The sequence below is a fragment of the Dreissena polymorpha genome, chromosome 12, assembly GCF_020536995.1.
Source record: "Dreissena polymorpha isolate Duluth1 chromosome 12, UMN_Dpol_1.0, whole genome shotgun sequence".
Lineage (NCBI taxonomy): Eukaryota > Metazoa > Mollusca > Bivalvia > Myida > Dreissenidae > Dreissena > Dreissena polymorpha.
In genome coordinates this window covers 26,102,278-26,246,456 of record NC_068366.1, presented here as the reverse complement: position 1 = coordinate 26,246,456, position 144,179 = coordinate 26,102,278, and the positions used below count along the sequence as shown (strand labels likewise).

The 144,179-nt window shown below is 35.6% G+C and overlaps 5 protein-coding genes across 10 annotated transcripts; 3 read left to right on the top strand and 2 right to left on the bottom strand.

The window, feature by feature from the left end:
• The first annotated feature begins 27,858 nt into the window (after window positions 1-27,858).
• Window positions 27,859-36,139, top strand: LOC127853948 (uncharacterized). Its single transcript, XM_052388820.1, has 3 exons — window positions 27,859-28,002; window positions 33,301-33,438; window positions 34,555-36,139. The coding sequence occupies exons 1-3, from the start codon at window positions 27,957-27,959 to the stop codon at window positions 34,722-34,724; spliced, it is 354 nt and encodes a 117-aa protein (XP_052244780.1). The 5' UTR covers window positions 27,859-27,956; the 3' UTR covers window positions 34,725-36,139.
• Window positions 36,140-68,432: 32,293 nt separating this feature from the next.
• LOC127853293 (ADP-ribosylation factor GTPase-activating protein 2-like) lies at window positions 68,433-99,014 on the bottom strand. 5 transcript variants are annotated; one of them, XM_052387682.1, is made up of 14 exons: window positions 98,867-99,014; window positions 95,525-95,716; window positions 95,123-95,254; window positions 94,479-94,641; window positions 93,607-93,755; window positions 93,012-93,157; window positions 92,124-92,252; window positions 91,339-91,506; window positions 89,203-89,367; window positions 88,712-88,838; window positions 85,329-85,544; window positions 84,710-84,743; window positions 82,451-82,476; window positions 70,275-72,761 (listed from the first exon to the last, which is right to left on the bottom strand). In XM_052387682.1, the coding sequence occupies exons 1-12, from the start codon at window positions 98,936-98,938 to the stop codon at window positions 84,732-84,734; spliced, it is 1,671 nt and encodes a 556-aa protein (XP_052243642.1). In that variant the 5' UTR covers window positions 98,939-99,014; the 3' UTR covers window positions 70,275-72,761; window positions 82,451-82,476; window positions 84,710-84,731. The 5 variants fall into 5 exon arrangements, with proteins under 5 accessions (XP_052243643.1, XP_052243642.1, XP_052243641.1 ...); XM_052387683.1 differs by lacking the exons at window positions 70,275-72,761; window positions 82,451-82,476 and adding an exon at window positions 68,433-68,452; XM_052387681.1 differs by lacking the exon at window positions 82,451-82,476.
• Window positions 99,015-102,280: 3,266 nt separating this feature from the next.
• LOC127853181 (protein AMN1 homolog) lies at window positions 102,281-117,506 on the top strand. Its single transcript, XM_052387441.1, has 7 exons — window positions 102,281-102,449; window positions 104,588-104,720; window positions 105,350-105,500; window positions 108,820-109,037; window positions 109,731-109,787; window positions 114,533-114,644; window positions 115,194-117,506. Exons 1-7 carry the CDS (start codon window positions 102,373-102,375, stop codon window positions 115,271-115,273), a joined length of 828 nt encoding a protein of 275 aa, XP_052243401.1. The 5' UTR covers window positions 102,281-102,372; the 3' UTR covers window positions 115,274-117,506.
• Window positions 117,336-131,891, bottom strand: LOC127853182 (protein Mis18-alpha-like). Of its 2 annotated transcripts, none has more exons than XM_052387442.1 (5): window positions 131,643-131,891; window positions 127,588-127,654; window positions 124,669-124,791; window positions 122,320-122,401; window positions 117,336-119,654 (listed from the first exon to the last, which is right to left on the bottom strand). In XM_052387442.1, the coding sequence occupies exons 1-5, from the start codon at window positions 131,818-131,820 to the stop codon at window positions 119,331-119,333; spliced, it is 774 nt and encodes a 257-aa protein (XP_052243402.1). In that variant the 5' UTR covers window positions 131,821-131,891; the 3' UTR covers window positions 117,336-119,330. The 2 variants fall into 2 exon arrangements, with proteins under 2 accessions (XP_052243402.1, XP_052243403.1); XM_052387443.1 differs by having other exon boundaries at window positions 131,647-131,891.
• On the top strand, window positions 131,884-138,129 carry LOC127853183 (uncharacterized). The gene is made up of 4 exons (XM_052387444.1): window positions 131,884-131,995; window positions 134,482-134,654; window positions 135,482-135,554; window positions 137,679-138,129. The coding sequence occupies exons 2-4, from the start codon at window positions 134,509-134,511 to the stop codon at window positions 137,847-137,849; spliced, it is 390 nt and encodes a 129-aa protein (XP_052243404.1). The 5' UTR covers window positions 131,884-131,995; window positions 134,482-134,508; the 3' UTR covers window positions 137,850-138,129.
• The last annotated feature ends 6,050 nt before the right edge of the window (window positions 138,130-144,179 follow it).

Here is a 144,179-nt window from a genome sequence, read left to right as displayed (position 1 = left end):
CACACCCCAATATAGAACAATTATCTATAGTACACTCCAATATAAACATTTCGTTTTTTCACACCGATAAATGCTGATTCTCCAAATTACTATAACAATCGTCGCATAATTAAAGAGCAATTGTGGCGTAACAACAGTTTTTATGCCCCCGGTAGGCGGGCATATTGTGATTGGACTGTCCGTCCGTCTGTCTGTCCGTCTGTCCGTCTTTCCGTCACACTTTGCGATTAGGTTTCGAAAAATGCTCATAACTTCTTTGTCCCTTGAGATGTAACCTTCATATTTGGTATGAATGTGTATATGGACAAGGCCTTTCCATACGCACACAAATGTTGACCCCTGTGACCTTGACGTTGAACTTAGGGTCCGCGTTTAGGTTTCGAAATCTGTGTTTAGGTTTTGAAAAATGCTCATAACTTCTATGTCCCTTGAGATATAACCTTTACATTTGGTATGCATGTGTATATGGACAAGGCCTTTTCATACGCACACAAAATTTGAATCATGTGACCTTGACCTTGAACTAAGGGTCCGCGATTAGGTTTCGAAATCTGCGTTTAGGTTTCGAAAAATGCTCATTACTTCTATGACCCTTGAGATATAACCTTTATATTTGGTATGCATGTGTATATGGACAAGGCCTTTCCATACTCACACAAATTTTGACCCTTGTGACCTTGACCTTGAACTTAGGGTCCGCGTTTAGGTTTCGAAATCTGCGTTTAGGTTTCGAGAAAAGCTCATAACGTCTAGCAAGCGTTTATATGGGGCATAAGTAATCCTAAGGTGACAGCTCTTGTTTTTTCTATTGTTAGTGACCTTGATCTTGAGAAAGCTGGTCCAATATGGAATTCCTAATTAGGTATAAAATAAATGTAAGCTACCTACACACCATTTCAGTACAATTTCTTCATCCAAACTCAATTTATTTAGCAGACAACTTTTTTTTCCACTTTTAGAAACAGTTACTTTGACATTCATCCGGCTAGCCCAAAATGTATTTACATGAAAGGCCCGTATATAAAGAATATATACGCAAAATTGCAGTGCAATACATCCATTCAAATTCAAGTTATTAAATTGAAACCATTTTTATAGTTGATATGACAGATACCTTGACTTTTAGATGACTGGAATTTGAAAGCTGCATGGAAGCTACTATCATCCACGATTTTAGTGCTAAAACCCCTAACAAAACTGAAGTTATTGATCAAATTCTATTTTTCTTTTTCTTTTTTTAAAGTAAACCATAACTTTTACCCGACACACTATGTATACAATCCCGAAATAGTTTTCTACAAAACACCGTAAGATAGGACCTTATTTAATTGTAAAATACAGTAAAGGACATCACTTAACAATCCATGCAATTTAAGATCGGATAATTATGTAAAAGCCATTCTTATATGAGGTAGTTTTCAGTAAACCGCAATCTATGACTGTTCTCTATCGTACATTGCCATATCAAATAGTGCTGTTTATAAAAATCCCAAAATATCAAAGTCCGCTACATAATTCCATAATATAGGACATGTTTTTAAAGTACACCATACTATTGCGTTTTACATTATGACATACTAAGTTTATACATCTCTATACATTACACCAAAATACGAAAATGTTTACTCCAGTTTCCTCATAAAATGTGTCTTTTGGAAACCCCAATAAAAGACTGTTCTTTGTAAAGGACATCCCGATATTGTACATACCTGTTCGGTATCAGTACCAATGTTGGGGCGTTCTTTCAGTGCAGTCCAATATTGGGGCGTTCTTGAAAACGATATAGTGCAGTTTGCTAAAGTAATCCACAATAAAGCACAATGCACGACATTGCACCCAAATATAAGATGGTTTTACATAGAACACCTCAGTTTACAGTATACGTTATTATACAATGTTACACAATTTTTCGGCGAAGCGTTCTAACAAAGTTCTCTACAATACCATGTAATATAGGACATTTCTTTACTGTGTAACGTAACAGGACAATACCCTACAATAAACACCTACTATAGGACATTTATCTACACTACTTTAAAAAAACGACCCCTTTCTCATAAAATCATCACCATTTACGACAGTTCTCTACAATACCACTGCAGATGACAGTGCTCTACAATACACTGCTATATATTCAGGACTTACAAGTTTAAGGCACATTTAGATATTAAATCCAGTTTTCTTCAGTCCATCATTTTGTAGGACATATCTCAACAGTACTCATCTGTATATAAAATTTAATTACAACATAATCAAAAATGTATCTGCTCTATGCAGGGCCATTATAAATTGTGCCGCTTTCTACAGAACGAACGTTATTAAAGGCAGATCTCTACAGTGTATCAAAGTGCCATGGTAAAGAATATAGTACATGTTAGTTACATAGTTTTCTTATAAATTTAATTGATTTTCCTCCGTTACACAAATGCCGGCCTCATAAACTAATGTAATAATGATCTCTTAAAATATATATTGACTAATATAATTGCCTCTATTGATAAGAATATAAACACTTAGTCTTAGAATAGACCAAGTTACAAACAAGCTCTTCTGGTGTCACATAACATACAGCTTTTTGTTGATTTGTCGTTCTAATTATATATAATGATGCATAGAAAAATCATAAAATTATATTTGTCGCAAAACGTGTTTACAAAACTATTATTGAACCTATTACATAACAGATGCAGAAAAAACAAAAATGGTAGCAGAAAACTCAGCTAGACTAGGCCGAACCCTCAATAGAGAGAAGGGCAAGTTGTTCAGGACCAACACATTCGACAACACACTCATCACAGTCCAAGGCGAGGCGTTGGAGGATATGGATAGCTTCACCTATCTCGACAGCATCCTGACAACTAGGGAGGAACGGATGCAGATGTCAGAACCCCTATCGGTAAAGCACGAGCAGCCTTCCAACAGCTGAAAAACATCTGGGGATCCAGCGAAATTGGCTGGATTTCGTCCAAAAGAATAGGCTCTTACGTAAATACCATCGTGAAGCCACTACTCCTCTATGGAGCCGAGACCTGGAGAAGCACTGATACCACCATTAAGAAAATAACAGGTCTTCATCAATACCTGCCTCAAGAAGATCATCAAGATCCCCTGTCCAGACAAGATTTCAAATGAAGAATTATGGAGAAGAACTAAGCAGCAGCCAGTTGAAGAAGACATCCTTCAGAGACGTTTGCTGTGGATAGGCCACACCCTTCGCAAGCCTGCATTTAATAAAACAAGGCAATCTCTCACATGGAACCCCCAAGGGAAAATGAAAGAGGGCGGCCTAGAAACACCTTGCGCCGTGACCCGGATGCAGATGTTAAGCAGATGGGCTACAGATGGGGGCAGATGGAGAGACTCGCCCAGAACCGAGACGCCTGAAGGAAGCTGGTTGGCGGCCTATGTCACAGATGGGACCTTATGCGAAGATGAGATGATGATCAAATATGTAAGAACACAACACTGCATAAATAATTTTTTATCGTACCGCCCCAAATACCAAACAAAAACGCATTTAAAATGCAAAAATAATACAGATTTGGTTATTATAAATCGTTTAGTTTCTATACCTAAGATTGTTTTTTTTATGCACCGGGAATAAATCGACTAAGTACATTACGTTCGCAACAAAGTGAGAGCAAAGTATATACATTTCAATCAAATATGAACAAAATCAAAAGTGTTTCTTACAAACATACAAGTTTTTAGTAAAAAAACGTTATTTCATTGCAGAAGAACGTTTTACATGTTAACATTAAGTAAATAATTTTAAGTTGACATAGTCTTTAGTTATGCTTTCCTTGTGAATAAATCTAAAACAGTATATTTCGCATGTATAACCTATTCATCGCATTCTTCCCTTTTACTATAAAAAAATAAAAATATCACTTTATACCACTTTGAGTTTTTACGTACTTATATTTTGTCACCGCTGCAGAAACTATGGTCAAGTCCATTCTCTATTCCTTCTTTTTTTCTGATCAAAATGAGTTTTTCATCAAGTCGATGACAATTTATTGACCTTTCTGTACTAATGTTTTCATGCAAACAAAAAATAATTTAAAAGGGCGGTATATGACCTATTCACTGATTTTATCATCCGCTCTAAGAACATTTTAAAACGAAAAAATTTGCTCTAAGAACTTTTCAATACGACATAATTTCCTCGTGGTGCACATTTGCAAATAATGAGGACATTATTGGTGATGAGTTCAGATCCAATATGTGCTCTGCCACGTTTCAATGCAGGTTACTTTAAATTATACCCTTTTTGATGGATTTTTGGATCTGCTAATCTTCTTTTGTTATTTATTGAGGTATCACTTTTGTTATTAAATTACTAACTCTGGTCAGTATCAAATGAAAATGCCACGCTATCTGACTAGATAAGTGAATTGTTAATCATTCTGTCATTTTCCTGACTTTCTTCTTCTAGCGCTACAGAATGCAATTTGATTGGATATCCTAAATTCCTAGCTTAACGCTTCAGAACGTCTATTTATCAACATTGACTCATGAACTGATCAGGATGGGGGTTACTTTTATTTTTATGAAAAAAGACTGTGAATATTATTACGAGGTTTATTGGCTTGTTTGAACTTACTTCAGAAGTCGAAGGTACTGTTTGGGTTTCAAAAGAAATTAGTTTTGAAATTAATTTTTAAACAGTTTTATTGTTTATGTCTCATAATGTACTTTGCAATATGGTGGTAGATGTTAGAGGCTGGAGGATACTTAAACAAATGCGACAGGTTTTACCTAAAAGCTGCTTTTAATTTCAATAGCTGTGTAATGGGTGAAAGTTCTCTATATGTTCTGACATGCTATATTTACTGCTCGGCATTGTTTGTTTTGACACCCACGCCAATTATATTTACTAGTAGAGATTTATTGCTCTTGGCAGCAACATAGTCAACATCATCCAAGGTTTGGTGTTTACCTGTAAACATACTTTTACATAAAACGTTATTGACATTACGTATAGCTTTATAAGCAATCATTGAGAATACGGGCTTAATGAGGAAGCGTTTTACTTCAGCAGGATAATCTAATACTTACACTCGTTGTTTACTATTTTCAGGAGCATTGGCTTGCATCAATGAATCATCTCGGTATCTTCAATTAAAGGCACTGGACATAAGCATCAATATACCCATTGGCATTTCCTGATTTTGTTTCCAAAGTCGTCAATAATTTGTCCTGAACTTTGCCTCAGTAATTCACTGATATGTCAAAAACATCAGAACGGTCAAATACATGTCTGAAACATGGCCTCAGAATAGACACACGAAAGTGCCAACTATTTATCTTCGACTGTCTGTACAGTAAAGGATATGTCAAACATTTTTAAAGTTCCAGTTATTGATTTGTAAAGCGATACTCTCAAACAAATCTTTTAAAAACTGTATCCCTGTCAAAACCTTAGCTTTTGTACTGTAGTTTTTCCGAGTAGCCATTTATGAATTTGGAATATGAACTTCACATTGCTAAGACATCTGTACAACATTGTTTATTTATCGCAAAAGCATTATCAATGCATTACTGAAATCATATCCTTTTGTAATCAATGTGATTGGACAAAGGCAGTGAACAACTTGTTTCCTGTGTGGCTATAGTTTCCAGACCTGTTGATCATACAGTTCACATGCACATATCCTGTGTACTATGTATCCAAACCTAGATCGTTAATTATAGAAGTGAAATGATTGTGAACTAGAGTTTTAACAGTTATATGATAACTTAGTTCAAGTTAATAGTCATTGTTGATGTATTATATATTTTTTCTATTATGCAATGTATCTCTATAGTAAAAAAAACATAGATAAATGTATAACGCATGTAAGATAACTGCATATTTTTGTGTATGGTTATGTAGTATGTTATCTCTAAGACGAGTTCGTGGTAAGTTGATCAAGTACACCCTGAAGCATGTTCGGCATCTCATTCTCGAAAAAAGCAATTAATAGCATTCAAACATGAACTTTACCATTCAGTCTCAGTGTTCAATATATTAAAGCTGAGGGTTAGCTAAGGTCCACTTCAAATAGCAAGGCGTCATTAGTGATTGAGATCTCATCGGCATACACGTATTTGGTTTTTACAATCTTAACTAAGAAGTATGAATAGACCCCTGGCTAACTAGGTAGTGCGTGCCAAAAGCTAATTTCACTTCCGATCAGAAAATGTCACTTGACCAGATTGTGGCGCTCTATCAATGGTCAAGAGGTCTGGTCTGCTATTTAATCTGGGCTCCAAAACTACTGGTCAACACAAAATAAAAGAAAAAAAAGTGTGAAATAAAGATAAAAAAACTAATGTGTACATGCTTACATGCATAGTAATTTTAAACAGTGCTATGTTAAACGCGGATGAATTTGAGTTAATCCGGAGTTGTTAAAAGCCGTAATTGGCTATTATTAATTTTACTTTTCAAGTTTTGTTTTAGGTTTGATATGAGATCATGATCATGATAAACAACCACTGAGCTCTCAGAAAATAATGATCAGAATTGGACGAAACTTTCCATGCAGCATCCCTATATTGTGCACATGCAAATAGCATTCCGGTCCAACACATTTCCGGGAATTATTTCCCTTTGATTATCAATATGTCATTGTCGAATACTTTCTTTCCGCACGGGATCTCAAGAACTGATGATCCCAATTTGATGAAACTTGATATGAACTTCTTTTACGAGTAAGTATTTATTGCGCCTCTCCGTTTATTGTTCAGTGATTTACTGCCCTTTGAATAATAAATCGTTTCATCTCGGACATTAGTGATCAGAGAATTATGCCACATTGTATGCAGCATCCCTATTGGGTGGACATTCTGCAAATCTTACTTATATATTTGAAATATTAAGTAAATGTTATTTACTCGTGTGTATAATCTGTCACATTCAACTATTGTTGCCAAAAAAAATTAGTAACCACGTGATAAGCCCTTGTGCAAGTTGTATGTTCTTTTATAATAATTATTTTCATTTTATTAGGAATGCAAAAAGCATGCAGTTTTAACAAATCTGAAACAATATTTTGTACATATGACATCCCTAATGGCAACACTTGAAATGAATGGTAATTTAGAATCAATGTTTGTCTTTCCATACATTTTTTTTTCACAACCTTGACTCTTAGATTTTGTTTAGTGATTAATTACGTGTATCAACATGCGAAAACCACCATTTGTATTTTGCTCTTGAACGAAGTTAACCAAATTTGCCTTAAGGAAAACGTGTCACCTTCGTTAAGAACGTCAGAAGCTCAATACAGCAAACCTTCTGTATTTGTTAAGTGAACATGTTTTCATGTTCAAGCTAACACATATTTTATCATTCACCTTAAATAAATCATTGTCAATTTTATGTATGCAATACCACCACCGACTGCTTCATCTTTTGAACCCTTATACAGTTTTTAATTATAACCTTTCCCTTTCCACTCATATCATCCAGCCTCATTTTGACTGTGACCTTCATCTAGAATTTCAAACAACCCATTTGTGACAGGATACGTGGATTTAACCATTTCATATAAACCAAAAACTGCATGCTCTAACTGATTGAAACTACTCAAGTGCTAGTTGCATCATTTTTGAAAATGGGCTATGGGCGCGTGTTTGTTTGTATTACATACATTTTCGTTCTCTCGCTTATTCAGTCTATAACAATAAATATATTCCTACAATATTGGTTCAGACACAACACATTACCCAACCTAAAGGCAGCGTATGCGATTCAAATTATATAAAATATATTCATATGAAACAGTGAACAGTATTAAATTTACCAATTACGCATAGAACAAGTGTTTTGATCCAATTATTTTGCAGTGTCTTCGCTTTGCTAGGTTGGTCTGCAGTCATTATCTGGTACAAAATAACCAGCAATCAATCGGTTATTCCTTCGGGACACGTAAAATTCCTGAGACAGCGGTGATTAGCCTCAAAAATGTCAAGTTACAATATGACATTGCAGGTTAAAAGCACTTGTCGAAATGAAACCACATAGTGTTATTTCAAAACATTTTTAATTGTACTTTCAAATCTTCTGTCATTTAAACATAGATGAGTTAGCGCAAAGCTATGCCATTTGTATGAACTATATGTTTATCAGATTGTATTCGGAATGTACTTAGAATGTACATTTAGCCTATAATTATTATATTTGGAATACTACAATAATTTGTGCTGTGTGGGTGCAGTGGGGCGTATTCCCCGTACACATTTTCAATACCGTCATCTATTAACAGCTGAAGAGACTGTAAGTAGTGCAGCTTTTTTGTTAGGTGGATGAAATATATTTACTATCTTTATTATACTTAATAGGTAGTGTTTTACACATTTTTCTAGACATACCAAATATTTGATAATTTAATATATTTTGATAGATGAACCATATTTCTCAGTAGACTGATAACTTAATTTTAATAGATTTTCGATCGTTACGACACTATGACACTAAACGGGAAATGTTCGACTCGCGCGTCACGTTTTAATGTCTTTATTTACTCACTTCATAAGTTCATTATTATAATTGTTTGAGACGAGGGTTTGGATTGTAATTAATTCTGATGTAAGTGAGCGGTTAGTCTTATCATCATACCGCTTCAAACCTCAAATGCTTTGCATTCCATTCATCCCAATTGCAATAATATCGTGTGTACATTTGGTGTCCTGTAATAAAACGTATGAACAACAATTTATCTAATTAGAATGTTTCTGGAGTTTTATTATATGCGTAAACCAATGTATAAAATAAATGCGCAAATTCATATACCGGATTTCATGGTTGTGGACAGCGACAACGAGCGAGACCTGGTATTGTAATGCGCATGGGGGGTTAGAGAGGTTAGGGTAAGGGGTAGGGTTAAGGTTAGGTTTGGGTTAGATTAAGCCTAAACCCTAACCTTAACCCTAACCCGACCCCTTACCCTAACCATAACCCAGGGTTATCTCCCCTATACAAGGCCTCGCTCGTTGTCCGCTGTCCATACTTTTCAGTAATGAGCGACAATAATTAAAAATGTACTGTATCTTAAAGGGACCGTAGTCGCTTATATGGAAAACTTCAGAACCGAGAAGGTGAAGGTGCGCAAGTTCATATGGTATGGTTCCAAAGATTCATCCCTTTAACATCAATACATTTAAATACATACTCCCCCTCCCCCCCTATAGACTTTTTATATTAACATTGATAGATTGGGGTGAAAGCATCCGTGTGCTTGAATTCGACCATCTCGTTTCAAGTCACATTATTCTAAATGTAAATGTCAGACTGATTCTCACCCGTAGTTTTTTTACCAGACCAATCATTGCAGATTGCCAGGGTAACCGCTTGTAATAAGTATTTTAGGGTAAACATTCAAGATTGATTAAAAATAGAATAGCTTACAAATACAATCCAGCAGTATCATTGAAGGTGTTTATGGTCGAAGATTATACATAGCGGGATTAGACAAGACCAGTACAATGTAAATAATTAAAAGAAGTTCATGTTAAAAGCAATGGCATATGCAAGATGAATATTGCGAAACAGCTATCAACTAAGAAGTGCATTTCCTGCGGATTTTGTTTAATGTTAAAGGGATTTAAAATGTGTGCAATTCTCAGGCGTTCAGTAACAAATCCAGGTTTGTTGTGAACTGATTCCTGACTGAGACAATATGGCATTGTCTTACCAACACTTTTGATATCAAAAACCAACTAATAATAGATTTGTTCATTTAACATAAAGTTAATTCAACCATAAAATGAATAAATTACAACTATGACACTAACTTCTGCACCTTTAACACCATTTTAAGAACTGCCATTCATATCTTTAACAGTATGATTAACAGTATGATTGTGTATTAATAAAATATACATAAAATGTTGCCATACACGTATAAGCTCCTCGTATACGTACTTCATACGTAGATATGTCCTTAAACCTACATGGCAAATTAAAATGAGTGTGTATAAAATAGATGTTGTTTTAACAACAATCGTACACATTTAAATGTGGACACCATCTCCATAAGACAGAATGTCCTCGGGGAAGTTCGAATGGGAGTAATGTTGCAATTAACGATATATGGTAATATTTTTCCACAACATAATCCTATAGCTGATCTCTGTATTATATGTATTGAATGCGATTGTATTTTTATAATATCGCTGCTTTTCGATGTACAAAACAAGTTACATAACTGACCGAGGACAATAATTTGACCTTTCAGTTACAAATAAAACTAAAATAATGCATGACATGCATTTATAATAAATGCGAACATGTTTGATTTGTTTTATACATGTATCTTCATTATCCACTTTTATAATAGTAAGACAATTTGTGTTGATTGCTTAAAATACAACCTGTGCACTGTAACGTCCCCAGTTCATTTTAGGCAAATTAATATTTATGTTTTTTTCTGGAATGATTATCTTTTTGGTTGTTTCTGAATTCGTCACTCCAGCTATTAAACTGTCTTCTAATGTCAATATAAATCACAAAATATTGTCATCCAGAGCTCACCACTCAGTCATTTTCATGACGTTATTATAAAGCGCCACAGAGGACAGTTGACATTTTCGAGAACTTTGGTACAATCTGTCTACTGGCATTGCCTTGTAAACTGGGGAATATAAGAGTTTATTGTATTCTTATAAAGAGAGCTTTTTCTAATGATTTCCGATATCTTTGGATTGACTGAACTTACGGGACATATCGGGTTTTTAAAGGCATTCTTATTGAAATTGTTTTTACATGAAGCTTCTTTTTATTTGTTAAAGTGGAAACACATGTCTTCTGTGTGCAATTTCAAGGTGTAGATTAATTGATACGTCTCGATACTGTGCATGATAGACAGAAGGCATTAACCTCAATATATTCTACGTATATATACCACGGCCTGAAATGTTCTAGACATATCCGGATCTCTATCAATGTGATGTCTGGGGCATTTACTTAGCAGTCCAGTCTTAGCCTTTAACATAATCTTAGCGCAGTCATTGATATTCCTTGAACTTTTTCACAGTATCGTCCTAAAATGTAAGAATATTGAGGACAAACAAATGACATTTCTTCCGAATCATCAATGCCGTCCTTAGCATTGTCAAAACTTTGCAAATGCGGTTACAAAATTATAATGTTTGGCCCTAGACAGTATGGCAAAAGTGCTGTCTCAGACATTGTCGACGCGATATATTCATGTTTTAGTCCATAGCAACCATAATAATAAATCATTAGTTGCACAGACAGAAAACAAGCACAGTTATAATCTTCAACGAATGCTTGCAACTTCATCTTCATACATGAAACAGTTATCACATGTTAATATACCTGCAACAAGTATTTTAGTTCAACTTGTATAAAGGGTCTCCATCATTAAACAAGCATTCGGTTTACTTGATTTTCTGTATAGTCATAATAAGGAGAACACCTCCTAAAAAGGTCCAAACACTCCGTTAATGAAGAAAATTTCCTATCCAGAATAATGAAATGCGCTATTCGCACAGTGGCTAATATTGTTGAAAATCGTTTGATCTCTAGCAGCTATACTTTTGTGGTTGGAAGTTACGAAAAAGTAATGTGTTTTTTTAAAGGGGCCATAAACAATGTTGTGTCGATAACATTTGAACAAAAATAAAGGTATTCGTAGGTATACATGCTTGTTAATATGTTTTGTAATGCCTCTGCTATCTTACTGCATTTTTTGCGTTACACAAGACACAATTTAAAAAATCGATTCTGTGGTAAAAATAAGGACCAAAGTAAATATGGCGATCACTTGAGACTCCAAGGAACTAAACTATTCTGAACTGGTAGTTTTCACACGATATTGTAATGGACTTATGAGGACAACTGTCCCAACAACTGTCAGCCATGTTTTTAAACAAACCAAAATCATTTTCGCAATCAAAGTGGATATCATGATCACAATTTAGTTATTTCTTAAAATTGGTTCAATATGAGTGGGTCAAAATTGTGACTTATAGAGTGAAGTGTTCAAATGGTTTTACTTTAGCCACATAAAAGAAAACTTCCCCGCCGCATGGTGTTATGGTGTGAATGGACAGGGGCCATAGCTCACTCGTCGACGACATCATTAGAACAAATTGTCTGAGAAAATTTCATGAATATTGGAAGATTCATTGGGCCACTAAAGTATTCACATTTTTTTCCTTATATTTGACCTGATGCCCTAGTTGTTTTCTCACGTGAACCAGTTTCCAATCCAACTCATCCGAGATATTATTTGTTCAAATGATTTCACTAAGTTTCATGAAGATCGATCAATACATGTGGCATCTAGAGAATTCATAGGCTTTTTATTTAATTTGAACTAAATACCTAGTTGTTTACTGTACATCACCCAGTTTCTACCTTGGCCGTGATATCATAGCGGCAACTGTTGTATCCAAATTTAATGAAGCAAATGTGAGCTCTGTGGTGTTCGCATATTATATTTGTATTTGAACTGGTGACCTATTGTTCGAATCTGACTCCATGGTAACTAGGTAACAAGGTCAAATTAAATAAGCTTGTAAACACTATAGAAGTCCCATTTTAGTAACATATCCCTGAAACTTGGGCACAACATTTGTTCCAATCATATCTAAGCCGATTTTAAAAATTATTCGGGTCCGTTAAATAATATGGGCATCAGGCGGCGTTTCAGTTTTCATGATATGTCTAAAGTGAAACCTTATTAAACTATTTTTGTCCAATCTTCATAAGATTTTGTCAGGACATTTGTTCTAATGATATATGGGCAAAGTTAAAAAAAAAGTTCATGTCCGTTGAAATACATGTCAACCAGGGGGCGGGGTCGTTTTCCTTATTAGGCTTTAGCAAAACGCTGTTAACACTAAAAAAGTCACATTTTTAGTCCAATGTTGGTAAAAGTTGTTCAGAATTGTTGTCCTCGTGGAATCTCGGAACTGGGTCATGTGGGGTTAACAACTAGGTCACAATGTCAAAATAGAGAAAGGCTTTTGAAAACTCTAGAAGTCGGATTTTAAGTCATGAAACTTATTCAGAACAAATGTTTTAATAATCTCGGCCGGGTTCGAAAATGCTTCTGGCCTTCGAAAAACACTCGGATCAGCAATTTTCCTAATCATGGCTATAGTTAAATTTTGTTAACACTCTAGACGTCACAGTTTAGTTTAGTCATCATGAAACCTGCTCAGACGATTTGTTTTATTAATATCTGGGACGAGGTTTAAATGTTAAAAAAGGCCGCCAGAGCTTTTTACTTTTATGGCTTTATTGAAACATAATTAACTCTGTTGAAGTCACTTTTCTCATAGTCTGCATGAAACGTTAGCTGATGTTTATTTAAATAATATCTCAACAATGGTTTCGGTTTGTTGAAAAATATGGGTGCCACGGGATGTGTTAATTAAGCTTGTAATTATTGTAAGAAATATTATAAAAGTGTATTATTGAAGTTGTTTTTGAAGATGACGATGATGAAGTTGGTGATGAACATGGTAAAACAACAAGAACGGCATTTACAATTATGTGAAACCACCATACTATTAGAATCGATAATCATTAAATAGTTTGTAATGGCGGCAGAACGACAAAGAATGTTTATGTGTCAAATGAACATGTCTGTTAGGAACAATTGTAAACTTAGTGTAGCAGCAACGCCTCATGGTGGTTATCACATTTTGATTCTAGTCAGTGAAGCACCTAACAAAATAGACCCACATTTGTAAAACAATTTGTCATAAAAATATTGATTTCAAAGATGTTATATAATAGCTTCCTCATGTTTACAGGTAGCCAGTCTACTATGAGCCACAGGGCTTATCAGTATAAATAGCCAGTACACGCGCCAGCGTGGCAGTTCAATTTAACCTGTCTCCTCACAATAGTACCCACGTTCATCAAGTAGATTCATATAGTTGTGTGTTAATAAATAAAATATTTAGATTAGTAACATAATCTTGTTATTAATTAACACTCCAACAAAATATGGCGTCAGAAATTAAACTCTGCTGACTATTTTGTGTTTACATTCTATTTTGTGAAATTATACTTGTTGGGAATTTAGCGCGCCGTCGTGTGACGCCGCCGTTGGCGCGCCGTTGTGTGACGCCGCCGAATAACGTCATATACATGCACGTCATCTTGTTATTGTTGTTTCAGTTTATATATTGTTATGATTGAGAACGGACGACATTAAAACGAAAAACACAACGCTATACTTATTTATTCAATTCAAGTAGACATTTTGGTGCCGTGACGAAAAAACTAAGTATGCCGTCAACAAATACAGATAAGTTAAAGGGGCAGAGACTAGGAAATCAGAAAGTTATTGAGCGATTAATCGAAAGATTGGAAGAAAATGACAAATTGCAGTTTGAACCAACCATCGTTGCAATAGAGAACCAGTTGGAGATAATACGAGGATTAAATGAGAAAATAATCGCACTATCAGACGCGGAATCGACCCCAGACGAGCTGTTGGACTCGCAGATGTACGTTTTTGACATGGAAGCGAAGCTTCGGAGATACCGTCAAAATCTGCGTGATCACCCATCTTCAAGTAGTACAGCCGTCCATGTTAGTAGTCTCTCGATGTCCGTTCTGCAGCCAACCGAGCCATCCAATACACGCTATCGAAGCGTAGAGGAAGAACCACACGCGCCTCTGCAGTTACCTACCCTACCGACATCATCCGAAAACGTTAATCAGTCGTCGCTTCCGACCTTTCATCAACCCCGTCAAGTCGCTACGGCCATCGCTGACACCAACATAATGCAACCAGCCCAGCAGAGTATGTATTTTCACCAGCTTCCAAAGCTCAACCTCATAGCATTTAACGGCGACATTTTAACATGGCAATCGTTTTGGGACAGCTATGAATCGGCCATACATAAAAACGGAAGTTTGACAGATGTCCAAAAATTTAATTATTTGAAGACAATGCTGGAGGGCGAGGCGTCCAGAACAATTGAAGGGTTTGCTCTTACCAACGCTAACTACGGCCAGGCAATCCCACTTTTGACTGAGAGGTATGGACAAAAACATAAAATAAATCATAACGGCATATATGAATGCGTTATTACAGCTTCCGTCCCCTAACGCCACTGTGCAGAGTCTACGTGGATTTTATGACCAAATGGAGGCGAACATTCGGGGTCTGGAATCGCTAGGAGAATCGCAAGAGAATTACGGCACTCTCCTCGTTCCCGTCATTCTGCAGAGACTTCCGCCAGACACAAAAAGGAATTTAGCCAGAGATCACGGGACCGGTAGTTGGAAATTGAGTGATCTTCGACGCGCCATTTATCGGGAGATCGACATTATGGACGCAGGGAACACACACAACGACCAAACAGACTTGCTACCCACTGCAGCGTTTCACACTGGGTCCCGTAAGAAGACCATTTACAACTGGAAGTCACCGAAATGTCAGAAGGAAATCGAGCAAAGTATGTGCGTGTTCTGTGAAAGAACCCATCAGGGTGAATGCAAAACAGTAAGTGACATTTCAGTGTGCATTTCCATCGTAAAGAAAAAAGGACTTTGTTTTAACTGCCTGAGCAAATTGCATCAAGCTGTAAACTGTCCATCAAGATTTCGCTGTCGCATATGTAAAGGCAAACACCATTCATTCATATGTGAATCGTCACAGGAATCATCGCATTGTGTCACAAATAAAACCTCTGAAACTTCACAGAATCGTTCTAGCAGTCACAATGGTCATACATGGAGTAACAGAGAGGGGGCAGCCATATTACACTCGTCGTCATTGACATCCCACTTAGATGTTCTGTTGAAGACAGCAGTCTCACCGGTGTGCGCCGGCGGACGGTACGCTGAGGCCAATATACTCATGGACTAAGGTGCGCAGAGATCATTCATTACGCAGAAGTTAGCCGACAAGCTGCAGCTGCAACAAGACGGAACTGACGTCATCAACTTGTCATCTTTTGGAGATCTCGCACACAGCGTCAGGCGTCTTCATACAGCAACCATCAATATCGTGGCAACAGATGGATGTATGATTTCCATTCGGGTATTTATCGTTCCTGTAATTGCGAAACCATTAATGAACCGCTGTCGACAGTCTATCAAGAGTTTGAAGTATCTACGAGGGCTGCAACTCGCACATCCGGTGACGATGGAGGATTCATTTGAAATCTCTCTACTCGTCGGTGCAGATTTCTACTGGCAGATCGTGGGAGACCAGGTAGTACGAGGCGATGGTCCTACAGCCGTCAGCTCTCGCATCGGCTATTTCCTGTCAGGGCCACTTCCGGAAAGCGCAAATCATGGAACGAGCGTTATGGATGTTATCACTGCACATGTAGCTACAGATGTATCACGCTTCTAGGATATTGAGACGTTAGGCATCAAACCGGAAGACGCAGAACTGGCATGCGCAGTCGACATTATGAAAAGCTACCAAGATACGTGTTTAACATTTTCTGACGGTAAATACACAGCAAGATTGCCATGGAAAGAGGAACACGCTACTCTACCTACACATTACGAAATAGCAAGGAAGAGAACAGAAAGTAGCATAAGAAGACTTAGTAAAGACCCAGCAACACTTGCCTGTTATAGCAAGATCATAAATGACCAAGAGAGATTCGGATTTATTGAACGGGTCAAAAACGATAGCACCTCGGCTCGTATTCACTATATTCCACATCATGGGGTTAAAAAGGACTCTGCTACAACTCCAATGAGAATTGTTTACGATTGTAGTTGTCGACAAGTAACCGGAAGTGCCAGTCTCAATGATTGTTTAATGTCAACGCCACCGGAACTCAATGATCTGACACTGCTTCTGATGAAGTTTCGAATAGGACAGTACGGTGTTGTCTCTGACATAGAGAAGGCATTCCTCAACGTTATGCTACATGAAGATGATCGTGATGTCACAAGATTCCTTTGGCTGTCGGACCCTACAGACCCATGAAGTTCACTGACGACATACCGTTTCCGAGCTGTTTTATTCGGAGCAACGTGTTCCCCATTTATTCTAAGCGCAACAATTTTGAAGCACTTGACCCTGAACAAAGACAACACAGCTGCGAGCACAATCAGCAATGACCTATACGTCGACAACGTCGTTTCAAGTTTCACATCAAAGACTGATGTACTGAAGTACTTCCACCAGGCACGTGAGTTGATGGAAGCCGGCGGCTTTAACCTGAGATCATGGACGTCAAATTCAAGCGAACTGAGGACTATGGCAGAAGCTGAAGGTGTCATAGACAGGGATGCTGTGATAAAGGTGTTAGGTTTGCTATGGGAACCGGAAATAGACCAGATGTCATTTGTCATGCGCTCCATAAATTCCAAGGAAAAGGCTACTAAGCGTCGAATTTTAAAGCAGACGTCGACGATTTATGACCCGCTTGGCATGTTAGCCCCAGTCACCATTCGTGCAAAGTTGCTGATTCAGGACCTATGGAATCGGAAGTATGCGTGGGACACACCAATTCCGGAACGTGAACAAAACACCTGGCTACAAATCGCAGAAGACAAAACAATTAAAACGTTTTGAGAAGAACAGAGTAGAAGAGATCCGGAAGCTCATCCCAGATGCGGAATGGCGGTATTGTCCGACAGTCGACAATCCGGCGGATCTCCAGACACGCGGCATCTTTGCGTCTCAACTTAAGAAAAGCATTCTTTGGAGAGAAGGTCCCCAATGGCTGAATGACAAAAGTAAATGGCCTTCGTGGAATACAGCAGCAATCACGACAGTGTTGTTGGAAACAGAATAGAAAAAAGAAAAAGAAGATGATGATAATGATGAAATCGTTTGCGTACAGACCTCCAACCTGATGTCAGCAACTGATTCTCACATCATTGTCGATTGCGAAAGATTTAGCAGTTACCGGAAATTAATTCGTACTACAGTTTTCGTTTACAGAATCGTAAGAAATTGCCGGTCAACACCTGAAACTCGACAACTCGGTTGTATTTCTGTGAATGAGATGAACTTTGCTGAGAAAGCATTGATACGAAGTGTCCAAAACCTGAGCTACACTGACGTAATGACAGAGCTTAAAAATAACAACATACGACAGTCGATCATTAAGCAATTACGTCTCTACATTGACGATGATGGATGCATTCGCTGTGGCGGGAGGATTCACAACGCACGAATACCTGCAGATACAAGATTCCCGTATCTCCTGCCTACACGCAGCCATTTTACGACATTGATCATTATGATGTCAGACAATGCGACCACCTTCCGAGCTGCGGCGAGTCACATTCACCGAATGACACACAATACTCAGGCGTGTCTTGCAGCACGGGGCACAGAATGGAATGGAAGTTCATACCGCAACGCGCACCTTGGTATGGTGGTTGGTGGGAACGGCTAATAGGCATCACGAAGAAGACCATAAAGAAAGTACTTGGTAATGCTTCAGTAGACTTACATACACTGCAGACCGTCGTCACTGAAGTAGAGGCAATTATCAATGACAGACCGCTCACTTTCGTTTCAACATCACGTGAAGATCCAGAGCCGTTAACACCCGCTAGAAGTTCACTGTGACGACAACTGACTTTAATTGTGTGCAATCAAGTGTTGAACTCTTTTCTGATGTTTTGGACATTTGAAGTTTTAAAAACATCAGTAGATTTAATATTTTTATTTAAATAAGCATATTTTGTAAGTGTATATTAACATTTCGCGGCCCGGAGTATGTTGGGAATTTAGCGCGCCGTCGTGTGACGCCGCCGTTGGCGCGCCGTTGTGTGACGCCGCCGAATAACGTCATATACATGCACGTCATCTTGTTATTGTTGTTTCAGTTTATATATTGTTATGATTGAGAACGGACGACATTAAAACGAAAAACACAACGCTATACTTATTTATTCAATTCAAGTAGACAATACTTGAAATAAGATGGATGTAACAGGAAGTCCTATTCCAAGGATAAACTGGGAAAGCGCAAATCTCCTGAGGGAATTAAAAAGGTTGCGCCAACATGTTGAACTCATTTAAAGGGAGCATTAGCAGAAAAGGAGGAGAGCGCAAAAGTGACTTATGTGTTACTTTGGGTCGGTGAGAAAGGCCGTGAAATATTAAACACACTTCCACTTTCAGATGAGGCAGGAAAATAAACAAAAGCGATATTTGATGCATTTCAAACGCACGTACAACCAAGATCCAATCCAGTCTTCAACGTATAAAAAGTTCATAAGGAAAAACAAGAGAACTCCACAGCAGAAGCATTTATTACCAGACTCTAAACATTAGCATTGGATTGTGCATATGGAGCAGAATATAGAGATGATTTAAATAGAGACCAAATAGTGTTTGGGATTAAGTCTGAAAAGATCCGAGAGAAGCTTATCCCCGAGGGAGACAAACTTACATTGCAAGAAGCCATCGAGATCTGCCAATCCTACGAGTATGCACAAAAACAGTTAATAGAAATGAAGACAGAAAAGTCAGTTGACCTAGTAATTTTGTGTATCTCAACCAGTTAAAACATGCTTTTGGACAATTGATCTGACCAAGTTACATGAAAATCAGACAATACATGCTGCGAATAGAACCTATATTTTTAAATGTTCGTCGTATTTAGTATTAATTTGCGTAAATAAATGTAATGCTTTGCTATCGTTTTTAATCTATGCCAAGGATTTTGTTCATTGTCATTTGACCAAAATATGAAAAAGTCCATTTGATCGATGCAACAATATATGCTCTTCAAAATGAATTAAGTTTCATTATAGCCATAACGAAAACTGTTCCGCCCCCGCACCCCTGGCTACCGTGTTTTAAATTGGACCGGAACAATTTTCGAACTCGACGGATGTATCATTTGAAAAAATGTTCTGACTTACTAAATTAAATGTAGAGTGAATTATAATTGTGGGTTTTGGGGTGTAAACGAGCTTTTTCATTAATTTAACCTAGTGAAATAGTTTTTTAACACACGGTATTGAGTCACTAACTCAGCCATGATATTATTGAGTAAATTGTTCTGATCAAAATTTATAAAGTTTGCACAATAAATGTGGCGTTTAGAGAGTGAACAAGGTAAATGTTGATAAAGCGCATTTCGTTACGCACAAGGAACGATGAAATATGCTAACTTTTTTTATTTGAGCTCTTAGTTTACATCACGCAAATCATTTTAAAACTTGGCAGAGTTTGCATCAGGCAAGTGTTCTGACCAAGTTTTACAAATATAAGAAATACATGTGAACAACCGTGTTAATAATGTTACAATAAAACCATTGATGGGAAATGAAGCCGTCTTTTTTGTTTGACGGACCGGAACAATTTCGAACTCGCTTGAGAAATAATTAAATCAAATGTTCTGACCACGTTTCATTAAGATTGGAATAAAGATGAGATTTCTAGAGTGTTTACAATATTCACTACAGCCGTATAAGAAAAATTGCAGAAATCCTCCAAGTCTGGAAGGACTTTTATAAAGCGCATACCGATACCCCGTATGGAGAGATCATTAACGAGAGGAGTTTGGTGCGTTGGTTCACATAATTTAGCTTCGAGACGCAGAATTTAGTTCAATGTATTTTAATTGAGCAAAAGTTCTTATGAACGAAAGAGATGTCATACTGCGATTTTTTCTTTAAATATGCAATATATATTATTACGTTCCCGACAGGGAGCAAATACACTTCAGACGCAGAAAAAGAGCCGTATAGATATCGATTTACAACAAAATTTACAAACTCAGCTATACATAAGATTGTCAAAATATTAGTTTCTCCTAATGTAAGGTATCCTCAGACTTCTATGGTGATTTATTTAACAAAGACATTTTAACGTTGATATATTACACCGTAATTTATGTTTTTATGTGTATTGCAGGAAGAGTTTGGTTGATGTGTTACGATGATGGCTAAGTAAAAGTGAAGTTGTATTGCCACAATTATTGTTTGAGACAACCAATTAAGTCTGAAGTTGAATGGTCACAATGATTGCAAGGCTGTTGTTGGTATTCGCAATTATGAGTGGGGAAAATGAGGAATTATATAAAAGGTTGTAGAGAGCGTATTTTCAAGGGATTTTAATGATTTCTAATAAGATCTAAGATAAGATGTGTATTAGGGCTAATACATATGGCTGTTGAGAGCTAAGTGAGGGTTAAGTTGAGGTGTCACAATTATGACCATAGTAAGCTATGGTTTTTGGATTACGATGATGTCTGTGAAAATCTAGACAAGGGTTGGGTTGAGAGGTTGGAATTGTAGCTGGGGAAAGCTAAGCAATTGTAAGCAGTTTAAAGAGTCACGTTGGTTATTTGCGAAAGCTAAAAAATAGTGAGATTAAATGTTTTTCCGTGATGGCTGGAAACAACAAATGTATTTGGGCGTCAGGATGATGACTGAACACAGCCAAACAAGAGTGTGTTTGAGGTTCCACGATGACGACCTTACACAGAAAATCAATAATGTTATTTTGGATTCACAGACCGACAGACAGACAGACAGACAGACCGAATGACAGACAGACCGAAAGACAGACCGACAGACGGACAGAGAGACCGACAGACAGAAAGACAGACCGATAGAAAAACCTACATACCGACAGACCGACAGAACAACCGAACGACAGACCGACCGTACGACTGACAGACCGAACGACAGACAGACCGACCGATGACAGACAGACAGACAGATAGACAGACAGACTGATCGACTGATGACTGACTGACTGACTGACTGACTGACTGACTGACTGACTGACTGACTGACTGACTGACTGACTGACTGACTGACTGACTGACTGACTGACTGACTGACTGACTGACTGACTGACTGACTGACTGACTGACTGACTGACTGACTGACTGACTGACTGACTGACTGACTGACTGACTGACTGACTGACTGACTAACATAACATGTGGAATTTATATACAGATTGGTTTATATAAAACATACGGCTTTTATTTTCTTATATCAGTGTAACAGCGGGATATACATTATGTGGCGTTCGTCTTCTAAATTGACGTACTTAAAACATTATCAATAACGTTCATTTCGTGGTATGTTATTCTGAGCGTATCTGCCCGTTCGGATTCTCAACTATGCAGAGACTCTTAATCTAACAAAAATGGGCGTAGACATCTAGTTAGCAAGTCTTAATATTCATCATACCCCAATGAGGTTAAAAAACATGTATACAAAATACAGAACAGTTATTCATTTTTCCATACCATTCTTGTTTAAAATTGTCAACAAGTATATATTTGAACTCGCTAATACAACTATTAATCTGCACAACTTTTGGAATTTTAATCACATAACCAAGTTGAAAATAATTTAACATTTGAGGCCTAATTTGTAAAACCTTTATAACAATCAATTAAAGCTTGTTTGTAGAAAATTTGCATATTAATATTTCCATTGTTTTGAATTTTAAATCAATATTTTAGAATTTTAACAAACCTGTTTACATACAATGGATATCTACCTAATTCACCACAAACAGCAACCTTACATGTATTTATTTTTACCTGTATCAATCGTTTGCCAAAACAAGTATGTATATACGTTCAATAATCATCTGACTTTGTGATATCCTTGGCTTTATTTCTATGTCATTGCATTTAAATAATAATGTATTCAAAGCCTTAAGTAAAGGGACTGTCAACCACAACGACGAAGAAAAGAAAAGTGGTAAAATATCGTATGTTTTTACAATTATTAGTTTATATTGATTTAATATCACGACTGGTATATTACATTACTTGAAAAAAGTTGTTAAGTTTTCATATTTTCAGTATATTTGGTAATAAATTTTACTGGGTATGTCTACCAGGTAACTACCAGTTAATAATAAATAACGCCAGTAGATTGATCATCATCGTCACGTGGTAAACCCAGGATGCATATTGTAAATGCTTAGTGCATTTTATATATTTTATATATAAAATAATCAATCTACTTGCGTTGTTTAAAGTGCGTATATCGTTATGTCACCTATTTTCGCGATGTACTTTCGATTTCACATCGCGAAATTTTATTACCGAATATACTGAAAATATGAACTTTTTTCTAGTAATGTAATATACAAGTCGTGATAATTTAATCGATATAAACTAATAAGTGTACACAAATGCGGTATTTAACAACTTTCTTTTCTTCGTCGTCGTGGTTGCCAGTCCCTTTAAGAGCTTAACCAACCAAATGTTCCTGGTTTAATGTTAAACTTCCAGTATAATTCAAAACTGTGCCTAAATAGTTAAAGATATCAACCACTTCAATATCAGTGCCATAACCCAATAAAAAATGCTCTAATCGAAACATCATAGTTTAACGTTTGCTATCATAAACACCTTTAAGTACGGTTTGACAGACTTAATTGCAAGACATTAATATTTGTAACAACAAAAAAATCTGACCAAGATTTTTTTTTATAAAGTGACCTTGCACCGAAAATAGAACACATCCTATAAACATTATTGATTAAAATGACATTTTGAAGAGCATATATTGTTGCATCGATCAAATGGACTTTTTCATATTTTGGTCAAATGACAATGAAAAAAATCCTTGGCATGGATTAAAAAACGATAACAAAACGTTACATTTATTTACGGAAATTTATACTAAATACGACGAACATTTAAAAATATAGGTTCTTTCGTGCATTATCAACAATTTAATATTACATAATAAAGCGTCTTCAATAGGAAGATACCTATTATATTATCATTTAGGATAAAATAAACAGCGTACAAATGATTGTATGGTACAGTGGTCGCGGGTCAGACTTCGATCAAAGAGGTCACTGGTTCGAATAACGGTAAAGACATTTGTATTGTACTTTTTTTAACCTTATGTACAAGATCATGTTATGTAGGAAATTCTGACATATTTCTGACAATGTCATCTCGAAGCTGATGAAACCAGCCTAAAGTAGGTTAAGTACAAATGTATTTTCAACAATGAGCTAGCTACAGCGTTATGTAGTAATTTCAAAAGTAAACACAGCTCGTCTACTCAGAGCAGTAAACGGCGTGCTTGCATTAAAGGGACTTGTTCACATATTAACGATATTGTCCAACTTTTCATGTGTTTCATAACAACAAAAAAAGAACATGTCTGTGTATATGGTTCTCAAAAGAAAACTATTGAATATGGTTACATATACATATATATATATATATATATATATATATATATATATATATATATATATATATATATATATATATATATATATATATATATATATTTGTAACTATTTTTTTAATTGATTTCAAAAAGATATCACACATCATGCGAGTTCTGTCGCTGTATTTTTATTAACCTTTGAAATCAAATTGCACAAAATACACCAGATCAGTACTCCAATATCTGATGGATTAACGCGCGAGTTGCAATTTCAGTAAGGTATCGATCTGTATGTTACACTAACCTGGGAATTCTACCACACTCCGCGCAGAAATTTTACTTGTTTAAAGCATATCCTACGTCGGGGTCAAGTGGTGTTAAAAAAACTACTTAAAAGCTTAGAAAAAATAAAACCATAAGAGTTCTTTGAAATGTACAAAATATCGAAACGGATATGTGAAAATGACCAATCCGTTACGGGTCCTTGCCTTTGTAAATCGTATTGTTTTCACAGGTAGACAGTAAGTTACAAAACATCTATATTTCAATAATATCTTGTAAATTCAAAGATTCAAATTTCAGAAAAAAGTGCCCAATTAGAAGACAAATCGTTAAGTATACATGCTAAGTCGAAATGTGGTGTCTTTTCACAAAGCACATACATTCAATTTGTGTAAAGATAAATTATTCCATTTGAAAACGATATTCTGCCAATTATAACTTTCGAAATATCCGTGAAAACCCAAATACCCATTATCTAGCGAACTTCATGTAACTTCTTTCGGAAAACTTTTCATTTAGGCGATTAGTATGTAAAACAAGTTCCCTGTTTTCGTCGTACCGATTTAACCATGCTTTTCACCTTTCTTGGACTTTACAACAGCCAATAAAATGTTGGAGACACTTTCCCGCCAGTAGATACTCTACTACTCGATTGGCTTATCAAAAAAATTATAGGGATATTGTATTTCGATTTGAAACCATTAAAACAGAATATTGAGAGCGAAACTTTCGTATCTCAATACACGAATAAATAGCGTACAGCCGTTAAACACTCAACGCTTCAAATAATTAGTGTGTGCGCATGCCCCTTTTCATCCGCTTATTCGTTCCAACTTAAAGGCTGTGTTCTAAAATGCAATGATTATTTTCATATTGCATTATGTGCTCTAATATATTTCATAACATGTTATTATTGCTGTTCCCCTTTGCTCCCTTCACTGATATAATTAAGAAAGTTCATGTTATATTGTTACATATTGAAATAAAAAAACATATTAAACTATTGGGTTTTGCATACGCAAGCGTTCCAGTACAAACATTGTGTACTTTTCTTAAACGTTATACAATCAATCTCGTATGAGAGAAAGGTCGATAGTCTGCAGATCGTCAGTAAAAGTCAGAACATGGTACCGACGTTTCTCCGATTGCTTTTAAAAACACAGTTTGGCACCTATTCTCCTTCGAAATGTGATTTGAATGAGCAAAAAGAAAACTGCGTTATGATGAAATACCAATCCACGTATTTCTAAATATTTAAGAAACTAGTGTTAGATACATTTAATGCTATTTGAGGAAACATACAAAACTATAATTCGATATTTTATCATTAATATCTACGTATGCAAGTTTGCAGACTGACAAATTAACATAATACCTATGGGCTGATATCGGCGTGATACAAAGGTGCGTGATATGTTTTATTTCACGTAAGTAAGCGTTTATATAAGTCAATCTTTGGAGGTTTGCGCTATTTCGGAATCAAGCCAATCTATTGTTGAATATAAGCTCATCAAGAATCGCAAGATATGTGACTCAACACAAATAAAACTACTCATAGGCAAGCCTCGCCATTGTTTATGCTTAGCATCACATGAAATAGTGATAAATTACACAACAATAGGGCAGTTAAATGTTATCCCCTCTACATGCATGTAATAAAGATGTTTTCTGTAATGTCTCAGATTCTGCAAATACCAGAATATGTTAGTTCTTAAACATGCATAGGAAATGTGATATGAACTATACAATTATATATTAACTGTATAGACAAGAATTAAAATATGTACGCATGCATAACAAACATTTCATGTGGCGGATAATCAACAAATAACTGAAAAAGACGCAAATAAAACTCTGCTTTTAATTTAATTTTTTCCAGATGTAAAATGTTCAACCTTTATTTTCAAAATCAAAATATACGCCGAATATCTTTAGGAAGATATTTCTTGTCACCAGTAACAGGAAGTCAGGCTGACCGCGCACTGACAATGATATTTTGACAAATGGAAATTATTGCTTTTACAAGCTGCAGTGCTGGAACGCTTACTTATAAAGAGTTTATAAGTGTTTAAGTTTATATATGTATTCCGTGAATTGATTTCAAATGTTTATCACATTAGCGAATAATAGTGACAAAATAATAATCATTTGATGTGAAATAGACGCGTTCATATGATTTACTTAAGCACGTAATTGATCAAAATAAGTTTAAAGCGTAAATTCTCTGTCGTCAATGCATCAACAATACCATACAAGAATGAGTGTACCAATGTAAAGGGCGCATATGTTGCACTGATGTATAGGGGTTGAGTGTGAACCTGTTCTATCCGCTCAATATTTCTGTTATGAGATAAAATGGTTTCCGACTCATCCTTAAGATTGCATCGCAAAATCTTTTTTTTTAATAAAGCCTGTTCCAGGGTGCAGGATCACGTGACTTTGTGGGGTTCACATATGGATGTTAATGGATGTAGACACACCGCTAAGTGGTGCTTTTTTCAAATAACTTTTTTAACAATTTTTCTGAAAATTTTCAACAAGTGCATAAAAGACAGTTTTTTATGCGGCTTATGGCAATGTGAAAAACATCAGAATAATTTTAAAAGACTGTGTTCTTTGCCAAAATTCGATGTTTACAACATCCATTTACGCGATTATGCTGCAGGCAACGAGAAATGTTGGTACCGATTTCAGAAGTATTCGATAATGTATGCTTATATCTTAAGATATCGGCGCAAACTGCAAGCAATACTGTCTTTTATGCGCTAAAGATTTTTGCAAACGTATTTCAATAACTTGAGATATTTGCAAAAATAAAGTTCTTAACGGTGTGTTTTCATTCTATCCAGCCCGTGTGTAATCATCTGTGAACCCCGTTGATCCTTTATACTGTGCGCAGTATTTGAATAAACCTATTTGAGTCTCTGGTTTGGCCATTTCAGAACCTTTTATTGGAAATTGGGAAAGGCCAACTCTTCAGCTTCATTGAATTTTATGACAGCAATTTTATGTATAATGAATAGCATGATATTAAATAACGACCGAATATGCGAGTGGTTGAGGTAATAGCCTTAAATAAAAAAAAGATTGAGTGAGAAACCCGGTGAAAACTTAGTTTGTTTCTGTTTAACATCATAAATTATTCGCTTTTGTTGCTTTTGAGTTACGTAAGGCTTTGAAATTAGCCAAATCGGTGTACAAGTTCCTTAAATGGGTATCGTATTTCTGAACCAGTACGCACCTCAACATAAACAATAAGTTTTAGCATTGCAAAATTGAGTGTGCACTGTGTACATCAAGATTATTACTTCATATTATGGCAGATTTTCAAAACAGGTAACATAAGTGAAGAAATAACCGTTGATCACGGAAACAATCCATGCTGGTAAATGACGTGTGTACAGACAATGACAATTGTTGTCCTTGCCGAATGGATTCAACACGATTTAACTAAGGCTAAGGTCGTTGCCACATTTTCCGGGACGCTTTAAATAAAAAAGCCACTGTACTGTGATATCATTCGCAACGGAGTTGAGGCTAGAAGCACATAACGTTGTTTTAAAACCCAGTCCGGAAAACAGGAAACATGTCGATGACATTTTTTACCCTAGCGTTTGGTGTGCTCGCCATCGGTAAGTGTCTCTAATAGGCATTATTCAACTGATAAGATTTTGCTTTATTTTGATTTCATTTTGTTTTTCTTTTGCGAACTAAAGCCGTCAGATAAGAATTGAAATATAGTTGTACACATTTATCGAAAAAAGTTGTCGAATCTATATATGTATAGATAAAAACAAAGAAGGTTTTTGTGTCGAGACAAAGTCAATCGGGTTTAAGTTGTCTTAAGACTTGATGTGTTAAGATATTGTTGAATATCATTTCAATCAATCAAAATTAAATGCCCAATTTAGATGTCAATGAATAAATCGTTCTGCCATTGTTTTTTTGTGTATGAATTGTTATTTCATCACATACTAGCATATTTTTAACGAAATACGCAATAACATTAAGGTCATTCATCTTTGTTAAAATGTCATTTTTTTCAATTAATTTGTATTATTCTCTTTGTATCGTATGATCTTTAATGTTGACTATACTAAGTTACCACCGAGCTGCATACAGCCACAAAATTAAATGTAATTCAATAACAGAGATTGCAGATTTTTGCGTTTTGCCGCAAGCAAATACAAATTGATTTGTTTTTTTAAGAAGCAAATTTTATTCCGTGCGTCACTTTGACCCAACTAAATCCTGACCAGCGAGTCAATAGCAAGCATATACATCACAAATGCCATGGTTATGATCCAGCTATGTTCCTTATTGGCATAACACGTATGTATTTAAAACAATCTCTCGGTTAAAGGTAGCCAATTGGACATCGAGTATCTTATCTAAATCGCAATCATGTTATTAAAATCAATGTTTTAATTAGAAAAGCACAATAAAAGCTCTATTTTTAAATTTCTCTTTAGTATACTATTGGCACAAAATTGATATAGATTCTTCGATTCTTTTAGTTGATGAAATTAATTGACCAAGTTGAGCGGAATAAACAACCCCTGCCAAGGACGAAAAAGGCTTAGGCCGGGTTTCCATGTCTCCGCGTCCGCGTTCCGTGTCCGTGTGTCCGTGTCCGCGAAAAAACGAACTGGTTGAAATCTGTTGGAGCGATTCCATGTATCCGCGTTCCGCGTCCGCATTTTTCGTCCGCGAATTGCGTCCGTGAAAAATCGCTCGGTGAGCGATTTTTCACGGACGCGGACTTAGTACACGAACGGAAGTGAACATGAATGGTCGACTTTCAAGCATAAATATTAGTGAAAAAATAATATATTTAGTAAGGGATCACTCTGAAATATACAACCAACGTAAGAAAGAATACAAAGACAAAGACATTGCATCAAACAATTCGAATATATATCGTCTACACTCTATAATCGCTTTTCAAAAGACACAGTATATATTTCAAACAAGATATAACGCTATAAGAAGTCGCTATTTATGTTCTTTTTTGTCTATGCGGGTTCACATACAAGTTTTAAAGTCTGTAATACGAATAATCAGTAATGTTTATCAATATAACTATGCTAATTGTCATTAATTCAGCTTGTCCAGAGTGGCTTATCAGCTAGTTTCGGCTTTCTGTACTGTGGTGTTGGAGAAATTAGCTGATAGCGGTATGAAACAATGAGATATTTAGGATTTTTGTATACCTTGGGTTATAACAGTATATAAATATTTTGTTAATAATTATTAATAACTTACCAAGGTCCTAAACTCTTCATCGTTCAGCTCTAATTCTCTAATAAGACGGTTTCTTATGATGGCACGTGACCAGTACCTATGTCTGCGTTTCCGTCTACTAACTTGCAGTGCTGCCGCAGCATAAAAAATGTGTGCTCTTCTAATAACGACATCCTAATCCAAGTACCACCACGTTTGGAATGAGCTTTTTACACGGAAAGGCTTAAATAATAAGCGGATGCATGGAAACGATACTCCGTGTCCGTATACGGAACACGGACACGGAACGCGGACCCGGAGCGCGGACACGGATGCATGGAAACCCGGCCTTAGGCGTGGGGTTAAGTATCAGTTTCAATACCCTGTCAAAACCTTATTGCTACAGAAACGCAACCAAGTAATTGAAGAACGGCAAATTAGCAGGACCTGACAGCATACCAGCGCTGAACACTGACGTCGAGACTAGCGTGGAACTACTTCACCCGCTCTTTAGCAAGACATAGGAAGAAGAAATACCAACAGAGTGAAACGATGAATATCTCATCAAGCTCTCCGAGAAAGGCGACCTCTGTTCCTAGTCCAACTACAGAGGGATAATGTTGTTGTCAATCTCAGTAAAGATGCTGAACCGAATGAAAGACGCAGTAGACCCGCATACCCGCGACCAACAAGCCGGCTTCCGATAGGAGAGATCACACATATAAGATCGCAACAATGCACATCATTTTGGAACAATCAACTTCATGGAATATGAAAAGGCGTTCGACAGCGTTGACCGAGAGTCCGTCTGGAGACTAATGATACACTACGGAGTGCCAGAAAATATCACCAACAACATCAGGAAGTCTTATAAAGGGAAGACATGCAGAATCGTTCATAGCAGACAGCTCACCGACGACTTCGATGTGAGAACCGTTGAAGAAGACATCCGTTAGAGACCTTTGAAGATGGATAGGCCACACCATTCGCATCCAATACAGATTCTTAGCCGATGAGTGACTCGCCCATAACCGAGACGCCTGGATTAAGCTGGTCGGCGGCCTATGTCCCAAAGGGACCACAGTCGAAGATGAGATGAAATGAGCGGAAATAACACATCTCAAATTATTGTATGGTCCCGTTGTAGTATTTGAAATTTGTATACAACTTTCAAAAGCTTAACAATTGAACTGTCCACCACAGAGGCCCATTTATGTAGCGTGTTTTTCACGATCAAATAATCGCATGCTTTTGGTATTCGCATAAGTAAATGATCTACACTTGAATGGAAAAAAATTGACCTTGGAGATATTGACGTTATTCTTTTGCACGACACACCGTCCAATGATGGTGAACAAATGTGCCTAATTATTATAAAATCTCACAATGATTGACATAGTAATGGCCCGGACAAGCTCATTTATGGCCATTTTTGACCTTTGAACTCAAAGAGTGACCTTGGCCTTGCAGATATTGACGTAATTCTTTCGCGCGACACACCGCCCAATGATAGTGAAAAAATGTGCCAAATGATTTTAAAATCTCACAATGAACGACACAGTTATGGTCCGTCCGCCCACCAGCCCGCCCGCCCACCAGCCCGCCCGCCAGCCTGCCATACCGCCCGCCCGCACGCAAAATTCAAAAAGTTATATTATGAAAGCAAGAACTACTTTCAAAAAAGGAATTCGACGATGATTAATTTTCATATCACCCAAAATCAAAAGAGCACCAAGTCGAGCGGTTATGTGAGACCCCATAACATATAACATATTTTATGTTTGTCATAAGTAGTACAGATAGTGCTATGAACACGAATTTTCAGGTTAAGTTGATCATCTACCAAATTTGTTCATATCATGCCGCTGGGGGCAAAACTGCAAACGCCAGGTGTCACAAGATTTATAAAGCCATATGTAAAATAACGTCCACAAATCTTCTCTGATACCAATTTGGCCAGATGATTGATATAAAGTGATTAATATGCAACAGGTTACTAAAACATTTATCGTTTAACCTATTATGTTGACCCTTAAATTAATCGGTTAACTGAATAACTTCAAACTGTTCAAGTATGGTTTCAAACATTACATATTGCACGTATATGCACTCTCTTAAAAAACGAAATAAATTTATGACCGTGTATGTTGATTGCATAAGCGGCCATATCATGTTCGTGATTTAATGTATTATCAATAACACGTTTTATTTAATGGATAAGCAAATGTATATTATACTTTGTATCTAATTATCACGTATTAAAGAATATCGATGAGAAATAAAGAAATGAATAATGTTCATTGTCTTGTATATTTTTTACCGTTGGGGCTGGCTCTTTTGTTTGCGGTTTATCGCCCTCAACAAACTATGTAATTTAGTTGTTCTAATAATTGAAATGTACTTGTTGTAAGAATGCCGTTGTTGTTTCTTTCTATTTAGGTCGACGTAAAGTGTTTTGCAATTAAGTTAGTTTTAATATTCGCAATGTAAATTTAATACAATTAATGTCAGACAGAAGTGGTGGTATTGTTGATGACAAACATTACTAATAAAATTATTAAATTTTATTGGAGCACATACTGGTTAGAACTTTACCAATAAAATAACCAATATAAATATTAAATTCTTATTGAGTGCATACGGGTTACATTTTAACAAATAAAGATAATCTTGATACAATTGATATTTTTTAAACACTAAATTTTGGCGAGCGATCGCTCTTAAAGATTGATTAACAAAACATCAAACATCAAATAAGCAGACCAAAGTCTCAATATTTTGTTTTATAATGCATGCCTGGATGTTATCAAGTATAGTTATTTTTCTGTTCTGTTCTGATATTTATCGCTTAATAAACGTGTCAAATGTTGATAACCCGCCCCCCCCCCCCCCCCTCACAGATCACACATTTCTTGTTTTTTGTAGCGAGTAATCCAAAACGATACTGCCAATTAACGCTATCTCAGTTTGTAACAACCAAGTCACTGGTTAACTTTGTTTATTGCCAAATTATGAATGCCCGTCGTCGGCGTGTCATGTTGGCGTCTTAATGGTTTTTTGCTTCATTCGATGGCATGTTCGCTATATGATATTTATATAACTACCCCGACCTACACACACCCTATATTGTGGAGATGTTTATGGAACAAAATGTGCTTGCCTATGTTTTTTGTAATTCATGAACGGCCACCGATGCCTGTACTCGAAAGCTAGCAACCGAGCAGCGTATTGTAAGCCCAATACGCAGTTATTTTAAACTATTTCACTCACTGTCAATGATAGAAGTTCTTACAAACGTTTTAGAGGGAGTGGCTTTGTTAACATTAACAGAAACAATGCGACTTTTAGATGTCCGTGGTTTTAACTCAGACATACGTATGACACAGACACACATTGGACTTTTGCTTATAGAATTTAAATTCGCTTAGCTGACGCAGCAGCCATAAAGGTTTAAAATTGCTGCGTCGAAGAGGCGATCTTAAATTAGGAAAAGTATCATTATACGATGTGTCATACGTATGTCAGAGTTATAACCACATTAAGACATGTTTTAATTGTGTTTTTTTTACTTCTGTTTATCATTCCGATCGATTTTAATGTCGAATGACTTACACATATGGGTTATTGTACAGTCATATGTCGCATGTGAGCCTTTCTGTGGGCCTTCGTGTACAACACATATTAATATACGTTTTTTTAAATTTCAGCTTCAGGGACATTTGCCCTGACTTGCTACTACTGCGTATTGGGCAACGCCGTCTGCGGGGAACCGTTTGACGCGTTTGCAAAGGGTGTATATATCATTTCTAATTGCACCAGTTGCTCGAAGATTACAATTGGTAGCAGTAAGTGTCTTGTGTTAAAGTATGCAGATAAGATTATGTTTAAACAACCACCCGTGCGTGTTCGTAGTGAGTAATGAATAAACTTGATTACTGCCATTATCTACAGTAAGGTCTAGCACACTGATGGTATTCAAGTTGTTTATAACATTATGTACATTGAGGTCTACCACACCGATGATATTTAAGTATTTAATGCCATTATCTACATTAAGGTCTACCACACTGATGATGTTTACGATTTTTATGCCATTATCAACATTAAGGTCTACCACACTGCTGATATCTTAATTGTGCAACGCCATTATCTATATTTAGGTCTACCACATCGATGATATTACAGTTTTTTTTATTTTTTTAATGCAATTATCTACATTAAGGTCTATCACACTGATGCTATTTAAGTTTCTGTATGCCATTATCTACATTTAGGTCAACCACATTGATGAGATTCAAGTTTTGTATGTCATTATCTACATTAAGGTCTACCACACTGATGGTATTTAAGTTTTTTATGCCATTATCTACATTTAGGTCTACCATAGTTACGTTTTTTTATGCCATTATCTACATTAAGGTCTACCACACTGATGATGGAAATGTCCCACCGTTATATATAAAAGTGAACTTATTTCATAGCGCAGTTAAGATGGTCATCCGAATGAGTACTAAAAATCTGGTTATAGTAAAATTCTGGCGTTTTCTGTCAATAGTTGTCGGCGTATTGGGCTGATGAAACGTTCGTTTATATAGTAAATATGTGGATCGATCAAGGATACAACACAGAGGAAGGGGGTGGTCATTAAATATAGTTGTTATACTAGTCGTTGGTGCTCCTTACATATGACATCGAGATTCTAACTTATTATTCATTAAGCGAATCGTAACGCCCGATAACATGCAATGCACATTTGAATATCTTTATTCTATCAACAATTTTTAGCATACTTCCGAATCCATTATGCAAATAATACGAATATTAGTTTGTTATTGCACCTTCATATTTAATACATGAGGGCAACTGTTTAACGCCGGCCGAAACACCGCAAACGTCAACGTTTTTGTTCTGTTAATGGGATTAGTACCTGTCTAACAAATACTTCCAATACAATATTTCAGTCGTTTCCAGAGGTTGCGGGACCGCATTTAACGGCTGCAAAGATGATGTCTCGGGACAAAGCACGTGTAACTGCTTCACGAACCTCTGCAATGGCAGCAGCCACATAACCGTTACCATCGGAACTGTGCTGCTCGGCCATGTGATCATGATTTTAAAGAACCTGTTTTAATTTCTAAATAACCAGATGATCTCACTGTATATGCTCTTTTCTTACAAAAATATTTCAAGACATTTTGACCTGATTTCTACTCAGACATATCTATGACATAAAATTAAACTTCCCTTTAACAAAAATTGTTGACAACTATCCATAAAACATGCAATGAAAGAGTATTGACTTACCTTTGTTTTAAAAAGGTCGCTTTACATTTAAACCAAGAGGCTACTACCTTGTTTACTACCTTATGTTGAACATTTGCAGCTACTACAAATAATTTCGTTTAAACCTATGTATTTTATATCGATTGAAGTTGAAGTTGAGCTTACTGGTTCATGTTTTGATTCCTTTCATTTGTTTTGTTTTGTTTTTATTGTGTTGCCTCTTTCCTTTTTTATTTGTCTGAGAAATTTGCATCTTGATTTCTTTCATTTGCTTTATAAGGTTTTCATTATGATGCCTTTTTTTGCTTTTGCTTTGTTTGAGCTTAACTGTATGTATATATAATACTGGTGATACTTCAACAGTTTTTTGTCGTACATTTCATTTGATATCCTGTTGTAGTGCTTTCTGAATTGTACATCTTTCTTGATTAGACTATGTGTGTGATGTGGATTAATCAATGCTTCTTTGCTCATCATTCGCCTTTTGAAGCTCTGAAACAGTGCTAGTTACACATGCGGGATAATCATTTCAGCATTAGTATTGTATTATTTTGCTTTTAGAATGATATTGTATTTTTCATTCATTAGTGTTGTATTTTGTTGCTTTTATTATGTGAAATTTGCTGATCGGTTCCCTTCAAATCTGATTTGAGGTGATAATTTCCTTTAAGCCCTTTTTATTTTGTGGCACTTTTGTGTTCCATTTTCTCTGTCAGCATTTTTACACCTTTTCTTTCCTTTTAGGCCCCTTCCTTGGGTCAAGATCAGCAATCTTTCACACAGCTCTTTAATTTTGAATGTATAGTACTGATATTACATTTCTGCTTCTATTTTAATAATGTGCTATAGGAATACTGCTTTAATTATGCTTTTTGTGTGTTTTATTATAATAACTATTTCTCATGTATGACATGTATTAATTATGTGTTGCAATTTGCTACTGTTTGTTAGGTCGGTCAAAAGCTATACATAGCTTATGTTATACACATGTTATTTCATACCGACAATAAATAAATTTCTATTTGATTTGGTTTGATTGTGTGTGCACTGTTTATCCCCAGATTTGTGTTATAGAGATAACTTAGACAAAATAACAACAACATGTCTCTTTTTTGATGTTCTGAAAGCATTAAAAATACTATAAAAATGGTAAAATGAGAACTAGTTAATATAAAATAAAATTTGCAATCACCATGGTAACCAATGAATATTGTTTGAATATCGAGTACCTAACACACTAAGAATATATTTTCATGTTGGAAGTTCCCTTTACAAACCTTTTTTTTTTGACACCATATGCACTTCAAAATATTTAATAAGATTATTGATGAAAATAAATAAAAAATAAATCTGCGAGCAGTAGTTTTTACTCACGAATTACGTAGTCATAAAGACAATGTTGTTTCCCGTTACTTTGTTGTTGATGCATTACCTATCAGTTACAGTTACCCTAGTGGTTCACAAGGTGTCAACCAGTCTCTTACCTTATCATTGGCACAGAACACTTGTGCGCTTTTTCGGCAAAGCTGTTTTACCCAGCTTTTTACCTTAAATGACATCAACATAACGCCAGCAGGCACGGTTGAATACGTTCGAATATTTCATAGGCTGAATCGAGAGAAATCCCCTGAAATTTGGCTGCATCACTTTGTCTGTGCGCAACGTAAAGGATGTAACACTGTTCAATGTACGGAATTCCGGACTACTCTCTGCATGTTCAAACGACACATTGACACAAATTGTGTCCCAGTTACAATAACGTGTTAAAATCAATCTCGCAGAGTTTCAGGGACTGTACTCGGTCACTAAATCTACAGAGGAAGACATAATTAACTATTGATAAACACAGTTTTGCTTTCAAGGTGAGGAAAAAAACACCGAAATAGTATAGTGTCATGTTTAGAGAAAACCGTTTTATCGCCATGAACTTAGCCCCCAGGATTAAGGGTGTTGAATGTGAAGCACCCCCAGATGATTGAGAACAAATATGGCAAGTTTCATGGCTATGGCTCATGTATTAATGGAGATAAAGCTCTAAACTAATATTAAAATCATTTTTTCAAGATACAAAGGGCAATAACTCCGTTATTAACAGATGGTGTACAATGCCATTTCGCGTGCATCATCCTCTTATCCATATATATACTCATACCAAGTTTCAATGAAATCCGCCAAAGCACTTCCAAGATATGGCTCCGGACACAAACGTGCCGGACGGATGGAAAGACGGACAGACAACGCCAAAACAATATCTCTTCGCATATGGAGGATAATAATAACTGTGTTGGTATCAACGAGCATTGAATACTATCAACGAGCATTGATTACAATTCTAAGGCAAACCACATTAATTTTCATTTAATTTCTTTCCATTGCATCTTTATTAATTTTCATGTATTGACATTAACGTGTAACTCCTCTACCCCCACCCCGTCACCAATATGAGTACTAAAAATTGAGTTTTGTTTTAAATAATTTAATTTATAAAAAGATTGAAATTGTTTTTGTTGTTTGTCACTTGTTAGTCGCATATTCACCGCATAAAATGTGTGTTATGCGAATATGGATAATTTATTTCCGATTGTCACGATTTTTCTCAATTAACATCTTATTACGTATCATTATGAAACATAATGAAATAGAATTTATATGCATGTTACAATAAAACAGCTTCCTTTTAACATTTTGTTTGCTTTACATAATGAAATAATGGTTCTATTAATCACTTTGTCAAATGGTATTGAGTTTTTCCGTTTTTCTCCCGTTGATCAGAAAAGGAATCGACTGTGTGTGTGTGTGTGTATGTGTGTGTGTGTGTGAGTTTGTAAAACCTACCAACCGGGGAAAATCGTATGAATACAATCTCTAATCTACGTGTATGAAATACCAAACTGTCAATTTAAATTAGAAATTCAACGCCTTCCCCGATTAGCGAGTTTTTGGCATGCACAAAATATACACAAATCTTGACCAAATTACAATCGAGTGTGTATACAGGCTTATAACAGTTCCCCGGTTGCGCTGTTTAAAAATCATACACTCGGTATTTATATCATTTAGTGAAACTAAGTATGAAAAATGGAGTTTCGAGCGAACAAACGCATTAAACTAAGGTAAGTTTTTTAATTATGTTTACAACTTTCAATTACTATTAAAAAGCGTTTTTATGTAAACGTTAAAGTAATATTGGAAGACGAATTCTAAAGATCGATTTATATAAATATCATTTGATTACAAAGCTTGTTTTACGGTACATATTTCAGGAAAATATATTTTATAAATATACGTTAAACAAAGTAGAGCTATATATAGTGGAGCTATCCTACTCACCCCGGCGTCGGCGTTAGCGTGAGCGTTAGCGTGAGCGTGAGCGTTGGAATGTTAAAGTTTGCGTACCACCTCAAATATTGTCTATGTCCCTTGACATATTGATTTTATATTTAGCATACGTCTTTACCAACATGACCCCAATCTATAAACAAGAGCAGACAACTGTAACAAGCATTTTGTAAGAATTATGGCCCCTTTTTCCACTTAAAATACGCATATTATTGATAAATCTTTGTTAAAGTTTACGTACCACCGCAAATACTTTCTATGTCCCTTGACATATTGCTTTTATATTTTGAATACTTCTTTACCAACATAACCCCAATCGATAAACAAGAGCAGACAACTGTAACATGCATTTTGTAAGAATTATGGCCCCTTTTCGACTTAGAATATGCATATTATTGATAAATCTTTATTAAAGTTTGCGTACCACCTCAAAAATTTTCATTGTCCCTTGACATAAGGTTTCATATTTTGCATCCTTCTTTACCAACATGACCACAATCTATAAACAAGAGCAGACAATTGAAAAAGCATTATGTAAGAATTATGGCCCCTTTTTTCACTTAGAATATGCATATTATTGGTTATTCTATGTTAAAGTTTGCGTACCACCTTTAATATTTTCTTTGTCCCTTTACATATTGCTTCATATTTTGCATACTTCTTTACCAACATGACCCCAATCTATAAACAAGAGCAGACTGCTGTAAACAACATTTTGTAAGAATTATGGCCCCTTTTTCCACTTAGAATATGCATATTATTAATAATTCTTTGTTAAAGTTTGCGTACCACCTCAAATATTTTAATTGTCCCTTGACATGCTGCTTTCATATTTTGCATACTTCTTGACCAACATGACCCCAATCTATAAACAAGAGCAGACAACTGTAACAAGCATTTTGTAAGAATTATGGCCATTTTTCCACTTAGTAACTTTGAATATTTTGTTAAATTTTGTGTTTACATCGACTTCACTTCTAAAGTATGAAGGCTATTGCTTTCAAACTTCAAATACTTTCTTACTATCATGAGGGTCCTGCACATGGCAAGTTGAATTTTACCTTGACCTTTGACCTTGAATCTGAAGGTAAAAATTAATAAATTTTGATTAAATTGCCATAACTTCTTTATTTAGGATCAGATTTGATTCATACTTTGACAAAACAACACTTACCTGATACACCACAATGGACTTCACCCAAACCATCCCACACGCCCCCCCCCCCCCTCTAGAAATTCCCCCCACCCCAAAAAAAAATGTTTTTGTTTTCCTTATTTTTTTTTAACATGTTAAAAAAAGCATTTTTTTTATTCTTAAGACCGTCTAACCATCCCACCCAAGCTATTGCTATAAAACTTGAAATACAATCTTATTAGTTTGTTTTGTGTCTTTACAAATGTTCAATACATATGTTTTGTGGAAACCTGAACTCAGAATCGTCTATAATGTACCACTTCTTTAAAACATAAGCGATCAATATTTTTGGTTTAAACTTATTTATTACGACATAGTAACATATTCACAAGTTACATGACATTGACATAGGATCAATATGTTTCAATTATGGTCCTCTTCCAGTAAGAATATGACTATAGTACCTTTACCTTATTGAATATGAACAATTTCCCCATGGTGGCTTACTTTATACTGTCAAGCACTTTAATAGTCGAGCGCGCTGTCTTCTGACAGCTCTTGTTGTTTTTCTCATCGACATTTCCGTTTTAACATTTAGTAGCCAAAAGGGTCCAAGTCCCCTTGATCTCGCAAGAACGTACTGCCAGAATTACGCTGATCCACCAGGTTTTGAAGTAAAAACCGTCAATGATGTCATAGGTACAAATATTTTTGTATATGGTTATGTTTAAAGTCGTTTAGAAATTATAAAAGAACATCGTAGCCCATTTCCATTTAAAAGAAGAAAACAAACACGGACTATTTGGTAACTTAATACTGGGCAGAAGTATAGAAGTAGCATAAAGATTTATTGATTATTTATGAATAAAACACTATTGGCGCCTATATCTAGCCTTCAATTATATGACCAACATGATTATTAATATAAAATGTCTACAAATATAAATATTTCAGGCGAAGGAGTCTTTGCCACTAAGCCTTTTAAAAAAGGAGACTTTCTTCTCAATACAAAGGGGATCTGATAACACGAGTAAAACATGCACGGCAATTTGAAAAGGAGTATGAAAAGGAGGGTCAAGGCAGCTTCATTCACTTTTTTAAATACAGAGACAAATCTTGCTGGTAACTACAAATTATCTTTACTTTGCACATCAAACGTTTAAATCATGCCATTAGAAGAAGAATTATCTTTAGTTTTTTCACCATAATAATTAAATATGGCATGCGCATTATTTTAGTTTAAAGCTCCAGAAGTGTTTATTTAAATGTCTTATTCAGCATTGACGCTACCAACGATATATTTCATGAGGGTCGAAAGATAAATGATGCCGAAAATGGAGACGAAAAACAAAATTGTGTAATGAAAATAGTTGAAGTCAACCAAACTCCCCATCTATGCACTTTCGCCGAGACATTGCAATTGGCGAGGAACTCCGATATGATTATGGAGTACCAACACTTCCATGGAGAAAGCTACATTCTATTGTAAAGATGTCATCTGTGATGGATTTATCACTGATATTTATCACATTTTAAATTAGCTTTAAATGTCTTTTGAATTATTATTTTTATAAATATAGCCAATCAGTTTTATGATTACATTCATGTTCATTCATGAGTTATTCATTTTAAATACAGATATTCAAATATCTTTTTGCCGTGAATTAAAATGTTTAATCATTGTACGTCGTCAAGCTCTTCTTTAATGCGGTCTGTCTGATAATGTGTATTTGTTATTTGAATTGTCAGAAATGCACGGAGCAAACAAATGGGTATGTTTCACAGTGATTTGTTATTACTACACATGCATTAATACAGATGCGTTGTACTTAATGGTTTCATAACTAACGAACTTTCTAACACTGACTAGATTATGTGTAATACCAATTTTTATTGTTGTTTTGAATAGGCAACACAATGACTACTAGATCTACGAACAGCCAGGATCCAGGACAAAAAAAAATCCATACAGTCACACGGAAGAAGTCAATTAGACGGTTTGCAATATTTCGCAAGGTCGAAGCTACTAAGGCGTATTTTCTGGTTGGTTTTGTCTTCAGTGAAATGAGCGTAAGTTTGCCTTACTAAGGCGTATTTTCTGGTTAAATTCATTTTAACCGTGAATTAAAATGGTTAATCATTGAACGTCGTCAAGCTCTACTTGAAATGCGTTCTGTCTGATAATGTGTATTTGTTTTTTGCATTTTCAGAAATGTACGGAACAAAAAATGGTATGTTTCACAGTGATTTTGTTATTACTACACATGGCTTAATACATATTATGAACATCATGAAATTATTGTAATTGTTGTACAAGGAATTAATGCCAATGTGTTGTACTAAATGGTTTCATGAATCTTTTTGCCGTGAATTAAAATGTTTAATCATTGAACGTCGTCAAGCTCTACTTTAATGCGGTCTGTCTGATAATGTGTATTTGTTATTTGAATTGTCAGAAATGCACGGAGCAAAAAAATGGGTATGTTTCACAGTGATTTGTTATTACTACACATGCATTAATACAGATGCGTTGTACTTAATGGTTTCATAACTAACGAACTTTTTAACTCTGACTAAATTATGTGTGATACCATTTTGTATTGTTGTTTTGAATAGGCAACACAATGACTACTAGATCTACGGACAGCCAGGAACCAGGACAAACAACATCCGTACACACGGAAGAAGTCGATGAGACGGTTTGTAATATTTCACTATGTCGAAGCTACTTAGGCGTATTTTCTGGTTTGGTTTAGTCTTCAGTGAAATGGGCGTAATTTTGCCTAAAATTATATTGTGCCAATATTTATTCCGGGTGATGCTAATTGGTATTTGGGCTTAACATAACACGTACGTCGATGATCATTATATTAACATGTTATAGCACACGGTATGCGAATTTTAAAAGAATAAAATATTGTTTACCAGTTGTAGTGACTATGAACTACTTGTCCTTCAAAATCTTCATATACACAAAGAATTTAGAATTTACACCTGTCAATGAAACTGGTGAGCATGTGTATTAACCACTGTAGTCTATAAACATCGACTTCATCATAATCACAAAAACGTTAACTATCGCTTATCCAAGAAGTGTAATATCATTAATTTTAAGTTTCAGTATAAGACTTATACGCTGCCAATTACTGTGTATGAAACTCTGAGACATTAGGAATTTTAACTTGCGTGTTACATATGGACATTGGTTGATATTTTATCTTAACGACAAAAAAACAATAATGTGTAAATTACCAGGGAAAAAAGAAATACTTGCATGTATTGAAAGTGAGAATGACCTTCACAACAGAAGTTGGAAAAATGTCAAAGACTTTTGCAGAAATTTAATTGAAACATAAAAGCGACGGGGACTTTTAACTTAAAGAAATATTACACATATAATGCACGTTTAGGAGAATACGTTAAAGGATGAAGTTGCCACATTTTTTTGTGTTTTCTTGTTCTATATACTCTTTTCGAAAACGATATATGTGTGCTTATTGTATTTGAATGTTTTATTAATACGGTTCAGTCAAAAACGATATTTGTTCATAATCATATCGCCGAACAAATTAGGATTGGTATATAGTTCGGCCAAAGAGTGTTTCTTTGTACTTTCTATTACGAGTTTCTACGAGTTACTCACTATACAAGTTATTTTTTACCCTAAACTTGGTGAATATGAATGAATATAGCAAGCATGATAACAAATCAATCTAGAAGGCTAAACGTTCAGAGAAGGCACAAAAAAATTCAGTCGGATAAATGGAAACAAACATTTTGTTCAAACACTTTTAGATGTAATAAGATAAATGTAAATAACATAAAAAAACTACTGCTAAACTACTGCTACAATATGAAGAATACAAATGAATATTTTGTCAATTTTACAAAATTTGTTTTGAATGACAGGTGTCTGACTTGCCGTTGAGTACTTAATAGTTATTTTAAAGTAAACATTTACCAAAATGTAAATTATTGCGTAAATATCGCACTAGAATTGATTAAATAGTTGTGAAATATTGCAATAATTTCTTACACAGATTTTTGTGCATTTGTTTTGCGTGTAAATATTCACATTAACTATCAATTGACACATTTGCTTTGTGTATATAATTGGCATGTTTATATGTTTTTCATATCAAAATTGCTTGATCTACAAACATTCGCGAGGAGTTATGCATTTTTTCCCATGTTTTTAATTGAAGTTTATAATTCAACGACGATGAAAGTTACTAAGATGCCAGATTTAGTTATGTTTTTGTCTCATTTATGGTTAAAGATCAATTAACATACCCATTTCCCAGACTAAGATATTGTTTAAACAATTTATCGCGTTTGCGACTGACCTCTTTTATGCATTCTAACACAAGCTATTTACTTGTTTTTTCGAATACTCTTCATATACACACACTTGAACAAGCTGTAGATTACCAAGAACAAAACATATTTGAAACATATATTTATATGTGATATGTAAATGCATGCACAAAGCTAATAATTAATCATGTTTATACACTTTGCGATATGATGCTATAATGTCGGTTGTTTTAAGTGATTAATCATTATGTAAACCACGTTATCTGCCATCTGGAATGTAATTAAGTGTTTTGACATGTATGCGAACTTGATCTTGTTCGATTTGGTGCTGTATATTCAGAATTGAGTCACACTGTTATAATTTTCCTGTTGGTACATATTATTTTTAAGTTGGCACCAACAAGGGTCTAACAATTGATCCACATGTGCACTCCCAGTAAGTATATATACTATAATGTAAGTAATTTAAAATAATATAAAACTACGTGTTTGATAAGTGTTTGCTTTGGTTCATATTTAATTATTAGTGTTTTTATATAATGATAATGCTGCCAAAGTAAGCGGTGATTATACGTGTATAACAACATTAATTATAACTTTTATATTGTTTTCAACAAATAATATATGGATGACACATCGGTATAACTTTACAGTGCTTAAAATACACTCTTTCTATTATATTTTATGCAAAAATTAGGTACATAAGTTGGTTAACATAAAAGTTGTTTGAACAAAATACGTGAATTCAAATCTTAAAAAAGGTGTTTGGTTTGCAAAACAAAGCGATTGCCAGTGACTATTTTCCTTAAATTATAATCTGTTATTTCGACAGGTAGAATTAAATGTCAGTTCATTATTAACGTTAACCCGTTTTTGGCATTCTCTACTCAAACAAGTGCATACATACTGTATTTTTTAATACAGCACATGTGTAATGGTATCACAGTTGAAGAATTGGAATACATATATTATAACAATAAATACTGATCATTATTCAGATTGCCTACCGCCGTAGACTAAGTCACTGGCGCATCAAAATGCATTGTTTTCAAGTCGTTTTGCTAGTTTACTAAACTATTTAGTTTCTCAGGCCTCGCCACATTCGTTGTGAAACGTTCATGATTGTTTAAAGTTACAGATTTTATTATTTTTGAAAATGTAATAAATGTATTTAAGACAATTTAAGTGAAGTGGAAGTTGCCATGCGTGTGAATGAATTTTCTGATGTTTACCTGTTTCAGGGGATTAAATGCATGAGCTATTTTATAATGTCAGAGTAAGGACAAAGTAAATTTACACTACTCAATCTACATGCATATGGGCAGTTCTACTTTTAGGATAAAAAACTTCATAGAACGTGAAAATCGTGAATGCTTTTTTCTGATGGAAAAAAGGAATTAAACAAATAAGCCGCCCCCTCCCCCCCTCTCCTTCATTCGGTGTGACAAATAGCGTGGCCTGAAAAAAAATAAAACTATTTTTTAGTCTTAAGAACGAATTGAATTCATTTGTTGATTAATTGCACCATGATTGTTATGGTATAATGCAGCACTTGCATGCTTGTAGTCGGCTTATAGCTAATGAAGTTATATGTATTGTTTGATTTGCGTTATGTCTCTTATGCTTATTTTGATGTGAATGATTTTTGAGTCAATCATATAAGGCATTTTTGTATAACTTATATAAGGTCATATGATAAACATATTTAATTTAAATATTGTTTCATACATATTATTTTCAATTTTTGTACTAACTTAAATATTATCCATGAACGTGCCCGCAATTGTCCTATTAACAACGGTACCATGATTACACACAATTACCCCTGTTGGTAAACGCAAATTCCCCGTTGGACATTATTGAATTTCCACGGTGATAGCGCGCTTAAGTTCCTCTCTTCGTTAACACAATTCCCCTGTTGGCACACACGGTTGGTACGCACATAGTACCCCTGTTGGTATACACCGTTCCCCAGTTGGAACACATTGAAGTGCCACAGTTGGAACGCACTAAGTTCCCCTGTTGGTATACACCATTCCCCTGTTGGTACACATTGAAGTTCCACAGTTGGTACGCACTTAGTACCCCTGTTGGAATACACCGTTCCCCAGTTGGCACACATCGCAGTTCCTCATTTGGTACGCACATAATTCCCCGGTGTGCATGTAAAATTTTCTTTGATTTATTACCCTATTTATCTTAATTTTTATGTCAAAATCGTATTTTTGGTTCAAAACTTGTCTGTTCTTTATCACTTTCAGCTTTCTAGAATATGTGGAAATGGTGGTCCCCGGTTGGTAGGTTTAGAACACATTTCCCCGGTTGGAAGGTTTTACAAGTGTGCGTGTGTGTGTGTGTGTGTGTTTATAATCCTTTCAAAAGCACACACCGTATCAATCGCTTTTATTTAAATCATGCTATCAGCGATTGATATAATGCACCGGCGTTGTTTGTACCGGGGTGATAAGTGGGGTTTTCTAAACTCGAGCTGTGACGTAATAGCCGAAACCTACTTAACATTTGAGATGGTCATTTATCAAACTTAACTATTTCATGGTGTGGCCGGCCTTATTACAAGTTACGTATTAATTTACCCAGCCATCTTCCCCATGATGTCAATTGCTTAGGCCAAAATGTCATGTATAAATCAAACTCTTTCCTTAATAGGCTGGACCTTTCCTGATATTACATATTACTGTCTGTTTCACTGCTATATAACGTGTCACTTTGTTGGAAGAAAGGGCAGTATCACGCACACAGGCAAGGATGTAGTTGCACGATTTATTGTTGTATTGGGCGAGGCCCCGTTTATGGGTTCGCTTGTATTTTGTGGATTAACTATTGGATTTGGATCTGGACTTTGTGAAGTTTATGAATACAAATTTATGAAGCAAAATAAAATGGAAACTTTATCTATGTGTAAGCGTCATTGTTCAGATCGAATAACGCTACACATACTTTAATGGTCGCCGTTTTGACCTAGGATTCACAGGATTAGAACCAGAGGTACAGCTGTACGAATAATCACGGACCACGGTAAAAGAGAAAAACTTTGATGAAATAGAGGTTCGTTTATTTTAATGATGGCAATCAGGTTGGGGACAATTTATAATGTAATAGATAAAAATTTGAACGCATCATGACAACAAATCTTTTCAAAATTGTTTAGAAGAATTGTATATTGTTATGTATTAAACAAATAAGAATTATATACGGATATAAGAATGTGTAAAATTTATCTTTGATTGGTAAATTGATTTTAATTTCCGTTAAATTAGGAACATACAAACATTAGAAAGTATCCGAATTTTACGCTGCGTAATGTATTATAGAAATAAAGATATTAAATTCATACAAATAATTGAGGATAAGTATAGACATTTGTTTCGTTATTATGCATTAAAAGATTAATAATAATTACAATGAATTATATACGGAGAAATTTTACCAGTATCGTAATCAATACAATTTTGGATTGATCTGTAATATTTTTTTCTAAAAATCCGTCGAATTGAGAATAACATAAATAAAGAGTTTTACATTTTAGCTCACCTGTCACGAAGTGACATGGTGAGCTTAAGTGCCCGTGTGATGTCCGGCGTCCGTATGTGCGTGCGTGCGTGTGTGTGTGTGTGTCCGTCAACACTTTGTTTGTGTAGACAGTAGAGGTCACAGTTTTCATCCAATCTTTTTGAAATTTGGTCAGAATGTTTATCTTGATGAAATCTGGGTTGGAATTGTATTTGGGTCATCTGGGGTCAAAAACTAGGTCACTAGGTCAAATAATAGAAATACCTTGTGTAGACAATAGAGGTCACAGTTTTCATCCAATCTTTATGACATTTGGTCAGAATGTTTATCTTGATGAAATCTGGGTTGGAATTGTATTTGGGTCATCTGGGGTCAAAAACTAGGTCACTAGGTCAAATAATAGAAATACCTTGTGTAGACAATAGAGGTCACAGTTTTCATCCAATCTTTATGAAATTTGGTCAGAATGTTTATCTTGATGAAATCTGGGTTGGAATTGTATTTGGGTCATCTGGGGTCAAAAACTAGGTCACTAGGTCAAAAAATAGAAAAACTTTGTGTAGAAAATTTAGGTCATAGTTTTCATCCAATCTTTATGAAATTTGGTCAGAATGTTTATCTTGATGAAATCTGGGTTGGGATTGTATTTGGGTCATATGGGGTCAAAAACAAGGTCACTAGGTCAAAAAATAGAAAAACCTTGTGTAGACAATAGAGGTCACATTTTTCATCCAATCTTAATAAAATTTAGTCAAAATGTTTATCTTGATGAAATCTGGGTTGGGATTGTATTTGGATCATCTGGGGGTCAAACACTAGGTCATTAGGTCAAATAATAGAAAAACCTTGTGTAGACAATAGAGGTCATACTTTTAATCTGATCTGATTGAAATATGGTCAGAATGTTTATCCTGATAATAACTGATTTTGAATCGTTACAGGGCTCTCGCTGCCGTTCGCCAGATTCGCCAATGGCGAAAATTTAGCAAATTCAGCGAATAAAATAATAACGATTTTTTTCCTGACAAATGCCGTCCGAGATAATTAACTCTTGAAGCTGTAGACTGTGCTTCAATACATCGCCTTGTTATTGACCCGAAAAATTGATACGCAGTCGGCATTAACACCGGTCAGAACCGGTCATCGAGACAAAGGAAAATGACTGGTGTGAAAATAAAACAATGGTGTGTTCGTACATCTTATCGGCTTAAATAAACAATTACATCTGATTAAAGATTAAAGATTGCTGCCAATTTCAATCAATTTGAGTAAAAGCCGTAAGCGAATTATCAACTTAGTCACACAATAAACGTAAGTAAAGAAGTTGATAATTGATTTAAATTTCGAGAAGTTCGTAATGTTTGTAATGATTAAAGCAATAAAGGCTAAATGTGTTACAATTGTGAATGACGATAGATGAACGGGTATAAAACCCTTGACATTTTCGGCGAAAGTGTCGGAAATTGCGACTGCCATTATGGCGACCAAAGGCAATAAGCGTCCTTTGGACTATGACGAATCTAATGACACGGTCTAAAAAAATCAAATCTGATAATATATCTTTCAAAGATGTTTGGCTTTCGGAATTCAAGTTGTTAGACTATAATGCAAAATCAAAAACGATTTATTGCAAAATATGCATACAGTTTCAAAAATCAAATGCATTCACTTTGGGTGTAGTATGTTGGAAAAGACAACATTTCAAAACACGAAAAATCAAAAGGTAATAAAAAAGAATGACAATCAGTATTAAAATGAATATACATGAACAATTTATATATTATTAATAATATATTAAAAATAACAAAAATATTTTGTTATGTTCATAATAAATATATATTGACACTTTTCAAAATAAGCTTTTTGTTTTGAAATTTAGCATATTTAATTTTGTTTATTTCAGATCACAAAGAGGCCTAACAAGCTTGAAGTCTGAAAACATCAATGACAAATGCGCAGGCTGCAGCAATATCCAAAAGTGAAGCGGCTGTAGTGTCGGCTATGACTAATGTGTACTTTGCTGCACAACATACTCTCGCATCATCGCTGGTTCCAGACCTGAACAGATTGTGTGTCTTGCAGGTAAAAAAATAAATAAAACATCTTTAAAACAAATTTGATTTGTTTTAAATTGATTGATACAATTTGATTTTGTTTAAGTTTGCTACAAATATTGAGCAAAATATATTTGAAATCATACATTATATTTTCAGGATGCAAATTTGTATTAATATATTATCAGGGTGCAACCCAGCTTAATGACCTTCGAGTTGACAGCCCCACGTCATATGAACACAGCTCCAGTGTGTTGGAATTTCAAAACTGTATAGCAGACGTTCTGAGGAGTGATCTTCTCCAGAAGATACAGGCATTATGCAAGTACAGTATCATGATCGATGAGAGTACAGACATTTCAGTGAAGCATTTTGTGACCTATGTTAGACTTTTGAAAACTGATGAGTTTGGAATGGCTGAACTTCAAAGAGCAAATGCAGAGAGCATATATGAGAATGTAGTTAGTTTGCTTGGTAGAAAGGGAATTGACATTCAACTTCTCTCAGAAATTCTATTAAAATTGAAAACTTGGAGAACTTGTTGATTTTGTCCATTTACAGACCACCAATGGAAAAGTTTGATTTCAAACGTGCTTTCAAGATTTGGGCTGGATTGAAGTTGAGGCGGATTATGGCCTTCTGCTAAAATGTATATTCAGGATATCATGTGCTCATGTAATGTAAATTTATCATGTGCTTATTTTATGAACATGTGCTTGAGTTATGATGTGTGTATATCTATAAAAACTTTGTTGTACTGTTGTTTTTTTGTTATGCACACATGATGTGGATTATGGCCTTCTGCTAAAATGTATGTTCAGGATATCATGTGCTCATGTAATGTAAATTTATCATATGCTTATTTTATGAACATGTGCTTGAGTTATGATGTATGTACTTCTATAAATGGTTTATTGTAAACTGTTTATTCTTGTTATGCACACATGATGATTATAGTAATAAACATATTAAAGCTTTGTTTTGTAGTTTCTTCTTTTACACCCCTTAGCCTAGACTTAAAACAGGTGGTTCCTAATGCTTTGCTAAAACTTTGGCTAACTTTTCTAAAATTTGGCTACAAAAAATTACATTTTGCTAAAATGTTGGCTATAGACATTTTTGGGCCAGGGGGAGTCCTGATCGTATATGGGTCATCTGGGGTCAAAAATTAGGTCACCGGGCTAATGCTAGTAAAACCTTGTGTAGATGAAAGAGGTCACAGTTTTCATCACGTCTTAATGAAAATTTGTCAGAATGTATAAATTAATGAAATCTGGCTTGGGTTGTATATGGACTGATAGAATTTAAGTTGATGTGGCAAGGTTAGTCAGGTGAGCGATTCAGGGCCATCATGGCCCTCTTATTTTATGAGTTATAGAAATAATGAAATTAGAGGCGAACATATAATTAGGAGTATTTGAAGAACTGTATATACTTTTTGTATTATTGGAATATAGAATCATGTAAGAGAACATCTCAAAAATATGTTGGAAGCTGGTGCAATTCGTGAGTCAACATCACCTTGGTATTCCAACTGTGTGATAGTAAGAAAGAAAGATGGAAGCAAACGGTTTTGCATTGTCTTCCGCCGTCTAAATGAGCGAACAAAGAAAGATAGTTACGCCTTACCGAGAGTCGAAGAAACATTACATCTTTTATCCGGATCGAGATATGTTTCTAAATTAGATTTAAAATCTAGGTACTGGCAAGTAGAGCTAGAGGAGTCGGACAAGGAGAAGACAGTATTCCAGTGTGGCGGGCTTGGATTTTTTTAATGCAACAGGCTTCCATTCGGCCTCTGCAATGCCCCGGCGACTTTTCAACGCCTGATGGAGCGATGTATGGGTGATTTGAACATTCGTGATTGCTTAATTTATTTGTATGCCATCATTATTTTCTCTCCTGACATAAATTCCCATATACATCGACTAGACCAGTGTTTTTCAAGATTTGCATCATACAACCTAAAAATCAAACCTTCGAAGTGCCAATTCTTTCAGACTAAGATAACATATTTTGGTCACGTAGGTCTCTGCAGATGGTATTCAAGCTTACTTACGTTACCACCAACGCAAAACTCGATGCAACAGGTCAACGTTGGATGGCAGCTTTATATATTTACAACTTCACTGCTCGCTATCGTCCCGGAAAGAGCAATGCGGATGCCGATGGGTTAAGTCGCATGCAAATTGACCCACAGACCATTCAAGCTTTGACGATGTCAGTCGCAACTACAGTCGGAGCACTGCCATTAGTTGTAAACACCGTTTCTTCAGACAGTATACTAGACGTGGAGGCTGAGTCGAGTACAAAAGTTCCTAATGATGTTTTGTTAGCATACGCACTGAGTGCCAAAGACTGGAGACACACCCAGTTGAAAGATCCAGTAATCACCTTACTTATTGACCACGTTCAGAAAGGCACCAGGCCGTCAGCTACGCGGGCTTCGGGCAACATATCATAACTAGATAAGTTTCGTAGCGATCGGGATAAACTGGAACTTAGGGACGGCGATTTGTGTCGTAAAGGCGTGCTTGTCGGACAGCAATACCATTAACTTGTTTTGCCTTCTTCTATATTTCAGGCGTTGCATGATGATCTTGGACACCAAGGAAGGGATCGAACCACATCACTATTGAAACGGCGATTTTATTGGCATTGACACATTCGTACGCGATAAGGTGGCTGTGTGTCCCAGGTGTGTCCGACCCAAGGCAGCACCCCAGTCGGCGTCGCTTGTGAACATTTCATATTCTGCTCCGCTAGAGATGATTTGTATAGATTATCTTAGTCTTGAAAGGTCGAAAGGTGGTTTCGAACATATACTTGTTGTAACTGACCACTTTACAAGATATGCCCAAGCGTACCCAACTACAAATCAAACTGCCAAGACAACTGCTCGAATTATGTATAATTCAACTATACATGACAATACTGATTATTCACCGTACTATCTAATGTTTGGTCGCCACCCTAGACAATAGATGCTCTTCTCGGTTTGAACACTGACGACATACAAGCGAAGTGTACAAATGAGTATACACGCAAACTTCGTGAACGCCTTATAGATGCATATAGAAAAGCCAAGGAGACAGTTACGAAAACAGCAGAGGTAAATAAACGCCTGTACGACCAAAAGGCACACGCAGCGAAGATTGTACCAGGTGATCTTGTGTTAGTTCGCAACGTCACAAAGCGCGGAAAACACAAGATCTCGGACAAATGGGAAAACGAACCGTACCTTGTTGTGAATCATCCTTATCCGGACATTCCTGTCTATAACGTTCGGAGAGATGACCCTCGAGCAAGACGTATTCGCAGGCTGCATCGAAACCTCCTGTTACCACTGGGTTTGCCAAAGGACAAACCAACGAAGTACGTTGTGGATGATAAGATACCAAGCAGCACGAAGTATGTGATTCCTCAACGACGGGAAATGGGTATTCGAATCGACCACGAAGTCCCACCGGACCTACATCCGGTACCAAGAAGGTCGTCGAGGAACCGACGTGTGCCGCTGTGGCAAGCAAGCGGACAATATCAAATGCAATACCAAAGAGTAGTTGGCGTACAATGTAATATATATTTAAGAATGTTTGTGTTCAAAATGTTACAGTCAGCCGATCTAATTCATTTGAGTGCGTTAGTTTTATTTTATTTTTTTATGTATATAGTGCATTATATTACTAAAATGTACTGTATCTGCGTGTGTGAATTTTTGTTAAATGTCCATTTCTAACTACTGGCATTACTTAAGTGTATTGTATATGGTAATGTGATTTTCTAGTTAAGTGTACATTTCTTATAATATGATTATGTTTATATTTCGATTACGCGCATATGGTATCGTTATGCGTTTGCGAAATGTCTGGAGTATATGACATAGACTAGCTTGCGCATAATTAATTAAGTAACCGTTTGTTCTTTTAAAAGTACGTACACATTTGCGTGTGTCGCGCGCGTTCGTCTTACACTGGCTGTACAACGTCGGGACGTCATTTTTTGAAGAGGGGGGAATATGTCGTAGGGTGTAAATATCATTTTAGTAGATATTTGTTACAGAAATAGTAAAAGTAGTTACGGTAATTCAGCTTAGCGTATATGTTGTTTTTTAGTTGAATATAACCTAGTTATATCTAACCTTCCCGCCTTTTCTGCACGAGCACCGCACAGCTCACACAAACATTGAACAACGCAGATCGACAATCATTGCATTTTAAATATAATCCATTTTTGTAGGCTTCTATTAAAACCTACAGGTAAACACAATATTTTTCTAAATGTCATTGTTAGCCATTCCGGATTTAACGTTTTATTGTATTTCAGACATTTGTTATTTGATATTAAATATTTGTGAAATATTTCGCTCATCATACCGCCATTGATATTCATTTTATTTCGTTTATTATTATTATTATTATCATTATTATTATTATTATTATTATTATTATTATTATTATTATTATTTACACATGTGTTATAGGGATTTATTAAGTCTATCCAAATCAATCTGAGAAACGAACCACGACTTGTTGTCAATTACTCGATCGCATAGGCGTACCTAAGTCGGACGACAGTGATAACTACCTGTCCTTGATTATTAGTTGCAAGTTCACTTTTTACAGTTATACTGTATTATGAAAGACTGAAAAGCATCAACTTGGCAACTCATCTCCCCAATGATACCTTGTGTGGCTCATTCCCAGGAAAAATCCTCAGTCAGTGAGAAAACTACAGCGTAAAAAGACCACTATATTGTGACAATTCTGGCTGACCAAGCAAATGTTATCATTTAATATAAAGAAGACTTCCAGTTTAATATACATTTTATATCAATTATGACATTGACGAACATACAAAGGTTGATTTCCCCAATACATGATTTAAGCTGTTTTAAGCTGCTCAGTCTACTGTGTATGAAAATAAAAATCCTAAATTATGTAATAGAAACATACATATTGTATGACTAGTTTAACAAAGTATACATATCTAATAATATCTTTTTATCAAAGGTCAATCAATTAAAGTTTAACTAATATATCTATGCTTTGATTAGAGATTTTTCTATTCGAGCAAAATTAATATCACATTAGCTAAATTACTATCACAGCAGTATTCCTTGCTTGTCTGAAAGTACTTTAGAAATCAGGGATTATCATTTTGATCACCCAACTGATACGAGAAGCAAAAGCAAGTAAGAATGACTTCACAGTCGTCTGGTTTGACCTCGCCACTGCATATGGTTCCATCCCTCACCGGTTGATCTACACAGCCCTCCAACATTACCATGTCCTAGCCAGAACCCAGAAAATCATCATGAGCTACCTGGAGTGTATCAAACTCCGTTTCTCCGTAGGTGACCAGCTGAAGGACTGGCAGAAGTTGGTGAAAGGAGTTGTCACCGGATGAACAGTTTCTGTAGTACTCTTCATCATGGGAATAAATTTTCTAATCAATGCAGCCCTCAGAGAGACAAGCAAACTAAAAAAGGAATCCGGGATCTACCAGCAATCCAGTCGAGGCTTCATGAGTAACCTCACTCTCACCAATACTACCCATGTACAGGCGAGTTGGATATTGACTGCCCTGACAGACGTCGCTTCATGGGCCAGGATATAATTCACGGAAGTAAAGTCCAGATCTCTGATCATCAAGAAGGGCTAACCGACAGATAGATTTACCCTCCTAGTACAGAACAAGGAGATACCATCGAAAATAAAGAGCCCTATCAAATGTCTTGGGAAATGGTTTGATGCAAGCCTACAGGACAGAAAGCTTGAAACCCAGTTAGACGAGGGCCAGAGTTACCAGCATGCCTTACTACCAAGGCAAATCTGGCAAATGATGCTGTATGAGGTATCGAGCTCAGCTATAGAAGCCCTGGAGAGGACCACCAGCCGACACCTTAGGAAGTGGTTACGAATCCCCCCCCCCCAGTTTCTCCAACGTAGGACTGTATGGAAAGAGCAACAAGCTTCAACTCCTACTGTCCTCACCGGTGGAGGAAATCAAGACAGCCAAGACAAGACTAGAACTCACCCTAAGAGACTCCCCAGGTGTGCAGATACGAGAAGCAGGCATTGTTACCCGCACCAGCAGGAATTGGTCGGCCACAGAGACTGTAAGCAAGGCGGAGGATCCGCTCAAGCACAGTTACATTGTAGGGTTGACTGCCGTCGGACGTAAGGATATTGGCGCGACAAAAACACTGCTGTGGAGCCTAGCAGACAAGAAAGAGAGGCGCGCCATGATCCAGGCAGAAGTCAGGAATTCAGAAGAAAACAAGAGACAAGCTAGAGCGGTAGAAATGGGAACACAGGGAGCATGGACAACATGGAATATAATTGCCAGGAAATTGACCTGGGACGATATCTGGAAGTATTAGTCCATCAGACTTTCCTACCTCGTTAAGTCAGTCCATGACCTCCTACAATTACACGCAAACCTATGCCGTTTGGGACTCATACCAGACCCTAAATGCCAACTGTGTGACCATCCCGGCACTCTTAAACATGTTCTTTCTTGCTGCCCTACAGCTCAGTCACACGGAAGATACAGATGGCGCCACGACAACATCCCCAGAGAGGTTGCTGACTGGCTGGAACAAGAAAGGAAAAAGGAATGCAATAGCACACCGCGACAACAGATGATCAACTTCATGAAGCCGGGTGAAACTGCGAAGAGACAGCCGACTCAGTAAACCTCAATCCTAAACAGCGAAACCGGATGGAGCATGAAGGTTGACATTGAATACAAGCTGGTCTTCCCAAGTATCGTGCAGACAAACGTCAGGCCCGACATCATGCTGTGGTCAGAGGCAGGAAAACGACTCATCATAATCGAGTTAACTGTACCTTGGGAAACCTTATGTGAGGAGGCCTATGAGAGGAAAATTTCTAAGTATACAGAAATGCTAGAAGCTTGCAACCAAAGAGGCTGGCGTACTTGGTTGTTCCCCATAGAAGTAGGCACTAGAGTGTTCTGTGCACAATCTGTGTGCCGACTGATGTCAGCAGTAGGGTCTGCTGGAAGGGATAGACGGACTATACAGAAACTAAGCCAGGCTGCAAAGCGGTCATCCAGATGGTTGTGGCTGAAGCGAGATGATGCAGCTTGGAAGAAGAAGAGCTATCGGTATTCACACCGAAGCTACGGTGGCCCCACCCTCCCGAGATGTCCATGGTTCAGGGGCGAAACATTGATGAGGGAAGGACTCCATTCCGATGATGATTGTCAATCAGCAATACACAACCACCATAGAACCTGAGTCTACAGTAGATTGATAGGTGGTTGTGATATTGTATTCCACTTATTTCACCGGGTCAGCCTAAATATTTATATTATTAGTGTAAAAACAGTGTTTTACATGTGTATAATTCAATTGAAGATGCGTCAAGATTATAATGATAAATGTATAAATTAATAAAGAATCAATAACAATCATAAATATGGCGTGTCAAACGTTGCAAAATTCAATGTTTCCATATTTATGTGATATATTTGTATATATGTGTTCTATATTTCCATTTTAGTTTGGTATTTATGTATATATATATGGTGTATAAAGTCATATATACATATGGTTAAATCCTATATATGTATGGCATTTCAAATATATGTTGTATAATTTCATATTTATGTTCGATATTTTCATATATATGTTCTAAAAGTTCATATATGTATGCAATATTTTTATATGTATGTGGTATAGTTCTGATATTTGTGTTGTATAATTTCAAAATATTTGTGTGTTGTAAACTTTTATATTAGTGTGCAATAAGTGCATATGTTTATTGTCAGATTTTCATATATATGTTCTTTAATTTGCATCATGGGAAATATTTTGAACAGGCGTGACTGAAAAGCAGAGATGGCTAAAACCTGCGTAAACGGCTTTAAGTGGAAGGAAAAGGCCTCATAAATATTAAAGGTGAAATTTCAATAATATTTTATAAGTTATTTATTTAGTTAATTAGTACATTTCTGTTGTATATAGTGGAACATATTCAAAATAAAACATATGAGACCCTTTCCGTTTACTGAAAGCCATGTCCACGGAAAGAGGCACTTCCCGCTATTCAGTCATACAGATTTGAAACGAAGGATTTCATTTAACCGAATCACAATCATCCTTTTGGAATGTAACCTCGAAGGTGAAAGTTTTTGCGGGAAACTTAACAGATATAATTTAATGAATATTTAAGTTATTAACAATTTTAGAACGATTTTAACATATCTTATTGCGGTATATGACTTAGTAAACTTTACGAGAATGGATCGGAATTTGTGCGATCAGTTTATCAGTAGTTGGTAGAATTTCGTAAAAAATGTGCTTATCATGTTAGCGCCTTCGAGCTGGAGAAATCGATAAGGTGATTAAGTTAAAAGAACATGTTAAATTAAAAATTGGGTCGAATAAGCCCCGTTGATTTTGGGCCAATAGGGTTGAAGCCAAATAGACCCAGGTATTTGGCCAAGGCTGAATAAGCCTGCTACTGGGATAATGGACGCCTGTTTAAAGTGAAAAATAGAACTCGTCGTGACGGTTCACTTGTGAAGAAGACACATAGACGCACTTAACGCTCGAAGTAACCATATCCGCTTTTTAGTCATACCTGTTTAGAATATTTCCAATGATGCAAATTATAGGACATATATATGAAACTTTTACAACAAACCACGGACTCTCGTCAATATACGCTCCATGAACTAACATATGGAATTATTGCACACACATATGAAAGTTTAGAACACACAAATGTTTTGAAAATTATACAGCACAAATATCAGAATTATACCACATATATATCAAAATATTGCATACATATATGAACGTTTAGACCATATATATGAAAATATCGTACACAAATATGAAATTATACAACATATATTTGTTATGCAATACATAAATAAGATTTTACAATCTATATAACAAAAATGGATATATATAGAACATATGTTTTCATTTTCGAAAATGTATTTATATGTATGTATGTCTGACAATTTATTTTGGGGGGAGCATATAGTCGCCGCTTCGTCTGTCCGTCCGTGTGTCCGTCCGTGCACAATTTTTGTCCGGGCTATTTCTCAGCAACTAATAACTGGAATTCAATGAAACTTTATGGGAAGCTTCACTACCAAGAGGAGATGTGCATATTATCATCGGGTTCTGGTCGGATGATTTTTCACAGATGTTATGGCCCTTTGAAAGTTTCCATTATCTGTACATAGTGCAATTCTTGTCCGGGCTATTTGTCAGCAACTTATGACCGGAATTCAATGAAACTTTATGGGAAGCTTCACTACCAAAAAGAGATGTGCATATTATCAGCGGGTTCTGGTCGGATGATTTTTCACAGAGTTATGGCCCTTTGAAATTTTCCATCAACTGTACATATAGTGCAATTCTTGTCCGGGCTATTTCTCAGCAACTAATGACCGGACTTTAATGAAACTTTATGGGAAGCTTCACTACCAAGAGAAGATGTGCATATTATCAGCGGGTTCTGGTCGGATGATTTTTCACAGAGTTATGACCCTTTGAAATTTTCCATTAACTGTACATATAGTGTAATTCTTGTCCAGGCTATTTCTCAGCAACTAATAACCGGAATTCAATGAAACTCTATGGGAAGCTTCACTACCAAGAGGAGATAAGCATATTATCAACGGGTTCTGGTCGAACGATTTTTCACAGAGTTATGGCCCTTTGAAATTTTCTATAAAAAATTCTTGTCCACCCAACTACTGCGCCCTCAAGACGTTTCCTTAAATCTGAATATATAGTGCAATATTGTGACAAAAAAACTTTGGGGAGCAACACCCTTCTCCGACGGTTTCTTGTTTTTTTATATGTTCTGTAATTCGAGAAACATAAAAACAAAAAAAGAATTGTTTGATTCCACCGTTTGTTACAAGTAGAAATCTATTGCTTTCTGACTAGTTTACGTTTTTAAGTAAGCGTGTAACCGAACCATGCGAATTCCACAACGTTTTATATTTACAGAATCAAAGAAGTCTTCTTTCAAATGCTTATTTCGAACTATCGTTAATCCGAAGTTTTGTTAACGGTCCCGACGACTTCGAAATAACGGTGTTGAAGTGTACCACATAAGTATGGAAACATTCAATTTTGCAACGTTTGACACGCCATACATAAACTGTGCAATTTATTCAGTATTGTGTGATAGGATTTGAAGTTATTTTGTGTTTTTGAACTATGATTTATGTGAATATGAATTGCTACATGTATATCAAACTTTGAATGGACATCATTCTGATGATTTTCTCAGACAAAAGTGTTAATTTCATATTCAGAATGTATTATTGTAATATTGATTATGTTCTTTAAGTACAAAAAGCACTTTTCCATGACTTTTGTATTTATATTAATTGCATTGTTTATCATTCTGGCTGCATTTATAAACAGTTTAACTGTGTTCATGCAAGCATGGACACGGTTTCATTTTTACAGTGTTTAAAAAATCAAATTACACATAAAGTTTTGATGTTAAATCAGTTTTTATATGTAAGTGACTATTAAACTAATAAATTAAAACAGCATATAATACATTATTGAAAGATTATTTCAAGATTGATGTCTTATTCCGACTTTATTTTTAAACCTATTTATTTAGCTCGATTGCAAAGAAAGCCTGAAGCTTATTTGAAACGCTCTCGAGTCTGTTTCCTGTGTGTCTATGGGGGAGATCTGAAGAATGCTCCCACATGGGGATCGAACCCGTGACCTCCCTATCGCTAGGCGGACATCATATCCACTACGCCACGGCGACCTCTTTCCTAATTCGACTTTGCATAGTGTAGTTAATTAAACATTGTATTGAACTGTATGGAAAGCTATATTTTTGAAGTAACAGCAATACCACATTAAGCCTACTGCTCTTAAATAGGAACTGGTATGCATTTAACACTGTTTTTGATTACTACACATACGAATTTTCTGACTTTTTCGACGTTTTTTTGCAACGAGTGTTTTAATGCATTGGAAAATATACTTTAAACAATATTCACTTCAACATACTTATTTTCTGGTAAAGTGTTTTTATGAAGATGAAAAATACACTTTAACACATTAAAGAGTATAAATGCTGGGAAAATGCAGAAAAAATACATGTTTTTGTGTTAAAAGTGTGTCTTTCTAATCTGTATATTCAAGTGTATTAAATGCGTATTAAATGCAGAAAATACAATGCCAATACTAATTATGTAATACTGTAATTAAGACTTGAATAGCATTTTTCTGCATTTCATCGGGTGTATGAACTGTCGGGAAAATTAAGCCTTATTTTGGCGTTTATGCATTAATTAGGTGTATTTTTCCCGACAGTTCATACACCGATGAAATGCAGACAAATGCTATTCAATTCTTATAATTACAACAAAAAACGATCTTAAAGCTGAAGTTCTATCGTGGTACGGGTCATAAAAGTCCTTTTTAATCTACCGTATGAATCTATGTTCAGTTTCGGTTTCATCACCGTCAAACGGTGTATCGTTGAAGTTCGCGCAAAAATATAACGTCGTTTCCAATAAAAAAACAACGCCATAAAGTTTCGCGCAAAATATGACGTCATTTTGGCCAGACAAGAAAGTGTCGCCATGAATAATCATGTGTAAATTTGCATACAAAGTGGGTTAATCGGAAAATGAAAAACCGGTCACGTGAACAAATTATCCAATCAGAATGCAGCATTCGTATGAATGAGACAGAAGTTGTAGTTATTGTGCATTACATGCACTTTTTCTTGTAATAAAATACTTGAATGATACAGAAATCATCTTGTCAAAACGTTTTTTAACAATTATACCCTTTTATATAAATTTTCTTTTGAAATGTGACACTTATGACACTTGCACCGCCAATATTAGATATAATTTGTGCTCAGATGTTCTTTCATTACATTATATTATTTGTATGAATAATGTGTTCTGCTTAGAAAAAATTGTATCTGCCACTACTGTTTTGTTGTCTGAAAAATACCAGTAAAATTCCATTGAAAGATCAATTAAGAGATGAATGCTGCAACCTGCTCCTTTTCAAGTGACTTGGCGGTAATTATAACCAAATTCCATATGGCCATAGGAAAATTTGCACATTTGAAAAATAAGTCTAAACTGTGATCCCAGTTTATCCCCTTACTGGTATTTAAATGGGCCTTTTCATGTTTTGGTAAATTGACAAAATAAAAAAATCGTTTTAGATTCGCAAATTTTCGTTGAAGTTATGATATTTGTGAGGAAACAGTAATAATGAACATTTACCATGCTCTAAAATATCCATTATATGCATTTATTGACGATTTAAAAACCTGAAAATTATAAAGCATTGCAACGCGAAACAATTGAATAATTTATGAAAGTTCTGTTGTTGTCGTTATATATTGTGACACTACGAGGATTGCTTTTATAAAGTTTAAAATACATCATTCATTGTATGAGCACGGATGGCCGAGTGGTCTAAGTGTTAGACTTTTACTCCAGGGGGTCATTAGTTCGAGCCCAGTTGAGGGTTACTTTTTTCTTTCTTTAAGTTTATTCTAGTTTTTTACCGGAGCCTTTTAGATCCAATGTTTACATTTATCAATATAAAGCATTTTATGACAAACTTCAATATCTGCCAAAATCTGTGAAAAGACTTCTTTAATTTAATTCCCAGTATGAATTGCTCTTTGGCAAATCTTAGTTATTAGTTGGTCGCGTAGCGACCAACTTATGTTGTTACTAAAAATGTCAAGTCGGTTCGGCTTATCTACGGAAAGCATACTACCCGCCACACATGCCGTATCTGCGCGAGAAAGAGTTGTATAATTTATGCAAGAGCTTTGAGTTCTCCAACTATAATCATTCACAAATGGAAACTTTATATGAATATCGTGTTAAATATAATAGTTTCGAACAGAGCTTATATAGAAAGAAACAATAAACAATGATTTTATGATACGTGTCGCGTAAGAGATTGTTTATGAATGATAAAAATAGTCCACTTTCTGCTGCGTCTTAATGACGTAGTACAGGTCATTCATAATCTGAGGCTATTAATAGATTCGGGAAAACAACGCAATAGTATAAAGGTTACGCTTGTTTATATTCTCAATTTATAAAACGTTGAACATGAGTTCAAAGATAACTTCAGGGGTACGATAGACAACAACAAAAATGCTTCATAATCGCTAAAACCGAATATAACAAACAATTAAATTTCGTAACCTCGTTCATGCTTCTACATCGGGGATTTCTGGGAAACGTTCTTTTGTTCTCAGCAGATAGCGGCATTCTTTTGTATTTACGGATGCTAACAACGTAATAGTAGAAGGTTAAGCCTGTTTATATTCACAGTTCTCAATTTATAAAACGTTGGAAATGAGTTCACCAATTACTATAGGCACACTATAGACAGCCTCAAAAATGCTTCATAATCGCTAAAACCGAAAACAACTAAATATAACAAGAAATATCTTTTTAAAATGTAGTCGGCGTAAACGCTGACTTTTAAATAAAATTTGCAATTTACTTTTCTAAATAAATAAATAAAATGAAAACAAAAGTTTAACTAATGTGGGTTTTTTTCACGTGTAAGTTGCATATTCACTGCATGAAATGTGTGTTAGCATTGTCAAACAACACATTAGTGTCAGTAGATAAAAAATATACTACGGGAGTGCACATCATATGTGTCCTCACATGCCTTATTATGAGTATATTTCTTCACTATCGAAATATATCGTATGTTAATATTTGATTTAAACGCAGTTTTCTTTCGACACATTTAAATCACACTTTCATAGCCGCGTCATGCGAAAAGGGGTCTTCTGCGTTTCGACCGGCGTTTCTTAAACCCAACATGTGCATTTGCGTAGTCAGGTCACAGGCGATGCTGTTCGCTATAAAATCACTCAATATGTTATGGTCTTATTATGTATCTCCTGACCAGACTGAGAGATGCGCAGGCTAAGTGGGCTTTATATATGATTGGCGCATATGGAATAAGAGCCATTTTCGCATGGCGAGGGTCCTTAAAAATCTCATTGCGAATTGTAAATGGCACATTTTAACACAATGCTTTTCGATACAAAATTGATTTCAAAATAGCAAACTTTTAAATAAGGGCAGCCTATCCAGGCGTTCATGAACGATTTCCAGATGTGCTAACCAAGTACGGCAAAAAAAATGTGGTTGGATAATTAAACGATTTTCCTCTTATCGTGATTCGGTAATGATTGTTTTCTCATATTAAAAGCAAAACTGAAATTCTGCGAGATGGATATTAACGCGTAATTGTAATTGGGCCACAATTTGTGTCATTTGAACACACAGAGAGTAGTCCGGAATTCCATACACTGAACAGTGCTACATCCTTTGCTCTGAGCACAGACACAGTGATGTGGCCAAAGTTCAGAGGCTGTATCTCGAATCAGCCTATAAAATATTCGAAAATATAAATGCGTGTCGGCTGGCGTTATGTAAAAGTCATTAAGATGGAAAGCTGAGTAAAACATATGTTTAGGTCAGAGTTGTTGACACCGTGTGAACTGCTCGGGTAACAAGTAATGCATCAACATCAATGATTATGTACGGGTCAACAGGGCTGTCTTGATGACTACCTAATTCGTGAGTAAAACGGTTTGCTCGCAGATTTATTTTTTATTTATTTTCATCAATGATCTTATTGTATATTTTGAATTTGTATATGGTGTCAAAAATCAAAAGTTTTGTACAGGGAATTTTCATCAAGAAATATATTCTTAGTGAGATAGGTATTTGATATTCTAACAATATTCATTAAATATGATGTTGATAACAAACTGTCTTTATATTCAGTTCTTATTACCATTTTCATCATACTTTCTATGCTTTCAGAACGTTCAAAAAGGGCCATGTTGTTGTTATTTTGCCGAAGTTATCTCTATGAAATAAATAGGATGATAAAAAGTGCATTCAAAGCTCGACCCGTGCGTTATGACACTCTCTTTATAAATTTGAATGGCGTGTGTTCATTTCAAACTTGCGATTAATTTTGAAAAATGAATTGCGTCTTAAATTATGCAATAGCGAACAACTTCAGTGCCTTCAGCGCTTTGATTTACATTATTCAACTGATTTTTTTTTTCAATTTGTAGTTATAAAAATTTCATTATTTATCAGACAATATCTTTTTTTTACGTTTAACATGATTGTTTCATGAATTCAAAAACAAGATCAGTGCATCATAACATGAAATGAAAAATATGTCATAGACAAAATGGCAGTAAAAAATCACTAGATTATGTGCCTTGAATCTGAGATGATATGGTGATATATTGGAATTTTTTCATAAATGATGTGACCCATAGTTGTATAATTATATAGTCACATGCATGAGTGGTGTTATATTACAATTTAAGCCTATAATTTACCAGGACTATGTGAAAGTAGATATTAATTTATTTTGTTTAGACCTTTTACTTTTGAAATGTTAACATATAACATAGTTACTGTAATTAAGTAAATTAAGTGACAGTTAGTTTAACTGATTTGGTTGGATGCGCATGCAGATATATCATGTTTTATACAGAGAACTATAGCAAAAAATGAGTTTCACATTGTTTTATTAAATAAATAACGAAGTTAATAGGACAGAATCATCAATTATTGTACTTATCGATTACCTTTGCAAAGGGTTTTGCTGGCATATTGGATGTGGTGTCCATCTACCTATAAAAAGGGCACTGTTTGATCCCCACTGGCACTGTGTGAGGATTCTAAAATGATCTTTAAAGAATATGTATAAGTACAGATAGGGTCGAGTAAGCCTTGTTGATTTGGGGGCTAATAAGCCTGGAGCCAAATCGACCCACGTTTAAGACCGAGGCCAAATAGGCCCGAGGCCGCATGATCCTGCTATACTCTGAACAAGTATTGGTGCTACCGTGGATCAGGCTTGAGTGTTTTAGTAAGCTTCAGACTTTCAGTGCAATCTATCTTAAATAAATTGGTTAAAATCAATTATAATTTGTTAAAATAAACATTCTGAACAAATTCAATTATTTATTTTACCTGAATACAAGAATCTTTCCAATGTTGATGGTAAGTGAACTACATGCATGTCAAAAGCACCATACCTATGAACACTAGTATTTTGCATATTGCAATGTTCCACAGAAATTATGCTGATGATATTTCTACACGATGATGAATGATAAAATATTTCTAAATTCCATTTTCACGAACACAGTTGAAAATAACACTATTCCACTGTAGAACCGTACCACATATAATTAATGTCCACTTTTTTGGAGCTTCCTTGTGATTTAAACATTTTCTCTGACATTTGTTAATTTGCAGCCATATTCAAAATAGTTCATAAGGGCGACCATTAGACCAGAGGCAGATTTAAGCAATTTATCTGCTGATCCAGAATTTAGGGTTGTAATTATACCGAATTTACATGTGACGCAAAGCCAGTCAGTTCCACATTCATTTACAAATTTTGTAAATAATACAGTCAAAGAGTTACAAAACGTATGATATCAGTGTTAACTTTACGTATACTATATGTTTATATAACTGGATAAAAATTCTACAAGAGGGCCAAGATGGCCCCTGTTCGCTCAACTTTTTTCACAAGGCCTTGATCATTGTTTACCGGTAGTTGAAAATTCAGTACTCTATAGAATATTAGATTGGTTCTCTTCTGTTTACTTTTGCAGTGTGAGCATATGATTAATTCTGATTGAGTACTGTCCTTTTTCATGGGTATTTTGCAATGCAAAAATTTGCAAGTAATGCTAATTCTACATGTGTTTACAAGGTTTTTGTAAGATTTGGACCTAGAAATGTGGCTTCTAGAGTGTTTAAAAGGTTTCTTTATAGCCAAAGGAATACTGCCCCGCCCACTGGCGGCCAGGTTTTTCAACGGACCAGAACCACTTTTGAACTCAACCAACATATCATCAAGACAAACATTTTGACAAAGTTATATGAAGATTGGGCATGAAATGTGACTTCTACAGTGTTTACAATATTTTTCTTTTTTTTTGACCTAGTGACCTAGTTTTTGACCCAGCATGACCCAGTTTCATACTCGATCGAGGTATCATTGTGACAAATCTTCTGACCAAGTTTCATGAAGATCTGACAAGAAATGTGGCCTCTAGAGTGTTTACAAGGTTTCTCTATAGCCCAATAAGGAAACTGTCCCGCCCACTGGCGCTCACTTTTTTTAACGGACCGGAACCACTTTTGAACTCAACCAACATATCATCACGACAAACATTTTGACAAAGTAACATGTAGATTGGGCATGAAATGAGACTTCTACAGTGTTTACAATATTTTTCTTTTTTTTAACCAAGTGACCTAGTTTTTGACCCAGCTTAAAACAGTTTCAAAATCGATCGAAGTATCATTTAAACAAATCTCCTGACCAAGTTTCATGAAGATCGGACAAAAAATGTGGCCTCTATAGTGTTATCAAACTAAATGTGGACGACGGACGGACGGACGGACGAACAGACGACAGACAAAGACCGATCACAAAGCTCACCTGACATTTTGACAAAGTAACATGAAGATTGGGCATGAAATGTAACTTCTACAGTGTTTACAAGGTTTTTCTTTTTTTTTTGACCTAGTTACCTAGTTTTTGACCCAGCATAACCCAGTTTCGAACTCGATCGAGGTATAATTAAAACAAATCTCCTGACCAAGTTTCATGAAGATCGGACAAAAAATGAGGCCTCTAGAGTGTTTACAAACCAAATGCGGACGACGGACGGACAGACGACGGACATAGACCGATCACAAAAGCTCACCTGAGCAATCAGGTGAGCTAAAATCAATGTGATAAATGACTTAAAAGTATTTGCTTTGAAAAAAAATATTATGAACAAAAATGCGTTTTCCCCTAGATCTTGACTAAAACTTGACTAACTTATTTTTACTTAATGTTTTTTACATCTTACGGTGATCAAATTAGGTCAGTGACCAAGATTTTGGTCATTACTGACCATAATTATGGGCACCAGTGTCCAAATTTGGCCTGTCACGTGCCTGACCCAAAATAATGACAAAGAAATTGTTCGATACATACTTTTTCTGCTAAACGGCAGTTATTTGAAAATGATTGAAACGTTTCTTTCATTAATTTTATGGAACAACTTCTTTTGAACTTTAGTTCTAGTTTGATCCATGAATATTTATCTATTTGAAGAATATATTACAACTTAATCATATGAACTCCCTTTTAAAATGTCATCACAATTACAATATCGTTTTGGATACATGTTATTGCATATGTTTTGTACAGTAAAAAAACACACTTATATTATTTTTTACTTATTTTGTAAAAATGAGCCCAATTTTAGCAACAATGCTTCAATATCTCCCAGCCTAGACGCCATGTAGGAAATACAACTAACTGCCCAACACACAGCTTCATAAGAGAAATTTGTAAATGGGCAAAGCAGACACACACAGGTATAAATGCTTTACTGTGACTGAAAATCAACATTATGGTCTCAATATGATGAAATGAATATGTGACCAAACACAATATGCATTTTTTCTACAATGCATTAAAAAAACTAGGCATGTGATAAGCAATCTTTGGTGAGGGCACTTTGAGCCCTTAAATTGTATAAGTAATGCATTTTTCTGCACTTTTTTAAAGTAGCAATCTAGTCTTTTTTGAAGCAATGATAGGTTAATACATCATACAATTTGTAGGAGACGCTAATATTTACAAAATGGTGGTTACTGTAATTCATTAATTAAAACAAATACCGCTATAACATTAATGAAAAAATATATTTGGATTCATATTCTAATTGATGATACACACCATTCCCAAAGACAAACAACCGTTCGAAAAGTATGAATCAAAGTTTGAATTTTTGCAATAAAAGCACAATAATTGCACGTCATGATTTTAAACATTTTTTTTATGCCATGAATAAATACAATAGCATAAAGGTTTATATTTAAAACTATGAGACCATGCTGAAACCAATGTAAGATAAATGGAATTATAAAGATCAAGTTTTCTAATATTGCTGTATCCTTCAAAAAGATAACAAGAGTTTAAGAGTAGACGTTGATTGCAAAGAGTTCCTTGATGGCGTAGTAAGAACTCGAGAAGCGCACTGTACTGAGGGTAAAAGCCAATGACATCAGAGCAGCCAGACCCTAGGAGCCATACTTGTCCTGAAAGCAAACAATAGGTGTTCATGAAACATGCAGCAATAGAGAAAACTGCAATACTTCATCATCTCAACCAACAAATATTTGACCTGCTAGGGCCCATATTCATAAAGTTCCATAGTAATTTACATAAATTCGTTAAAATCTATCTATGTCTTATCAAATATTGCACACAAAAATAGGTAATTGCTCACAGCAAATCACCATTTGTTATCAAAACACTTTATTATGTGATTTGAAATAAAACATCAAACTAGAAATGGACATTATTTGGGGGGGGTATGCATATGCAGTGCTTTTAGTATAATAATCAGTTTTTCATTACTATTTCATTAACAGTGGATTGTATTTTGTATTAATCACGTTTTGGTAAATTGACAAAATTGAAAAAAAGTTGTTTTAGATTTGTAAAATTTCGTTTTAGTTATGATATTTGTGAGGAAACAGTAATACTGAACATTTACCATGGTCTAATATAGCCATTATATGCATCTTTTGACGATTTAAAAACCTGAAAATTATAAAGCGTTGCAACCATAACGATTGAATAATTTGGAGAGTTCTGTTGTTGTTTAATTTTGTGAAACTACAAAAATTGCCTATATAAACTATAAAATACGTATTTTATACATACTTGGCAGGATGGCTGAGCGGTTTTTACTTCAGGACTCCGGAGGTCCCTGGTTCGAGCCCTGCTGCGGGCTACTTTTTTTTCCTTTTTTAATTTTATTCTTGATGTTTTACTGAAGCTTTTTAGATCCAATGTTTACATTTATCAATATAAAGCATTTCAGGACAAACTTCAAAACATGCCAAAATCTGTGAAAAGGCCTATTTAACTGTATTTTTAAAATGTGTTCATGCAAACATGTTCCTGAAATAAAAAACTTTATAAATGTTATAAATCACAGCTGTCGGTGTTTAGCAATTGTACATGTTCAAAAAGTGAATGGTAACTTTAAAATCTCCTACAATGTTAAATAAGACGGGCTCCAGGACACTGTGAATGAACAAAAACTGTAACGTGACCACAAAAGTCAACGTCAGTAGTCCTTTTATGACAACAAACAGCCGCGCAAGGTAGGTTTTTTTTCCAATATCTTTGCTGATCATCCTCTGACTTTCATACGACCTAGTGCAGGCAATATGGCATGCATATAGCTTTCGATCGGTATATCACGCTTTTTGTGTGTTGCTCTGGTTTTCGAGAACACTTCGACGAAAATTTCCATTTAAGGAGCAAATGTCAGTAGTAAAATTACATTTATATGTGAAACCTTTCGCGAAATGTTCCTAGCAGTAAAGAGTTCAGTAAATCTCACTTAAGAGACATTAAATTTCAGGATGTACATACATACAGGCTTACAAACAGACAAGTACAATCCTTACTGCCTGACCAACTATTTTCAGGGATGACATGAAAACATCATTTCAAATTTTGAGAAATTATTGCTTTCCACAGAATTTTACGTATAAATTTTCTCACGTTTTTGGGAAATGTTTTGAATCAGAAATGAAGCATATCATCATGGCATGAGTCAGTCGTAATCCAGTATTTCCCTTACAATGTAAATAATAACATTTCCACAGTTAGATGCATCATGAAACCGTCTAAATGACATGGCTAATACATCGTGTATCGTGTAGCGTTTTTGTAAATGACATTAATAATGACAAAGAGGAAAATACATTTTTGTGATGAAAATTTTATTTGAATTTTAAGTTTTCAATGTTCTGAGAAAATTCTTATAATGGGTCATAAATAAATGGGTTGTAAAAACTTTAACAATGAGTGCTTTTGACAAATAAACCAAACATAATAATATTATTCAGTTCAAAATTTATTCCCGTAATAGTCACTTATCTTCAGTTCACAATTTCTACAAAGAAAGAACTTGAACACCATTACTATTTACAATGAGCAAAGCATGCAACATAACCATGGACAATATTTGCATGTAACAATAGAATCCATGCAATATCATTAATTCATAAATATAATTTTATATAATTAAATTCAATTCCAATACACATGTGTCCTCCATTGAAAGCCAGAATGTCTAACAACACTTGTTGCCAAGTTTCTAATGACCACTTTTGGACTACTTTTACCAAAGAATCTTAATTTTGTCCTAATACTTAAATCTGGACAGTCCTTATAGGAATCAATCCATACACCAACAGGTAGGCAACACTGTAACATTTAAAGCAAACATATATGATTTCAATCTGTTATTCCTGCAATCTTAAAACAAGATTTTATATTACCAAGGAATGTGAACTAAATTAATTTACAATCTTTATAGGATACCATCAAATATTGTTTACTTCAGTGACATGTCTTACAAACAAGTTGAAGGCTATAAATTCAAGTTAGCTGGTATTTGACTAATGGAGATTTTCAAACAGAGTAAATGACTTGTGTACATGAATACGTTTTCTGCTAAACAGAAGATAGTTATTTGAAAATAAATAAACCGTTACTTTAATTTGTTTTCTAGTTTGATCCATCTACATTTTATATATTTGAAGAATATATAATAGCTAGATCGTATGAACTCCCTTTACAATTTCATCACAATAACAATATTGTTTAGGATACATGCTATTGCATATGTTTTGTACAGTACAAAAAAAACTTAAATTAAAAAAAAATATTCTAATTTTAATGAAAACTCGAGCTTTGTCACAGACATGACAAAAAACCCACATGCCGCATTGACACAGAATATTTTGCATGTTGTCTTCACAAAAAACAGCTGACACCATGCTCAATGTTTAAAACGCCCTAAGTGACCCCGTTACCTAGTTTTTGACCCGGCATGGCTCATGTTCGAACTTGACCTACACATCATCTAGATACAACTTCTAACCAAGTTTGGTGAAGCTCTAATGAAAACTACTTGAATTAGAGAGCGGACACCATAATAAATTTTTTAAACGCACAAAGTGACCCCGTGACCTAGTTTTTGACCCGGCATGACCAATATTCGAACTTGACCTAAACATCATCTAGATACAACTTCTGACCAAGTTTGGTGAAGCTCTGATAAAAACTACTTGAATTAGAGAGTGGACACCATACTCAATGTTTTAAACGCACTAAGTGACCCCGTGACCTAGTTTTTGACCCGGCATGACCCATATTAGAACTTGACCTAGACATCATCTAAATACAACATCTGACCAAGTTTGGTGAAGATCGGATGACAACAACTTGAATTAGAGAGCGGACACTTAATACGGACTAACCGACCGACCGACAGACAAGCTCACTCCTATATACCCCCCAAAACTTCTTTTGTGGGGGTATAATGATCCCTGGCTTTCAATGTTAGCAACATGCTTCAATATTTCTCAGCCTAGCCGCTTTGTAGCAAATGGAACTACCTGCCCAATACACAGCCTCATAGGACCTATTCATAAATGGGCAGGCACATACAGGTATAAATGCTTTACTGTGACTGAAAATCTTCATTATGTTATCAATATAATGACATGAATATGTGATCAAACATAATATGCATTTTTTCCTAACATACAAATGCATTAAAAAATACTAGACATGTGATAAGCTAGCTTTGGTGAAGGCACCTTAAATTATATAAGTAATGCATTTTTCTGCACTTTTTAAAACGTAGAAATTTAGTCTTTTTGAAACAATTATAGGTTAATACATGATACAATTTGTAGGAGACACTAGTATTAACAAAATGGTGGTTACTTTAATTCATTAATTAAAACAAATACCGATATAACATTAATGAAAAAATATATTTGGATTCATACTCTAATTGATGATACACACCATTCCCAAAGACAAACAACCGTTCGAAAAGTATGAATCAAAGTTTGAAAAAAAAAAATTTAATGTGAACACAAACATAAAACTTTGTAATGTACAGTAAGTGGAAAATGTACAAACATTATGCTGATAAATTGTGGAGTCAGGTTTTATGCAAATTTAAAACTAAATTCAAATATTACCTTTTTGCAATAAAAGCACATTAATTGCACATCATGATTTTAAACATTTTTTTTTGATGCCATGAATAAATACAATAGCATTAAGGTTTTATATTTAAAACTATGACACCATGCTGAAATCAATGTAAGATAAATGGAATTATAAAGATCAAGTTTTCTAATATTGCTGTATCCTTCCAAAAGATAACAAACGGTTTAAGAGTAGACATTGAATCCAAAGAGTTCTTGATGGCGCAGTTAGAACTTGAGAAGCGCACTGTACTGGAGGTTATGGGGGCATAGCCAATGACATCAGAGCAGCCAGGCCCTAGGAGCCATACTTGTCCTGAAAACAAACAATAGGTGTTCATGTAACATCAAGCAATTGAGAATACAGCGATTCTTTATCATCTTAACCAACAAATATTTGACCTGCTAGGGCCCATATTCATCTAGTTCCAAAGAAATTTTCACAAATTTCGTTAAAATCTATGGACGTCGTGTCTTAACAAATATTGCACACACAAATTGGTTACTGCTCACAGCAAATCGCCATTTTTTATCAGAACACTATATTATGTGAATTTCAAATAAGACATCAAACTGGAAATTTACATTATTTGGGGGATTTTCTGGAACAAAACTGTTATTTTAATGTTCTGAATGTATTTATGTAATATTTGCATATACAGTGCTTTTAGTATAATAGGCACTTTTTCATTACTATTTCATCAACAGTGACTGTATTTTGTATCAATTTAACTATACTTTTAAAATGTGTTCATGCAAACATGTTCCTGAAATAAAAAACCTTTATGAATTTTATTAATCACAGCTGTTGGTGTAGAAATTATGATTGTTCAAAGAGTGAATGGTTACTTAATTTTCTCCTACAATGTAAAATAAGACGGGCGCCGGGACCCCATGCTAAAAATTGTAACCAGAGGTACAATTAAGCATGATCAGAGTTCTCTTTCTTTACAGGGATGAACTTTGCTACGAAAGCCAAATTCTGCAGAACCAGTAAATACTTTGAATTTGTTCTGATAAAGGACAGTTAGGATTATTAAATATATATGTGCTACAATATAAACACAGGTTATTATATCATTAACCAAAGGTCAACTATTAGTCCCAGATTTTTTAAACTGGTTTATGTATGGCTCTTTACGAATTGACTTTAACCTCCCCTCCCCTCTTTCCTCATGAACCTAATGCCATCTCGTGTTAAAACTTTTACATCTAATGTTTTAAAATTCAAACAAATCACATGATCTGTAAAGATACTGCCTGTGATCAATGAGATTTTTAATATGGAACCAATGAAAAATCTGTTCAATACATGTACCATGGAACTAGTGTATGTATGCCAAGTGAAAGGAAATGAATCACTTTAGTGAACAATTAGAAAGATTTTAGTCATTAAACAAATTTGTTAAATTGATACATCTGCCAAATACATTTTGTTTATGGATGGGTGCAAATTCCTTGATATACAGTATAATCCTAACAAAAATAATTAATGTATGTAAATGGTTCTTATGCATTGCAAATCTACTGATTGATATCTATACATCCATGAAGTTTCATGTTGAAATGTTGTATCATATCTGAGATATAGCCCTGAAAAGTTCCACATACAACAACAACAAATTGGCAATTAATCTTATTGAAGAAAGAGTAGGGTTATGGATCTTGTGCATGGCTGTTCTTGTCATCGATATGTAATCACTAATGAAGAACATTCATGTTGGAATCTTGTATTGTATCTGATAATAAGCCTTGAACAGTTACATCATACAAAAGAACAAAGGGCATTGACTTTTATTTAATAAAGTGTAGGGTTATTGTTTTTGTGCATGGAACTTCTCCTTATCGATATCTTTACACTCATGAAGTTGTATGTTGATATATAGTTTCTGAGAAATAGTAAGTGACAAATGGACTAACAGACGGACAACACCAATTCTATATCCCTCCGCATATGCCAGGGGAATAATTATTACATAGACTCATTATAACTGATGAACAATTAGAATGATAATTAATAACCCATAAACTATTACATTGACTGTAGCAAATGAATACTTAGAATGATTATAGCAATTGAACATTGAGAATGATTGTAGTAAATTAACAATCAGAAGGAATATAGCCAATTAAACAATTATGATTTTAGCCATTTAACAATTAGACTCATAATAGCCAATAAACATAAAGAACGATTATAGCCAATGAACTATTAGAATGATGGTAGCCAATCTGCAATGAGAATGATTAAAGCCAATGAACAATAAGAATTATTATAGCCAATAAGCAGTTAGAATGATTGTAGCCAATAGAATTAATTTACAAAGATTGTAGCCAATGAACAATTAGAATGATTGTAGCAAATGATAAAATTAAATGATTATAGCCACTGTACAATTAGAATAATTGTACCCAATAACAATTAAAATGATTAAAGCCTATGAACATTGAGAATGATTTTAGCAAATGAACAATAAGAATGATTGTAGCCAACAAGCAGTTAGAAATTATGGCCAATAAACAATTAGACTGATCTTAAAGAGAGATTATACGATTTTGTCAAATATTTATGAATTTATATAAAATGTGTAAAAAACTTATTATACAGTCATATATTTCAATATAAATTAAAATAAAAGTTAAGAAGAACATGTGTCGAAAAATGCGAAATAATTTAGCCAGATATTTAATTCTGAAATCGAAAATGTCTGTACAGTCGAATTCGCCAGCATGAAAATCATGCATGTACGATGTGAATCTAAATTTAGTTTAACGTTTTATTTTAAACTTCTGCAACGATACATATTCATACGGCACACAAACACTAACTCCGATCCTAATAAAAAGACAAATGCTTCCCTTATTGAAGGAAAATATGTACAAAATATCTTTGTCACAATCGGCTAGGGGCGCTAATTTGTCTTTGCTGCATTTTTAAAAAATGAAATTCGTCTTCAATTTATAATTTTTCTTGCCTATTTTGTGTTATTATTTTTATCAATATATTACAATTAAACACATATAAAAATCGTATAATCTCGCTTTAACTAATAAATAATTACAATGATTATAACCAATAAACAAATATAATGATTATAGAAAAGAAACAATTAGAACAAGATGCGTTTGTGAAACACAATGTCCCCCTATATGAAGTTTGACCTTGAAGGATGACCTTGACCTTGACCCTTCATTACTCAAAATGTGCAGCTCCATGAGATACACATGCATTTCAAATATACAATTGCTAGCTTCAATATTGCAGAAGTGACATTACATGAACAATTTTGACCCATATATTTGACCTTGAAGGATGACCTTGACCTTGACCTTTCACCACTCAAAATGTGCAGCTCCATGAGATACACATGCATGCCAAATATCAAGTTGCTATCTTCAATATTTCAAACGTATTCATAAAATAAGCGATTTGGGCCACATATATTTGACCTCTGACCATGAAGGATGACCTTGACATTGACCTTTTACCACTCAAAATGTGCAGCTCCATGAGATACACATGCATGCCAAATATCAAGTTGCTATCTTAAATATTGCAAAAGTATTCATAAAATGAGTGATTTTGGCCACATATATTTGACCTCTGACCTTGAAGGATGACCTTGACCTTTCACCTCTCAAAATGTGCAGATCCATGAGATACACATGCATGCCAAATATCAAGTTGCTATATTCAATATAGCAAAAGTTATTGCAAAATGTTAAAGTTGGCGCAAACCAACCAACAGACCAACCAACAGACCAACCAACAGACAGGGCAAAAACAATATGTCCCCCACTACTATAGTGGAGGACATAAAAATTACAGCCAATGAACAATTAGAATTATTAATATAATATTGCCAGAGACAGCAAAAGTACTGCTTTAATAACTTCATGTTTCTTGTAATTTTCTTTCATTCTTTATTGAAATTTATTTCATGTTGTTTTCCCGTCTTCATAACTAAATGTACAATTTATACAAAATGTTAAAACAATACATGTATGTCAACAAGATAAGTATTGATGCAAAGCATCAAAGGGCGTCGGGAATTTCAGTGTAAAAGGCACTCAATGAAGTTACATGGAACGATTTGTTTTCTACTATAAATATAAATATATTGGCCGATTATTTTAAACAAAATAGAAAAAGATACTGGTATAACCATTATCTATGGTTTTGTGTTATAACCCCCAAATAACCATTATCTATGATGTTGTGTTATAACCCCCAAATAACCATTATCTATGATTGTGTGTTGTAACCCCCAAATATTTAATTGTTCATTTTATTTACATTGGTTTCCTTTTTTTTTACTGGCATCCGTGTGCAGTTTTCATTAATGGAACAGAATAGTGTAGGTTTTAAAAAATCTGCTTCATCTTGTAAGCGTAATTTCATATTTTTCTCAACTTCAAGGGGATATGACTCTGAACTTATTCTTACGTTGCTCATTTACGATAGGGGTTGAGTACTCATTGATATGAAAACACTGTAAAAGTTTTAATGTGTTTATGAACCCCCCCCCCCACCCTCTCACACATATATTTCATGGGCATAATAAAAACAAACAAGAAATGTGTCCACAGGACACGGATGCCCCCAACTATAACTTTGTCACTACATAAAAGTATTACTGTGTAAACGCTTGGTAGAAGTTATTAGGTTTTTTCAAATCCTAAACGCAGATTTCAAACCTTAACGCGGACCCTTAGATCAAGGTCAAGGTCACAGGGGTCAAAATTTGTGTGCATATGGAAAGGCCTTGTCTATATACACATGCATGCCAAATATGAAATTGCTATCTGAAGGGACATAGAAGTTATGAGCATTTTTCGAAATCTAAACGCAAAGTGTGACGGACAGATGGACGGACAGACGAACGTACAGTCCGATCACTATAATGCCCTCCTTCGGGGACATAAAAATGTCTTAGAATATCAAAATAAATCAGAAAGCCATATAAACTAGAGAGCGGACAACATGCATAATCCTTGAAATGCACTAAGTGACCCCGTGACCTAGTTTTTGACCCGGCATGACCCATATTCAAACTTGACCTAGATATTGTCTTAATACAACTTCTTACCAAGTTTAGTAAAGATCAGATGAAAACTACTTCAATTAGAGAGCGGACAGCATGCTAAATCCTTGAAATGCACTAAGTGACCCAGTGACCTAGTTTTTGACCCGGCATGACCCATATTCTAACTTGACCTAAATATTGTCTTGATACAACTTCTGACCAAGTTTAGTAAAGATCAGATGAAAACTACTTCAATTAGAGAGCGGACACCATGCTTAATCCTTGAAATGCACTAAGTGACCCCGTGACCTAGTTTTTGACCCGGCATGACCCATATTCGAACTTGACCTAGATATTGTCTGGATACAACTTCTGACCAAGTTTGGTAAAGATCGGATGAAAACTATTTGAATTAGAGAGCGGACACTAAGTGTGACCGACCGACCGACCGACAGACAGTGCGAAAACTATATACCCCCTTTTCTTCGAAATGGGGGCATAAAAATGGTTACAATAAAACGGCATATTTATTTAAACGAAAATGTCTACATCAAAACAAAAAGTTAACATAGAACACAAATAAAATAATTTAATTCTACTGGGGCTCGAACCTTGGGCCTCTCACATGTGAAGCGAGCGAGTAACCACTACACTACGGAACCGCTTGAAAATCACCTTCTAACTAAGATATTAATAAGCTGTTAATAGTCGGTTTAAATGTAACTTCTCCTCCCATAAGCGAAAAAAAAACCCATCTTACATACTAGTCGCCGCACTTCAGTGCGACACCAATAACAAAACTGGACACACATTGCAATAGAAATAAAGAAACGCTCTTTGGAAAAAAATCCCTGAAATTTATCTTTTATCATCTCATATACTATTTTTTTTGAAAAACTAACTTTAAGTATAAATAAAGCCAATTTACACACAAGAGGCCTAAAGCCCTGTTGCGCTCACACGAGACCTTAAGAAAATGTATTGATATCATCTGATTTTGTCAGGTTTGTGTAACAAATCGTTTTTTTACCCCTTAACACACAGACATAAATTGCGCAGTGACATAATTGGAACAAGGGCTGTTTGTAAAACATGCATGCCCCCCATATGGGCTGTCAGTTGTAGTGGCAGCCATTGTGTAATTACTTTTTTTGTCACTGTGACCTTAACCTTTGACCGAGTGACCTGAAAAGCAATAGGGGTCATCTGCCAGTCATGATCAATGTACCTATGAAGTTTCATGATCCTAGGCGTAAGCATTTTTGAGTTATCATCCGGAAACCATTTTACTGTTTCAGGTCAATGTGACCTTGACCTTTGACCTAGTGACCTGAAAATCAATGGTCATCTGCCAGTCATGATCAATGTACCTGTGAAGTTTCATGATCCTAAGCGTAAGTCTTGTTGAGTTATCATCCGGAAACCATCTGGTGGTGACGGAGACCCCACGACACCAGTACATAATATAATCTGCAAATGTGGTCCTAAACTGCATCCAAGAACGAGTCACTGTGACCTTGACCTTTGTCCTAGTGACCTCAAAACCAATAGGGGTCATCTGCCAGTCATGATCAATGTGCCTATAAAGTTTCATGATCCTAGGCGTAAGCGTTCTTGGGTAATCATCCGGAAACCATGTGGTGGGGACGGAGACCCCACCACACCAGTACATAATAATCTGCAAATGTGGTCCTAAACTGCATCCAAGAACGAGTCACTGTGACCTTGACCTTTGACCTAGTGACCTCAAAATCAATAGGGGTCATCTGCCAGTCATGATCAATGTACCTATGAAGTTTCATGATCATAGGCGTAAGCGTTCTTGAGTTATCATCCGGAAACCATCTGGTGGACGGACGGACATACGGACCGACATGTGCAAAACAATATACCCCCTCTTTTTTGAAGGGGGGCATAACAAATGTTTGCCCAAATTTGATAATAAGGCAAAAAGGGTTTTGGTTGGTCAACCGTTTTGAAATCAGGAAATAGGTCATACAAGGAAAACAGCATCTACCCAATTCAGCCTGTTAATTTATCGCAATATGTTTGAACTCTCCAATGAAATTTATGATAATATAAAAACAAGTACAAAGCAAGTTGCGCGATAAATTATGGGTTATCATTATGGGTTATCATTATATCATGAGAAAAGTCATCTGAGCACGTTTCATGATAATTGGTCTTTAAATAAATGCATTTACAAGGTTTCACTATGGCCATATTAGGAAAACTGTCCGTCCTCTTGTGGCCATGGTGTTCAACTAACTGGAACCGGAACCATTTTTGAACTCATCTAAGATATCATTGAACTAATGTTCAAATCAAGCTATATGCAGATTTGACTAAAATGTGACTTCTAGAGTGTAAACAAGGCTTCATAATAGCAATTTAAACAAGGGACAAAATTGTCACAAAACCAGGTTTTCATTGTGAAAAAAAAATCTGATAAAGGGAGAAAACTCAAACTGAACTTTTGAAATGACCAAACAAAATTAACCCCCTTTGTAATTTTTTTTTTTTTTTTAAATCTAATTTTAGTCGTGGCGACCTTGACATTGGAGATATTGACGTGATTCTTTCGTGGGACACACCGTCCCATGATGGTGAACAAATGTGCCAAATGATTTTAAAATCTCACAATGAATAACATAGTTATGGCCAGGACAAGCTCATTTATGGCCATTTTTGACCTTTGAACTCAAAGTGTGACCTTGACCTTGGAGATATCGACGTAATTATTTCGCGCGACACACCGTCCAATGATGGTGAACAAATGTGCCAAATGATTTTAAAATCTGACGATGAACGACATAGTTATGGCTCGGACAAGCTCATTTATGGCCATTTTTGACCTTTGAACTCAAAGTTTGACCTTGACCTTGGAGATATCGACGTAATTATTTCGCGCGACACACCGTCCAATGATGGTGAACAAATGTGCCAAATGATTTTAAAATCTGACAATGAACGACATAGTTATGGCCCGGACAAGCTTATTCCGCCAGCCCGCCAGCCAGCCAGCCCGCCAGCCAGCCAGCCCGCCCGCATTCGCCAATCTAATAACCAGTTTTTTCCTTCGGAAAACCTGGTTAATCCTTCGGAAAACCTGGTTAAAAACATTCCCCCTCCCCATGGTTGCCATTTTTTCAATGGACCGTAACTCAGCTGACATCATATAAGAACAAATATGGACTACAAATCATGTGACTTTTTTAAGAGTATTAACAAGGTTCCAATTTAGCTGTATAATCCAAACTGTGACAAATAAAAGGCGATCACCAAAACTCACCATGAGCATGTTGTGCTCAGGTGAGCTAAAAAGAAACCACTTCTACATAATATGATTATGACATTGATATTGCAAGAGTAACTTACTAACATGGACATTTAAATGTATACATCAAACTACTTTTATTATATCAAACTCTAGGTTAAAAAACACAGATAGAAACGTTTGTACGCAGGGAAATCAGATAGTGCAATCACACAACAAGCAAGTGGACCGTGGGACCTAAGGCGCTCAGCTGAGACCCAAAGGAACTTAACTATTTTGAGTGGTTTTAAGAATAATAAAAGAACTTTATAAAACATAAATATTTAATACAGTATCAAGGCACTTTTGTATCTTCAAACTTGGCTAAGATATCATTGAAACAAATGTTCTGACCAAGTTTCATTAAGATTCCACTAGAAATGTGACTTCAAGAGAGTTAACAACCTTTTCTTTGACCTTGTAACCTAGTTTTACTTTACATGTACATGAAGCAGTTTAAAAAAAATAGGCAAAATAGCATGAGGGCAAATGATCTGACCAAGTTTTTTGAAATTTGGATTAAAAATGTGAGTGATTACCAGAGCAATATAAGGAAAACTGCACTTTTTTTAACGGGTCGAAACCATTTCAGAAATTTTGCTGGGATATTATTACATGTATGTTCTAAGTTTCAGGCAAAATGACGAAAAATGAAACTTTTAGAGGGTAAACAAGCTTTTGATAAATTTGATCAAGTAACAATTTTTTACCTTATGTGACAAAGTTTAAAAATTCTGTGGAGATTTCATTTGAACAAATGTTTTGACCAAGTAATATGAAGATTGGAAATAAATGTGGCCAATAGAGAGTAAACAAGGTTTCATTATAATCAAACTACTCCAACCCCTGATGGCCATGTTTTTCAATGAACTGATACATTTTTTTAAATTTGCCGAGTTATCATAAAAACAAATGTTCTGACCAAATTTTATAAAGATTGGACTAACAATGTGACTTATTAAGTTCTTGAGTGTTAACAAGGTGTCACTATTATAGCAATACATGTACATGGTAAAAAACTGCCTCCCCCCAAGGGGCTGATATGTTTTTCTACACACTGGAATCATTTTTGAACACAGCAGCAATGCCATAAAAACAAATATTCTGACAAAATTGGGGTAAAAATGAAGTGGTCAACAACCTTTCCCTTTATTTTGACATGATGACCCAGTTTTTAATCCTCACATGACTCATTTTTGAAAACAGGCAAGATATCATTGGGACAAAGGATCTAACCAAGTTTCATGAAGATTGAACAATAAATGGAGTCTCTAGAGTGTTAACAGGGCAAATGTTGAAGACGCAAAACAGACAACGCACTAGGGACCAATGGTGATGGCAAAAGCTTACTATGTGCACGTTGTGTTCAAGTGAGCTAAAATGGATAATATGCCAGCACTTGTCAACTAAACACATATGTTAATTGAATTAATCTCTTTTTATCTAATTGGATGGTTTCAACAGTAAAACATGCATGGGTTATGTGGAAACAAACTCAAATATACTACTGCAAGACTAAATGAGAGTGGGGTGGTAGATTGCTACCTATATCTCTGTGGAGATGGGTGATAAGTTATTTGAATATACAGGTATCTGCCTCTGATCTGAGAAAAGTGGGAACACAAAAAATGAAAGCAAACTACACACAATATACAACAATACCATTAACTGCAGGAGGATGATCAGTCCTGAAACAACACAAACATGCTTTAATAGCAAGCAGGTTGGTCTCTAACAATATTAATAGCACTGCACTGAATATAGACAGTTAAAGAACTAATGAAAATTGCATAGCTGCATTCATGCCAAGCATGTTTTTCCTCAGTTGAGTGTGAAACTGTTGTTTGCATCTGCCTAGTACTTGTGTATCAGATATAAAGTTTTATTTTCAAACATTCAACGGCCAACACCATGATGGGGTGGTCTGTTCATATATACCCATATAAGCTGACGCAGTATTTCCACCAAAACCTAAAGGTCTGCTCAAAACCGATTCCTAAACATTTTTTCGAACACGGCAAACTTACATATTAACAAAGAAGGATATCAACCATTGGTTAATCTGCAATAATTATGGAGGGAGCAAACACATTCCAAGCACGCGCTAAAAATTAACAGTTGAGCAAAACATTTACACCCAGTGAAAAATACAGCAAACAATAAAAACACACTCTGTCAGAGAAAGAAATTCTTGTTCTTATCCACTACTTTTAGAACAGAACAACATTAACATAAAATGATCACTGCCTTAAAATGGTCAATGCAAAGCATTGGGGATTTTAACAGGTTTGAATAGAAGCCAAACGGTAAGACTAACCTAAACAATAATTACACACTTAAGGCATGTATAAAACTATCTCAAGCAAATGTAATTATGTCCAAAGAATGCTAACTTGTGAAATGTGAATAAAATACTACACACATAATGTTCATGTACTAGTGCCGTTAGTTTGAGAAATCTATTAAAATGATTAGGGGATAGGTAAAAAACTTATAAGTCTATAATAAATAAACTTGCTTATGTTTTTGTTTTAGCTCAAAAAAGAAGAGCAGTAGCTGACAACTATGGGCAGAGATTCGTATTAAAAAATAATAGTATGTACATGACAAATAAGTGTAAATAATCAGTAAAAAGCTGTGTAAGAATTGAAATAATAATTAGGAATCATAGTATTTGTCAAATTATCCACGACTGGAAGTTGAGATGTGCTGTATCAAATCAATGGAGCTTCGCACTCATGATTTTAAACTAAGGCATCTAAACTTCAGCTATGGGTGACAACAAACTATGACCTACAAGTATTATTTCCTTAACAGCACCTGCCCAGGTATTGGGAATTAAGGGAAGAGCATAAGATAATGTAAGTAGACATACACTGCAACAAATTTGCTACACTAAGATTAAAGCTGAAAGACAAAAGTATATTTTATACCAAAATGAGTTGGTATTATAATGAACAAAGGGTAAATTTTATCGAATGTGATCAAGTATACCCTAATAGAAACATAAGTACAGCCTGAAATTTATGAGGATTAAACAACAAAAGCACAATCTTGCGTGTTAATTTGTGACTTGCTGACAAGTGTGTGCAACAAGTTGTGTTCTTTCAACATCATTCACAGAATAAAGCTGACATAATAAGTGGAGTCAGGTAAATTTGTTTAACCCAGAGGTTTAAAAGCAGAAGGGATTAAAGTAACAACAGATAAGCAAAGATCCCACAGTGGTACAGAGAAAGGATGTTTCTATACCCACAGAAGAAAGCTGAGTCATACTAGACAATTACTAGGTTTCATATCATTTTTAATTGCAGGGCAGGTCAAAACAAATATGTTTGCATGCTTGAGGTTGAAAAATGAACATATTGTGTCCAAAACAACCCTTTCCGTGATATATTACTCTGTTGGTGCATTTTTCACAAACAATGAATTTTGGTACAGTAATTTATAGGTTCATATTCATGGTTTGCTTTATCCTTCTGTCACAAAGATTTTATTTCATTTACAAATTTTTGAAGCAAAAACGACTTTTAAGCTATAAAATCCAGGTTTTATCCTGTTTATTGGACACGATAAAGTTTCACAAAGTGTTCAAAGAGATCATTAATAAATGAATCAAGTATTTAAACTATGATTATCTTATTATCCGGCATTGTGTTATCTTTCAGGACCTTCTCTGTTAATTGCCATATGAAACCAATGGCTTCACATTAGCAAATCTACCAAGGTTAATGTCCACTTGTTTATATAAAATCTCATAAAGCGTGTGATGAGAAGATGTAAGGGAGGGAACTTTTGGCTAAACCGAATTTGAAGCCTTGGGTGCGCTCATTTTGTTCCTGTGAATGTTTAAATTAAACATGACTCAGTTCCCTCATACAATACATACACCATGGAATGATCCCCATAAGCTATCTTTACCTTATTACACACTCTAAACATGCTATTTGTGTCTCTGAAAATAAACAATAACTAGGCTGAAATGGGCTCAACTGTCATTACTTTTCTAAAAGCCACATTCTAAAACAAATGCATTCATATTTGACATTAATTAAACAGATTAGCTGTTAAATTTAATTTCAAGGACACCAATTCAAATCAAATTATTCAAGTCATGTCTAGTTGACATTGGATCAATTTTCGTTGCAGTTATTGCTGCATTATCAGATCAGTTTATTGCAAACCTTAAGACAATAGAGAAGCAGCTGAGTGATACATTTCTGTGAACTAAGTTAATAACATAGGCTTTGAAAAGATAGAAAAGGGGCAGTGAATATTTGGGTTACGTGAATCATATCCATTACACAGATTAAAACCTTTTTGTAATGGAGTTTTGATAATTAAACAGTGCTTGACTACAGCAATATCTGAACCCTGATTTTGACACAGCTGATTTATCACTGACTTAACATGTTTATTATTCACACAAAAATTTCTGTCTCAATTGAGCCCATAAAACAGTTACCAAACACAACTATAGGATATATCTAAGCATCTACATATGCACACTAATTGATTTGACCATGACATGGATGTGTACCTGTAAAGAGCTCATAACTCCGCTTGCTATATTTGAGAGTCGACCCGCAACTTTGGTGACGCCTTGTTTCACACCGTCCTTGAAGTCTTGGAAGTCTGGGCCGCTACCAAAGCTGCTTGAGGATTTGGACTTAGACTTGTCATCACCGCCAAACAGATCTGCACTCGAAATGCCTGATGAGCCTTGGAACTTGGAAAGATTTTGTCGAGTTTCCATCTGAAAGAAGGATGCAATTGTGTGATCTTTCAAACCAAATAGATTGAGACATTAGGAGATTGTGAAATAGGGCACAGTTGCGACAGAATAAGGAGCGACAGTGGGTATTGCACAGTTTTTTTATACTACTGGTATTAATAATTATACATTCTTTGGAGAAACACTTCTAGAAAATGATAGTGTTCACCAAAAACTCATCAATGCCAGACTAATAAACATACAGACCAAATTGCACTGAAAAAGAAAACATCTGGTGCTAGAAGGTTAAATCACATTCGTACTTGAATGTCACACTTTTTTTGACTGCAAACAAACAAAATCCATAAGTAGATAAACAAGAGGGCCAAGACTGGCCCTAGTTCCCTCACCTAAGAGGAGTCGGTTCATTCAATCTTTACCAAATGTCAAACTTGACCTAGATATTGTCCAGACAAACATCCTGGTCAAGTTTCATCATTATTTCATCTGCGAGTCATGATCAATATACCTATGAAGTTTCATGATCCTAAGCGTAAGCATTCTTGAGTTATCATCCAGAAACCATTTTATTAAGTTGAGTCACCGTGACCTTGACAGCCATTGTGTGAATACGTTATTTGGCACTGTGACCTTGACCTTTGACCTAGTGACCTGAAAATCAAAAGGGGTCATCCGCGAGTCATGATCATTGTACCTATGAAGTTTCATGATCCTAGGCATAAGCATTCTTGAGTTATCATCCAGAAACCATTTTACTATTTCAGGTCACCCTGACCTTGACCTTTGACCAAGTGACCTGAAAATCAATAGGGGTCATCTTCAAGTCATGATCAATGTACCTATGAAGTTTCATGATCCTAGGCATAAGCGCTCTTGAGTTATCATCTGGAAACCATTTTACTATTTCGAATCAGCGTGACCTTGACCTTTGACCTAGTGACCTGAAAATCAATAGGGGTTATCTACGAGTCACGATCAATGTACCTATGAAGTTTCATGATCCAAGGCCTAAGCGTTCTTGAGTTATCATCAGGAAACCATTTTACTATTTTGGGTCATTGTGACCTTGACCTTTGACCTAGTGACCTGAAAATCCATAGGGGTCATCTACGAGTTATGATCAATGTACCTATGAAGTTTCATGATCCTAGGCCTAAGCGTTCTTGAGTTATCATCAGGAAACCATTTTACTATTTCGGGTCATCGTGACCTTGACCTTTGACCTAGTGACCTGAAAATCAATAGGGTAATCTGTGAGTCATGACCAATGTAGCTATGAAGTTTCATGATCCTAGGCATAAGCGTTCTTGAGTTATCATCCGGAAATCATTTTACTGCTTAGGGTCACCGTGACCTTGACCTTTGACCTAGTGACCTGAAAATCAATAGGGGTCATCTGCGAGTCATGATCAATGTATCTATGAAGTTTCATGATCCTAGGCATAAGCGTTCTTGAGTTATCATCTGCAAACCATTTTACTATTTCGGGTCGTGACCTTGACCTTTGACTTAGTGACCTAAAAATCAATAGGAGTCATCTGCCAGTCATGATCAATGTACCTATGAAGTTTCATGATCCTTGGCATACGCTCTCTTGAGTTATCATCCGGAAACCATCTGGTGGACGGACGGACCGACGTGAGCAAAACAATATACCCCCTCTTCTTCGAAAGGGGGGGGGGGGGCATAATGAGAAAACTGCCCCCCTCATAGCAGCCATGTTATTCAACTGACCGGAACCATTTTTTAACTCAACTCTTGTATCAAGGAAACAAATGTTCTGAGCAAATTTCATGAAAATTGGGCCAAAAATGTGACTTCTACTGTGTTCACATGTTTTCACTATATATATATATATATATAGAGAGAGAGAGAGAGAGAGAGAGAGAGAGAAATGCCCCGCCCACTGGCAGCCATGTTTTTTCACCAATCTCGACCATTCTCAAACTAGTCCGAGATATCAATAAAACCAATGTTTTGACCAAATTTCATGATGATTGGGCAAAAATTGTGACTTCTAGAGTGTTTACAATGTTTCTCTAAAGCCAAATTGGGAAAACTGCCACTATAAACATACAGAGAAAAATGCGCCGCCCACTGGCGGCCATGTTTTTTCACTGATCTGGACCATTTTCGAACTCGTCCGAGACGTCAATTGAACCAATGTTTTGACCAACTTTCATGATGATTGGGCAAAAATTGTGACTTCTAGAGTGTTTACAAGGTTTCTCTATAGCCAAATAAGGAAAACTGCCCCGCCCACTGGCGGCCATGTTTTTCAACACACAGGAATCACTTTTGAACTCAATCAAGATATCATTAAGACAAACATTTTGACAAAGTTACATGAAGATTGGGCATGAAATGTGACTTCTACAGTGTTTACAAGGTTTTTCTTTTTTTTTACCTAGTGACCTAGTTTTTGACCCGGCACAACCCAGTTTCGAACTCGGCCGAGATTTTATTGGGGCAAAGTTTTTTACCAAGTTTCATGAAGATGAGACAATTGGGAAAACTGCCACTATAAACATACAGAGAAAAATGCGCCGCCCACTGGCGGCCATGTTTTTTCACCGATCTGGACCATTTTCGAACTCGTCCGAGACGTCAATTGAACCAATGTTTTGACCAACTTTCATGATGATTGGGCAAAAATTGTGACTTCTAGAGTGTTTACAAGGTTTCTCTATAGCCAAATAAGGAAAACTGCCCCGCCCACTGGCGGCCATGTTTTTCAACACACAGGAATCACTTTTAAACTCAATCAAGATATCATTAAGACAAACATTTTGACAAAGTTACATGAAGATTGGGCATGAAATGTGACTTCTACAGTGTTTACAAGGTTTTTCTTTTTTTTTACCTAGTGACCTAGTTTTTGACCCGGCACAACCCAGTTTCGAACTCGGCCGAGATTTTATTGGGGCAAAGTTTTTTACCAAGTTTCATGAAGATGAGACAAGAAATGTGGCCTCTAGAATGTTTACGAGCAAATGTTTTCCGACGGACGGACGGACATATGACGGACAAAGACCGGTCAGAAAAACTCACCTAAGCAATCAGGTGAGCTAAAAACACTCTTAAAGCAACTTTCATAGTCTTACTTGACAACAACTCCAGAATTACACCAATAAAAAGCCTTGATGAGTAATGAAATAGGAACAGAAACCACATTATCTTATACTCACATCCATTTCATTTTTGCCAAAGTATTGGTCCGATGAGATGGCTTTGGCATTTCCAAATTTCTTCTGAGCATCGTCAGTGGCTGAAGTGGATGAAGAATTGTCGTATGCCTTCCGTGTGCGTGTGGATCTGCAATGGAAACAGTACAAATACCATTAGAAGCCACATGTAGAAAGCAATCAGGCAACTTTTGACATTCATATAAACAGCTTCCAACTTTGCCTTACAACTTGTGGAACAACAATGTACAGTCTATATAAACAGTTACTAATTGTGTGTAAAATCTTGAATTCAATGCATGGCTTTAAAAGCACATTAGTCTAAAATATATCAGTTTTGAAAATCTTACAAATTTGCTATAATTCGTCTTAATTCTCATGACCAAGAGGTAAACCAACAGTCACCTCAGATTATACCGGTAGGGGTCTAAAAACTGCATTCAACACTAGTATTGGTAAACAGTATTTTGCATATGTTTTCTTCCTGTGCCTACCTGTCCTCTGATTTGCTGGTTATGGACTCAGAGAAGGACTCCTGTTTGCTCTCAAACCTGTCCATGCCCCACCCACTGTCTGCTGAACTGGACCCCCAGCCCGACCCAGTACCAGTGTCCTCATTCTTACGGTTCCTCTCCGTGGAGCCAAAGGGACTGTCATACCTGGTAACAACAGCAGACATTGGCATGTGGCTATAGTCAGGGGTCATACACAAAACAATATTTCCTTGTTCGCATATACAAAATGCACAGAATTACTTCTACCTTGGATCCCAATATAAAGCATGTTTTCAAGGTCATACAGCTGATAAACTAGATAAAGCTGGTAAGATGTAAAAGAAAGGCTGCACTTTGCAAGAATCGTTAGTGGAAACCATTTGATATTTCCATAAATCCTTTTCGTTTATTACTTTTATTGTGCTGATGGATTTGATTATTTAAGAGTCCCATTAAATACATGACACAATTAAAAGGATACGATTTTGAGAATATCAAAGGGAAGGAAAATAACCAAACCCTTAAAGAGATAAACCCAAAGTCATCATTATTTAACATATTTCTACAAGTTGAGACCTGAATTACAAGCAATCTTGTCACTCAAAAGGAAGAAATCAGCTGAAAGCATGACAAATAAGAACCCATGTCAATTACAAACCAGGTAAATCACAACCAGTGTAAAACTCTCCTAAATAACAACCCTTGTCAAACTTTGCTAAATCACAACAAAGTGTAAGATTCTCCTAAATCACTCCAATGTACAACTCTCCTAAATCACAACCCGTTTATACTCTCCTTAATCACAACCTGTATAGAAAACTTCAAAATCACAACCTGTGTAAAACTCTCCTAAATCACAACCCATGTAAAACTCTTAAATCACAACCAGTGTAAAACTCTCCTAAATCACAACCTGTGTAAAACTCTCCTAAATCACAACTCGTTAAACAAGAGCTGTCAGAGGACAGCGCGCTCGACTATTAGAGTGCTTGACATTTATAAGCCATCATGGGGAAATTGTTCATATTCAATAATTTATCAGACGATCTTTCAAAAATAAAAAAAGGAAAAAAATTATTCTTTTCTTTGGGGGGGGGGGGGGTTGAGAGGGGGTATAATGTGGGGTGTGGTCATTTATTAGACGATCTTTCAAAAATAAGAAAGGAAAAAAAATTAAAAAATTTGGGGGGGGGGTAGGGGGGGGGGGGGTGAGAGGGGGGTATAATGTGGGGTGTGGTAATTTATAAGATGATGTTTAAAAAAAAATGGGGGGGTAGGGGGGAGGTGGGGGTAGAGGGGGTATAATGTGGGGTGGGGTAATTTATTAGATGTTTAAAAAAAAATTGGGGGAGGGGGGGGGTGGGGGGGGGGAGGGATTCTGGGTAGGGGCGTGGGGTATTGTTTGGGTGGAATCCATTGTGGTATTCAGGTAAGTGTTGTTTTGCCAAAGTAATAATAAAATGTGATCATAAATAAAGAAGTTATGGCAATTTAAGCAAAATGTTCAATTATCTAAGTGTAAAAGGGGCCATAATTATGTAAAAATGCTTGATACAGTGGTCTGCTCTTGATTATAGATTGGGGTCATGTTGGTAAACAAGTATGCAACATATAAAAGCAATATGTCAAAGGATATCGGAAATAGTTTGGGTAGTACGCAAACTTTAACATAGATTTATCAATAATATGCATATTCTAAGTATAAAAGGGGCAATAATTATGACAAAATGCTTGATAGAGTTGTCTGCTCTTGTTTATAGGTTGGGGTGATGTTGGTTAACAAGTATGCAAAATATGAAAGCAATATGTCAAGGGACAATGAAAATGAATGGGGTAGTACGAAAACTTTAACATTTGCTGCATATTCTTAGTGGAAAAGGGGCCATAATTATGACAAAATGCTTGATAGAGTTGTCTGCTCTTGTTTATAAGTTGGGGTCATGTTGGTAAACAAGTATGCAAAATTTGAAAGCAATATGTCAAGGGACAATGAAAATAATTGGGGTAGTACGAAAACTTTAACACTTGCACGCTAACGCTAACAGAAACGCCGACGCCGGAGTGAGTAGGATAGCTCCACTTTATATATTTCATATATAATAGTCGAGCTAAAAACTCTCCTTAACCATGTCTTACTTTGGAGGTCCAGATGAGAAGCCTGAGGAGTAGGAGTCGAGTTCCTCCTCGAAGAACGAGCTCTTGTTGTTGTTCTTGCGTTCCAATTGGTCCATGGAGAACTTGCCCTGCCCAGCCCCCTCCTGCTCTATCGTCTGCATGTCCGTCATAGCGGAGTGACTCACACCTCTATTTGAAAAATGGAGGAAAGTACATTGAGATCCATAGATGTATTGAACACAAATATTCATATGTCATGCATTTATAGACCACTTGCTCTATGTCTACATCTCGCATTGTTGAGTCATGAGTGAATCACCCCTCTTTTAACAAGCACATAGGAGTTTTAGCATACATTGAGAATACTTTTTTAAAAACATTCTTCAAGATTGGTATTGTTATACATTTGACTAATACCTATCAATGCAGACTGGATGATGCTCAGCGTTATGGTTCTTGTGCATGGCACTTCTAATCATTGATATCATTACACTATGCACTTTCTTGTTGGTATCTTATATTGTTTCTGAGATATAGCCCAAAAGGTTTTGTAACAGACTGACTAACGTTCTGACAGAATGGGGGGTGGGGGTGGTAAAATTCTAAATAAAAACAAAGCTTTTTTTAATTATGAGTCACCCTCTTATGGAAATGGGACTTTAAGCACGCTCTTATGGAAATTTTTGTTTAAAGAATTCCCTTCTAAACAAAATAAAGTCTGGATGTAAAGTGTTGTCCCTGATAAAAAAGTGCCAACAGCACAGACTTGTCTAGGACCAGACTTAATGCACTTGCAAAGTTCTCACCTATTTCCCGCCCATCCCATTCCCAGTCGCTCCATCTGGGCGGCCTTCTTTGGGTCTGAAGTCTTCATCTTCTCTTCCTGCTTCTTCCTCTCTATGCTCATGTCCTGGTAGGCCAGACGCATGCTTGCCCTGGGTAGAACACCATATACAGTCAAAGTAATGGTTGAATCTAGGCTGTTTAAGTCCACCTAGCAGATACGAACTTGCCATATTTATAACATTATTGCATCACAGTAATTTATAAATGAACAAGTTCTCTGTCAGTGATAAAACTGCAGTTCCCTATAAACTAAAATATGTCGGAGTAAAAAAGGCTCCATTTGTTTCATAAGATAAGTTATCAACAGAAATACTGAAAAAACTTACATATCCCTCTTACGTACCTCTTTCCACATTCAAAGTTTCATCAACCTTATCAAAAGTTATCCAAAGGATCCATATTTAGTTTTCACTTGTTTCTGCCCATTAATCAACAAACAAATTTCATTTACCCAGCCTTAGTACTTATTGAGTTATCCCACAATTAAGAAATGCCTGACAGTTTTCAATTATTGAAACAAGTAGGGGACTCTTTAATATGAAAGCAATTTAACATTTGTTTAACTAACATAACAAAACCTGAGAAACACAAAGCCCCCTACTGTACTTTGAAGCCGCACAACAGCTATTTTAGAGAAAAGTGTTAAGCCCAAGGCCCATAACTTCGCTCATCTGTAGGTCATGTAGATAGACTCACATACAAAGAATCAGCCCAATATCTGAAAATGTTGCTTTAAAAAACGCAGGAAAACGGAAATTTCTAAGTCCAAGCCACATAACTTTGCCAAAAATCAATGGACCAAAACAAAACTCATTATGACCAGGTTTACCAGAACACAGCCAACATACATCTGTTTCTCCTGCTCAGCCTGCGTGCGCGACTCCTGTACAGCCATGTTAGCAGCATGCTGCTCCTTCTCCTTGTCTCGAAGCGTCGCCTGGCTCTCCAGCTCCTCAAAGTTGGCCTTCACCTTCTGGGCTCCAAACCCTCCTTTCTGAAAATACAGAAGGTAAGACAAATTATTCTTCATTACTCAAATATTTCTTGAACATTTTTTTTTCATTCCAAAGGAGGAACAACCATTTTAAAGCAATGTGTGCTAACAAATAGCATTTTATACCTAGCAATTTTGCCCTTATAATTATCTTATCCACATACTGTGTACCCTGTAAATGCTATCTTTTTTATTCTTAGAAACAGCAATCACCAACAACAGCTGATTTAAAAAACTTCACATTAGCAAAATATGACAAACAGTTAAAGCTCATTGAGTGGTAAATTACTTGTATTTAATTTACCCTCAAACAGCAATGATTGGATCCCTTTTTCTGTTCTGTTCTTAAAAAAAGACCCAATCCAAGTTGTTATATACTGGATAAAACATGCAATAATTTATTTTACATGTAAATTATATTTAAACACATTTGAACATATTTCACCGACCCCCTTCTTAGCAGGAGCTTTCTTGGCCCCAATGAGAGACTTGCGGGGTTCTGCCTTAGCCAGAGCCTCTGTGGGTGACATGCTGAGCGCATGCTCCACGCTGGGGCCTTCCCCCTCCGCTAGTGTGGGTACCTCCTTCTTGGCGATTCCTGGAAGATGGAATTATTCACTGCATTTAAAGCTGAATCAAAGTTGGCAATTTAGCTTAAGGCATACTTTAGTTTCTGTTGATTTAAAACTGAGGCATACTGGTATTATATTATTTTCTTATTCATTCCAAATTAATGTACTGGGAAAACTTTTACAGACATTAATAATGACACTTACTTTGGTGCAAGCAGTTCAAAATATTGTACAAAGTACAATGTCTTAGTACCCTGTTTTATTTGCATCCAAATATTTTGACATTAAGAGTTTAGAAAAAGGGATCAATTAAATATATCAGTGCTTCAGCTAGGCCTAAATTGAAGGGCACCCCCGCCCTGCCCTGCCCCTCCGAACCTCCGCCCTGCCCTCTAATTTTTTTTATTTTTTTTTTACATATGATCATTAATAAATCTCTTATTACATTGTAATTCATTTGTTCCTTATTGTAGACATTATATTTGAATGGTTTTATAATAATGGTAATACTATATTCTAACAAGTATTTATAACATTTAAATTAACATGCAACAGGAAGCATTCCTGAAAACGCCAGCGCGCTCGAAAGTGCCCTTTTGACAAAATACTGCGCATCGAAAGTGCCCTTTTGACAAAAAAGCCCCCCCCCCTGCCCTTTTCAAATCCTAGCTGGAGCACTGATTTTATATTCTTCAGATTATAGGAATAATTACATCAATGAATAGTCAATCATATTAACAGATACTCACCATTCCCATTCTGAATGCTGATTGGCTGGGTCAGTCTCTGCCCTGCTGTCATTGGTTCACTGATCACTTCAGGTTCAGGGGCCACAGTGTCAACATGCTCTGCAAAGAAGTCCACCTCTTTGGCCTCCGGAGAAGACGGGTCAGTATAGGAGTCAATGTGCAGCTGAAACACACACAATACTGTCCCAGATCAGTATTTCCTAGGGAATACATGTATTATCTTCATGTGTATTTAAGAGAAATTACGTTAGACAAAGCAAAATCAATCAAGTGGTAAAACTATCATTATTTCTTAGCTTATAAATGTCAAAATAAAAAAGAGCTAGAATGGCCTTGAATAAAACATTTATGCATAAAGAAATGCATGTGGGTTTCCATGTTTAACCGTGTTATGATTAATTATGTTTACTCATCAAACTTGTCCCTATACAATGCAATAACAAAATATGCCTATTTTTTAATGTATGCAATATTAATATATAAAAGTCCCAAAGAGAAGCATGCAAAGATCAAGTTCTATAAACATTAGTGTCCATGGATAATAAATTTTGACACTTAATTCTTGCTTAGATATATCAAGCTAAGGAATGTTAACTGGTAAATATTAAGTATCATATGATTTATTTTTATCTTCAATCATGTACCTTGGTGCCGTGTAAACGCATAGCCTGTGTGGCTGAATGATGCAGCTTGTCTTTATACATGTTGGCTGCACGACTGTGGTATTTCTGCTGTGCATCTTTGCTGGTACAACCATGTTGACGAAAAAAACCAACCTTTCAATAATAAGGGACGTGATCATTATATGTCAATTGGGTATATGCAATTAACATTAAAACTCTTAACTTGCGTCACAAGTTAAGATTACCAAAATGAACATAGGAAGCCAAATTGCCTGGACAGATAAATATAAACAAGGCTTAATATTTACCCATTTTAATTTTGAAGCAATAACTTTATCAGTTAACCTCCGTGAGGTAGATATTTAATTTACACTGCTAGATTACTTGATTATTCAGACTTAAGTTGAAACAAATGGATCTTACAGCATTAGAATTTCCTCCCACTTGCATTGCCCTGAGTTGAAACCATGTCCAGTTTGTGTCCAGCTGTGTAGAGCGTATGAATGTTACATGCACACCGAGTGAGCGGTGTACAGCTGAGCAGTCTATACACAAGAACACACCGTAAGTCACACTGGCCCATGTGGGATTGTTGCTACCACAATCAAAGCATTGCTGAAATATATACATCATAATCTTGATATTCAATGCCATAATCCCAGTTGCTTTTTTATCAAGTTGCTTATTACTCTTTTAGAAATGTTTGGAGCAACTGAAAGGCCAGCAATTAAAATTTCCCCCAATGCTGAAGCTAAAGATGTTACAAAGAACCACCATGTGTAATCTACTTCAATTAAATACTAAATAACAATTGGGACAATATTGATAATCCCTCATTAAAGGTAAGAATAACAAGAGGCCCATGAGGGCCTGAATCGCTCTACTGCTACACACTGTGCAAGTTTGGAAAGAATAAGATGGAAACTGTGTACTTAATCGTGCAAACAAGAAGTATTTTCTCAAATTCAAGGAGAGATTATTGTGTACTTATTTCTCCGAAACTGCTCATATTCAATAGGGTTCATTTTTTTCCGATACTGCTCATATTCAATAGGGTTCAAGTCCTCATTGATATGAAGATACTGTGCACATTTGGAAATAATTGGATGAAAACTGCGGAATTAATTGCGAAAACAAGCGGGATTTCAAGGGGAAGTCATTCTGGACTTATTGCTTCCATATTGCTCTTTTTAAAAAAGGGTTTGAGTCCTCATTGATACAAAGAACCTGTGCAAGTTTGCCAAGAATTGAATGAAAATTATGGACTTCATCACATAAAAAAACAGAATTTTCATTTTTTGGACTTTATCACACAAAAAAACTGAATTTTCATTTTTTTCTCAAATTCAAGGGGAGACTAATTCTGGACTTATAACTCCGATATTGCTCATTTTCAATAGGGTTTGACTCTTCATTCAGATAAAGACACTGTGCAAGTTGGGAAATGATTGGATGAAAACTGTGGACTTTATTGCGTAAACAAGCCTTATTTCACAATTTTCTCAAATTCAAGGGGAGATAATTCTGGACTTTTTACTCTAATGCACAGGTGGTTAGCGTGTGGCTATAATGTTAATTAATGAAAACATCATTTTGAATGATAAATAATCATATTATAACGAAAATTCAACTTTTCTGAAAAAAAAAATCATTATCAAATATATATATAACAAGGCATCCAACTCGAAATCATCCTAAAACGGGGTGCATTGGTTTGAACAGCCATTACTTCATCAATTTTGCAGCGATTTTCATGAACCCAGTCTTATTCAACGCAGAAATGAATTTCCTTTCTGGACATGTATATATCTTGTTATATTTCTACACATGCTTGGTCAAATTTTAAGAAATAACGCAATTAACTAAAACGTATGAAAAAATTATTATGCATTATGCATCAAAACTAACTGTCCAGCGCATTTTGAAACCTTTGTTTACACAGCGCCCTCACACTACTTTGGGGGAAGGGGTCCGCAGCCCTTATGAGGGGGATTTTTTTGTAAATGGGGGAATTTTTATAACAAAACACAACAACTGTGTTGAACTGTTATAAACATATATTTCTATATATGTGACTGTCTATAGGACAGAAAGGTGGACTTGTACTCAATCTATATAACAGTAATCTTATTTAAAAGTCCAAATATATTGCGGTTGAAGGGGTCCAAAGATGGGGACCTTGATATATCCACGCGCAATATAAATTGTCAGGTTATCATTGCATGTTTAAGTATGCATTAGCATAATTTGGCACTCTCAAAACACGCTGTTTTCTTACCTTATTGAAGTATGTGTTATATCCATATGTTATTCATTGGTATAAAACAAAACATTATTCCATGTAAGTATTTTCAAATGCGTATAATTAAATTTGTTATCCGAAAACAATTGCCAAGTTATTGTTCAAGAAAGCATGCACAAATTAGACCCCATGTACAAAATCATCAACAATGACGTCATCTTATCCTCATGGAAAGCATGGTGCATTTTGACAAACTGAGGGAGCTTTGCCTCTCAATTAAAAGCAAGTAGTTTACACTGTATCTAACGCGCAAAGATTGTTGAGATAGGTCAGTATTGACTTGTGACATTTACAGTGAAAATTGTATACACCTTCATGTGAGCACTGGTGCGTTTCGGCAGTTCAAAGCAATTTCAAAAGAGAATGTTAACACCCAAAATGACCTGATGTTTGGCAAGAGGAGTTATTGTTAATAGCAGTACACAGGTGTTACAGTGATGTACAATGAAACCAAACAATCTGGTCTACAGTGATGTACAATGAAACCAAACAATCTGGTCAAAACTGGATTATGAATGTCGGATTAAACAGAAAGTGGGTGAAAAAAGGGTAAAATACTAGCTTGTAGCTGATTTTATCAGAATCTGAAATTCTCAGATCAAAACATGTTATTTGGGGATTATGCTAGTCACATTTTTGGGAGCCATAACCATAGCCGATTTGTGATATATTGGACAACGCAATATAACGGACAGTGATATATTGGAGTCAATTTTCAACTATAAATCAGCCATTTTTTTCTCATTTTCTGAAGGGGAAAAAAATCAGTTTTTGGGGGAAAAAAATATACTTTTCAGGTGGGGGACTGTCGCCAAAATTCGGCTGCAGATTTGATAGATTGAGGGCCCTGTTATATACATTTCAACTAACTGACATTTTAAACACACGAGTGATTTCATTAGTTCGATGCGAAGATGTGTCTTAACAACTGGAGATTTCATTCATAAATACGGTCTGATCGATGTTAACTGGGTCAAGCAAATTGTGTATCGCATTATTTCTTAAAATTTGACCCAGCATGTGTAGAAATATAACAAGATATATTACATTGATCATGATGTAATGCAACCTGACCTAAATTGGGTCAATTTTCCAATATGGCAATACAGCGTACAAAACAAAACCTTAGTCAATACAAATAAATTATTTCTTGCTGTAATGGTACCATTTGGATGAGTTTGTGGTTTAGATAGGTAAATTTTAATAAGCTCTTGCAGTTTCAGTGTTCATTAACCTTTGAATTGTTGATAACATTTTGCACCCATGGACAAGAGAGAGCGCATTGCAACTCTCAGCCTAAGCTGAGAGTTGAATTATTGCAACTATACGGATGATGTGTCAAAATGACACACCGGTGCATATGCTTCCTAAAAATATAACATACCGACAGTATGTATACACTTTGTGAATGAAAATTTATAATCCATGAAATATGTAACAACACTATATAAGAAATAGATTACCTTGTTGGTAGGAATGGAACGTAGTCTTTTGAAAACAGCCTGAATATCTGACTTGCTTGGGCCGTCAGCCATTTTGCTTGGTGACGTTTGATTAGGTCACATGACCAAGTTTTCTATCGAATTAAAAATTTCGCATCGACTGTTTAAGGCCGGACCCATGAGTTAAAAAGGATTGGTAATTTATCTAAAAACACATTTAAATAATTAACTGTTGCGTTTACTAGTATTAATGGACTAATGTTCAACACAGCAAGCATATGGGTAATTATTAAACAACTTCCGATCGTGTCTGAACTATAATTAGGGATAGGTAAAAGAAAGAGTGTCATGGGGGTATGGGGCTCACAGCGGACGGGGGATTAACTGAAGCAAGCATCACATGGGACATTGGTTAAATTTTTCACTCTTGCGTTAAATGCTTCTCTACCGTTTACCCGTCTTGCTATGTCGCCCACTCAAGCTATAAAGCGCACTGTCTCCATCCTTTACTCGATCTCACACTTAATTGATAGCCCCTCCAATCAAACGGTCCGTCTTCCATGCCATCGCAGTCGGTCAGTCGGTCGGTCGTTCGTTCGTTCGTTCGTTCGTTCGTTCGTTCGTTCGTTCATCCATTCATTCGAATTATGTAATATAATCCGCTGGGGTTAGTTTTTGGAAACTGTTCAATGGTCTGGTATAAGATGAAGATTGTGGCGCCGAACTTCTCCATGTTTTGATACCTAAATATAAACACATGCATGCGGTTTAAATTCATTCAAAGTGTCTACGGTCATCTTGAGGTCATATCGCACGGGCGATATGTGATCGATGAAGATCTGCTGCATGATATAAATTTAAGTGTACCACCGTTCGCAAAATGTTTCTGCAATTAATTGACGTTCGTCTATACATGCCTGTATACGAAAATGTAAATAATAAAGCTATTTTCGCTTTATTTCCCAACGGTTCTTGTGGTCACCGTGTCAGTTTTTATTCTTGCGGCAAGGTTCGTTTGCTAAAGGATACCCGTATGACATCCGCAACTATATACTTGTGCCACGCATTGTGGGAAGAGGACAATTACAACGAGCGAGGCATGGTATAGGGGAGATAACCCTGGGTTATGGTTAGCTTAGGGTTAGGGTTAGGGGTCGGGTTAGGGTTAAGGTATGGGTTAAGGCTAACTCTAACCCAAACCAGACCCCTAACCTTACCCCTTACCCTAACCCTCTAACCTACCCCCCCCCCCCCCATGCGCATTACAATACCATGCCTCGCTCGTTGTCGTTGTCCGCTTCGCCGCATTGTAGACGCTACGCAGTAGTATTCAGAACATACGATGCGTGATTCTCGCATAACCGCTAATGAAATAATATGTCTTCGAGTAACTATCTAAAGATCTTTTATATGATTTTATCGTCGAGAAAAATGGAAGAATTATGAGAGCGGACACCATAATTATGTATTCGACAAAATCTTTGCGTAAGTTAATTCATCATTCGATCGCAGACAACCTGTTTTTTCTATCATAAAACAATAGGTGTTACTTTCAAAGAAATAAAATAAGCAATACCGGTATAGATCAAAATAATAATTGTTGCTTAACTTTTTATTTAAGTCAGCACGCTCTTAAAGGGTGACATCCGACATTTTGTGCGAGCGAGTTTCACGAGCACAAGTGCAAGACTGACCGATGAACGGCATTCACAACAGTCGATTTAAGCACCTGTCCACATAGATTAACCTACTGATTTTTTATTTGTTTAAGTCAGTCCTTCCATCGACCAACTTTTCCGAGCGTGTATGAAATGTCGTTACCACGAATTACTAAGCAGTTCCCAAGAATTATTCCGTCATTCCAAACGACTTTCACAGTCGATCCCACGGTACAAGTAGTCGACAACATAATTTCAGTTGTTTAAACGCATTAGTTAACTACATGCATTACATCTGGGCCAAACTTTTGAAAACCAGTCAATTAATAATTATACTTGAATGCTGAAACAAACACGCACGTGAAGACTGTCAATCAATAACATTCCGGGTATTTTAAAAACGTACAACTAGTTGCACTCAAATAGTGATTGTTTGGTCACGTTTACATTTGGATGTCATAATTTTGAGTATTTATAAAGTAAAATTATATAATTTTTACACGAGTGATGTCGAAACATGAAAGCTCTGTTAGTTGAAGGGCTGTCGACTGCCATTTCTTCTATGGACTCCTAACTCATACCGTCCTATAAAATATTTTTTGTTATAACTTGTTTTGTTTATATATCGTACGCATACATAAGCAAGGCATCTATATATTTTATAGTTGATGGGAAATTTACTTTGGACTTGTTTTCGTGCCAAAAATAAATAAATATTAATACTAATATCAAGAATGAAACAGACGTCAGTAGTGAAAACTAGTCCCCAGCTATTAGAACCTTATCGATTTGATTGTGGAACACAATATTTCAAATTAAACCAGTTTAATAGATAACTATTATCTTGTTAAATTGATGCGCATACAGCCATGGATAAAAAAGTTGATAAAGACATTTCAGCAAATTGGCTCCTCCTCGCAGAGGACGATCATTAATTTTAATTACGCACATGTACGCACATGTTTATGTGTAGATTCTTACAGATATAAATCAAGTCTTAATTTAAATAGCAGATCGTACATAACAGTTTCTTTTTCATAAAGTATTAAAGAGATGTCATCCCACAGGCTCGGAAAAACAGATAATAAGCCTGTTTAAACAAAATTTCGTTAAAATGCAATTGATACTTTCTTCGTTACGTATACATAGCTAAATTTACGCTGTAATTTAGAATATGCACTATAATCACAGATGCAACATAGTATATACACAGCAGCGTTAGATTAGAAATGATTTTATTGAAATTATGGTGCGTTCTTCAGATTGCATTCTCCGTTATTTTTGCCAGTTCGTCTTCATTCACATAAAGTTGAAACAGATCGCTAATATCTTGTCGAGGCGGTCCCCGGTCGCGGGCATTCAATCAAGGGTTAAGGGTCCGTCGGCCAAGGTTCCTTCACCTCGTCAAGGGACCTATAAAGGTCCCTGCACCGTCATATTCTCTATCCTCATCTAGTTGTTTTTAAGTCGTTTGAATCTACGTCGTCTTCATATACTTTTTCCGTTGCACCTCAGAGACATTTTTAGGTTATTTATGACATAAGAAATTGTATTTTACCGCAAACGATTTAATACAGGTCCAACTTTAGATTTCCGTTGCACCTCAGAGACATTTTTAGGTTATTTATGACATAAGAAATTGTATTTTACCGCAAACGATTTAATACAGGTCCAACTTTAGAGTCTTCGAACTGCACATTTTGTTGCACTACTGGCTAAGTTGTTATTCCATTCTTTCACATACATTGTTAATGTAATGTAACCGTCGTGGCAGAGATAGATTTGTTGCGGGCGAAATTTGCACCAACACCTACGAACAACAACAACAAAAAATTCTTGCTGAACGATCCGTTGGAAAAAGAAATACAAATGGGATCTGTCGTTCCTTGGAACATGTCAGGCAAATCAGACAAATCTTGTTGCACTGTGACAAAACTACTAGATGGGTAAGACGTTTTATAAGGTTTTCAACGTTTATAGGTACATTTCCGTTAATTATACTACACTACACTATTTATAGAAATGACTGTGGCACAGGTACTTGAAAACAAGTTTGGTCCTTATATATATATAATAAGAGTAAAGGTACCCAACGATGATTTCACAGGTGTATTGAATAACACAATGCAACAGCATAAAAGATCAAACAATGCACACATATGTCGTTGTGGTTGCCAGCAGGAAGCGTCCATCTATGATAAAACACCTTTTATTTGATGAAAATCGTCCAAGTATGTTCAAAACAGCCAAAAGTTTCACAAATAGCACCCCAAAATCAAAGTGTGTAATTCCTGACGTCCAGCTGTCAGTAATTAATGAAGGTGATTTTCGGACGTTTTGTTGCGATTTTGGTATATTGCACATTCGGATTATCCCCCTATTTTGGAACTAAACATTGAATGTAAAAGACTTATTAATGATGTAGAATTAATTTTACAAAACAATTGTTTTGTAAACCGTTTCAAACAAAGACAATAACAAACACATTTTCAACATTTATTTCATTATAATACAACTATCGATAGCAATAAGCGACCACTATCTTGAAGACCACCATGGTGTAAATGCCTGATAAAATCAATAAGTAGACGATAAATCGCTGATAAGGTATTTTAAACAACACTGGTACACACGAGAAGTAGAATCGGATTGTTAATTGGGGGCAATACAGGGATTAGCGGTGGTAAGTGTTAGCGAAACATAGCTTGAAAAGCGAATTTTATTGGGAACCTATAGACCTTACATCGTTTTTTACGAATGTCGGGACAAATCGTCTCATATCGGGACGCCGGGACAAAGGGCCCAAAAGCAGGACTGTCCCGCCGAGATCGGGACGACTGGCATGTATGGATCTGGTCTGTTTGCTTTTGGATTGGGTCCGTTTTATTGCCTTTTTTATATATCAGAAAGTCATAGCTAGGTCAACAACATGCATATGAATGCATAACTTGCTTTTGCGAATCAAGCATCCATTGTGTTGTTGTTTTTTTAAGTAATTTTGTACATTTTTCACAAACCAAATTTTATTGACCAGTCAGTTCGAAGAGATTTTGAAATTGTTTTTATGCCCCCATTTCGAAGAAAAGGTGGTATATAGTTTTCGCACTGTCTGTCGGTCGTTCGGTCGGTCACACTTTGTGTCCGCTCTCTAATTCAAATAGTTTTCATCTGATCTTTACCAAACTTGGTCAGAAGTTGTATCCAGACAATATCTAGGTCAAGTTTGAATATGGGTCATGCCGGGTCAAAAACTAGGTCACGGGGTCACTTAGTGCATTTCAAGGATTAAGCATGGTGTCCGCTCTCAAATTGAAGTAGTTTTCATCTGATCTTTACTAAACTTGGTAAGAAGTTGTATTAAGACAATATCTAGGTCAAGTTCGAATATGGGTCATGCCGGGTCAAAAACTAGGTCACGGGGTCACTTAGTGCATTTCAAGGATTAAGCATGTTGTCCGCTCTCTAGTTTATGTGGCTTTCTGATTTATTTTGATATTCTAAGACATTTTTATGCCCCCGAAGGAGGGCATATAGTGATTGGACTGTCCGTTCGTCTGTCCGTCCGTCTGTCCGTCACACTTTGCGTTTAGATTTCGAAAAATGCTCATAACTTCTATGTCTCTTCAGATAGCAATTTCATATTTTGCATGCATGTGTATATGGACAAGGCCTTTCCATACGCACACAAATTTTGACCCCTGTGACCTTGACCTTGAACTTAGGGTTCGCGTTTAGGTTCGAAATCTGCGTCTAGGATTTGAAAAAACCCTAATAACTTCTACCAAGCGTTTACACAGTTATACTTTTATGTAGTGACAAAGTTACAGTTGGGGGCATCCGTGTCCTGTGGACACATTTCTTGTTTTAATGCTGAAAAATTCTGGATATTTTTTAAGCTTTCACTTCTTATTACCTATTTGGATTTATTCTATTTAAGCACCACAAAAGGTAAAAAATGATAGTGGAAATGAATTATTGAATAATTCCTGCTATCCATGCAAATTATAACTACATGTATTGTAAGCTGAATACCTTTGAAATACATTTTCAAATAAACTTCATCACATTACTATGTTTATTCCAGATGTATTCATACAGTTATATGTAACTGGCCGCAACATGTGGATAATATGGCCAAACTGCCAGCAAATCTGAAAGAGAAGTGCACCCGTATTATGTCACTGCGTGGTCTACTCACTGATGACAATATTGGAAAGGTAAACTAAACAAGTATTGTCAGATGTTCCTTATTCAGACAATACTGGTGTTCACAGTTACATTTAAATATTTATATTTTGTTAGCTGGTCAATTTACCAATATTGTAAAAAACGTTTGTAATATTCATAGTGATGTTTCTTTTTGTTTAGCCATGTACAAGGGACAATGTCATCATGACATTATTGATTATTTTTTAAGTTTATTAAAAAACATCCCTTAATTACACAAAATTGGACAAAAGTAAAAAAAATACATGATCTTTAGGTTCTCCTATCTAGGTACAAAAATACTGGAATCATGAGTGTCTAAAAATGATGTACTGGTATTTAAACAAGAATTCAAGTTATTTGTTGACTTTCCCGTATTAAATCTCATAGACTGGTATGTAAAATCTTAGCATTTTGTTTTGACAGCTATTGATCCTTAGTGCATTTATTAAAGTGACTCTTATTCTCACATTTCTGAGAGTCAGTCAGGTTTGTTTCTATCTTTAAAAAAATATTTTGACTCTGACATTGTAAAACTGAAGAGTAGAAAATGTTATAATCTAAACTTCAAAAAGTCCAAATGATAGCCCAATATAAATCATGATGAAGCCTAGCAGATGTGGCTCATTAAATTTTGTAGATATTACACAGCAAGGTGAAGGTACTGGACTTGTCCGGTTGTGAGTTGTCAGACAGAGGTCTGGCCGCCATACGTACTTGTACACAGCTCCAGAAGCTGGACCTCAATGCCAACAAACGCAGCCAGCCCAGAACCACTATCACTGCAGAAGGTAGTCTAGTGCTGTTATAGGGACTATCTAACATATTGGCTAATTACAATTAAGAAAATGCATTAAATATAAAAATAATGGATGCATTGATGCATTATTTTCAACATTCGTGTCTGGTATAATACAGTAGATTTCGCTTAATTGAATAGCCCATTTGTCATGTCCGAATATTCAATTATCCGGAGTATTCAATTATACGGTATCCGTTATATTCCAATGTTATCACTAACCGGGTGTTATCCTCCTGGAAATTGTGCTTTTCATGCATAATCAAAACATCGTTTAGACACATAAAGCGTTTAAAAAAAGTTAATATTGGAATTAAATATTGAATCCATTAGAAATATAATTTAAATGTTTTGTTGAATTCCCAAATGAGAATACAAATTTTGTAATCCAAAACACACTTTCTAGCTTTAAATAAAACGTCCACATGTATTTTCTTTGAACCCAACAAAAAGCTAGCGAAAACTATGCAGCAATGTACAATGTCACCCCATACGGTGCGTGTAATGGTTTTTCCCATTTTCATTTTATTGCTTACCCAACGCTTACGCTAGCAACTTCTATTGCTCATGTATTGTCCTGGTAAAAAGCGCGCGAAAATTAGCGTGGGTGTATATACACTGTCGAAGGAAAACTTTGTAGCGAATAGAATGCTGTATCTTTGACGTTACGCTCTTTCAGGTAGTTAAGTATTGAAACAGATAATGTACTGTGTACTGATTTAACGGAAAATCTGGTCAATACTGGATTTAATTTTGGTTATTGTGAAAACATGAGCAGCAGTGTTAAGACTGCGATGTTTTGACAAATGTGCGCGTTTGTGATTGTTCGACATCATGTTTAGATATGATTTACTGTGACGCAGTTGTGTAGGTTTATAAACACGAACTGAGAATATAGTGTAACATTCCATCATCTATTGCAAACTGTCGAGCAAGACACGTCAACAGTTTGTTTCTAATCAGCAACACACTCTTTAATTGTTTCTAAGCGACAACAAACTGTTGAAGTGTGTTACTCGACAGTTTGCATTCAAAAGTTTGCACCTGACTGCACACCGGAGACTCCAGTGTTTGCATTGTACTTGCTCGCATACTACACCTGTTAGTCACATGACGCTTGACGGACGCTGCATACATGCATGGTATTAAATGAAAACATAGGCAGTCGATTGAGCGTGTCTGTCAAAATCGTCGATACTATGCGTATCCTTGGAGATTTGTGACATTCTTATCTGGATTATAGTGTGGATTATAGTGTGCAATAGAAAATTGGCTATTCAATAAACCGAAATACGCCATATTTGCTATCAGAATATGTGGAGTTTTTTCAACGGGAAGAGATGCAAATGGTTTGTTTTTTTCAATTTCTATTCAGTTAACTGTAGTATTCGATTATCTGATATTCAAATAAGTGGAATCTACTGTAATTGTTTCAGGCTTTTCCAAATATTAATTTTTATGCCCCCCTTCGAAGAAGAGGGGGTATATTGTTTTGCACATGTCGGTCGGTCGGTCCGTCGGTCGGTCAGTCCGTCTGTCCACCAGATGGTTTCCAAATGATAACTCAAGAACGCTCAGGCCTAGGATCATGAAACTTCATTACCAGGTACATTGATCATGACTGGCATATGACCCCTATTGATTTTCAGGTCACTAGGTAAAAGGTCAAGGTCACAGTGACTCGAAACAGTAAAATGGTTTCTGGATGATAACTCAAGAATGCTTAGGCCTAGGATCATGAAACTTCAGAGGTACATTGATTATGACTGGCAGATGACTCTTATTGATTTTTAGGTCACTAGGTCAAAGGTCAAGGTCACAGTTACTCGAAAAAGTAAAATGGTTTTTGGATGATAACTCAAGAATGCTTACGCCTAAGATCATGAAACTTCATAGGTACATTGATTATGACTGGCAGATAACCCCTATTAATTTTCAGGTCACTAGGTCAAAGGTCAAGGTCACAGTGACTCGAAACAGTAATATGGTTTCCGGATGATAACTCAAGAATAATTAGGCCTAGGATCATGAAACTTCATAGGTACATTGATCATGACTGGCAGATGACCCCTATTGATTTTCATGTCACTAGGTCAAAGGTAAAGGTCACAGTGACAAAAAACGTATTCACACAATGGCTGCCACTACAACTGACAGCCCATATGGAGGGCATGCATGTTTTACAAACAGCCCTTGTTTTTGTAGTAAATATATTTAATTAAATTTGAAAAATAATACAAAGTCTGGGAAAAAGTCTCTTTTACGTATGTTCTATGAACTCAACATAAAGCATTTTTATTTTTTCAAAGGATTCTTTGAAAGTATTTATATATGAAAATAATTTATTTTTGTGTGGTTTAGTCAACTGTATTTTTCTTAAATCAGCAATTTTAGCAACTATCATCAAAACCATAAAACCAATTTAATGATCTTTTATTTTTAAGCTCACCTGAGCACAACGTGCTCATGGTGAGCTTTTGTGATCGCCTTTCGTCCGTCGTCCGCCGTGCGTTGTGCGGCGTCAGCATTTGACTTGTTAACTCTCTAGAGGCCGCATTTATTGTCCAATCGTCATGAAATTTGGTCAGAAGATTGGTCTCAATGATATCTTGGATGAGTTCGAAAATGGTTACGTTTGCTTGAAAAACAGGTCTGCCAAGGGGCGGGGCATATTTCCTTATATGGCTATATATGGCTATAGTAAAACCTTGTTAACACTCTAGAGGCGACATATATTGTCCAGTCTTCATGAAATTTGGTCAGAAGATTGGTCTCAATGATATCTTGGATGAGTTCGAAAATAATCATCTTTGCTGAAAAAAAATGGGGCGGGGCATTTTTCCTAATATGGCTATATATAGTAAAATCTTGTTAACACTCTAGAGGCCACATTAACTGTCCGATCTTCATAAAACTTGGTCAGAAGATTCATCCCGTTATATCTTGGACGAGTTCAAAAATGATTCTGGTTGGTTGAAAAACATGGCTGCCAGGGGGCGGGGCATTTTTCCTTATATGGCTATAGTAAAACCTTGTTAACACTCTAGAGGCCACATTTATTTTCCAATCTTCATGAAACTTGCTCAGAAGATTTGTCCCAATAATATCTTGTTATCTCAGGTGAGCGACTCTGGGCCTTTCAAGCCCTCTTGTCTTAATACAAGAGAAGTAAAAAACAAATGAATAAATAAATTAATGATATTTTTCGTTTAAAGAAAGACTCTTCTTAGCAATAATCCAGTTTAGGCGAACTGCACAGGCTAATCTGGGACGACACTTACCTTTTTCACAGAGTGTGGCTCATATTTCAGGTATCAGCCAGGTGGCCAGGTGCTGTCCTCATCTCCAGACTGTCTACCTCCGTCGTTGTTCCAATGTGTCTGACCAGGCCATAGAGACCATCGCCCGCTGCTGTCCACAGCTGCGTCTCCTCAATGTGTCAGACTGCAGGGACCTGACCAGCCGTGCTTTTGAAGCGCTTGGAGAACATAGCAAGTTTCTGAGAGGAGTTAATGCGTCCCACACACAGGTGCATATAGAATATTATGATTAGTTTGTGTCCTTGAACCTTGTATCAGCCTAGTATGGAAACAGAAAATGCCGGTAGCGAATATGCTTTTTGTACCTACTTAAGATGTTTGTTAATTGAATGAAGTATGAATTGGTTGCAGAAAAAAGTACACGTGTGATCATTAATTTATTTGAACATGATAGTTTTTTAAGTCAAACTGTGCCATATTGAATGTATTTTTCTTTTAATTAATAAAGTCAGGAGCAGTCCTTTATCAAGCACAAACTTGTCTAAATGTGTTTAATTTTGTATGTTGTGTTTTAGGGTAATAATCTGATTGTTTAAACAATTGTCAACAAATGGAAATGCCTTTATATTAAATGTTTTTATTTATCTTGATTGCATGTAAGTCTAAGGCTTATTTAAATGTTTGCAAGTCTGTTTCATGGGAAGAACCAGTACTTGGTATTTTGGGGGAAGATTAAAAAAAAAGTGCTTACATTGGGTATCGAACCCGTGACCTTTTGGTGGATAGGCAGACACCATATCCACTTAGCCACAGGAACTTTTGGACATGTCTTTGGCCTCATATTGACTGATTCTAAGTCTGGCAAAGGATCTAAAAGCACTGTCCTCATAAACCTTTATTATTTTGGCAAAAAATGTTTTATTAAATATATGCCAATTTTGACAGACGTAATTCAACTGCAGATATGTGACAGTGGTGTGTTGAAGATGGTCTCTGGACCCTGTGGGAAAACACTACGGGTAAGCTTTTAAATGTGCCAAGTTATGTAAATTCTGTCTGCCAGGAAACTGTCATACCCTTTTAGTGACAATTCAATAATATCAATGTTTGTTAGATTTTAGATAAAACGTTTAAGTCCCCCTTGCAGTCAGCATAAAAAATATATGTTAATCAGCAGTTGGGTGTATGTGAATACATGCGTCTGTCTGGCCTATTGAGCTTGTCAGAACTTAATCATTTATTATTATGCCCCCCTTCAAAGAAGAGGGGGTATGTTGTTTCGCACATGTCGGTCCGTCCACCGAAGGGTTTCCGGATGATAACTCAAGAATGCTTACGCCTAGTTCATTAAAAAAAATAGCCAATTAAAAGTTCATTATGTGAGAACAAAAGTTAATTCTGTGGGAACAAAAGTTCATTCTGTGGGGAAAAAAGGTAATTCTGTGGGGAACAAAGGTCATTTTATGGGAAAAAGGTCATTCTGTGGGAGAAAAAAGACCATTCTGTGGGGAAAAAAGGTCATTTTGTGGGGGAAAAGGGTCATTCTGTGGCGGAAAAAAGGTCATTCTGTGGGGGGAAAAATGTCATTCTGGGGATACAATATCAATCACTCAAAGGTCTCACTAAAAATGGACTTAATTTAAATTTTAATACAGCTTTTCCAAACGACAACTTTATCATGCAACTTTTATCTTTATTTAAGAGGCATGTCATGTGAAAGACTGAATATTTCTGTCTTAAAGGTAATGGTCACACCTAGAGGACAAATGATAAACCATACAACTAGTCTTAACTGTTACTTTGCCATTTATAAGGTAATTTTTAAAACTTGCCAAAAATATTCAGAGTCTGGACATGGCATGTTACACACAATACTCTTGTCCTTAGCTCAAAGGTCAAGGTCATTCTTTAAGATCACAGAGGTTAAATGTGGGGATGATGTTGCTTTAATGGGCAGTTAGTTGTTAGTCATTTATCAGGGAAATTAACAATAACTTTAAAAAAATGTTCACAATATGGAAACGGCATGTCAAACACAGGGTCTGTGGCCCTTGCTTAAATGTTATGGGCTTTATACAACTTGTGCGATCTGCACCCTCATATTAAAGTCATCAGAAAACTCTCATAAATTATAATAAAATTATTAGCTTGTGCTTTCAATAAGGAAACAATTGTTACAATTAAGGCCTTAATTCAAATATCAAAGATATGAAATGAGAGATTTATTGAAGGTCATACATTAACAATCACTTGAACAAATAAATGCCACATTTATTTTCCGATCTTCAGGAAACTTGCTCAGAAGATTTGTCCCACTGATATCTTGGATGAGTTCAAAAATGGTAACCTTTGTTGAAAAACATGGCTGCCAAGGGGCGGGGCATTTTTCCTTATATGGCTATATATGACTATAGTAAACACTTGTTAACACTCTAGAGGCCACATTTATTGTCCTATCTTCATGAAACTTGGTCAGAAGATTCATCCCAATAATATCTTGGACGAGTTCGAAAATGATGCCGGTTGGTTGAAAAACATGGCTGCCAGGGGGCGTGGCATTTTTAGCTCATCTATTATTTGAAAAAAAAAATGAGCTATTGTCATCACCTTGGCGTCGGCGTCCGGTTAAGTTTCGTGTTTAGGTCCACTTTTCTCAGAAAGTATCAATGCTATTGCATTCAAACTTGGTACACTTACTTACTATCATGAGGGGACTGGGCAGGCAAAGTTAGATAACTCTGGCGTGCATTTTGACAGAATTATGGGCCCTTTTTGTACTTAGAAAATTGAAAATTTTGGTTAAGTTTTGTGTTTAGGTCCATTTTATTCCTACAGTATCAAAGCTATTGCTTTCATACTTGCAACACTTACTAACTATCATAAGGGGACTGTCCAGGCAAAGTAATGTAACTCTGACTGGCATTTTGACAGAAATATGTGCCCTTTTTATACTTAGAAAACTGAAAATTTGGTTAAGTTTTGTGTTTAGGTACACTTTATTCCTACAGTATCAAAGCTTTTGCTTTCATACTTGCAACACTTATTAACTATCATAAGGGGACGGTGCAGGCAAAGTTATGTAACTCTGACTGGCATTTGGATGGAATTATGGGCCCTTTATACTTAGAAAATTGAAAATTTTGTTAAGTTTTGTGTTTTGGTCCACTTGCCCTCTAAACTATCATAGATATTGCTTTCATACGTGGAACACTCGCAAACTATCATAAGGGTACAGTAAAAGGACAAGTTGCATAACTCTGGTTGTCATTTTTACTGAATTATGGCCCTTTTTTGACTTAGTAACTTTGAATATATGGTTAAATTTTGTGTTTCGATCCACTTCTAAAGTATCAAGGCTATTGCTTTCAAACTTCAAATACTTTCATGCTATCATGAGGTTACTGTACCTGGCAAGTTGAATTTTACCTTGACCTTTCGAATGACCATGACTCTCAAGGTCAAATTATTAAATTTTGCTAAAAATGCCATAACTTCTTTATTTATGATTAGATTTGATTGATACTTTGACAAAACTACTCTTACCTGACATACCACAATAGACTCCACCCAAACCATCCCCCGTGCCCTCCCCCCTCCCCACCCGAATCACCCCCCCCCCCCCCCTTAATTAATTTTTTTTTTTTTTTTTAAGATCATCTCACAAATGACCACCACACCCTCACACTATTCTATACCCCACCCCCACCCACCCCCCCCCCAAATTGTTTTTTTTAAACGGTTAAAAAAAAACAAATATTTATTTTTATTATTTTATGTTTGAAATACCGTCCAACCATCGCACCCAAGAATACCACCCCCCCCCCCCCGAATTCCCCCCCCCTAATTTTATTATTTTTATTTTTTTAAGATCATCTCACAAATGACCACCACACCCTCACACTATACTATACCCCACCCACCCCACCCCACCCAATTTTTTTTTTTGAAACGGTTAAAAAACACAAATATTTATTTTTATTATTTAATGTTTGAAATACCATTGAACCATCCCACCCAAGAATACCCCCCCACCCCCCCCCCCTCCCACACCCCACCCCCGAATTCCCCCCCCCTTTTTTTTTTTTTTTTTAAGATCATCTCACAAATGACCACCACACCCTCACACTATACTATACCCCACCCCACCCCACCCCCCCCCCATTTTTTTTTTTTTGAAACGTTAAAAAAACACAAATATTTATTTTTATTATTTTATGTTTAAAATACCGCCCAACCATCGCACCCAAGAATACTCCCCCCCCTCCTCCCACCCCCCGAATTCCCCCCCCCCCTATTATATATTTTTTTTTAAATCATCTCACAAATGACCACCACACCCTCACACTATACCCCCCCCCCCCCCCCAAATTTTTGTTTTTTTGAAACGGTTAAAAAACACAAATATTTATTTTTATTATTTTATGTTTGAAATACCGTCCAACCATCGCACCCAAGAACCCCCCCCCTCCCCCTCCGAATTTTTTTTTTTTGCATTTTTTTTCCGCATGTTTGGAAGATAATGTAATAAATGTCCGCGCCCCCACACTATACACCCCTCTTCGCTCCACCCCTCCCTCCTTTGTGATTGAAAATGAGAGTCCCTTCACTTTTAAAAAGAAAATAGATGAGCGGTCTGCACCCGCAAGGCGGTGCTCTTGTTCCTTATATGGCTATAGTTAAACCTTGTTAACACTCTAGAGGCCACATTTATTGTCCAATCTTGATGAAATAAGGTCAGATTTGTTTTAATGATATCTTGGATGAGTTCGAAAATGGTTATGTTTGCTTGAAAAACATTTCCGCCAAGGGGCGGGGCATTTTTGCTTATATGGCTATATAAGGCTATAGTAAAATCTTGTTAACACTCTAGAGGCAACATTTATAGTCCGATCTTCATGAAACTCAGTCAGAAAATTCATCCCAATAATATCTTGGACGAGTTAAAAAATGAGGTCGGTTGGTTGAAAAATATGGCCACCTCGGGGCGGGGCTATTTTCCTTTAAATGTCTATAGTAAAACCTTGTTAACACTCTAGAGGTCACATTTATTTTCCGATCATCATGAAACGTGGTCAGAAGATTTGTCCCAATGATATCTTGGATGAGTTCGAAAATGGTTTTGGTTGCTTTAAAAACATGGCCACCAGGGGGGGGGGGGGCATTTTTCCTTATATGGCTATAGTAAAACCTTGTTAGCACTCTAGAGGCCACATTTATTGTCCAATCTTCATGAAATTTGGTCAGAAGATTGGTCTCAATGATATGTTGGATGAGATCGAAAAGAATTATGCTTATTTGCTTGAAAAAAATGGCTTTCAAGGGGCGGGGCATTTTTCCTTGTATGGCTTTAGTAAAATCTTGTTAACACTCTAGAGGCCACATTTACTGTCCGATTTTCATGAAACTTGGTCAGAAGATTCATCGCGATAATATCTTGGAAGAGTTAAAAAATGATGCTGGTTGGTTGAAAAACATGGCTGCCAGGGGGCGGGGCATTTTTCCTTATATGGCTATAGTAAAACCTTGTTAACACTCTAGAGGCCACATTTATTTTCCGATCTTCCTGAAACTTGGTCAAAAGATTTGTCCCAATAATATCTTGTTATCTCAGGTGAGCGACTTATCAAAATGTGGACATAAGAAAAAGTTATACAAAAATACCAGCCCTCCAAAACCAAAACGTAATTTTTTTAGACCTGTGCCCGTTATGTACATTTAGTCTTGACTGAAAGGACTGGGAATTGTACAGTGACATACTTTTTAGGAACTGGATATCAGTGGCTGTGAACGGGTGACAGATGATGCGGTTGAGGCAGTGCTGCAGTTCTGTCCACAGATTGACATTTTCCTGTTCCATGGCTGCAGGAACATCACAGGTAACAGAAGGATTTGTTTGTAGGCCAGGTTGGACAATTTTGGCCATTCAGATGGGCTACCTTTACAGTATTGATATAATAAAGCTGTTCATAGCTATATGAGACTGTCATGCGAATTACACGGCTCATATGCTAGTAAATAGCCCTTTGATGGAATTTGAAATCTTTCACATGTGTATAATAAATATTCTTTTATGGTAACAGCATTACACATGATCAAAAGCAGGAATATGAATGGGTGCTGGGAAAACATAATTGCACAAATTAAGCCTTAGTCAGTCAGATCGTGTTAGAAATGAAAATTAGAAATGTTTGTCTCTGTTGATCAGCAAATAGACAGCCAAGTTGTTCTGTTGTCTTAAGTTTTATTTATTGGGCAATAACAACAATTTATTAAAATTATTTTTGAATGCCATTAATTTACTTGAACCTTCTGATAACAAGTTTATCGGTAAATCATCAACACATTGTCCATTACTGCCAGCATTATACTACCTGGATGTATTCCTGTCACTGCCTCTAGACCGGTGTTTGTACCATGTTTTCCAGAGCAAAGCCGTCAGGCCCTTGAGGACCTCACCATGTCAAGGTCATCTCCCATGAAGCAGGTCACATGGACCATCTACTGACCAGCACAGGCATACGAACCTCTCTCTGGGAAAATGGGATTTAATGCATGTGCGTGAAGTGTCGTCCCAGATAAGCATGTGCAGTTATAACTATATTATTGCTAAGACACTTCCTTTAACCCCTTGCATGCTGGGAAATTTGTCGTCTGCTAAAATGTTGTCTGCTAAATTTCTAAAATTAGCATTTTCTTTGATTTTTTTTCAAAGAATATTATCAGAATAGCAAACAGTTTGGATCCTGATGAGACGCCACGTTCTGTGGCGTCTCATCTGGATCCAAACTGTTTGCAAAGGCCTTCAAAATTCGGTTCCCGCACTGAAAGGGTTAATCACAGTAGAAATGATAAGTTTTGTCTCTGCTTTGTCTGTGTGGACTCCACAGGCTTACAGTATCTTGAAGGCCACTTTACGCGCAAGAATTAAGCGAAGTTTTCCCAGAACCTTACTAATACCGGTATATACAAACTGTGATATCTCATGTCCTTGGCTTTAAGTCTTCTCAGTTTGCTGTGATAGTTCATACAACTGTGATAACATTCCAATTATCTGCTGATATTAATCATTTCATCTAAATTTATGCGCGTAAAAGATTTTTATGCAAAAAAGCTAAGCATGAAATATACTTTGACTTCTTTGACTATTATATAAAGGTTTTCTGTAAGGAGCTCTACAGGTATGGGCTTCCTCTACAACGGATTCAAATCACTGTTGATAAGGAAGTCTAGATTGAATTTTGTTCAGGATACCAGATGAAATGATAAGTTCCGCCGGTTTGTTTGTTTATTTGACTGTTGGTTGGTTTTTGGAGTATATAATCCTCATTATGCAGTTCTGTAACCTGCAATTACACTTATTTGAAATGGAAATGTATGATTTTGTTTTCACTTGTAATATATAAGTGTTTAATTATTATTAGCATAATGATTGATGTGGTATTTGTTATATGTGCTATTTCCAACACACCCAAAAATAAATTTTTATACTGATGTGAAATAGACATGTCTGTCAATGATTGATGCCATATTTAATCTATGCACAAATGTATTTATTTTAATAATAAATACCATAAAACATTTTATGCTTAAGATAATCCACTGTCCATGTTTGTTCATTTCCTATAAATGTATAAAAAATAATAGCTGATTGTTCCGTCACCATAATATTTTGTAATAATGCGATAGTTCCAAACCAATCATATAACGTTAAATACTATATACATTACTTTGTGATCACATCCATTTAACATGACCTTTTGATACATGTAGTCTAGTAAAGTATCAAATGGTTAAGACTTGACAATGTACAAATCATCATTAAATTTCTGTTCTGTTCTTCTATACTGTTATAAATAATCCAACGGTTGCTAAGGTAAAGGATTGATTAGGCAAACAGAGTTGGCACTGTTATAAATGATGCAATTATTTCTAAGGCAGACAGTGTTGGCGCTTACATATGATCCAATTATTGCTAAAATGAACATTTTCGGCACTTTAATCACACTTATAAATGATCCAACGATTGCTAAGATAAACCGTGTTCACTGTTGCCGCTGTTGTAAATGATCCAATTATTGCTTGGGCGAACGGTGTTGTCCAAGTTATAAATGATAAAATGATTTATAAGGCAAACAGTGTTGGCACTGTTGTAATTGATTCAATAACATGACTGATATCAACACTAAATTATTTTTATAGATGTTTTTTTTTCCAAATTTCTGAAGATATGAAATGAAGGTACTCCGTAAATACTAGCGTAACAAAAATCAGTTAAACATTTCATGGCATCTATGGATCAGAATCATTGGTGAGTTTGCTGTCGTAAGCTGTACAACAACAATTTTGCAACATGACGCACAATAGGAAAATGTATGGCACTTATAATACTTTGGCTCAAACTATTGATTAGATCTAAAGACAAATCAATTGTATACAGATTTAATGAATGAGTATCAATAATTACATTGTTACGCACCATGCTATATCTGCTGTTATTTTCTTCTTGAGCAGCCCAAAAATGTCAACAATTTAAGTGTCAGTCTGGCCAATCCAAGCAAACACAGTAATTGTAACAATTATTTTATTACTTTAATCAATCAAATAAAACTTTTGTAATTGCCTTGAATTTTTTGACATATTAATTATGATAATAAAGATACCATGTGCAACATCATCGCCTGGAAAGAAAAAAAATTAACACTGAAATATCAACAAACATGATTAAAAGATACCAGTTATGAACACGTGTTATTTCTGTTAGTGAAGAATGCCCCCAAATATGCATTTTGATAAATAAAAAGAAAATGCAGTGTTATATCCGGATTTTTTATGATCCCAATGAGGGTTCATGATTAGTATGTATTTCTATTTTGTTAATGTTCAACCATGTGCACAAGCTTTCTGAAGGACCCTCCAACGAACATGTGTGTATCTTTCATGAAGATAGGCCAAAAACTTTAAACAATATGTAAAATATACACAACTTGAAATAATTTGTATAATTAGCTCAAATGACAAATGTGTGCAATAAAGCAAAACTTTTAAAATAGTTTTGGCAGAGGACCACTGAATAAACACGGGTGTGAAATTATATAAAACATCTAATCATAGGTTTAGAAAAAAGTTGTCAAAGACATTTCTTTTTTTAGCTATGGCAAGCATATCGTGCAGTATAAAGGAACAATATAGGGATAATATACGTTTTCGAGGGTATGATCATCTGCGGGCGCTCGAAAAATCCGTTCCTGGAACGGATTTTGAGAGCGCCCGCAGATGATCATGTCCGAGAAAATGTGTATTTTCGCTATTATTTCATAAACAAATCACACATACAAAAATAATTTTAAATAACAGTGAAAACAATATGTTTTGTTCATTCGACATCGACAAAATAATTTGATTATTTCACTACAGTTCAAGGTTGTGTTTTACATATGCCTCACTCAGTCATCATCCGAAATGATGAGGCTTTACCTTCGGATAGGCAGTTTTCAATTTAAAATGTGTTTAAACAGTGGATTAATGCAAAGTTGAAATGCAGCCACGCAAAGTAAGAAATGAGGAATTATTTTGGAATTTACAGTAGGAACGTTGAAGGTACATCAACACTTACATTTACAGCATAGTCTTTTGAAAGTGTTGAGTAAATAACCTTAAGTTCATTGACGTTGCCAATAAAATAAAGCTGTTGTCAAGAGAGTGCAGATGGTATAACTTGAAAAGAGGATTGAAATAGTCATTATCCCTGCATGCATGAAGAAACTGGTGCTTATTCAGTTCCCCATTTATGCTTGGAAAGCCGTCGAAGGCTGGAGAAGGGAAGTAACTGCGCGTGGACCAGATTATGGATATGAAAAACACATAACAGAGCTTGAATGGCACGTGAATTGCATTGTTAATACACGATTTCGCCCGTTCAAGCCCTCCTTTTGCAAAGTTTCTGCACCCCGCCACAGGGCATTATAGATAGAGTTTATGCAATAATAGGCTAATATTTGGTAAAAGTAAATCCAAGGAACATTTGTGTCAACTAGTATTAAAATTGGCCAAGAACTTATAAAGAAAATATGTCCAAAATGCAAAGTTTAAATAACAGTTCAACACTTTCACATACATTGTTTACCACCTTCTGTCCGCCCAATCAACCACCTGGACTTTGCTAATCTATACTTTTGAAATCTCTAAAGATACCTGTTTCTTTACTTGATGTCAAAATATTAAGAAACACACAAAAGATCGCTAAATTATTTTTATGAACATAATCAATTTATTCAATTGAAATAGGGTAATTCTTGCACGGGAAAATTAATTTATTGGCGTGCGGGGACGCCAATTATGTCCATATTAAAGATTTATGGTGCTTGTACACTTAAGTTATACTCATAACAAAAAGCTAGACAGAGGGGATTAACATATCCCTATGAAATCCCTCCTGGGGAATAAAAAGTATTAACAGTTTCAAAAGACAACTATAAACTTTATCAACAGTATCCCTGTATGCCTCTGAACACCTTTCTTGGGCATTAAAACATTATCAACAGTTTCAGAAAACAGAGCAAATGTCAAGCCATTCGCTTTCTCTTGAATCGTTTACTTGAATCCTCAGAATCTGAGGTCAGCATGGCAGCTGAATTCTTCGAGTCCTGAAGAGTGACTGCCCTTGAATAGCCTGCATAGTTGCGCAAGCCTGCATCAGACTGAATCATTCCACCATCGGAATGGGCACCAACGTCTGTGGAAGATACACTGTCAGTTTCTACGCATTCTGAAAGCGCGTTTTCCTGGCTTGTTCTGCAGGGAAGCTGACTTTTACGCTTTGACGGAGACAACACTAGGGCTTCGATCTCCTTTAAACGTCTCTCGAGATTCTCTAGCATGGACTGAGTCTGCAAAAATATGGATGCAAGTATATATCCCAGATTTCGATCTCCTTTAAACGTCTCTCGAGTTTCTCTAACATGGACTGGGTCAACAAATATGGATGCAAGTATATATCCCAGATTTTAAGTGTTTTATTTTACTGGATTTTAATTTCAAAATAGTATATATTTGACAACATTGGACGAGTTTAATAAATATGGCATGGAAACCCATTGGTGTAAGACTCTTAACAAACGATTTTGAATGAAGATACACTTACTCCATAAAAACATACAGATAAATCCTAACAGTTGTTAACTACTACTTCTTATTTGACTTTAACTTTGTCATTTTGCCAAATGATTGGTCAGTCATAGAAACAAGAGGGCCACAGGCCCTAGGTCGCACATCTGACACTTCAGGGAACTTAACTGTTTTGAGCAGCTTTTATGATGTTTCCAAAACAATTTTCGAACTTGCCTGAGATATCATTAGATCAAATTGATCTGAGCAAGTTTCATGATGATTGGACAAAATGTGCAACTTCCAAAGTGCTCACAGTGTTTCACTATAGCCGTATAAAGACATTTACATTCTCCTGGTAGCGTTGTTTTTCAAAAGCCCACAAATATTTTCAAACCAAGCATTTACACAAATTAAACAAGTTCCCTCAGGGTCTGGCAAATTTTAATCCAGGTGGTATGCTTGTAAAAACTTAGTAGGAGACCAAAATTTGATTTTACATGCCAAATACCAAACATCTTTGGCTTGCGTTTTATTTGGATATTTTCTTTTTGGTCTTTGCTTTATACTTATAATGGAAACAAGTAATCCCCCCAAGGTAGCTTTGATCCCAATGACATGATTTTAACAAACTTAATAGAGGACCACCATACAAGTTTACATGCTAAATACCAAGCATGTGCCATGCGGTTTTAGAAGAAAATATATTTTTATAGTTTAGACTATATACACAGAAGGGAAACGGGTTTCCTACAGGGAAGAGCCAATTTTTACCTCATCAGCATAATTTGAACAAATTTGATAGAGAACCACCATATGATTCCAAAAATCAAAGCTCTGTTCCTTGTCACTTTTGAGGAAAAGATACTTAAAGTTTTCACTACATACAAATATGCAGATAAGTAGCTCTCAACAGGACCAATGTTTAACCCAAGGACAAGATTTGAACAAAATTGGTAGAAGAGCAGGACCAAATTCAAATACAAGGGTAACAAGTGACCCCAAGGGCCATGCCAGTTTCACCACAAGTGCATGCATGATTTGAACAAACTTGGTAGAGTTAAACATATTTCTTAGTCAAAAGCATTATTTCACTTGTTTAAACATATTCAATACACTCTTTTTTTTATACATGTCAGAGCACTATTTGTTAAGGTTAGCTCAAAAAGAGAAAACAAGTTTCCTTAAATATGTTTAAAAAAGTATACATACTGCTTGGATAATATTGATCAACAATTGTTCACCAGATAGAGGACATTGAACTAAATGTGCACTTGACAAATACAGTAAGAATTGCTTTTGTTTACAACAATAAAATCACCTCCAATGTCAAAGAAAACAATGCGCAAACACAGAAATAGAAGAGACAAACCCAAACGTCCACAATTTTTTTTTATAGAAAATGTTAGATGCAGAAACTAATAAAAAAAATGTATATTTGTAAACAAAATCACTTTTTTTTGCATGTTGAAGGTAAAAACACAAAACTGGAATCTAAAAGGATATAGATTCTTTCAAACCATGAAAGTACATTCTTCATATGTTAACTTTTATAGAGATCTTAAAGAATTCCAGTTCTATTAAGTTTGGCTACAGGCAACTGAGCAGCTTTTATATGGTGAAAAACACAATTGACTTATGAAAGACATTTATACAACAAGAGGGCCTGAAAGGCCCAAGGTATCCTCCGCAACATATGCTTTGTTTGAGGATGGGTGCAAATTGGACAGATGAACATAATGATAGTTGGACGGACGGAAGACAATAACACAAAACTAAGACAAAGGAAGGCTGTTTTTAACAGATGGTGTACAATGCCATTTGGCGTGCATCATCCTCTTATGCATATATATACTCATACCAAGTTTAAATGAAATATGCCAAAGCGCTTCCAAGTTATGGCTCCGGACACAAAAGTGCCTATAGTAAAAAGCATTTTTTCAAGATACAAAGGGCCATAAGTCTGTTTTTAACAGATGGTGTACAATGCCATTTGGCGTGCATCATCCTCTTATGCATATATATACTTATACCAAGTTTAAATGAAATCCACCAAAAAACTTCCAAGATATGGCTCCGGACACAAAAGTGCCGGACGGATGGACAGCCGGACGGACAACGCCAAAACAATATCCCTCCGCCTCTGGCGGGGGATAAAAATGGAAATTATGCAATCTAGAATTCCTCAATCCATAGCACAGTAACAGACCAAACACAGACCAGGAAATAAAAAAAACAGGACTATTAATCAACATCTCAACCACAGTAGCCAAGACTTGATTTTTATGCACCTTTTGTATAGAGGTCACAGACTTTTTCACAGAAAGTCTTGGGTCCCAGCCCAAAATATTAGGCACCAATGGCGCACGGGCTCCTTCTTATTTATATCTCTGCAAACACCCACTAGAACTCCCTGCATGCCAAGTTTATGGTTAGCAACATTCTCACCTTCTGTATTCGCTCATCCAGTGCCTTGTTGGTCAGGTCTCTACCTGTAGACCCAGGGACTGCAGTACTGCCAACCTCATAGCTGGAAATATATTCATTATATACTTTGGAATTATTGAATCTTTTAAAAGAACTTCATAGCTAGAAACGTGTTCAATTATATACTTAATACTTTTTCAATTATATACTTAATACTTTTCAATTATATACTTAATACTTATTTTATTATTTATTATAATAATGCAAATCATTATTTTTTGTGTGACATTACGTTTCCTTGATTTTGCGGGTAGATCGATCTACAAATTTAAGATACCAAAAAAAATTATTACCAATGGGTTTAAGTATTGAACTAACTAAGGCACAAAAGACATTAATATCAAGGGTTAACCCCATGAGTTAATGAAGTGATGACAGGCTTATATGGTGTGGGTTAAAGAGGGGTATCCCATCTAATTTTGTTACAAATTTTACGTTAAAACATTTGCCATAAACTGTCAGTTCACTTAATGTTTAACTTGTGTGCACAGCAAAACAATGAATACCTGGTTATTTCTTTACTAACAAGATATGTGTTTGTCAGAAACACTATGTCCCCTTCTGCGCCGCTTTGAAGCTATATATTTGACCTTGAAGGATGACCTTGACCTTTCACCACTCAAAATGTGCAGCTCTAGAGATACACATGCATGCCAAATATGAATTTGCTATCTTCAATATTGCAAAAGTTATGGCAAAATGTTTAAAGTTGGAGCAAACAAACACACAAACCAACAGACAGGGCAAAAACAATATGTCCCCCACTATACTCCGAAAAGGCCCAAGTCTCATGAAATGGAATTGGGACTAATTCAGTAATAAAGCCATGAATAATAATATATTTCAGCTGTTTCCCTTAATTGCACAATGATACAGGCAAGTGAATAACACAATAAATGTACAGTTTATTTGATTTAAAAATTAATATGAACCAGTCTACAAACTGACAGGTTGAAAGCTTATAGAAAGTGAAAGCGTCTGAACTTGTTTTTGTTTCAAAACCTTCACTAATAATCGGTATGTCTTCACCCAAAGCCCATGTCACCAGTCAAATGTACTGTATTATGTCAGAATTATAGTCCTTTGCAATATTTTATGGGGCTTAATATAGATATATATTCATCTACATGGAAATGTCTATGCCAAATTTGCGGATTTGTGGCCATTGGTTAATTTAGCAAATAGCAGAGTAAGCGTTGCTAACCTGTTAAGTTGGAAGATGGCAGAATGAGCCATGCTAACCTGTAAAGTTGGTAGATGGCAGAGTGAGCCATGCTAGTTGATTGAGCCATGCTTCAGGGCTCGAAATTAACACTCGCACATTCGCAAAATGCGAGTGAAAAATACTGATTGCGAGTTAAGTTTTAAGTCACTAGTATTTTTGTGCGAGTAAAGAAATAGTGGGAAAAAAACTAGTAATATAAATGCACTCGACGTCATGAACGCTAAACCGTAGGTCAATTTATAGAACGTCTGAATACCTGTATGCGGAAGCGCGCACCATGTATGTAGACTGCTATACTTATAGTACAGATACGCGGATAGTATTGGTACAAAGAACGTGAAACAGTTATTGAACTTGAAAAGACATGTCGTCGAAGCCAAACATAATTAGTTTCTTTTTGCCTACAGACGGAAATAAAAATACGAAAGATAAAACAAAGTTAACAGTCGATTTGTATTTTGGTGACGTCGCACTCAACACACGATATCATAGCTGATTTTTTTCAATATTTGAAAACCCATTAAAAATATCCCAAACTGACACTTAAACTTTGTTTTCTGATTGAACACGACACACTTATATTTGAAAACAATACCCTTATAGTCCAAGGAACTGATATCTTTGTATGATTGCAGAAATAAAATGTGTATGTTAAGTACTTTTTATTTTGTTTTAATAGTACTAAATTAATGTCCAAACCTTTTTTATGTTTCCTGCAAAATTTGCGAGACTGTTTTTGATTTTGCGAGTGGGTATTAAAGCTGCTCGCAATGTTTTGCAAGTAGAAAAAAAAGTTAATTTCGAGCCCTGATGCTTACCTGTTTAGTTGCAGATGGCAGAGTGAGCCATGCTAACCTGTTAAAGTGGTAGATGGCAGAGTGAGCCATACTAACCTGTTAAGTTGGTAGATGGCAGAGTGAGCCACACTAGTTGAGTGAGCCATGTTAACCTGTTTAGTTGCAGATGGCAAAGTGAACCATTCTCACCTATTTAGTTTGCAGATGGCAAAGTGAGCCATGCTAACCTGTTAGTTGGCAGAGTGAGCCATGCTAACCAGTTTAGTTGGCAGAGTGAGCCATGCTAACCTGTTTAGTTTTTCCACATAGAATGTGAATCCTCCACGGAGATGATCCAGCTCTGGGGTTGATGCCACATACTTCTTCCCTAACACTGTCTCACACCCCATACAGTACACCATGTGGAAATTGCTGAAATACACTTCACAATATGAAATATGCTAAAAAATAATACACACAAGATAGACGAATACATCTAAACTCCATATGGTATTACACACTAATAACAAAATACAGAACCTTCATATGTGAAGTTTGTAGAATATTAGTAAGGGTGTTTTTTTGCTGTGCATGTTTGGACTGAACTTGTAGAAATGTACCACAGAATTTGACTAAACTTGATTTTATTGTGCCAATCATTAGAAAGACAAACACAGTGTTACAATACATATCTGGATATCTTACAAGTGGATTACCAATTTACCAGTTATATCTTCTGATCTTAAAATGCACAACCTATCTTTTTTTTTAAATCATGGCATTATTACCAGTGCCATATTATAGAATAAATATCAACGTTTAGTTTAACAATAGTGCAATTCTAATTATGGTTTAAACCATTGAAAACAACAGAGAAATCCTATTTGTCTGCTCATAAAGGTAAAAATCCAGACTAGAGAATTGTGTTACCATTCATTCTTGAATAAGAAGATTGTTTGTCATAAGATGAGATGTCAAGTTAGAAAGGGGAAATTGTTGCAAAATCAAATTGGTTAAAAAAATGTATACAATAATTATTTATGTAAAACTTGAGTATATTTAGTAAATATTTTCTCAAAGAATTATTTTGTATAAGTTATAACAGCAAGAAATATTGTTATTGAGACTGTTCTTCGCTAAAACTGCTGCTTATAGGTCGCCGTTGTGTAATGGATATGGTGTCCGCCTAGCGACCGGGAGGTCACGGGTTCGATCCCCACCATGGGAGCGTTCTTTAGATCTCCCCAAAAGACAACAAGTACTGGTTCTAGGCCCAGGAAACGGACTCGAGAGCGTTTATATAAGCCTTAGGCTTTCGATGCAATCGAGCTAAAACAAATAGGTTTAAACTAAAACTGCTGCATTGGGTTTAAATAGTTTGCAGAAAAATCATTAAGGTGATACATGTAGGTTTGGACAATGCAATTAACGTAAATGGATTTGGTCATTCATTCTTACCGGTATATTAGACAAAAACATACATGTACAGCGTTTTCATTAGGATATTTTGTAGCAGGCTTTTCAGTTATTTGAGGAGGCCAACTTGTGCGAGCATCGAAGGTGCTAGTTGCTTGGGGGGTTCGCTCCCCCTGAATTTTCTTTAAATAAAGGTGCCGAATCGTGGCCTCTGAGCGATTTTGGGCTCATAATGTACATAATTTTGCTCAGTTAAAATAGAGGATATTATGTCAATGGTAAAGGAAAAATAAAGTCCTCAGTTTACATCAACTCTGCAATTATCAAGATTTTGATAAAAACAGATATACATGTTTATGTATAAAAAAAACATTAAAACATGGAACACCAATTCCACTTTTAATAATTAATTTTCCAAAATAAAACAGAGTTTGGTGTGATTCTAATCTAGTTGCTACAAAAATCATCATCCGATGATCCACTATCTGATTCTGGGTCATATTCCTTTGATGCCAGGTTAAGTTTTCGTATGGCTATATCGACAGCTGTCTTAATGATGCTCAGCTCATTATTCCCCTCAGTAGCATCGGTTTGGACCCTAGCATCCACAAGTGTAAGAACTGGTGCTGATGCTGAGGCCCTTGGCTGCTTCGGGGGAATCTTCCGCCGCTCCTTCTTGTCTAGCCACTGCTTGACTGCTGACTTGATAGGCTGCTTGGCTTCAGGACTTAAATAGTCAAATAATCAATATGGGAATGTAGCATGTTTTTTCAGATTGAATTTTACTTTAGAACTTCAATTTAGATAAAATTTTACTTTTGAACTTTATTTTTTTCAAAGAACAGTATAAATGGCCCATTAAATATAGAAGACACTGTTCAAGATCATGGATGACCTTAAAATTTTGTCAGAGGCCCCCTGGAAAAGATGCATAAAATTTGGGCATAGATTCTCCTAGCATACCAATTTAAAGAAAAATTTGGCAGTTTGGCAATGCAGAAATTACAACAAAATCGCGCATAGGTTGCCCAAGCTGAGGCAATCTTAGGATTTAAATATGTTGCCGAGAAAGCTTCTTTTGGTCAATTGTTTTCCAATACAAATTTGGACAAAGCTAAACATTGCAGTGCCAATTCAATATATTTAGCATTTTAGGCATTGTGCCTAGGCAAACTCCAACCTTAATCATGACGATATCAGGATAGTTTGGGGCTCGAGAGTTTCCTAATGAAAGACTCACTCTTCTGTAAAATGTGGTAATAAATAAATCCACTTACTGTTCGGAGGCTCAAAACTCCGTGGAGAAACCAAACTTCGGCATGATCTGAACCATCAACAAAAATTTTCGAAAATAAAACCGAAATGTAACAGGAAAGTGCATTTATCCGGAGGTGCCGGATAATGATAAACGTTAAAAAAACTTTAACAAAATAACTTCAACAGCTAACTATCAGTCTTACTCGAAACACAAAAGAAAAAGTCATTTCTTTTTCTTTTTTAGACATGTTGACATTGTCAGTTCGTGACCTTTAATCAAAGTCGTACACTCATGTTATTCGCTTCGCGATAAGACAATTATAACAAAGCGACCAATGAGAAAGCAGTTAACATATATCGGTTACGGTTGTTTACTTCCGTTTCAGACAGTTAATAAATGAATACTAAATATCTTGCATCTGCGTGAACATTTGCCGATTTTTTAAGATTTTTTTTCTCGAATTTGAACCGGCCCAAATAACATTTGAGGCGGTCAAATCGGCCGCCGGCCGCCTCCTAATGAAAACGCTGCATGTATGGTATGAACATAATTACCTTCCATGGTCTACACCTGATTCTCCAACTTGTAATGTCTGCTTCACACCAACACACTTAGTGGCACCTTAAATTATATCATGTATTAAATGCATGTTTGCCCTGACTAATACTTAAAAGTTATTGTTATATGGAGCTTGATACATAAAAAAGAAAAAACATTATAATTTATGATAACTGTTGGCTTATTTCATGTAAAGGAAACACATAAACATTAATATAATTTCATCTCAAAAGTAAACAACCCTCAAACTAGGCATAAGCATTCTTGAGTTATCATCAGTATACCATTTTACTGTTTCGAGTCACTGTGACCTTGACCTTTGACCTAGTGACCTGAAAATCAATAGGGGTCATCTGCCAGTCATGATCAATGTACCTATGAAGTTTTATGATCCTAGGCGTAAGCATTCCTGAATTATCATCCGGAAATCATTTTACTATTTTGAGTCACTGTGACCTTGACCTTTGACCTAGTGACCTGAAAATCAATAGGGGTCATCTGCCAGTCATGATCAATGTACCTATGAAGTTTCATGATCCTAGGCGTACAGTACACTCCACGCGTTTTCCCCAATTTTCCTCCATACTCCGCGGTGATTGACCTGGAGGGAGATTAAGAAAATCCCGCCAGACGCGGCGTTTGCATGATTTTGGACGCGGCGGTTAACTGATCGGCAAAACTGATAAGCCGACGCGGCGGCCCTCGGCAGTTGGCAACGCAGGGGAAACTCCGCATTTTACGAGATAACGATCAATTTAATTTTGTTTGTCTTCCTGATTTTCAAATAAAATTACATTTATTACAAGTACATACATGTACATGTAGTATATATTTACAATTAAAAAAAAACAACCAAGATAGATCGATCCCAACGTGGTTGTAGAAGTAGTTGTTGTTGTTGTATAGAAAACTCGTTGATTTACACAGTTTGCAACATTGTTTTTATTTTGATAATTTAATCCAAAGTTTTCATGTTAGCAGGTGATTTTCTATACTGTACATGTAAACAAATGACCAAGGACCCTAAAAATCTCGCAAATCTGTGTGAATTGACAGTTTGACGTAATCAAAGAAAGCCGCTTCCTGTCTAAAGGCATAACTTACTCAAGTAAACACGTTCAACGAATGCATAAGGAATGGTTTTAATTGTCGGAACAAAGTCAATTCTCTGCTCGCTAATGCATTTATTTTCTCTTTGAAGTTAGGTTATTCCATTGATTGCTAAAAGAAGGTGGTAACTATTGAGTTGATAGTTGCATTTAATATTCACAGTTGTATTCTTGTTGCGTCGACATTCAAAACAATGTTTACCAGTAATTATGGACCAAATCGGCAGAGTGACATTCACACATGTTAATCCCTTTTGTCAAAACACCGCAGACAGCAGTCTACACAATAGGTCAGTAGACAAGCTTTGCGTGTTTTCATAACGTCAAACACTTAAAATCCAGTTCCGCCCAGATGTCATCTTTAATCAGTTTACAATACAATTACTGTTAAAATAATTACTCTACTAAAATACCGTAACGATAAAGATTCGGCGTGTATGATTTGAAATTATTTTGGAGGAAATATCAACTTATTGGCGATATAATTTTGTTAAAAATACCAAAGAAACTTTTAACCGAAATCAACAAAATTCAATGTTCTCTGCGCTATAAAGTTTGTATCAAAACAATCAATACACACATGCTTTGCAGGAGTATACCTTGTTCATTGCAGCATAATTTTTGCGCGCTTTTGTCGGGAAATATACATGACTGTATACTGGAAGCATTTGTAAACGTCGTGTTAACATTAAAAATCGTAGTGTGTTTTGGATAACTAATTATTATTCTCATTTGGAAATTTTACGGAACATTTATTCTTGTGTTATATGTGTTATGATTTAAATATTAATTTGTCAAATGTCTTATATTCATTCATATTGTAGACGTACCTGTGAATTAAAAAACATAATTTTTATACGTATTAATTTTTTATACAATTATCTTTTTTATACATGTACTACAGTATTTAAACAATTTATTATAACAATGTTTTTATTATTTGGCATGCCCAGTAGCACACTGCTAACGCGGCGTTGCGCGGCGGTCACTGATAAGAACGGAAATTGTCTGCATTTACCGACTAGGCTAAAGTAATACACGCCGCAAGAATTAGCGAACGCAGCGTAACGCCGAGCGTTTTATCGAGTTCACCTCGCCCTTTCAACGCCGCGTGAACACTCGCTAGCAGAAAAAAACCTGCGGAGGGAGCGCGTTTTTGGGGGAAAACGCGTGGAGTGTACTGTAAGCATTCTTGAGTTATCATCCAGAAACCATTTTACTATTTTGAGTCACTGTGTCCTTGACCTAGTGACCTGAAAATCAATAGGGGTCATCTGCAAGTCATGATCAATGTTACGTACCTATGAAGTTTCATGATCCTAGGCCTAAGCGTTCTTGAGTTATCATCCGGAAACCATCTGGTGGACGGACCGACCGACCGACATGTGCAAAACAATATACCCCCTCTTCTTCGAAGGGGGGCATGAATATAAATGTGACACTAACCAAGTTGGCAAAAAAAAAGAACTTGTAATGACTGAATAGCTGAAAGGGCCTCTGGTCGCGGAGAACGCTTTCAGAGCCTGGAAAGGACCTCATGCGTGTTTTTCACCAATTAGGGAATGGTGCCTTTGGATTGGGACGATTTGCAGAATTTGACTAAAATTGGAAAATTAGAATGTTAGAATGTTGTTGTTGTTGTTTTGCTAAAAAATGCTTCAAAATTGAGAATACAAGTGTTTTCAGTATTATATTTACTAAGGTTGAACTTCTATGGATGGGAGTTGAACAAAATATTGAGATCTTTAAAAAAAAGTGTTTTTTTATTATTTAAATTTTGGAAACCTTCCCTTTTTTATTTGATCCCATTTGAAATGAACACAACTTTTCCATTGTGAATGGGGCCAATGACCAGACCCGATTTTGACTGAAAAAAAACAACAACGATTAACGTCTCCTGAAGTACAATGCATTCACATTACCAAATGTAATAAATTCATGAATGCGTAAATGTGAAAGTGTATTTCCAGACCTTATGACTTTGTATAGGATTTTACAGGTGTAATTACAGAAAGTTACTTAGGCTCGATTGGTCATTGTCAGCTCAGGTACTACTTAAATGTACTCCGGGTACTTTTTATTATACTTACATGTACCCTGGGTACGGAACATATACTAAAACATACCCGGGAATTTAAATGCTAAATCAGACATTGTCTGCTATTTTTTTCAATTAATTATGTTCACAATTTATGTCAATTTTCTGTTGAATGGCCTCTATATTATCGAAACTCATACTCAAAACGCATGTTGATGCAGTTTTTTAACCCTTTACCACCTAGAAACCTATTTTGACGCATTTGTAGTCCCTTAGTTTTAAAGGCTTCATTTCCAACCCTTAGTTACTGATGAGCAGCGATCAACATAAAACCTGAACTAATCATTGTAAAAAAATACGGTATTTTATAACTTTTATTTTTTCGTAAATCTGGTTGTAATTTTATTGGATTATCTGGTTGTAATTTTATTGTATTATCAGATAAATGTGCACATTAGAAAAGTGGTATGTATACTGTAATCGTTATGATTCAGTTTATATGAATGTATTGACGAATGACAAAACTGCATGGCAATGAACAGGACCTATATTATAGGCTATACTGTTTTATAGCCCCCTGCAATAAACGAGTTCAAAACTTATAACGCTGTCTGCTTATAACGCTGTGGCGTGGACCCCGTAATCTGGGTAATGTTGGAGTTACAGTGTAATCTGTTTATGTCTCAAGTGGATGAATATACAGGAAAAGAGGCAAACACTAACACCACACTCACAGACTAACAATTACATTGGATCAGACATACTGCTATGAGCACAACTATTTTGAAACCAAAAGTGGAATTTTTCAATTGATAACTTGTTTGCATTGATAATTCATCTAATAAATTGTTCTTCAAGTGCCCTTGTAAATGAAACATAATGCAACACCTTCACCAGACATTACTTGCAAGAGTTATTGAACGAAGTGACTTTGTGGCGGCTACCCATGACATCGAGTCTCCAATGATTGAATTGCATTTCACACATTGGAAAATCACTAGTTCAAGGTTTGAAAATGAAGAAGTCGAAGAAGTTTCTCCTTCTAGTTTTTGCGAGTGGATCGATGAGTCAATGCCAGCCATACTTGATCACAACAGCCGAGTCTCTTTTCTCGATTTGATTGATGGCGGGAAGTCATGCAAAGCTAGCAATAGATTAGGTTTTGAAAAGTACGAAAACATCTCAAGCGGATTTACAGATAAATCTGTACAATTTCGTCTATCTAAACTTATAATCAATAACAAAATAAAGATATTGGTAAGAGTAATGATTTAAATGTGTCAAATAATATCTAATACAATATAATACGATTTTAAGATTATTAAAACGGGAGCTGGTCGAAAACGAAAATTTCGGTCTGAAACACTTACACAAGTTACAGGCCTTGTTGCAAACATGAGTGCTTTAGGAAAAAAATTACCAGTGAACAAATGCATCCGCACATTTCAATTTCACAAATTTACATACAGTGTTTTCTCCGTATTTAAGGAGAGGAACTTTTTGTGCAGAAGAACAGACGCCGCCATAAAGAGAACAATCATGTTTAAGCCAAATCAAGAAAGCTCGAACAAATGTGAACAGCTAATTGTTGGACCTATGCATTGTGAGCTTTACAAACATTTCCACGCTGCTTCTGTGAAAAATAAAAACATGGTACACAGATGGTCTTACTTAATGTCACTTAATTTAAAAGGGCCTTGTTCGCAGATTATTGTATTTATGAGAAAAGATATAAGACATGTTTACCCACAGGTACTTGAAATTTATTTTTTGGTCCTTATATATATCATAATGACCAAAAAAAATTTTTTCAAGTGCCTGTGTGTTTTTTCACTATTTTGAGAATGAGGCCGGGTCTCTTTGGATTGGGAAAATTCATGGCGTTTTGATCAAAATTGGGAAATTAGTGTTTCTTTTTTGCTTACAAATGCTTCAAAAATCAGAATTTAAGTGTTTTAAATATTTACTTTAATAGAGTGTTACTTTTAAAGGGACTGTCAACCACGACCACGAAGAAAAGAAGAGTTGTAAAATACCGTATTTTTTACAATTATTAGTTTATATTGATTAAAATATCATGACTGGTATATAACATTACTTGAAATAAGTTCATATTTTCAGTACCGGGTATATTCGATAATAAAATTTTGCAATGTGAAATCAAAAGGACATTGCAAAAATAGGTAACTTAACGAGATACACACTATAAATAAAGCAAGTAGATTGATCATTTTATATATAAAATATATTATACTATTTACTACACATGCACAATTTGCATTCCTGGGTTTACCACGTGACGATGATGATCAATCTACTGGCGTTATTAATAGTTAACTGGTAGTTACCTGGTAGACATACCCAGTAAAATTTATTACCCATTATACTGAAAATATGAAAACTTAACAGCTTTTTTCAAGTAATGTAATTTACCAGTCATGATATTGTAATCAATATAAACTAATTATTGTAAAAAAATACGGTATTTTACAACTCTTCTTTTCTTCGTCGTCAGGGTTGACAGTCCCTTTAAAGCTGCATGGGATTTTAGCAAACTGTTCTAAAAAAATTACTTTTTTTTAAACATTCAATGGGAATTTTTAAGTCCCATTTGAGAAAAATGTATACTTTTTTCCATTGGGAATGGGGACGGATACCATTCCCATTTTGAAAACAAAAAACACTGCTTACTGAAAAATCTTTAATGTATTTAAAAGCCAACTCTCTACCACTGCGACAGATAGCCATTTCTGTTATTTGGTGAAACATAACGCCTAAAGTTATATTCTACATAATTTCCAAATTATCAAGGAAAAGCAAAAATGCTTTATTATTTAAAACCAATTTCGAATGATTAATGTACTTTTGATTTTTTTTTCAGTCAACATGGTTATTTCACTTCTGTAAATACACAAAATGTATAATGCATACATTCTTTTTTTATTAGAATACTCAGTCTTTAGAACTCACAGTGTATATAAAACACTATTTTATGTGAACATGTATTTCAAATTATTGATTCTGCAATATGAGAAACATGATGATGCAGTGGACTGGCCTTATGTCTGGTAAGTTGTATATCATATATAATCACCTCTAAACTCAGTGGTTTCTGCAACGAAACTAGTTAATATACTTGTCCTCCAGAAGAAAAATTTCAGATGTCTATTCACAAACAACAAAACACTGGATTAGCTATTTGATTAATTAAATAAAGTTTAAACACACCAAAACATTTTTATCTATTCTCATCATGAAGACAGTGCTTAATCTTATAGGAATATGGTGTCTTGCAGTTAATATAATGTCATTGTCTCATAATGTCCAAGCATCTCATCGTTATTGACTGCAATAATGATTTCACACAAAACATAAATGCAGCTTCTGTTAAACGTCACATGAAAATCACCAGTGCAATCCAGTTAGAGGACAATTTGAAGAATTGAGAAAATAGTCTCAGCTTTCCTGATGAAGTGTCAGTCAAGAATAAGCCAATTTATAAACTGGCTTAAATAAAAAGTATCAGGACAAAAGATGAGAGTAAAATTGACTTCTTATATATGAACACTCGGATAAGTGAATATCCAGACATGACATAATCATGAAACCTTGAGAACATGTTAGGTTAAGTGCAACATTTTTGCTAGAGGTCAAATATGTGTTCACAAAAAATCGTAGTACAAGTCAACTGTAACAAAAGACTCCTTTATTCCTTGCAACACTGATTAAGCCCTGTTTTGCAGGGTCAGCAAGAAGATTCTGATGATGAGATGGATGTAGAAGATGAGCCATCTCTTGAAGACCTGAAGGATATTCCAGAGAATGATCCTAATGTTCCTTCAGGATACAGGACTAGACTCATAAACAGCACTCGTGCAGACAAATTGATACAGAAAGGACTCAACTACACAAACAAGTAATTGATAAATATATGAGCCTTGTTCTGAGAAAACTGGGCTTAATGCATGTGCGTAAAGTGTCATCCCAGATTAGCCTGTGCAGTACGCACAGGCTAATCAGGGACGACACTTTCTGCCTAAACAAGATTTTCGGTAAGAAGGGACTTCCTTGAAACTAAAAATACTGTAAAAGCGTAAAGTGTCGTCCCTGATTAGCCTGTGCAGACTGCACAGGCTAATCTGGTACGACACTTTACGCACATGCATTAAGCCCAGTTTTCTCAGAACGTGACTCATATATTTTGAATTTTTGTGCTGTCTGTCAGAAGTACTGATATATGTATTGTTATGCAAGTATTTAGACTTGAATTTCAATCAACCATAAAATGGATTGATTTTTCTTTTATTAAGATCAAGTTGAACATGTTCATAAGAATATTCTTATTTTAGATTGATTTTTCTTTTATTAAGATCAAGTAGAACATGTTCATAAGAATATTCTTATTTTAGATTGATTTTTCTTTTATCAAGATCAAGTAGAACATGTTCATAAGAATATTCTTATTTTAGATTGATTTTTCTTTTATTAAGATCAAGTAGAACATGTTCATAAGAATATTCTTATTTTAGATTGATTTTTCTTTTATTAAGATCAAGTTGAACATGTTCATAAGAATATTCTTATTTTAGATTAATTTTATTTTTATTTACACAATGTAGATCAAGTAGAACATGTTCATAAGAATATTCTTATTTTAGATTGATTTTTCTTTTATCAAGATCAAGTAGAACATGTTCATACGAATATTCTTATTTTAGTGTATGCCTGTATTGTCTGTTTCAGGGAAGTGGAACAATTATTTTATAGCAGCAAGTTTCTCTATAAAGGCAAGACATTGCTCAAAAAAGCAACCAAGGTGATGTATTATTGTAAATTTTCTATTCATGTTTCGTAGCTTCCCTGGTATAACATACCCTTTCATTTGGCTGAAAAACACGCAGATCTCTGATTATGTTTCCATATTGCTTTTCATTCGTCTGTCAGGCATTTGGTTTAGGTCAGTAGGTTGAACATTGCGTTTCCACGCTATATTTTCAGAACGTTCTGATTATGCAACATTGTACGATATGGTACATTAGAAGCAAGGAAAATCCCTATGGATTTTTATTTGAACCGGTTGAAGGTCAAGATTACAGGGGATTGTCACATTTAATTAGTTGCTGCAAGATAGCTTTAGAATACCTTGTCCTAAGATCATGAAGATTGGTTTAGTGGTTACTTCTGAGAACGGGAAGAAGCCTTTTTTTTAAAGTTACATGGTCAAGAGTCAAGGTCACATGGTGACAGTCTTTGAACAGGCACTTTTATTTCATAATGCTTTGATCATGCATTACAAGGCAGGAACAGAACACTCATTATGATATTGGGGTCAAAAAGTTAAAGGTTAAGGTCACATGAGCTTGAAGCAAATAATATTAAGATGCTTTGATCTACGCTCATCTAAATTGGTTACAGAGGGTGGAACGAATGGTGTCTCTTAAAATTTAGGTCATCAGGTCAGATCACTGGGGCTTGTAGCATGAAATTGGTTTCAGCAATCTATCTAGATAATCTTAGCGATCCTTACCAATTTAGCAATATGTGATTTTTCAAGTTTAATGCTTATAAAATAACATAGGCATGTGTAAATGTAAATGCATTTTTAACAACTTACATGTGACTGTAAAGAATTTGATACAACTTATAGTATATTTTTACTTTGTTGTATGTTTAATTTTGTTACAAGTTATACAAACCTTATTTATTTACACATTTAATTACAAGAATGATGTTTTAAATTGAGAAAGATGAAGTTTTCAGAATAACTGCATGCTCATTACTTACACTGCCAATTTGAATGACACTTCATTGAAAAATAAATGTGACCTGTGTCTAAATAAGCGCCTCTTCAAAGAGGAGAGGTGGTTATATATTGGTTGGTAATCAAATTGACAACAGACAGCAAAACCCTTGCAACATTCATTCCATACATACATGTATATAATGCTTTTACATACAACAATGCAAATAAGAATAACGGTAGTTGGTAGGAAAGTAAGATGCCCAGCAAAGTTTAGGTTAACTGGTAAGAGGCAAAGGTCACAGAGCCTTGTTACAGTAAATTTGTTTAGCACAGTATCTTAAGAATGCTTTGACCTTTGATCATGCTAATTGCTGTGGTGGTTAGCTCACATGGATTACAGATGCTATTGATTTTGAGGTAACTGGTTCAAAAGTCTTGGTCATATGTCCTTGAAACAAATGATGGTTTTGGCACTATAATTTGCGAAGGCTGTCATGCAAAATGGTTACATGGGCAGAAAAAAGGACGCAATTTAATTATGAGCTCAAAGTCATATGACCCTATATCAAGTTATTGTTTTCTACATGATACCTTGAAAATGCTTTTACCTACAGTAATCTTTAGATGTATTTTAGTAAAATTGGGCGAAATAATTTTTAAGTCAACAGGTCAATGTCAGACAGGTTTGTAAAAGGATATTTGTTTTCTCACAATATTTAGTTATCACTTAAACAAATGATGCAAATTTGTTTATTGGTTTCTTTCTTGAAAGGAAGATGCTTATTAAGTATGGGGTCATCAGGTCAAATGCCAATGTCATACTGGCTTGTATCCTGAAATTGATTTCGGAACAATATCTAGAAAAAGCTATTACCTGGGATCCTTCACATTGCTATGCTGGATACTTGGGTTGAAAGAAATATGCCTTTTAATTTTTAGGTCAACAGGTCAAAGATCAATGCTACTTGCATGGAAAGTCAAAATTGCTTTCACTAAATATCTTTAGAATTGGGATCATATACAGCATGCTGGATAGTCTTGAGGAATTATGACCCATAATGATTTTTAAATTGAGGAATCATAGGTCAAGATCACAGGGGACCATAAGTAAAAATGTACCAATATCGCTTGTTTTTTACTTCATTTATAAATGCATGAATGACTACGGTTTGCGTCATTTGTTGTCTTCTGTTTCAGATTAATGAAGGAGAGCATATTGACATTTTGCATGCTGATGCTGATAAAAACTCGGACTCTCCCTTTTTTCAACGAGTTAAAGTTCTCAAAATTTACAAGGGGACAACGAAGAAAGGCAATCCAAAGGTGGCAATTAGAGTATGGATAAAGCCATTTGAGTCAAAATGTTGATTCATGCTTAGCAAGAGTGTTTGGTTATACGTGATATGGTGTGTATGTAAAATTGTGATATGTTGCTAACAAAATAACACGTCATCTGCTCTGTGCAGCAGCAACAATATCATTTGTGGGGGCTAGTCTGAGGCTACGATGGTAGCATATGACATAAGACCCATTTTTGCATGATGTGCTTCAATTTCTATTGTATGGACTCAATTATTGTTGAAATAATTCACCACTTATAAGGAATAGCGAAAAAATGAATGACAACCCAAAATACTAGAGTTTCTTTTTTTTTAAAGGCTTACAAATATGCACGTGCATGTACGGTCTCAAAACAAAAAAGTTATTTAAATAAAAAGACGTGCAATTAGGGCACGGATGCTTCAATATTCATCTTTTGTCACAATATCCTATGACAAATACAAACTGTTTCGACTCTTAACCCCTAAGTGTGACCTTGATCTTCAGAGCTAAGACGGGCGATATAAGGCGCACTCAGTCTCCTCATTGTATACATTTGTGGTAAGTTTGTTTACAATTGCATTATGGATGAAAAAGTTACAGCCAAGACAAGCTGTTTTGTAGCCTAAATTTTAACATGGGTCACAAAGTCTGACCTAGTCCTATGAGGTAGGGAGACAGGTGTTTTACAGAAAGTGCCGTTTCCCCATGGTGGTCATAAGTGAAAGTTACAGATCTGACAAGCTGTTTTATGGCCAAATGTGACCTTTGAACTCTGTGACCTTGACTTTTGAGGCAAGAAGACAAGTGTTACACGCGACACTTTGTCTAACGATGAATTGCATTGAAGCCAAGTTATTTTAAAATACATTAATTTTTGGCAAAGTTAATGGCAGAGACAAACATCTTCAAACTGTTTTATGACCAAATTTGACCTTTGACCTCTTATGTGTGACCTTGAACTTTTAGGTAGGGATACAGGAGTTACACGTCGTCTTATGATGGTGGACATATGTGCAGTTTGTTTTCATAATCGATACATAGCAAAGTTATGGCTGATATATGAAGTTTTGCTGACTGATGTACATGTATGTGGCTTTCTTTGACAGGAGCATACAATATTTAATATTGATCATGTATATATCTATATTGTGCAATATACTAAAAATTAAAAAAAAAATACGACAAATCTTGTGACGACAATAAACCAACTATATACTTAGAAATACGGCAGTGACAAGAAAAGCAACGTTTTGGAATGGTTTCAGGGGTTTTACTTACAAATATACATGTGTACCAACATTTTTCCAATAATTATTTTTCCATTGAGTGCCAATCCGTTTTAGTTATTTAGTTTTAAAGAGAAAACGGTATTTTACATTTAAGCGGATCGTAAATACATTAATTACTCATACAATACCGTCATTCGTATAAACATACAAACTGTACGTATACTTGCAGACAAATGTAGTAAAAGGATATATATTTAGATTGGCGACAATAATATGTTTAATACATGTATAACTAAAATTTAGAAAAAAAAATCATGGACATGTTGTATCATGTACAAATTTCGTGCTATAATATACTGTAAAGTAAGTAATCGTTAGATTTTATAGTTTTACTGTATACAAATACCTTAAATACCACTAAGTGGTTACGGTACTTCTGCGTTTGTAAGGTGGAGAACTCGTTAAACACACGAGCGTTCAATATTATGAAATGCATTATCAGTGTGAATGGAAACCAGGCGCCGAACACGGTCGACATTCCACCCAGTTCAATCAATCAGTTCGTTAACTGTAGCTTAAACAAATACGACGCTTTTCAATACTACGTACCCTGGTTTATTTGATCAGAAGTAAAGGAGCGCTACGCCGTGGCCTGCAAGTTTGTATTTTGAAAGAACTTGAACAAAAATGATTTTGAGTTTGATAAATAACTTCGTGTTTAATTAAGGCTTAATTTATCTTCAGTCAACTATATATGCAATCTACTTTTGTTTAACTTTCGTACAGATTACTTATGGAAGGACCATGTAGTTACATGTACATTTTTAATACAAATACATTGCGAAAATACAATATGGAATGAAAATGTGCTCATTTTATGTTTGATGAATTTATCATTCTTTGTAAACTGTATTTTACTGTCATGGTTAACAATGCTATAAGTTAAGTTTAGTTTAAAGCTATTTATTTTAGCTCGATTGCATCGAAAGCCTCAGGCTTATTGAAACGCTCTCGAGTCCGTTTCCTGGGCCTAGAATCAGTACTTGGTGTTTTTGAGGGAAATCAAAGAAAGCTCCCACAGTGGGGATCGAACCTGTGACCACCCGGTTGCTAGGCAGACACCTTATCAATTACACCACGGTTAGAAATACTATTCGAAAGTCGTCATACGTTTTGCTTGGCTTTTCGCCATTTTTAAGCATTATTAGCAAGTCGGCGTTTTCCGTTTGTAATTTTTTATCGACGGGCGCATTAAAATTAGATACGTGTCCCAACACAAATGCTCCAATATTCCACTTCTGCATATCAAAATTCAAAAAAATGTTGAAATCAAACCAAAACAAACAGATGGGATGTTCGCGTGCATGTTAATATGTTTGTCTAGTTCTAAGTTAAATTACTCTGACAGCATTTCGTTTGAGTTTAGCGCAACACAAACCTCCGCCGGAAGAACGGACGCAAAAAGGGCAATCTAAATTGCCCTATTCCTTTGAAAGTGGGAGCATTAAAATGATTTATGTCTATAGCGTGCAAATTGTGAATCAATACAAAAATAGATAATTTCCACAATGCCGGACATAAAATGCAACGAATCGGAAAATCTTGCTGAATATCGAGTTCTTTAATTGAAGATTTTGTAGTTGTCTCGTACGAATAGCGACGCTCCAATGTGTGGTCAATATTTCACATTGTCAACGCCCTTAGAATATCTGCCAGGGATCCAATACGTGCCAGGCAGCTGTTTATTTCCTTAAAACAAACATGATGTCCATATACATTTAAAGTTTCTCCGTCTCAACTGAAGTTGAAATTTTGATGAACTGATACTTTTTTAATCAATTTTATAAATTGTTTTAAACAATAATATGTTTATAATGTCGTACATATAAATTAAAATACTACAAGATTTTTTTATAGGTTTTTGTATGTTTTACAGTTGGACAATTTGATGCTAAATTTTTACCTGTATTCTTTTCATAAATTGGAATTCCATTATGAGTAAATTAAATATATCATATTTAAGTATATTTTAACAAAAATAAAGCATAACTTGAAATTCAATTACTATTGTTGACACACCTGTGTTTGTTTTGTTTACCTAAACCGCAATCACGTCACAGTCGAAAATGTTTAGAACTAAAACAACCAATTATGTGGTCCGTTCAATCGGTGGCATGGCAGCTCGTTTGTTTATTTATATCTTGAACACCTTTTATGGAATATTTATTATTTCAATCCTCACAAATCGATCACGCAATGCGTTTGCTATGTTAAATATTTGACATTCAATCGGCATTCGTAAAAATAATGGCTTGTATTGAACAACGTAATTAAGAATCGCTCGTTTTAAGCAGGATTTGTAAATAGACGTATATCATTTTGGCGACAAATCGTACGAAAAATTAGAATTTAAACGTTCTTGTGATATAACAATAGCTCGAAAAGTGGTCGTTATTTGTTTTCCTTTTAGACTTGTCGGTAATCTCGACAGGCGATTATTGCGGCCAAATGACGGCAATTTGTGATAACATAGAAATTACTCAATAGTGGTTGCATTGAAACCGGGGATATACGCGATAAAGGAATTTTGTTTGTGTTGTTTTTTTGCAGTTTCGAAAAAAAGATAACTTTCATTTTACTTTCGAGCCAAAAAAAGCATACTTTATCGTAAATTTTAATTAGTGGAAATTAATTTAACGCGGATGGATTTCGTTTAACAGTGTATCGTAAGAGAGCGTTTCGAGATTTCTACATGGCAAACTGTGTATATGCTGGATTTTTTCTTATACTTTTTTCGTTGCTTAGGACGCCGGAAGGTAAACTGACCTTCATCGAACCGGAAACAGAGACATCATGGGCCAGTAAGTACATGAAGCCATTTATTACTTGATCTTAATCATTACATTGTTATTTATATACTTTTGTATGGTCGGTTTTTTTAGCTGACAAAGTTACATTTCCCATTTTATATGTACAACTAGTGTTAAATAATGGTAATGGAATGGCGATTTCCTATGTGTGGACTTTATAAAAGTAATGCAGTTGGTTATATTTCTTTACCCTGACGGTGAAATAAATCGTGCTGGATGTAACAATCCTCATGAATGCTCTTAGAATAATTGTAAAAGTAGCAAAAAATTTGACGCAACAAACCGTACATAAATGCGTTCTATGTTTTCATATTAATGACTGACCCTAAGAACTGGAAAATGTATATGTAATTTAATTATTCAAATGACTTCAAAATACGGAAACCACATGTTATTGAGTATGTAACTATTGATGTTTAAGAGTATTTTTTTTCCGATAGTGTACATGTACAAAATACAATTTCATGTACTCGATATTTTGCTGTACGCACGTGCTGATTGTATGCGTTGTCGATACCCGGCGATGTAACCAAACCTCTCAGTAAACAACTGTAACAAAGTTATTGCTTATCAATGAACGATTGTTTATCTGAGCTTCCGTAAGATAAGGTTCCGATAAATACTTTGTTATCTGATAAAGGATTCAGAAGGACCGTGATAATCTAATTACATAAGTAATCCGAAATAACTCATCACCATTTACACGGTTTAAGGCTATGACAAATAAGTACATTGTGGTATTTCATTTCTGACATTTATTTCAAAGGTTAAATACTTTAAATTGCTAAAATATAAACAAGAAATATAATTATGTTCAACAATAATCGGCCTTAACATCAATATTGAGATGTCAGTTTTTGCCGTAAAATAACTCAACAGGATTCAAATGTAAGGTTACGTAACTTCGTAAATGTTCGGAACCCAAAAAACGTCGGCGCCATTATCTATGTTCATCTCGGCTACTTACGCTCGGTAAGTAATTGTCATCTTAGGTACTTCTAAAAAGTACATCGGGTACTCTTAAGTATACAACAAATTACCCGGGGCACGGAAAATATACTAAAAAGTATACGTATGAGTACTAGCATTGCCGTGCGCCTTTCAGTAGCCGGTGTACATGGTAGTATACTTAAGAGTACCCGTGGTGTTTTAAAGTATTACCTGAGCCGGCTACGACCAATTTAGGAAAATCACGATTGACCATTGTCGTCTTAAGCGTGAATACATCGATGATTTACTGCAACATGTTTGACCAGCGATACATGAAAACCTAAATACACGTAATTTACGAAATCATAATTTTCATGACGTTTTCTGGAATATTGAACATTTATAACAAGTTCATTGAAATGTAGCGTCGCATTTGATAAAGATTTTAAAATTATTATTTTAAAAGCCGCGAGTTTTTGTTGAATGTCAATACTATACGTACAATGGTTCTTTATCTCTATTAAGTCAAAATGGCGTGTAAACCGGAAAATTTGAATTTCAATTGCTGAAGTTTTGTTGTTGTTAAAACACATCAATCGGAATCTTTGAAAGATAAATAATAAAATGTCATTATTTTAATAGTCCATGCACATTTACGCAAACATAATCTAAGCCCCCTGGCGGCCATACTTATATCTTTCAGTTGCCTTTGTAACCAGAATTCCTCTTATACCAAAATTATTTATATACCTTTTGTAGAGCACAATCCACGCATGATCACAAGATCTATGTCAGCTCCCATTCCTAAATTATTTTGAAGAAAGAGGACCAAAGGATCATCTCTGCCAACTTTAATTAAACTCAAATTATTGGTTTGAGGGCGAAACAAAATCGCAGCGGAACCTCCGTAATGGTGCCATGCCAACCACTTGTTAAGTACTCAAAATTAAAAAAGAAAATCGGAAACAGTGCGTTATTCAAAATATACAGGATATTTGAATAAATCAGTTCATGTTATTTTGAAATTATTAAAATAATGTTATCCCTCATCATCCGGTCACGTCTCTGTCTTAATAGGTGGCGGTCGGTTTATGTAATAGATAGAATACTTACATCGATTCATTATTGTATATGATATATTGCAATGTTCGTACAATGTATTGTTTATTTGATGGAATTTTAAATGCCATCTCAATGCCATATTAAAATCACCTTCCATGTCTTGTTTTTCCTGGAATGTCATGTTATAGTTCGACCAAACCCCCGAACGAATCCGGTGACTTTATAATAAATGCATTTATGTATGTTTAACCAAGCAAAATATCCAACAGTAACTCATATAGATA

Excerpts from the sequence above, each read along its gene's own strand:
- LOC127853293 (XM_052387680.1), bottom strand. The coding sequence starts at position 98,938 with ATGGCTGACGGCCCAAGCAAGTCAGATATTCAGGCTGTTTTCAAAAGA. Across the intron at positions 95,255-95,524 it reads TGGGAGGAAATTCTAATGCT|GTTGGTTTTTTTCGTCAACA; the intron begins GTAAGATCCATT and ends TATTATTGAAAG. Across the intron at positions 93,158-93,606 it reads AAGCTCCTGCTAAGAAGGGG|AAAGGAGGGTTTGGAGCCCA; the intron begins GTCGGTGAAATA and ends CTGTATTTTCAG.
- LOC127853181 (XM_052387441.1), top strand. The coding sequence starts at position 102,373 with ATGGGATCTGTCGTTCCTTGGAACATGTCAGGCAAATCAGACAAATCT. Across the intron at positions 109,788-114,532 it reads CCTGTGGGAAAACACTACGG|GAACTGGATATCAGTGGCTG; the intron begins GTAAGCTTTTAA and ends CATACTTTTTAG. Across the intron at positions 114,645-115,193 it reads TGGCTGCAGGAACATCACAG|AGCAAAGCCGTCAGGCCCTT; the intron begins GTAACAGAAGGA and ends CATGTTTTCCAG.
- LOC127853182 (XM_052387442.1), bottom strand. The coding sequence starts at position 131,820 with ATGGCTGGCATTGACTCATCGATCCACTCGCAAAAACTAGAAGGAGAA. Across the intron at positions 127,655-131,642 it reads TCGTTCAATAACTCTTGCAA|GTGCCACTAAGTGTGTTGGT; the intron begins GTAATGTCTGGT and ends ATATAATTTAAG. Across the intron at positions 119,655-122,319 it reads TGGATGAGCGAATACAGAAG|ACTCAGTCCATGCTAGAGAA; the intron begins GTGAGAATGTTG and ends ATATTTTTGCAG.
- LOC127853183 (XM_052387444.1), top strand. The coding sequence starts at position 134,509 with ATGGATGTAGAAGATGAGCCATCTCTTGAAGACCTGAAGGATATTCCA. Across the intron at positions 134,655-135,481 it reads GGACTCAACTACACAAACAA|GGAAGTGGAACAATTATTTT; the intron begins GTAATTGATAAA and ends TGTCTGTTTCAG. Across the intron at positions 135,555-137,678 it reads TGCTCAAAAAAGCAACCAAG|ATTAATGAAGGAGAGCATAT; the intron begins GTGATGTATTAT and ends CTTCTGTTTCAG.
- LOC127853948 (XM_052388820.1), top strand. The coding sequence starts at position 27,957 with ATGTCGATGACATTTTTTACCCTAGCGTTTGGTGTGCTCGCCATCG. Across the intron at positions 28,003-33,300 it reads GTTTGGTGTGCTCGCCATCG|CTTCAGGGACATTTGCCCTG; the intron begins GTAAGTGTCTCT and ends TTTAAATTTCAG. Across the intron at positions 33,439-34,554 it reads GAAGATTACAATTGGTAGCA|TCGTTTCCAGAGGTTGCGGG; the intron begins GTAAGTGTCTTG and ends ACAATATTTCAG.